Below are 141,362 nucleotides of genomic sequence, written 5' to 3'. Positions count from 1 at the left end.
AGGGGGGAAAAAAAAGAGAATAAACTAAAGACAAAACTTTTGGCTTTTGGAGCAAAGAATAGAGATGAAACTTTTAGCTTTCAATCACATATGATTTCAGAGCCTAATATTTAAAACGATAAAACCTATTGAATGGGAGGCGGAGGTGGACACTGGATCGATAGTTGCGGGTTAAAAATTAACAATTGCATGAAGTTATTATTTTTTGATGAAGTGAATGGTTAGACAGATAAAAAGGCGTAAAAGGTTTATTATGCTAAAAAATGGTTAACCGTAGTCATGCGTAGCTTAAGAGAGAGTTAAAGTTCCAAAGAAGTTCTTTGTCCTCATTTCTGGTTTTAACAATTGGTATGTAATATCCTGAAGCAATAAGTAAATTCGCAAGTGATACAGCAGGACACCGTTCATCAGTGTGAATATATATATATATAGAGTTGATCAGTTTTTGTGCTTCTACTTATTTACGAAAATGTTAAATTAGAAAACTCTAATACTCGAGTTCCTTCCTATTGAACAAAAATTCGGTTCAGAATCTGTAGATTCAAGGATTTGTGATGCATGCTAATGAGATATCATGGCAAAAAAGGCGATGCCCTCCTCCCCCCACCCCACCCCTCCCCAAAAAAAAAAAAAAAAGATCAAAAGAACACCTGATTTTGGGATTTGTCTCTACTGATTTTGTAGATCATATTCAACAGAAGTGAAAAAAGAATATCTGTAGAAATAGGAAAGTTTCCATCGTAATGATTATTCCCACTCCGCCACCTGGAACCGACAGTACATTACCCAGAATATCTGATTATGATTTACAAACCATGAAGGTTCAAAAAAGAATTTTCTGATCCTAAAAATTTGTGTAGAAGTTGTCTTACAAAGTTGGAAATATAGCCTGCTAGATCTAAATAGCATAGACGGATAATCAAGAGCGTTCTTGACCTAATGTGTGATTAAAGTGTACAATCTATCTGTGAAGAACTAAAGATTTTAAATTCTCTCTATTTTGCAGCACTAGTATATCACTAATCTTCTCGTATTCTGCAGCTTGTAATCATTAGACCACCAAACTTGAGCCATTATAGTGGCTCTTTCGATCCAATTAAGACTCAGTTTCAATTCGTTTTCATTTTCAATTGTAGGTCAAGTCATAGGCATCCCGGACAAGACATCGGCCAAGTACCTGTCGGTTCTAGCATTTCTGGACTTGCGGCAAGATTTGGATGAGAACATCGCAGCAGGGGATAGTAGATATAATCCCCATCTCTCAGTAATGGCTGCCAAAGTTGCTTATGAGAACAAGGCTTTTATTGAATCCACCGTCACCGACCACTGGAAGGTAATGACGACATTAATCTTTTTCTCTTCCTCTCCCTTTTTTTTCCTCTTTGAAGTCCAGCATCCTGATAATTAACGAAATCGGGTTTAAAAAACTTTGGCAGATGGATTTCGTGGCGTTTTACGATTTCTGGAACGGTAATTATTTCCTACCCAAGTCCTAAGCCTTATCAAGTAACTAGTATATTTGTGTTAGTTTATAGGGATAATCTGAGGTTTCTGACAATTTCATTGAGGTTCTTTGAGATTTGAAAAATTATACATGCCTATATTGTCATTTAAAATGACAATACTATCATTAAATATTTTAATAAAATTCTCTTGTTTCGTATGCTTATATTTAGAATGACTTTAAAATTATTTTTTCATTCTTTTTCCTTCTTATTCTTTTTTATTTTAATTTTTTGCCAAAAATTATAAAATTATCACTATTATATCTAGTTTATATTGTAACCAAATGTCTAACTAATGATTTTTTTGATGACTTTTTTTTTTGGCCAATCTTTGTTTTCTATTTTTTTGGTATTAAAATTAACAATAAATCAAAAGGAAATGCCCAAAATCACTACTAAATTATGATAATCCCATTACTCAAAAATTCATAAACTCTAAATCAATTATTTCAACATTTTATTTTCTATCTTATAAATCTAAATTCATAATTAAATACCATCAAAAGTATCTTATCATAGTGATAAAATTATTATTATAGTCGTTTATCAAATAATAGATATGGATATGAAAAATTCCATACATTTTCCTTATAATTACATTAGATAATCTTATAATTCCATAGAGAAGTAAATTAAAACTTATTACATAAGGGTATTTTTGGGTATTCATTTAAAAATTTGACCAAGTCAATATCATTTTAATGTTTTGTTACTAAAACTATCAAATTAAGGGAGGGATGTGTAATTTTCAAAACCTCAGGGGCGGCTCAGTGAAATTGTTAGAAATCCTGAAATTATCCCGAGCTTATAATCGTCGATCGACTCCCCAGTAACGACCACTGTTATTATGCAAAATCTTTCCTGTTTGACAGATTATCAAAAGAAAGCAACAACACAAGGATTCTTGTTCCGGAAAGATGAAAACACCGATTCGGAAAGGATCGTGGTGGCCTTCAGGGGCACTTCGCCCTTCGACACTCTAGATTGGATTTCAGACGTTGATCTGTCATGGTACGAGTTCCCCGGGCTGGGAAAGGTGCATGCCGGATTCCTCAAAGCACTCGGCCAGCAGAAGCTCACGGGTTGGCCCAAGAACTTGATCCAAATATTTGGCGGCCACGACTATGCTTACTACACCGTTAGGGAAAAGCTGAAAGAGCTTCTGAAGAAGAATGACAAGGCCAAATTCATAGTCACGGGTCATAGCCTGGGCGGTGCCCTAGCAATTCTGTTTCCAGCAATTTTGGCGTATCATGGGGAAACGTCGATGTTGGAGCGATTGGACGGGGTCTACACTTTCGGGCAACCAAGGGTGGGAAATGAGCAATTTGGAAAGTTCATGGAAGACCAAATTAACAATAACCTGCTCCCTAATTACTATAGGACCGTTTATTGCAACGATATTGTGCCTCGAGTCCCCTCTGATAACTCCGTCACTGAGTTTAAACACTTTGGGACGTGTGCGTATTTCAACAGCTTCTTCAAAGGCAAAGTGAGCACGTCCATCCATCTCCCTCTCTTTAGTTTCTCCATCTATATTGCAAACTATCACTGATCAGAACGGATTTTTTTTTTTTCATTTTTTTTAACTGGATTAATTTGTTTGTGTTATGATTGTGCTGCAAGACTGTTGACGAAGTGCCAAACAAGAACTACTTCTCGATCTTATGGCTCATACCTAAGATCATAAACTCTGTTTGGGAACTGATAAGAAGCTTCATAAAAGGATGCGTTTGGGGGTCTGATTACAAGGAAACTGGTCTCATGCAATTGCTTAGAGTTGTATGCCTCTTATTTGGCGGCGTACCGGCACATTGTCCGCCTGACTACGTTGATTCGACAAGGCTGGCATCAACGGAGTTATATGGTACTGGTGGTTCATCGACTGAAGGAAAGACCAAAAATAAGTGGGCAACTGAACTTGATCCTCTTGTATAAGTTAGCAAGCTCCATCATCAGAAGTTCGTCCCTGTGCCTGGGTGTACGCATCTGCTCTACACCTAGTGCAAGTAATAATGTTCTACTGTGCTTTCTGCGTGCATTCAAGTAATCGAAGCGATTAGGTTATGGTTGAGGTTTGTGGTCAAATCTAAGTGGAATGCTACCGCCATCTTTGTACTTTGCTCATGTCTGCATATCAATAAAAGAGCTGAATCCCAAGTCGAACTCCCTTCAGTTTTCCAGTACGTGGTTGGTCATGAATGGACAATCAAGGAAAACATTCATTGTCGCACTAAACCAAAGGCAGGATAAATTAACTACGGCACTAACACGTAGGTTTATTCTTCCTTTTTTGATTGGTTGATCCAAGGGAAGGCAAATGGCCATTAACAAGAAATCAAAACCCCTAGAATGTCTGCTCCTAACAAATCCTTAATGCCTGCCAAAAAGAAATTTATGTCAAATTATACGTAATTCAAAGTATGCACTGTTAAAATACTATCATCCTAACATCAAAACTGAGGTGTTCGGCTAATAGACTAGCCATATTAAGACAAATTTGTTTAGTCAGTTTGTGATTGTGATGTAGCTCCGCCGGACATGGATTGTGTCCCCCCCCCCCCCCCCCCCCCACAAAAAGAAGATGCTACTTCAGAGCATTTCAGCCATCCGTGGACTCTTGAAGGATCGGATAGGAGAAGTAACGAAGTGATGTGGGCAATTTTGCCTATTTGGTCGCGGGCATGAGGTGAGTTGGAATTGCCTCAGCTGATGAAGAGACTTGCAACTTGCAGGTAGGAAAGGCTTAGACAAAGCTAGACTCCTCTCCATTGCATTGGATTGAGAGAACTTCTCCCATTAAACCTTAATAAAATTAATCTAAAAATTATTTATTTATTACTCGTATTAGTTATAAGTAAAATTTTATATGAAATTGAGCAAGTTTTGCCGTTTGATTAATCATTACAAATTTTGTCACAAATTTGATCCATTTTCACCATTCAAATGCTTCATGTAAATAGAATGTCAAAATATTTTTTTTGATTTAGATATCAAAAGAAATATAATGATACAATCGCATAATTTTATAATATTATATAAATTGAGATATGAATACATGGAGAGACCAATTGAAAGAATTTCAATTATATAAATTGAGATATGAACAAATGAAGAGACCAATAAAAAGAATTTCAATTTCAATGCAGAGGATCTTAACCCACTTAGCCCAAATTACCCAGCCCTTGTGTGTTTTCAAAGTGCTTTTAATTTCTTGCTATAAAGGTACTCGTTTTGCCCTGTTTCGGTTCTATTCATTCATGAATCAAATCAATCTGGCGTCCATCCTGCGGATTCGGGTTATTGGCAACCAAACTTTCTTTCTGGGTAATACTGGCTACCTTTTCCGGACACCGTTGGACGGTCATAAGAATTTGTTGGCAGAAGGAACGTCATCACAGGACAAACTGGACGAATTATCTTCCTTGGGAAGTCGACCGGTGGGATTCATCCCATTTATGCGTATATGAATGGTCGAAAAACATGTAAAAAATTTCCTCCATCGAAATGAAAATATTGAAGCCTAAACAATACCTAAGGGTCATGTGTGCTAATGCGTGAACATGGAAATCCGCGTGACAAACAGTCGAGGGCCGATTGCATAAACTGAAACTCGACAATATATGCATAACATTCGAAGGCCTATCAAACTGCTGTTGCTGTACAATCCCAAATTACCGACGTTAACTGCCATTTATATTAGCCCGCCACCGCCTTTTACCCATTGATTACATTTACGACTTCAAAACAAACTGAATTTTTTATTATTCAAGCAAACTCTCTATCTCTCTGTTTTTTTTTTTTAACGCTTCTTCTCGGTCCACCTAAACAGTGGCCACACTGGAAATAATTATGGATCACAAGTTTTGCAGTGGTCTAACTTTGAGCTGCGTGGTGATAGTTGTTCCGTCAGTCGTCCATGACAAGGACTTTGGAAAACTTTGCCGTACACTGATGGGCAATAAAGTTCCTCTATTAATATTACTTGGTTGTTCTTTGAATATTAAAGTTTAACGTGCCCTCTATGAATTATTGCTTTGGAAAACTTTAGCGGGTGGACTGACAAATTTCTATCAATAATGCTCATTTCAATGTCACATTTTTTAATGTTTAGTGGAAATCTCTTCCCCACGTACATATCTAAAATGTGATCACCATGAAATACTAATATCCTTTTCACTTTTTTTTATAATGTGTCAAAACTTCGTGAGATATATTTTTTTTTTACAGGGAAAAGGTTTTTTTTTTATTATTTAATACCTTTGCTGGATCCGATTTGGATGCTGTGAAGGGATTTTTTTTTTTTTTCAATTTCCAGCAGTTGCCATCTGATTTGATGTAATGGCACAAAATTTTGTTTTTCTTTTTACCTCGGTCAGTGATCAACAACTGGTAATGACATTTAGGTTTTAAAATTGAAAATCTTTTTTGTATTATTCATTGATTTATTATCGATCGATGACTAGTAACATGGATTAGATTCTTTATTAAATTTTGTTTTATAATTGATTATCGATCAACGACTAGTAACATGGATTAGATTCTGTATTAAATTTTGTTTTATAATTGTAAACTTTTTATCCTAACTTTTGATTCATCATTGATCAAAGGTCACTAACAAGGTGTTTGTTTGGATAATGTATTATTTGAAATATTATTTGGAATAATTACTGTAACACTTTTTGTGATGTGATGTATGTGAGATAAAAAGCTATGTTTTCAGAACCGGACCGGATATCGACTCGGTCGAGCTCAGGGGTCAGGGGTCAATGGGTTCAACTGGGTTCGATAGGGGTTGAACCGGATGACGTCATAAATAAAATTTATTTAAAAATTAAAATATTATATGTAAAATACTTAATAACATGTTAATATTAATAAAGGTATATTCATATATATTTGATGTTTCAAATATATTTAATAAGAAAATACAAATAAATTAGAGCAATCAAGTAGCAATTTATATTATTGAATAAGCATTAACAAGTTTAGAATTAAAATTATGGACTTAATTGAAAAATAACACCAAACTTTAAGATAACATTTATAAAGTATGAAATATTTGAGATATGTTAATAATTTTTAACAACTTAAGGATCAAAACATCATATTAAAAATATTCTGCCCTTTCAAAAAAAGTAAAAAAAAAAAAAGAAAAAAAGAAAAAAGACCGGGTTCATTTTTCCGGTCAAACCGGGTCAAAACCCCGGTCAAACCCGGGTTTTGACCTGGGTTGACCGAGTTGTTGATTTCCCGGTTTTTAAGATTAACTCGGACCGGTCAACTGGCCGGTTCCCGGTTCGACCGGTCAACTGGCCGGTTCCCGGTTCGACCGGTCGAACCGGCCGGTCCGGTCCGAGTTTGAAAACAGAGATAAAAAGGTGATTTGAAATATAAAAGGGTGGGTTGCGAAATGTGTTTATGATGCAAGCGAAATATTATTTGGGATAAAAGCACTATCCAAACAAACCCCTTGGTTTAGGTTCTATTTTAAAACACAAAGTTTATTTTAAATTTAATTCTATTAGATCAGTTCGCAACCTTTTTTCAAATTTTTTTACTTTTATGTGTAATTTGTTAGGTCACTTGCTACTGGAGACTTAATATTAACTCAATATCTATAAACATAGATAGGATCATATTACAAATGTGGATTAATGAATCATATTTATTTTTGGTATTTATGAATATTATTTATAAGACTTTAATATTTTATAACCAATTATAACTATTACAATTGCATGTAAATATGGAAATTATATAAGTTATTTTTACTAAATAAATTCTATGATAATTCGCAAATGTTCAAACATTTTAAAAAGAAAATACCAATATATTTAAACATTAAAAGGAATTATTAATAAGGACAAACAAGGAAAAATGAAAGTGAAATATTTTTTATGAGTATTATTTTTCATTTTTTGAAATAAGAAATTATTTCCATTCTAAAATAAAAAAATATTGAGCATTATTGGTAGAAATTTGCCGGGTAGACTATTATGAAATGCACAGCTAGTAATGTCTAACGTTTTTCTTTTTATCGATTTTGCCAAATTCAGAGAGAAATTACACGTGTCCGTCTTAATTTGCTATAGACGGACGGGGAGGAATTGGTTAGTACAAAACTGTTTGCAAGCGCGTGGGTGGGTCTTTCGACAACTCCGAGGATAGTCGTGACTGTCACTAATTTCGTAACTGACATGGATCTGTTTGGGTAGGGTATTATTTGGAATAATTACTGTAGCATTTTTTGAGATGTGAGGTATATGAGATAAAAAGGTGATTAGAAATATAAAAAAATGGATTGAAAAATGTATTTATGATGCAAGCGAAATATTATTTGGAATAAGTTGACTATCCAAACAAACCATATGTTGCATGTCTAAGTAATGTTTAGGGCTTTTTCACTTTTCTTAACTTTGAGAGAGAAACTACATGTCTAATTTTCTTCAGAGGAAATGATTGCCGAATGGAGAAAAATTGCAAGTGCGACTGCCCCAAGCTAATCTCTTTTAGAGGAAGTGATTGGTTGGTACAAAACTACTCACAAGTTAATGAATTTCAATTAGTGAAACACGACTTCTATTAAGACGCTTAAAATTTTGGTGCCAAGAGGTTTCTCTTTGGCACTACTAGGGGAAAAGTGAAAACTATAGAGTCCCCTTGCATTTTGCGCTTGCCCTTTTCTAGTTCCTCATTTGTATGAAGCACGTAATTTTTTTCACCCATCTCTATCTTCTTTTGATTGTTTTTGAATTACAAACTTTTCGAAAATAATAACTTGAAAAATGTCTTCCAATGGACTATCCTGAAACCTATATATGTGAGTAACTCAGAAGTCCTACCCGGCCAGCCCACAAACTCCTCTTACCTCTTGGCTGAAGCAGTCACATCAGTGGCTTGACATTTTACTCTTTCTGACATTTTCTTACAGAAGAAAGAATTTACGCAAATAAATCTAATCTCTATAGTAACTCCAAAAGCCGGCATTTTACTCGAACTTGACAGAACGGAGGCAAATCATGAGGTAGACCGCCGGCGAAAGAAAAGCAAAATGTGTCTGGTGAAAGCAAGGAGAGCTGATTCAAGGCCCCATAGTGCGCCTACGATTAATGGGCTTGCAGAATCAAAAAGGAGGATGAAGATTAGTTGACAATCACCACTTATAGGTGCTTAACGTTTAATTTGCATCATATAATTGGAGAATACGTAGGTAACATAAGATAACAAACCACCCTATACATAGGTAACATATATAACTCACAAAACTTTTTTTTTTTCAAGAGGTGAATGCAAGAGACAAAATAAAATCACAAAACTTAGTAATAATAAACAAATATGACAAAAATTACCAAAAAAAGTTCTGAATACTCGAAGTATGTGAATTACCAAAACTTGACTAAAATACAAACTTTCTAATAAAACTTAGGAAAGTATGAACTTTTAAACTTTGATTTAATTATGTCAACAACTTCATATCTAAATGAATGTTGACAAAATGCGCAACGTGGGATTCAGGTTTTCCATAGGCGTGAGTACAATCACCAAAAAAAGAAAAAAGAAAGACAGATCACTAGATCGATCGAGGAAATGAACTTGGAAGAAAATCTGGATACCTTAAATCGCTGATCTCTCTATATATGCTGGTCCGCTATGCATTGGTCTATCCCTGTCCAACCACAGTACTATATCCTAGCGGCTAGCTGAACCTTTTATCTATTAATTAATCTCCCGGCTTTTAGAGTTGAATCTACAATGGCTTCCCAAAAAACTTGCGACAAGTCATTTGCTAGCAACTCTCTGCTGCTAGTTCCGGAGGAAGCCAGAACCATCGATCTCGTTCTTTTCTTGTTCTCCAGCCATGCAGACAATAGAAGATATATTGAAACCCGAAAAGGGACAAAAAGGTTGATCATAATTGCCACTTGCAAATTATCTTGAAACTATTCGCAAAACCACTAAAATGGTTGGGGTATGCAATCGAGCAGTGGCTTAACCTGCTGCACGTGAATGGCGGTTTTTTGGGGCTAATCTTCAAAATCCTTCGGGGTAGACTCTGCTACTTAATTTCCTAATTAGTTATTGGTCTTGCTTTTCTTTCTTTTGCCTGACTTTTTCCAAGTTTCTTGCTACCTAATTTTCTCAGTGCAAATATTATTTGCTTTTTGGCTTATTCATGAGCGTGGATCGATAAGAACAGAGCTAGCAAAATGCCAAACATAAGGGCATGCATGCATTTCTGTTTATCGTGAGTGTGCTGATTCGTGAGTTAATCTTTGGGCGAGGTATTATCCCAACATTTTATGTGGAAGTTCTCCCACCATCTTCCAAATCCTACAAACCATGTTTTGAATTTGTGATAGGAACAGTATTCTTTTGTTCCCTATTAATACCTCGAGTAAGTGGGGTTTCTCCAAAACGCAAGTCTCAAAACCTAGTACACTGTCACATAGCAAGAACAAACCTGTTGAACAAACGCAGACTAGATTTCAAATTAAATTGCAGCAGTGACTCTAGTTACACTTGCATAATGTAAAGCATGAACGTTAATTAATTAAGATCCATATACTGATATTTGATGCTAGAGAAGGTCTTGATGTCTGACTTGCGCCTAGTTAACAAATCGATCGAACACTTATACTGTGGAAGGAATAAGAACTTAGTCATCGTTTTTTTTTGGTACGGCATAACATTCTAGATAGCTTACGTGTGTCGTAGGTTATTCCTTTAACTAAGGCCGTGAGGTTTTATCCATTTTTATCTTTTATAGGGCGCCGACCAGAAAAAATCCCAGATAGAAATACATCCAAGTACCTGTCATAGTTGAACTTCTAGACGACAGGGAAAAGTTGGACGAGAACATCCCAATTGGGGATACTAGATATAATCCCGCTCTCGCAATTATGGCTGCCAAACTCTCTTACGAGAACTCCGCTTGTAATGAAGCTGTAGTATCGCAAAGCTGGAAGGTAAAACAGTTTTAGTTTCAATTTTCTATATGTATTACGTGTTGGTGTGTTTGTTTTGTTTCTTACATATTAGCAATGTGTTAAGATATCATGTACTGGCAATTGATGACCTCGTTAAACTACTTTTACAGATGAAGTTCCTGGGATTTTACCATTTCTGGAACGGCAAGTATTCCTTATTCCTGCCTTACTTTTAAATTTTAATGGCTGCCTTATCAAAGAGGGATTTGCAATAATCAATTATTGGACAACACTTGTTTACAAAAATTAGTTAGGGATATACAGCTTTTTATTAAGCATGAGTTTCATAACTTTTGAGCATTCGAAACCGTATTCTCCTAGTAGGAGTAGGTAAGATTCCACGTTAAAACAATAATATTCCGGACTCAAAAGGCTACATATGGGATACAAATAATATCAACCTGGAGTTCTAAATTGCTGTTAATTTTATGGTTAAGTGTTGTCTTTCAATCGGAACTGATCCTCCTTTTACTTTTTTTTTTTACTCCCTCCGTTCCTTATTAGATGGCCTGAATAACTAATTCTCTTAGATTAAGAAAGTTAGTTATTTTCTAAAAGTCAACAAAAGTTTTACTTTACTTCTCAAAATTACCCTTTATCTCTCTTCAACTATACCTAATTAATACTACCTGTCATTTACTCTCTCTCACATTTCTCAATCAATAGATTAAATCTGAAAATCTGAATAGTTCCCACCAAATTTGTTTTCATAGATCTCAAAATTTGAATATTAATTCCCACCAAAAATTTTCTCCAAAAAACAAAAGACTTTGACATTATAAGTATGCTGGATGTTAAATCTATTCAAAACAACTTACTTTATCCATGGGTTCAATTCAAAGATATCAGATGCCTGTACTTGAAATCGATTTAAATAATTCATGGGCAGATTCTAACATTCATAGTGAAGACTGAAGAGGCTCAAGAAGCTGCTACAGAGGAATTGCAATATCAATTGCCAGATCTTAATTGCATTATTGAAGAAGGTTTTGTTCTTGACTTCAACCTTAATCAAAGTCCTCCAACAACTGAGATATCCTCAAGTCAATTCCTTTTTGACTTGAACAAAGAGCCATGTGCAGAAGATGAAACAGAAGTAAATCTCGAAGTGATAGAATTGGCGGAACCAAATTTGAATACTGGTATTACAATTTCTTTCCATATTATTGACTCCTATTTACCTTTATGTACCAGTAACTTCTTATTTTTGTTTTATTCTTAACTAGATAACAACGTCAGTGATGACAATCCAAATTTAGAAGTGGTAGAAGCACAAAGTGGTGGTCGCACAAGGAAACTTAAAACTTTGACCAATGAAGAACGCAAAAGAATACATTGTGCTTTATTGAAACAAAGTGTTGCTGGAAAAGTGAAAAAAGGTACTTTCTTGACATTGGCATCATTTTATTCAGTTTCACTGAGAACTATTCAACGTATTTGGAAACGAGCAAATGACAGTGGTGATGTGTGTCATAGGAAGACAAAAAATTGTGGACGAAAAAGAGTTCAGATTGACATGGTTCGATTTCGTGAGACCCCCTTATCAAAGAGGACATCTATTCGATCTTTAGCTTTCGCTTTAGACACAAATCAGACCTCATTGTTTAGACTTCTAAAGATTGGAGTTATACGGCGTCACTTAAATGGCATAAAACCATATTTGAAGGAAGAAAACAAAAGATGTCGACTGCAATTTTGTTTGTCCATGCTGGAAAGTTGCAGCATACCACATGATCCAACTTTCATAGGTATGCATAGCATTATTCATATCGATGAAAAATGGTTCTACATGTCAAAGAAGTATGAAAACTATCACTTGCTACTAGATGAGGAAGAGCCATTACGCACTTGTCAAAGTAAAAATTTCATTCCAAAAGTCATGTTCTTAGCTGCTATAAGTCGTCTAAGATTTGATACACAAAGGACTGAAATCTTCTCTAAAAAAATTGGTATCTTCCCATTCGTCACTCAAGAGCCAGCCAAAAGAACTAGTGTTAATAGATCTGCAGGTACATTAGAAACAAAACCAATAACTTCGATAAATAAAGAAGTTATAAAATTGTTTCTAATTGAAAAGGTGTTACCTGTCATCAAAGCAAAGTGGCCAAGAGATGATCTAAGGCAGCCAATATTTATTCAACAAGATAATGCAAGAACTCACATTGGCATTGATGATGCTGATTTTTGTCGAGCAGCTACAGAAGATGGGTTTGATATTCGTTTGATGATATTCGTTTGATGTATCAACCAGCAAATTCTCCGGATTTAAATGTCTTAGATCTTGGGTTCTTTCGTGCAATTCAGTCATTACAATACAAGGAAGCACCTACAATAGTTGATGAGCTTGTTAATGCTGTTGTGAAGTCATTTGAAGCTTTCTCCACTGTGGAAACTGACAAAATATTCTTAACACTTCAGACATGCATGATAGAAATCATGAAGGCAAAAGGTTCCAACAAATATAAGATCCCACATAGTAAGAAAGCAGTGTTAGAAAGATGTGGCCGACTCCCTACTCGGATGAAATGTAATCCCACATTAGTGCAAGAAGTTCTTGATTATTTAAGTTTTTGATAGCCAAGTTAATTTTGTAATGATTAATGACTAAATATGCTGTTTTGTTTTTTTTGGGGTTTTGGTTCAAAGTAGCACGTATTTGATGCTTCTCCGATGTCTCTATGCTTTGTTTTTGGTATTTTTTTTGTGGGAATTGCAATTCATGTGATAAGCAGCCATGACATCAAGTAAAAGCCAGTAATTTTTTTTTTGCTTGTCCATTTTAGTTTTACGTATTATATGGTGTAAGCAGCCATGACATCAAGTAAAATAATAGTAGGCCATCATATGAAGCAAAATAAAGCCGAACAAGAAAGGACTTTGAAGGAGACATGTCTTATTGGCCTTGAGTTAATAGAATTTGGGAAGATAAACTTTTAACACGATCCTAACCACTTGCTGAAATTCTTCTTCTGCAAAAGCTTCATCTCCTTCGTCTGGAAATTTGTTCAAGTCAAACCCACGATCTGCAGGTACATTCAAGTCAAAATTTAGAGTAACTTTCTTTTTTTCTCCACTGAACACTACACTTGAGTTGGACAATTTTATAGAATTTGAAACATTGATATCTTTATCGATCTCCATTTTCTTTAGATGACTATGTAATGGAGTTGGTCAATCCCAATTTATAGACACATTTCAATTTAATTCTTCATCTCTTCAACTACTTCTATTGTTAATGCTACAAATACTGCATTTAATTATTTAGAGTTCCAATTCAAGAAAGTTGAAAGGGTAAGCAAGGGTAAATTTGGAAAAAAGTTCATAAATGCTTTTTTGATATCATAAAATGACAGATAAAAAGAAACAATGGATGTACTTTTATTTGTTTTGCACTGGTGGTGGCTAGCTTACGAGAGAAATCAACAACAAAGGCATTATTGTTTCGACAAAATGAGAACACGGACTCGGAACTGATATGTGTGGCCTTCAGAGGTAAATCACCCTTTGATGCTGATGATTGGATTACAGGCCTGGATATCTCCTATTATGACTTCCCAATGTGGGAAGGGTGCATTCTGGATTCATGAAAGCTCTTGATCTACAAAAGTGCCATGGTTGGCCCAAGGACATAACCCAACCTCATAAGGAATATGCTTACTATGCCATCAGGGAAATTCTGAAAGATACTTTGAAAAACAATCCCAAGGCTAAATTTATGGGACAGGTCACAGCTTGGGTGGTGCACTAGCAATTCTGTTTCCAGCCATTTTGGCGTATCACAAAGAAAAGGAGTTGTTGGAGCGATTAGACGAGGTCTAAACTTTTGGTCAACCAAGAGTTGTAGATGACAATTTCAGAGCATTCATGGAAGCCAACATTAAGAGCAGCATACACAAGTGCTTGAGGATCGTTTATTGCAACGATCTTGTGCCTAGAATCCCTTGGGACAATGCCTGGAGTAATTTAAGGCACTTTGGGACGTGTGTCTACTTCAACAACCTTTACAGGGGCAAAGTAATTAATTAATCCCTTGGCGTTCCCAAATTTATTTCCAATTTTCTGTCATCTGTAAAGTGTATACCTGTACGTAGGATTAAATATTAATTTTTCCATGTACTGCAGATTGTTGCTAAGTACCAAACAAGAACTACTTTCCAGTCCACGAGTTCATTCCCAAAAAACTAAACTGTCTTTGGGAGCTGATGAAGGGTTTTGGGATTGTTTTGGGACGTGAATACCGGGAATTGAATCTTATGCCAGCGGTTCGATTTCTGGGCTTCTTGTTCGTAGTTGGCATGCCAGCACATTGTCCTCCAAATTATATGTCAATTCCACAAGGTTGGCATCTCAGGATTTGTACCTTCCAAACCATGGCTTCACCTATAGAAAGACCAAGGACAAGTGGTTCTCCATAATCGATATTCATGCAAACGACGGTCCAGCGGAGGGAAGGCCAAGCACGAAGAAGCCGGATGATCCTCTTCTAGTGCTCACCTAATTGAAAGAGTTGAGTAAGTAGACAACTAACACTGATCCTCGTTTTAAGCTCATGTTTGCTGGGTCGTTTATCTTTGTTGCTTATTTATTTGTTTTTTTTTCAATTCCTTTCAGTGCGTGGTGAAAGATTTGCCTTTTAATTCGGGTTAATTCTACTTTATGCCCCCAAACTTTGGATGATTATCCACTTCAGTCCCTAAACTTCAAAATGGGACACTTAAGTTCCTAAACTTATAAATACCCCCCACTTAAGTCCCTAAACTTATAAAATGGGACACTTAAATCCCTAAATTCTTATAAAATGGGACACTTCGACCACCAACGACATTCAGGATTTGTTAACAATTTTCCTTAAGTGGGAGGTATTTATAAGTTTAGGGACTTAAGTGTCCCATTTTGAAGTTTAGAGACTGAAGTGAGTAATCGTCCAAAGTTTGAGGGGACAAAGTGGTATTAACCCTTTTAATTCCTGTCTGAAAAAAGGTGCGCTTGAGGCGACAGGGTTGCTGCTTTGTAGTTTGCGTTAGTGTGTTTTTTTTTTTTTAATGCACGGCGATCACGGAGTTCATGCTAAGTTCTCCACCATGCCTTGCTGAAGTTCCTTTATATTTTTTCTTTAAAAAAGAAAATGGGAAAAAAAAAATTTGAAGGCAAAGCGTATGTTTAAAGATCATGGCTTTCCGTCAAATCATCGGACGAGTCATATGCTTAGATAATTAAATTGCAGTGAAAAAAAAGTGAGCCAATAGACATATTTATTTGTTCAATCTAACAATTGAAAACTATAATAAAAACAAATGTGAAAGGAAACAAGTAGTATTTATTTATGAAACTAGAACCTTCCAAAAGGTAATTTGCAGTGAAGAGAACGAGCGAAGGAGTGGGGAAACCTTACTCTGCTGAATAAAGCTCATACAGGGAATTGAGTCCATATAGGAGTACTTACGCAAGAATTAGTAGAAAAGTAATCGAGAATTCAGATATTAAGCAATTATAGCATGTGGATTATGTTTTATTCTTCAAGAATTCAGATATTAAAAAGTTATAGCATGTGGATTATTTTTTATTCTTCTCTCAAGTCATTTTCTCTTCATTTACTTACCTAATTTTTTTACTTGAAAATTTCAGTCCGAAGAAATTGGGTGATCACATCATTAATGCCCTCTTAACCAGTGGATGGACAAACTTGGAAGCCCCCTTCATTACCAGTTTTTTGTTACAGGATTTGCATGCAACGTTATGGTCGAGGAAAATTGGTCAAAATTATGAGAAAATTGTACCATTAGATTAATTTGCATAACTAGAATCTCCAATGAAGTGTTCTTGAATGACATTAACTTAGTGTTAGAATCCCATCTATCAGAAGAAGAATGAAGGAACAGTTTCAAGATTTAATTAGCAAGAATCCTTATTCTTATCAGATCTGCATTTCAAAATAAGGGGGATTGAAGGATGAGACACGTATACTTCACTCCATATGAAGAATTAGAACAGTACTTCAAAGTAGAGTCATAAGCCGGTTGTTGGAAGTATTGAGTTTGTCTTTGTATTCCACATCGAAAATTTTACAAGAAAGTATCTACTATTGGTGGTTATAAATATAGTGGGATTAAGCAAATTTAAATGTACTAAAGACACGAACCCAAGAGAGTTTTCTAGAGGTCCATGTCCTAATTTAAGAGAAGTTTTGATTAGTCATTAAATCAAAAAAGTAAGTTATAGACCTTTGGATTATTAAGTATTCGTGTTATTTAGATTTTTTTGTGTTTTTAGTTTTGTCTACCTTTTGGACCTTGAAATTATTTCTTAGATTTTGTACTCTCTTTCTTTTGTACTTTTTTTTGTTATAATAAATATGCTACCCTTTTGTCGGTAGATGTAAGTCAATTCGACCGAATGAGGTAAAATTTTATATTTCTTTTTTGATTTGTCTACGTTGTCATTGTCTTTATTGGATTGCTAAGAATTTGTTTGATTTAGTTACTTTGTTATTGTCTTTATTGGATTGTTAAGAACCCTGTTATTTTCATAGATCAATTTTCTGGAACCAAACCTAATAAACTGGTTTCAGAACTTCATATTTTGAATTTGTTATGACAATAACAAACTATCAAAATCAATTTTTTGGGCTATAGAGAGTGAAAAAAATTATCTATTGGAGTTCAGTTGGGTTTTGAAAAAGATTTGTTGGAGTTCAATTGGTTGGATTTTGAAAAAGAGTTATTTGGCATGTTGGAACTCGTTGAGAGTTTTGTGAAAAACGTGGAATAAGGTTACTATATTCGTGATTTTTAACCCATTAAATCTATTTTATCTTTTGTGAAACTGTTCGTTGGTGGCTCTTTGGGATCTGTTGAAACTTTTGTGATTCGTTGAGACTTTTCTAAAAAAGGATGGAACATGTTTGCTTTTTGTCTACTATTTATCGATGTTGGATACACGTTAGGGTAAATATTTATTGAATTCATTTTTGTATCTCACATCGAAAATTTTACAATGAAGTTTTTAATCTTGGTTATTGTAAATATAGTGGATTAAGTAAATTTAAATGTGCTAAAGGTACCAACCCAAGAGACTTTTTGGAGGGGCTTATGCTCTAATCTAAGAGAGGTTTTGGTTAGTCATCAAACCGAAAGAGTAAATTATGGATCTTTGGGCCATCAAGTATTTTGTATTATCTAGATTCTTTTGTGTTTTCAATTTTATGTGCCTTTTGATTCTTGAAATTATTTTCTAGATTTTGTACTCTCTTTTTTGTACTATTTTTTTGTTATATAGTAAATCTGTTACTCCTTCATCCGTAGATATAGGTCAATTCGACTGAACCATGTAAAATTTTGTGTTTCTTTGTTTGATTTATTTATTTTATTATTATTTTTATTGAGTTACCAATAATTATATTGTTCTCGTAAGTCAGTTTTCTAAAACCAAATCTAACAAGAAGAACTAGAGACCATGAACGCCAAAGGTTGAAGCAAAAGCTCCACGTTGGATGATGTACAGATTTTAATGAGTCACCAGTTAGGGTTTTTGAGAACTGCAAATTGGTGCGTAGATTTCACAGCCAATGTAGGAGTTTGTCATTAAATCACACTTTACTTCGCTAGCACAATATAGAATCCCTCAAAATTAATTTTATCAGAAAACGAATTTAAAAAGGAGTTCATTATCAACTATTTTTCCTAATAAGAAAACAAAAATGAAATTTTGTTCATGCAATGATTTTGTTTAACAATTACATCGCATTTGTTTCATGGTTTTTAGAATGTTTAACATATTTAAGCTTACGAAACCAAAAACAATATGCACTTTCTTATTGTTGACTTTTACATATGTGAAAATTAAGGCCTTGACAATCTAATTTAATACTTAAATTTAACGAGTTCAAATATTGATATCTCTCATGTGTTTGATAACAAAAAAATAGAACCTTTTAATTAATTAAATGGCTCTGAATTATTTAGGCTAAACTTATACAATATAATAAGTAATAAATTGTTCAGATTTGAATACTTAACAGTTCAGCAATTTAATAGATTTAGATTTTAAAATTTCAATACTTAACAATTCAGTGGCATACTCAAATATTAAGATATTAATACTCAACAATTAAGTAACTTAACAGATATAGATTTTAAAATTTTTAATACTTAACAATTCAGTAATTTAATATATTTAAATTTCAGACTTTAATTTTATCAAATACACCCTAAAAAAATAGCATATTCATATTTAGATAAGCATATTTACATTTTTTTCTAAGTGTAAATGGGAGGATTCAAATTTGAAATCTCTTACTTACATACTCTTTCTCAAACCACCCAACTCATCTCTCGATGTATTCACATTTTAATTACATTAACAGCGTTAATAGCAAAATTTGATCATGCAACTATCTAGATTCACTCCTATATATTTCTTCGTATTAAAAAGAAATACTTGTTCCTCATAAAAACATAAGATTGATATAATATATTCTTCCGGTCCTGCTGTAAAGGAAACTTCATATTTTTTTCTAACAAAGATAACTAAGGACAGGCATGAAGTGATATAATATATATTTTAATTAGTAGGATTTGAGATTTGCATCAATCCGATTCGAACATAAAAGAGGACAATTAACTCTGTTTTCTGACCTACTTGGGAAAGCCTGTGCTAACAAGTACGCATTTTCGATGAAGCTTGAGCCTTCAATGTGTAATCAGGAATTCAGGATGAAGAGACAGCAAACTTTCAAGGAATGGTATATTCAGGAACTCAATAACTTCATGGGCTCTATTTGGATTAGCTGTTTTAGGGTGTTTTTAAAAAAATTTGCTATATCAGAGTTTTTAGAGTATATTTTGGAATATTTTTAGAATATATTTTGGAATAATTAAAAGTAGTAGAGTTTTTAAAATATATTTTGAGATATTTTTTAAACATCAAAAAAATTTAGACTACTTTTTAAAGTATTTTTAAAAAATTTTATAATTTTTGAAAAACTAATTTTTGAAAAACTGAAGGATTCAAACGAGCGACTTTGCAATGGCTCCCCAGACAAAATCACTAATTTGATAAATGAAAAAAATAAAATAGTGTGGACCTAAAATTCAATACCAAATCAACAAAATTTGGTGGAAACATAACATAACAATGATGAGTTTTTTTTTTATGTTAATAGTGTAAGTGGAACAATACGTGAGGTTAAAATAACTCGAGTACAAAACATATTTAATGGAAACTCTTTGTTACAAATGTGCGAGTATGGAAATGGAAAAGCATTAGCATGAATGTACAATAGTAAATGCAGCGATAGAGTTATGACCTTTATTCACGATGTGTAATAACATGAACTTAGTCTTATAAGGTGTTGGTTTGTATATTTTTAGAATAACTAAATATTTCTAATAGAAAATGTGCAACTTGAGGTTCTCTATTTTTTTTGCTCATCCAGTGGTATAAAATTATGCAGAAGAATACAAGATATATATTCTAATTAATATATATAATTGACAAATAATTTGTACTCGATCATATTACAAATATATACAATTGACAAATAATTTTTCACAAAATTATGTTTTAAAAAATTTATTTGTACGTATCTGCTCTATACGTAGTGCAAATGATAATGTTCTACTCATGTGCTATATTGCGTGCATCTAATTAATTGAATTGATTCGTTTGTGGAAAAAAAATTAACTGAAGTGATTAGGTTATGCTTAAGGTTTGGGGTGAAAGAGGTGGTCAAATCCAAGTGGAATGCTACCGCCATCTTTGTAATTTGTTCATGTCTGTGCATTTAATAAATATAAAAGAGCTGGTGCCCAAATCAACCCCTTAGATAAATTAACTACAGTAAGCCCAAGGCAGCAGGATAAATCAACTACAGCACAAACGCGTAGGCTTCTTCGATCGGTTGATCCAAGGGAAGGCTAATGCCCATTAACAAGAAATTAAAAGTGTGGTGGCCACTCCTAAAAATCTTTAACGCCTGCCAAAAAGAAATTTATGTCAAATTATAAGTAATTGAAAGTGTGCACTGTTGAAATACACTCTATCATCCTAGGTGAATTTCTAGGAATAATGTTAATATGAGAAAATATCTCAAAAGTGGTATTTTGTAGGATTTGTGTATAAGATAAGGGTCGTTGCATGTCACAATATCGGCGTAAAATAAATCTGTTTCATTTTTTGCAAATTTTTTCATTGCCTTAAGAATATTTGCGAGATAACATTTTCGACTGAATTTTTTTAGCGTAGATGGACTGTTGATTAAAACACGATTAACAGTCATGATTTGAAGGTGTAATTTTTTTTTTTTAAATTCGATTGCCACACACAAAATTTGCCACAAGCAATTTTTTTCCGTGGCAAAATTTGTGGACCGTTGATCCAGTGATCCACTGGATCAACGGTTCCAAAATCGCCGCAGATATGATTTGCAGCTAGTGATTTTATTTTTTTGACACGGCACATTTGATTTGCGGGGGTTTATTTGGAACCATCATTTCCTATTATATTAACAAGCTGCTTCAAGAAATACACATCTGTCGACTGCAAACAATCATCAAAGTCAATACTGAAAATAACGCAAAAGATGAGCCTTTGACACCATACAAGCTTCTACCTTCTCCCCCCGTAGCATCAGGTAGCCATGATATAAATAATAAAACTCCCAGCATTTCTTTTCCTTTTTCAAAAACTCCAACTAATTTTATTGCTGAATGGGAAATCGAACAAATAACAATTGAAGAAGTTGGTTTCAATTCTTAAAGAAAAGCCCAATAGCCAATAACAACACAGTGCAATTGCTTTAAAAAGAAAAAAAAAATCCATTTTCTTGTTCCTCAGCTCTCATTTCCTCTAACATTCTAAGACACATTAACCAACAAGTCTTTCTTTCCCCCCTCTTTATTATTACAATAACTAAAACTTTCAGTAGTTATTAATCAAGAAGATAAAAAGCAATCAAAGAAATTTTTTTTCCCTCCATATAATAAACTAAAATACCATACTGGGGTTTGATTTGGTGCTAGAAAGACAACATAGTGCACGAGTCCAGCATAGAGTCCAAGAAGCAACAACTCGTCGTCCTCCTCCTCCTCCGGGTCCTCTTCCGTGCTCAATGAATTGTAACAAAAAAAAAAAACAATTACTTTTAATAAAATATTCTTCGCTGCTCATTTCACGAGCGGCGAATTCCTTTCAAAAAAATTTTTAAAAAAATTCAACAAAAAAAATTGAAAATTAAAATATTTTTATTTTATGTAGTCTCACTTCCTATTTGCGACGATCCTTAAAATTAACATTAATTTATTTTGTAAAATTCGCCATCATCCTAACATCAAAACTGGGGTGTTCGTCTAATCGACCAGCCATATTAAGACCAATTTGTTTAGTCAGGATGTGATTGTGCTGTAGGTCCGCCGGACATGGACGACGTTGCCCCAGAAGAAGATGGTACTTCATCGCATTTCAGTCATCCCGGTCTCTTTGGTCGCCGGCATGAGGTGAGTTGGGATTGCGTTAGCTGATGATGAAGTGGGTAGCAACTTGCAGGTAGGTGAGGCTTAGGCAGGACAAATTCTGTATGAAATTGAACAAATTTTGCTGTTTGATTAATCATTAAAAATTTTTGTTACCAATTTCATTCATTTTTTTTAACGTTCAAATGTTTCGTGTAAATTGAATGTTAAAATATTTTTAAAAAAATATATTATTTTTAATATCTTCATTTAGATATCAAAAATCAAAATAATGACATAATTATATAATTTTATAATATTGTATAAATTGAGATATAGATAATCTTGGCCCACTTAGACACTGTACTTGGAATTAGTATTTGGCTACCGACCTTTTGTCCGGACCGGACAGCCATTCGAGAGCCATAATGCATTTGTGCTATCGTTAAGTGCATCTTTTTATTTTATTTTATTTCTTTTTTTTTTTTGTCAAAAATTTTATTTTATTTTATTTCTTGGTCAAGTCATTTATGTGTATCTGGAATAGTCGTATAAACAAACGTGATTCAGCAACCCAAACACGCTGATATGATTGATTCCACTTACTGGCCAAGTTGTACTTATTTATTTTTGGAGGATAGAGTTACAGGCTGGGACAACTTTCCACCTTGCATTGTAAATGCTGCTTTTCGTGTGATATGAATGGATAGAAAATTTCTTTTTCCTTACCCAAAAAAAAAACTAATATCTAACATGGAATTCACGTGACAAGCAGGCGAGGGCCCATCGCATAAAGTGAATCTCAACCATAGTTGTGAGACTCCGGGCCTGTCAAATCAAACCGTTGTTGCTGTGCGATCTCCGGTGATCGCAATTTTTTTTCAATAATGATATATTTGTATAATTTATTTTATTTTAATCTAAAAAATAGGAGAGTTTAAAGAGACTGTTGTATGCGTTAGTGAGTATATAGATCCACTCAAATCGAAGGAGCGACCGCAATTAATCGCCATTTATTTTGACCCAAAAAAAAATCACCATTTATGTTAGAGTCCTTGGAAATTCAAGGATACCTTGGCAGGGCAAACGAGGTGATGAATCACGGTTGCCCAATGGTAGCCGTCCAAGTTACAATAATATACTATAAGAAATGAAAAAACAAAATAAAAATGAGAAGATTTGACTTATGACAAAACGTCCACGTGAAATGATTCCTGAAAGATAAAATCATAAAAGGGCTGGGGCCATTTTATGCAGCTTCTGTCGTTTACTTTAGACACCTTGGAAACACGACAAGTTTTGATGTGACAAGCCCTTTCATTGGAACCGTTGCGCCCAATTGTGGGTAGATGGGGATTAAAAAAGTTTGATGGGCCCTCTATTCTATTAATCATTCAGTAGTATTATTGAATTCAGGGAGAAATTGGGATGGTTATATAGTGGAGATAGTACGGATGTCTCCAGGAAGAGTAAAGCAACGGGTTGGAAAGATGTGGTGTACAATGAGCCACCGCGGCAGCATGAATGGGGAGGGCCAGCATGTGCTGTGTCCTTGCAGCACAACCGTATCGGTTTCAAATCGGTTTGAAAGTGAGTGAGGTGGCATCCATGAGATCCGTGAATGCTTAGTGGTGGATCGAGGTGGCAACAGGTAATTAAAATAATTCAAATGAATCAGCACCAAGGACTGTTTTGCAAAGTACAAATACCCCTGGACTCCAATAAATTGCTTTGGAGGACAATGGGTAGGGACATTTGTGCAGGCTTTACGTTTAGCGGGAAATAAAAAGTGCACAATAGCGGGCCATGTTTGTTTGTTAGTAACTCATTTAAAAACTGAATGCATCCTCCGGGCTCCAATCTCGCATAGGCCTTAAACCGCTACGAAGCTAGACCCTTGTCAAATTGGCAAGTATCATTCAGTTTTGAATCTACCTCGAGCTTAAAACATTACAAAATAATTTTTTATTTTTTAAACAACATAAACAAAATAATAATTTTTAAATAATTATTAAAATATTACAAATGTATTCGCTTCATCCTTCAGAATTATATCACATCCCACATTTAATAAAATAAGATGAATTGAAATGGTATTTTGTAAAGACATAAGCATCTTCAATATATTTTTTCGATTGCCTTCACGGAACATACACAACCCTTTGTCGTTTTTTTTAACGATTTTTTTTATCTTTATTGTACCTCTCTGTATGATTCAAACCCGGATGAAATTATGACCATCTATCAGAGACATAAGAATGAACCAATCTTGTAAGATTCCCTTTAAATTCTTAGATTGCTTTGGGAAGAATTCTTATTTTAATGTTCTCAGTATTGGCTATTTTAGACTGACGTAAATTATATAAGTACAAACTACAACACATTTCCATACAATTAGTTATTTCATTTTTAAGATTCACATTTTAAGTTATCCATAATTATGTGAATACTATTTTTTACGATAGGCATTCAAAAAATGTACATACAAATGAGATGCATTGACACCTATGATATATATTATTAATGTTACATTCGTTGACAAATGGCCTAAACTTTTTGGGACTTCATTAAAGCAACATATTGCATCACTAAGTTCTCTCATAATTGTTCCCATTTAAGAGGTTAACGGTACAACTTGGAAATTTTTTCCCATTTTTTTAATCAATAAGGTCATTTTTAATGCAATGTTGTAACTTGTAACTACATCCATGAGATAGTCTTAACGGTTTTAATGCATTGCTAATACCTTGTGCATTTTGCTCTCTGCCAAATTATGGACACAATTTTTTTCCTTTTTTTCTACTTACCAAGCAATCATTCATCTACTTTCCATTCTGTTTCTCTACCATTTAATTTTACTAGTTTCACAAATTTTCTTACTTTTATTATACTTGTATAATATGTTTTCCACAAGCCAAATCCATCTAATTACATGATGTTCAAGATCTATTCACATATTATATGAACATTATTCGTCCTTCATTGAATATTAAATGACCTATAAATGTTGCTCGAATTGCCTTCAATAATTTGTATATATGTTACACTTCAAATTCATTGTCAATTTTTTAAATTAAATCAATTGAATTCAAGCTTCAGCTCTAACTCCAATTTCATTTTGAAAACTATTTAATTATGCATTTTAAAGATCACTTGTGATTTAGAATAAATTCATAATTATGCTTATTTTTTTAACAAATTAAATAATATTCATTTCATGTATAATTACTTTTTTTATTCAAACAAGACATATATATCGTATATTTAAAAATATACTAATATTGCTATTCATTTATTCGTTGTCATTATATATGTGTTCATGAACTATTCGAATAGTTTGTGAATAGGGTCGTGCTCGTCTCGACTATTAAATGAACCTAACATCGTGTTCAACTTTGATTTATTTATTATACAATCAATCTTTTTTGTCACTCAAATGAACCAAACTCGAAATGTTCGTGACACCTTAACTTGTACTATAGATGAAACTTAGAGAGGAAGGGATGATTTGGATGGTACGTGGAATGGACCTATTTTCAAGTTCGAGACCTGCCACTTACACTAAAAAAACGTGACAATACTTAACTCTTCTTTGCTTCCATCCTATTACTTTTAATCACACCTTTCTTGCAGCCCGTAAATCCCACTTCTCATATTCGCCAAAAGTGCGCCTATATGGAATGTTCGACTCCATCATTGTTACTAGTAAACTAGCATGAATGCCCGTGCTACGCACAGTGCTGAGATTATTGAAAAAATTGAAAATAAAAGGATAAATAAAAAAAGGTTAAAAAATTGTACCAACACATTTAGTTGCACTTTACCCCTTAGCTCAATAAATGGACACTTTGCCTGTCTACTTTACGTTTTAGAACAAAAATGCCTCTTCTATATTTATTAATATTTAATTTTTTTTTTTGCCCTTTTTCATCATTCTCTCATATAATCAAATACTTTCTTCTCTTTGCTATTTTTATCTAGATATTAATTTTAATCATTTTAAAACATTCTTTATTTATTTTTATCTTTTTTACCTTACGTTATTAGGAAAATAATGATCATAAAGGGTATGCTATAACAAAATATATGTTATTTATGAACACATGCTATTTAATACTGGTGAGAACGGCACACCTTATATGTTTGCAAATTTAAAAGAATTTTTTAAAAATTTATTAAATATTTTAGTAGTTGTTGGTTTTTGTTTTAGAAATGTGGAGTGGGAAATGTGGGGGAGATGTGGGAAAAATGTGAGCATGATTATAGGATTTGTAGGAGCGGTAATCTATAGGAGCCCCTTAACTTTATATTTAGTTGCACTTTACCTTCTCAACTCAATAAATGGACACTTTGTCCGTCTACTTTATGTTTTAGGACAAAAATGCCTTTTTTATATTTATTAATATTTAATTTTTTTTGCCCTTTTCCTACTTCCTCATTTTCTTGATATTTTTAATCATTCTCTCATATAATCAAATATTTTCTTCTCTTTGCTATTTTTTATCTAGATATTAATTTTAATCATTTTAAAACATTCTTTATTTATTTTTATCTTTTTTACCTTACGTTATTAGGAAAATAATGATCATAAAGGGTATGCTATAACAAAGTATATGTTATTTATGAACACGTGCTATTTAATACCGGTGAGAACGGCACACCTTATATGTGTGCAAATTTAAAAGAATTTTTTAAAATTTTTTTAAATATTTTAGTAGTTGTCGGTTTTTGTTTTAGAAATGTGGAGTGGGAAACGTGGGGGAAATCTGGGGAAAATGTGAGCATGATTATAGGATTTGTAGGAGCAGTTATAGGAGCCCCTTAACTTTACATTTAGTTGCATTTTACCCCCTCAACTCAATAAATTGACACTTTGCTTGTCTCCTTTATGTTTTAGGACAAAAATGCCTCTTCTATATTTATTCATATTTAATTTTTTTGTCCTTTTCCTACTTATTCCTTTTCTTGATACTAAAAATGCAAAATTAAAGTATTTCTTAATTATAAAAATGTAAAATTGTATTAAAATAGCTTACAAATAAAATTTGTCTTTAATTAAGGAGTAAAAAGGATTTAAAGTATAAATAACAAACTGTTTATGAAATAGATAGTGGAAAAGTTTTAAATTTTAAATTTGCCTAGTGATAGGGTTGGTTATAACTCATTACTTTTTATGTATTAAAATAAATACAAAAATTTAGGAAAAAGAATGAGAAGTTTAGAAATCATGGAGAGGGTTTCTGCTAAAAACCCCTTCCTGAATACATATAGATATAGATACACATATACACATGTATGCACGCATACATTAATACACATATATACCATAATTATTATTTCAAGAATTAATCATTATTTATACTCTGCCAATATAGACATTATCAACTTTGATTGTATAACAACTAATTTGTTCTACTTGAGTTTTACTTATTTTTCATCTAACTCTCTTCCAACTAATTTCATTTATAATCTGTCTCTTCTAATAACCTCTATCACACCTAATGCATTTGAGTTATTCTTTTTATCATTGTCTTCTAATTTTATTTATCCTTTTTCAATACACTTGCATTATCATACATAGTAACTTCGTGTACATTTATTAATACACTTTTTATATTGCTTAACTTATTAACTTTGTTACATACCACTACATCACTAATGCACAAATGCACTATGCTATGTTTCATTTTATTCCTACTTAAAATGAATACCGATGTCGATCAATATAATCACACACATCATAAATTTAATTATCATCCTAGAGAATACATTTCATCTATTGTATGAATTATAGTATTTAGCAGATATGATTGCACCACACTATTTTTGTATACATAAGTTTTTAAAGACTACTATGGTACATAAATACTTCAAATGCAATTATTTCTTCATACAACTATGAATACTTTAACAAAAGATTATTATACAATTATTTACACCTTGGATCAATTCATTATTAATCATTATGCAAAAAAAAGATTGCGCTGGCAATCTTTTTTGTTGTTATTCATGAACATACTAAACTTGCTACAAATTACTTGTATCTATACTATGCTTTTTATTTGGGGATGATTTCAGAAACCTCTCCTGGTAAGCGTAATTTTTGAAATCTCATGAGTCCTGAGGTTTCTGACAATTTCATCGAATTCTCATGAGATTTCAAAAATTATGCTTACCTCCATAAATTCAATACTTTTAGTAACAATGTATTAAAATAATATTGATTTGGCCAAATTTATTTGAATACCCATAAATGCCGTTGTATAATGAGTTTTAATTTTTTTCTATACAATTATAAGATTATGTAGTATAATTATATGAAATAGGTGCCAAATTTTGAAAATGTACATATTTGCTATTTTATAAACAACTATAATAATTTTATTATTATGATTAATTAGAAACTTTTTTCTGGTATTTTATTATGGATTTAGAATTATAAACTACAAAAAATATGTTGACAACTCATTTAGAGTTTATTAATTTTTCAAGTCATGGAATTATCATTATTTAATAGTGATTTTGGCCCATTTCTTTTTCATTTTTGTCAATTAAAAAGAAAGAAATACAAAACAAAATAAACAAAAATATTAAATTACATATAAAATTAACTTGTAAAAACTTTTTCTAATTCGACATTTAGTTACAATACAAATTAGACACAATAGTGACAGTTCTACAATTTTATTGATGAAAAATTAACAAAAACAAATAAGAAGGAAAAATAATTAACAAATAATTTGGAAACGCATTGTAAATATACGTATACCATATAAGAGAATTTTATTAAAATATTTAAGAGTTAAATTGTCTTTTTCAATCCCAAGGGAGGTATGTGTAATTGTTTAATTTTTAAGGGAGAGGGAGTTCAGAGAAATTGTTAAAAATATTGGGGGATGTTTCTGAAATTACCCCTTTCACTGGCCACCCTTTTTAGGGGCCACTTGCAATTTAGTGTTCCGTTGGTAAACGTTCTTAAATTAATCATCTTTCCACGCTTGCAATGATGTGGACGTCCAACTGGAACATCAAAGATTTCTCGCCATCTGGTTTGACGTGGAAGTCCAACTGGAACATGTGCGCCTGCAACAACACTGGCTCAGCAATTCTCCTTTCGGTTTCCATGCAGCCTTGATTTCCGTGGCTGGACAGGTGCCAATGGATGCTTCATCTGGCCAGCTTTTCCCTTGCTGGAGACATCCGTACTGTCTCCATCATAGAAAAATCCGAGAAATTGCCCGTCCCCTCTAATTGGTCTGACGTTTTACGCGCTTTTGCCAAAATTCAGAGTGAAATTATTACACCCTTCCATCCAGAAATCTATTTTCTTCCTTAAGAGTTCTAGTCTCAGTGAGAGTGAGGATGCTAGACCTGGTCTACAGCTCCATATGTAGGTCAAATGGCTCAAAATTTGCCATGTCATCACTAGGCATTTTGTGTCCAAAAACCGTCCTTTTGCCAGCAAAGGATTTGCTTGGGGAAGAGAAGGACGACTGAGGATCAATTAAAATATCAGGGATAGTTTCCCAAATCTACTACAAAAGAATGAGGATTTTGGGGTTTAAGAGGAGGAGCAAAGGAACGTCTGATATGGGTGCTGTCTTTTCCAGTGATATGATCTGCCGTCTCCTTCAATGATATGGATGATGGATGGTGATGGAGGAATGGGTAGGAGATGACAGAGTGTCACATATTAATGAATGAAATTATTCATAACTTTCTTGCTTAACCGAGACGGCAAACTACACTTTTTGTTTTAAAATATAATACTATTCCCTCCGTCTCACTTTGATAGTCCTGTTTTCCTTTTTCGTCTGTCCCAAATTGTAGTCCACTTTCTAACTAAAAAATGTAGTTGTATTGGCCATGCTTGGATTGCTTGTTTCCATCGGAAAATATTATCGTTTTCCGTGATCACATTTCCCTATTACCTTTTTCCCTCATATATATCAAATCGCTACAGTAATTTTTCCATGAAAAATGACGGAAAATGCAATCCAAACACAACCGTGTCATTAATTTTCCTAAAATACCCTTATTCAATATAAGTTGTTGTTACTATAAACCTACCTCATTTAATAAGAATTGATTCTTTTTTTACCATCAATTCAAGTTCCCATAAAGTTGTACTCTAATTAATGTGAGGGTATTTTAGAAAAAATAACTATCTAAATTGATTGTTCCAACAAAGTTAACTATTTTTTCTTAAACTGTGTGAAAAAAAATCAGAACTATTAAAATGAGACGGAGGGAGTAGTATACTTCAAAATCCCACATTTAGCTGTCCTTTTGCGCCATTGGGCCTTTGGTTCGGCGATCAAGTGTTCGATACTTGCCTTCCATCAAAAAAATTATCACAATATATCACGGTTTTAATTGGCCATCTTCAATGGAATATCTACTCATATCGAGTTTCATTTTTTCGCCTATCTAAATTAGACTAGATTATGTTATAAGAATTATATCGTTGCGATAAAAAAAAAAGAAGCTGTCTTCTTGCTTTCTTGCCCATACTCCATGTCAACTTTTTGGTAAGATTTCTAAGCCTGACTCTACCGCTATCTTCTTTTCTCATTTTCTGTAATTTTTGCTTAGACTTCATATGTAATTTGTGTATTTGAATTTTCTTCAAAACACGTTTAATTCAAAAAAATTATTAAATATTTTAGTATAGTTATTAAATGTTTTAGTGCTTTTAAATATATTATTTAGAGACATAGTTGAATAAGTTTTATTGTATTGAATAATATGTAATTTGAAAAATTTAAACGTATTTATCTCTTTATTTAATTTATAATATAGAATAAAATGATTAAATTTATTTAATTTTTAAAATAAAAATATATTAAAAACATCAAATTTGAACTTTCACTAAAAATGCTTTTCATATCAAAATTTTCATTCCTAATTTTATGAGACGATATTCACCAAATACCTTTTAAATATTTTTAACATCTAAAAATATTTTTTTATTAAAAGTACCGCAACTACAATTGAGCCCTGAGCCTGAAATACTTTTGTGGCTTCGTTCAAATTGAATGATGTGGCAATAAATTCCACAACTCGGTCTACATGCTCACCTGTAAACCCAGTCTACACAAGTACTTGCCCATCTAATTTATTACAGCGGGAGTGGGAGTAGTTGGTTGGTGCCATAATTGAGTGCGTGGGTGGGCCTCTTAACAACTCCGAGGACATTAGTGACAATTACTGATTTTTTTATCTCATACGTAGTAATTTAGGTGTCCGACTATTAATAATAATGTTTAGGGCTTTCTCCCTTGTCTTAACTTTGAGAGAGAAGCCACTTGTCTAATTTACTCTAGAGGAAATGATTGCTTAGGCTAGTGCAAAACTAACAACTCCATACTTGTCGAATGCATGTTCTTGCAATGTTTTGGGTTTTCCCACTTCCGCCAAAAATCTACTTTTCCATCCTAAATCTACTTTTAATTTTTTTTTTAACGCACACAACTTGTACTGACTGTTCTCAATATTGCACGTCACGAAGTGTTTAGGATTTTCGCGCTTTTGCCAAATGCGACTATATTAAGCTAATTATACGACCCTTAAGATTTTGGTGCCAAGAGGCTTCCCTTTGACACTAGCAAGGGAAGACTACACAGACCCCTTGCATTTTACGCTTGTCCTTTTCTAGTTCCTCATTTGTGTGAACATTCTTTCACCTTGCTCTATCCTCTTTTGATTGTTTTATTTGAATTACAGACTTTTCGAGAATAATAATGCAAAACATGATAAGTACGTATCTAAACGAACGGTGATAAAAAGCTCAACGTGGAATCTGGGTTTTCCATATGCCAAAAAAGCCCAAAAAACAAAAAATGCAAAAGCAAATCACTAGATTGATCGAGGGAATGAAGTGGGGAAGAAAATCTTGATGCCTTATATCGCTGATCTCTCTATATATATATACTGGTCCGCTACATGCATCGCTGTATCCCTGTTCGACCATATTACTAGACTAGATACTAGCTGCTAGCTGAACCTTTTATCAATTAATTAATCTCCCAGCCTTTAGAGTTAGAATCTTCAATGGCTTCCAATGGGGAGGCGGCATTTGCTACCAACTATCTGGTGCTAGATCCGAAGGAAGCCACAGTCTTCGATCTCCTTCGTTTCTTGCTCTCCAGCCGTGCAGACAATAGAAGATTTATTTTTTCCCCAAGAGGGACGAGATTACCATTCCCTAAAAGGGTGGTCATAGTTGGCTCTGTCGTGATGCAACTTATCTTGTTCATGTTAGCAGGACCGCTAGCATTGTTTGGGTATGCACTCGAGCAGGGGCTTAACCTGCTGCACGTGAATGGCGGTTTTATGGGGCTTATCTTCAGAATCCTTCGGGGTAGACTCTGCTACTGAATTTCCTAATTAGTTATTTCTCTTGCTTTTCTTTCATTCGCCTGACTTTTTCCAAGTTTCCTGCTACCTACTTTGCTCAATGCAAATATTATTTGCTTTTTGGATAATTCATGAACATTTATCGATAAGAATAGAGCTATCAAAATGCCAAACATAAGGGCATGCTATCGTGCGTGTGTGGATGGGTGCGTTAATCTGCGGGCGAGGTCTCATCCCAACATTAAGTTCTCCCACCATCTTCCAAATCCTCCAAACCAGGGCGAGTTGTGATGGGAACAGTACTCCTTTGTTCCCGATTAATACCTCGATTATGTGGGGTTTCTTCAAAACGCAAGCCTCCAAACCCATAAATTAGTGTCTTAGTGTGAAGGGAATGAGAAATTAGTTATCGTTTTGTTGTACAGCATAACATTCTATATAGGACTTCTTTTTTACTTATATTTTATCGACCAGGTCATTAAAGATTACGTGTGCGCATGGTTGTTCCCTTAATAAAGGCTGTAAGGAGGTTTGGATCCATTTTGATCTTTTGTAGGGCGCCGACCAGTACAAGCCCCAGATAGAGATTCGCCCAAGTTCCTGTCGCTGATTGGACTTTCAGACAACCGGGAAGAGCTGGATGCTAGCATCCCAATTGACGATGCGAGATATAATTCGGCTCTCGCAATAATGGCTGCCAAAGTCGTTTACGAGAACCCCGCTCATATCGAATATGTGGTCTCGAAAATCTGGAAGGTAAAACAGTTTCTGCTTCAATTTTCTACATGTGTTACGTGTTTGTGTGTATGTTTTGTTTCTTACTTATTCGATAACCTACCTTAGTGTAGTCATCTGTTTAGATATCATGTAGTGACAATTGATGAGCTCGTTAAACTGCTTTTACACAGATGGAATTCATGGGATTTTACGATTTCTGGAACGGTAAGTATTCCTTGCTCCTACCCTACTTTTAAATTTTAATGGCTGCCTTGTGAGAGAGGGATTTGCAACGATTAGTAGTTATTGGAGAGCACTTGTTTACAAAAATTAGCTGGGCTTTTCATTAAGAACGAGTTTCATGGCTTTTGAGCATTCGAAACCCTGTCCTCCTAGGTAGTACTAATACGTAAGATACCATGTGAAAGCAATAATATGACGGACTCAAAAGGCTGCACGTATGGGGTTTTAAATTGCTGTTAGTTTGATGGTTAATTATTTGCCTTTCAATCGGAACTGATCCCCTTTTATTTCTTCTCCTCCTCCTCCTCCTTTTTTGTGGTGGTGGCGGTTAGCTTTCCAAAGGAAACCGACAACACAAGCAATGTTGTTTCGACAAAATAAGGACTCGGACTCGGAACTGATATGTGTGTCCTTCAGAGGTACAGAACCCTTTGCTGCTGAAGATTGGATTACAGACATGGATCTCTCCTATTTTGAACTCCCAAAAGTGGGGAGGGCGCATTCTGGATTCATGGAAGCTCTTGGTCTACAGAGGGGCAGTGGTTGGCCCAAGGACCTACCCCAATCTACTAGGCAATACGCTTACTATACCATCCGGGAAATTCTGAAAGATGCTTTGAAAAACAATCCCAAGGCTAAATTTATAGTGACAGGTCACAGCTTGGGTGGTGCACTAGCAATCCTGTTTCCATCCATTTTGGCGTATCACGAAGAAAAGGATCTGTTGGACCGATTAGACGGGGTCTACACTTTTGGTCAACCAAGAGTTGCAGATTCCAGATTTGGAGCATTCGTGGAACAAAACCTGGAGGGCAGCACGCGCAAGTACTTTAGGATCGTTTATTGCAACGATCTTGTGCCTAGAGTCCCTTGGGACAATTCATGGAGCGATTTTCAGCACTTTGGAAAGTGTATCTACTTCAACAGCCTTTACAGGGGCGATGTAATGAATCCCTTGGCATTCCCAAGTTCATTTCTAATTTTCTCTCATCTGCAATGCCGTATATCAGAACCTAGGATTAAATATTTTAATTTTCCATGTGCTGCAGATTGTTGATGAAGTACCAAACAAGAACTACTTTTCAATCTTCATGTTCATGCCCAAAAAAATGATCTCTGCTTGGGAGCTGATGAGAGGATTTGGGATGGGAATGTTTATGGGACCTGAATACAAGGAATTGAAGGTTATGCGAGCGGTTCGACTGATGGGCCTCTTCGGGTTGGCTGGCCTGCCAGCACATGCTCCTCTAGATTATGTCAATTCCACAAGGTTTGCGTCCCCGAATTTGTACACTTCCAAGCCATGGCTTGGCCAATAAAAAGACCCAAGGGCAATTGGTTCTCCGTAATCGATTTTCATGCAAACGACGGCCCAATGGTTTAAAAGCATACTTTCAAGCGGGTGAAAAAAAAAAAAGTATGCTTGGGCCTGCAGGATTGCTGCATGGCTTTGTACTTTGCTTTAGTGTGTTGCAATGCACGGCGGGCTCAAGCATGTGCTGGCAGTTCGTTTAGTGTTTTAAGAGAACTTAGTACTGTGTTAAAAGCATGTGCTTGTTTGGCTGCTTGTTGAAACATTTTGTATTTTACTGTACTTATATCCATTTAGTGTTTCCACTAACATAATTGGAGTTCTAATTGTGACAATTATTAGCGGACATGTTAGCCTAATTTAGTTATAGAATATCACTAATTGCTGGTGTAAAAAGTGAAGGCCATAGAAATTATTTTTCTGTGGTTAATTATTTGCTTCATTATATCAGCATATTTGTGTACTATAGATTGCCGGAAAAACTCCTTCCAGTGAATTTTCCAAAGTTTGCTCTCAGTGGTGCTTTTTTTGAAACCAAAAGTACAGATAAAAGAGGCAAATAGTTTTGTCTTCAATAAAATTGTCTCCAAAAAAATGATTCACGTATTGTGCGTGTAATTAACCAAACAAAAATTTGCAATGCTATCTAAATGTGTTAATTGCCATGAATAATTTTGCCTATAAACAATTGTTAAGCAAAGAATGAATAAATTACTGTTTACTTTAATGAAAGTGAAGACTCTAGAAATTATTTTTCTTTGGTTAATTGTTTCCTTCATTATATGAGCATATTTGTGTACTACTATAGATTGCCGAAAAAATTCCTTCTATTCAATTTTTCCAAATTATTTGATTACTACTTTTTCCAAATTATTTGCTAATTCAAACCACAATTATAACAACTATATAACTCTGTACATTATACCGTTTTCATACAACAAATATTCTACAACAAAAAATTGTGCAAGTTAACACAGGAAATATAGTCTCCCCTACGCAGCAGCGCAAGGCCATCTCACTAGTTATAATAAAAAGACCCAATTCATAACTATCAGCAGGATACAATAAAAATAATTACTGTATTGGCAGATATATATAAATGTACAGTTTAACCCAATTGATTAAACTTATTCTCACTTTTTTTGTATTAACTGTAACTACAGAATTTGCATTTTCAATTATGAAGATAATCAAGACAAAACTCTAAAATAAGTTGAAAAATAATTTCTTAAATGATTGCCTATTTATGTACATAGAAAAGGAAGTTATTGAAAAATTTATCACTCATTCAATCATAGATAAATTTAGTTATGTGAAAGAACATAAAACTCAATTTGCTTTTAGGAAAAGAGAATGAAATTTTATGGTATGTTAATATTGCTTTTATCTTTTTTTTTTTAAATGAAAATAGTTATATTTATATTTGTATTGCATACTTATATTTTTTTTCATAGGGTGACATTGGAGCATTTTCTTATAATTTGCAACTTGATTAATTTGTGACTTTATAAGATATTTAATCAAAAATTATTTATTGTATTAATTCTCGTTATGCTATACTGCATATTTACAAAATAGACGTACCTTTATAATTAAAGTTAATATTTGATATTTTAAATGTTATATATTTAAATAGATGAAAATCATTTGAAACAGAATATATTAAGATAATTTTGTTAACAAAATTTTGGCCGCCCAAGAAAAAAGAAGGCTAATGCCCATCAACAAGAAATTAAACGTGTGGTGGCCACTCCTAAAATCTCTGCTCCTAAAAATCCTTAGCGCCTGGAAAAAAGGAAATTTATGCCAAATTATACGTAATTGAAGGTGTGCAGTGTTAACATACACTGAGCTGTTCGTCTAACAGACTAGCCATATTAAGACAAATTTGTGTTGTAGCTCCGCCGGACATGGCTAATGATGCCCCGGAAGTAGATGCTACTTCATAGCATTTCAGCCATCCTGGTCCATTTGGTCGCGGGGATGAGGTGAGTTGGGATTGCGTCAGCTGATGATGAAGTGGGTTGCAACTTACAGGTAGGTGAGGCTTTAGATAAGACTAGACCTCTCTCCATCTCCATTGCATTGGATTGAATAAAACTTCTCTATTACACCTTAAAAAAATTAATTTAAAAATTATTTATTCACTTGTGTTAGTTATATGTATAATTTATATGAAATTAACCAAAATTTTGCTATTTGATTAATCATTAAAAATTGTTGTTACTAATTTAATTTATTTTTTACCGTTTAAATGTTTTGTGTAATTTGAATGTCAAAATATTCATTAAAAAATTATTATTTTTAATATATTTATTTAGATATCAAAAGTTAAAATAATGACATAGTTGCATAATTTTATAATATTGTATGAATTGAGATATAAATAAATAGAGAGACCAAAAGATTTTCAGCAGAGATAATCTTAGCCCACTTAGACACTGTACTTGGAATTATCATACGGCTACCTTTTCCGGACAGCCATTCGACAGCCATTTTTACCCATTATTGATTTCCTTTAACACTTCACATCAAACTACTGAATTTAATTATTCAAGCAAACTCATACCGTCGCTCTCTCTCTCTCGCTGTCTCTCTTAACACTTCTACTCAGTCCACCTAAGCAATAGTGACACTCGAAATAATTAGTCGTATAATAATGTTTAGAGAAAATTTAAACAAAATGGTGTAGGGGTTTCTAATCATTTTGTTGGTAAAAAGTCTTTTTAACTTGTATATGCATGGCACGAAACCAAAAACTGAAGTCAAGGACAATTTTGGCAGAGCAAACGAGGTGATGGATCACGGTTGCCCAATGGTAGCCGTACAACTTACAGCGTTGAAGAAATAAAAAAATCAAAATAAAAATGACAAGATTTGGCTATGACATGACGCGCAAGCGAAATGATTCCCGGGGCAAAATGAAAGAGAAAGGGCTGGGGCCATTTTATGCAACTTTCTATAATATATTATTGTTTCGACTCCTTCGAGCCAACATCCCGCTGTTGGTATGAATGTAATTTTCTTTGATGAAAAAATTTCGTCAATTTTTCCTTCTCTCGGACTAACTAGATTAAAGTAAATTATTTACGATAAAAAAAAACTTTAGACTCCTTCGAAACACGCCAAGTTTTGATGTGACAAGTCCTTTCATGGGAACCGTTGCGCCATTTTGAGTAGACGAGGATCAAAGTTTGATGGCCCTCTATTATTTGATGATTCTATTCTTTAGTAGTATTATTGAATGTACAGCTAGCCATGTCTGACTTTTTACCCCCTTTCGCCAAATTCAGAGAGAAATTACCCGTCTCGTCTAAATGGCAAAAATTTGGGTAAATGTACGGCTCCATATATAGGCCAAATGGCTCAAAATTTGCCACGTCGTTACTAGGCATTTGTATCCAAAAACCGTCTTTTTCCCCGCCTATTTCCATTTGTGTTTTTTGTGCTGAAGAAGATAATGTCAGATTTCTTCCTCAAACTCCGTCCAACCGTTTGCTAAGATCTCCAAACTCTCCCAATCACATTTGAGTGTGTTTGGATTGGAGATCACTTGGAATAATTTTTTGAAAAAATATTTAGTATTTTTTTGATGTGATGTATGTGAAATAGAAAATTGATTGAAAAGTGCATTGATGATGTAAATAAATCAATATATGTAAATAACATGCAAATAATGTGTAATCCAAATAAACTAAATTATTTTTCATTGATCTATTAATTTCCGACAATTTGATTTTCTTCAAACTTTGTTTTGCTTTAGAAAGAATAATTTTAGACCATAGATTCTGTGAGAAAAACAAGGAAAATTTGAATGCGGCAGAGACAGGGTTCGGTGGAGTTTCGCCGAGTAATCACTTCTACAACAATGATGAAATCTTCACCGTTGCTAACAAAAGATTTGCTTGAGGAATAGGAGGATGATTAGGAATCAATTAAAATGCTAGGGAGAGTTTTGCTGAATCTACTACAAAGAATGAGAATTTTGGGGTTTAAGAGGAGGATGATTGAGGATCAATTAAAATGTATGGGAGAGTTTTCTTAAAGAGTGAATGGAGGAAATGATCACTCAACTATTAAAAATGGTATCGTTTGGTCACTAAATTTTTTTTGTGGCAAAAAAGGTCACTAAACTCAAATAAACACGCCAGCGGAATCATTTTGTTAATTCTTACTGGTGAATTATCCAGTTATAAGGCTATGTTGAGTGGAGGAATATTTGTGAGCAGGCAAAAATGTCCAAAAACTATGACAAATATGTTTTTTTCTCACAAGCCTTGCCCTTAGATCTACAAGTTCATTGATTTCTTCTTTCATTGACAGATAAAGCCTTGTTTGGATTGCGGCTTTTCATCAGAAAATTACGTTGTTTTCCGTGATCACATTTTCCTATTACCTTTTTTCCTCACATACATCAAATCGCTACAGTAATTTTTCCATGACAGGCAATATTCTCTTGAAGATATTCAAAGCTTCGGAATGAAACTGGTAATCTCATCTTGCCTTGCGCGGATCATCTTGCCGTTAACTTCAACAACTATGCCATCCTTTCCAGAATTGTCCAAATTTTCATTAGTCCTCTCCTTTCTAACCCCAAAAACAAATCTTTGCCTAGAAAGTTTCTAATTTCCGAATCAATTCTTGGAGGGAAAAAATCCAATAGTATTTCACAATCGTTGAAGAATATTCCATCAAAAGCCACACTGGCTGCTTTATTATTTTCTTCAATCACCCCACCAACTTTGGTTGTGGATAACGCTGTCCCACCAACTCTACCTCCAATAATTCAAGCTAAAGCCCCACAACCCAGTACTTCAAACCCATCTCCCTTTTCCTAAAATTTGATTTTGATTGCCCCAAAGTCCCAAACTCAGCCCTCCACTGACCTCTCGGAGGAATCTTAGTGGCGATACAGTGAATTCTTGAATGTTGTCAAGAAGGTTAAAGTTGAGAGTAGGGTTACAAATGAGTCGAATTGAATTTTGGTCTAATTGCGCTGAATCTTGACTTAGTTTTATCAAACTCAAACTCGAATTCGAACTCGACAAGTTGTCAATTTAAAACTCAATCTCGAGTTCGAAAAAATAAAATATAAATATTTTTATTTATTAAAATTAAATAAAATAATATATTTTTTAATAAATAATAAAATATTAGGAATATAAATGTAATTTTACTATTAAAATAAAAAATAAAAATATTTATACTCGAGCTCATAAGCCATTTTAATATTTTTGAACTCAAATTTGAGTTCGAGTTCGATTCGAAGGGACTCGATTTGTTTGCAGTCTTAGTTGAGAGGGCTAGGTTCAATAAAAATGATAGCGTCTTTTAGCTCACTGCCATGAATGCCACAGAGCTATTGTAATTGTGCCTAATGACCCCGACTTGATTGACATTTTGGCAATGAACGGAGTTGACGTTTCAGTTTTTTAGGGTGATTCTGGCAATGGGTTGTTTAATTTTATTGGGTATTTGCTTTTCCCATTTCTCACTTTTGCTAGCTTGTTCTTCCTTTTTCGACAGGCTCAGGGAGTACCCCGTGAGTTTGGTGGTCTTGGGGAGCCTTTGGGTTTCGACAGGTCCAAGTCAAAGTTTCAGGAGGTTCCTGAGACGGGTGTGACTTTTGCTGATGTTGCTGGAGCTGTTTAGGCAAAACTGGAGTTGCAAGAGGTTATTCTCTTTTCACGCTGATGGCTTCGAGATTGTCTTTCTTCTTCATATTCTCTTTCATCACGAACCTCCAGTCTCTGTGTCATCTTTTTTTTTTTTGATATGATAGAATTATTTTAGACCTACTCCTACTCTATACTAGAGGGAGAGAGAATCTAAAGAGACCTAAACCAACAATGGTCCAGATGGGTACCCACGCACACATTGACAAACTTTTTCAAGAAAGTTTGAATTTTTTAAAATGCAGGCCAAAGGATTTGATTTCTTGATCCACACCCAAGTAGAGTTTTAAATCTCTCTTGATAACCAACTACTATGAGTAGTTAGAGTAGTTGATTGGCTTCTGTGTAATCACTCTAGCAAATTTTTTTGGGCACGCCTTGCGAGGAAGGAAGAAACATGTTAGCCATACTTTTTTGGACATTTTTGCTCTCTCACAAATATTCCTTCACTCAACATAGCCTTGTAACCGGATAATTCACTGGTTAAAATTGATAAAATGACTCCGCTGGCGCGTCTATTTGAGTTTAGTGATCTTTTTTGTCACAAAAAAAGTTTGATAATCAAGCGATGCCATTTTTAATAGTTGAGTGATCTTTTCAGCCATTCACTCTTTCCTAAATCTACTAAAATGAATGAGGATTTTGGGGTCTAAGAGGAGGAGAAAAGGAATGTCTGATATGGGTGCTACCTTCTTCAATGATATAATCTGCCATCTCCTCCAATGATATGGCTGTTGGATGGTGATGGAGGAATGGGTAGGAGAGGAAAGAGTGTCACATTATTAATTAATGAAATTATTCATAACGTCTTGCTTAACCAGAACGACAAACTGCATAACTATGCAATTGCATTTATCTCTCTTTTCTGTTTAAGTGATCGTTTTGCTTTAAAATACTAGTACACTTCAAAATCACATCTTTAACTGTCCTTTTGCTTTATTTCCCAAACTCCATATCAATTTTCTTGTAAGATTTCTAAACCTGACCCCAACGCTATATTCTTTTCTCATTTTTTGTAGTGTTTGCTTAGACTTCACATGTAATTTGTGCATTTGGGTTTTCTTCAAAACTCATGAGTTTAACCAAAAAAAAGTATTTGTTTTGTGAGAAAGAAGGGAATAAGACATGTAGAAGGAAAATGAAGAAGAAGGTGATAGATAGAGGTGGATGGCAAGTTTCGATAGAGGTGGATTGGGCAGTGATCGTGGTGGCATAGAACAAGGGGAAGAGAGTGGTGTGTTTGGTTTTTGGTGGCAGCACAGTACAAGGAGGAAGTGATGGTGGTGGTAGTGATAGAAATTGGGAAGTTGGGATTAAGCCGGTGGGGATAGAGGATCTGTTGGGACCACATGAGATTTGAAGGACTGCACCGAAAGAGTAGGGTGAGGGCTTGTGGTACTTTCTCAATAGAACTTATAATAAAAGTAATTATTAAATATTTAAGTGCTTTTAAGCATATTATTTTGAAGACATGATTGAATAAATGTTTATTATATTGAATAATATGTAATTTAAAAATTTTAAATATATCTATTTCTTTATTTAATCTATAATATAGAATAACATAATTAAATTTAATTTTTTTCAAATCATAAAAACTACTCTAAAAGTATCAAATTTAAACTTTTGTGAAAAGTATTTTTCACACAAAAAATTTTATTTCAAATTTTATGGAATAATATTCATCCATCTTAAAAATATTTTTAACACCTAAAAGTATTTTTTTATTAAAAGCACTACAAGCCCAATTGAGACGTGAGCTTGAAATAATTTCGAGGCCTCATTCAAATTGAATGATGTGACAGTTTTTCCACCACTCAATCTACATGTGGGCCGACCTGTAGACAGAGTCTACGCAAGTATTGCCCATCTAATTGACCACAGGGGCATGGGGAGCAGTTGGTTACTGCAAACCCAGTTTTTGCAAGGGCGCGTGGTGGGCCTTTTGACCACTCCGAGGATATTAGTGACAATTACTAATTTTAATATCTCGTAGCTTGTAGGTGTCTGACTATTAGTAATGTTTAGGGCTTTCTCACTTGTCTTAACTTTGAAAGCGAAACTACGCGTCTAATTTACGCTAGAGGAAATGATTGCTTAGGCTAGTACAAAACTACTTGTTTCTAAGTGGGTGGTTTCTAACAACTCCAAGGTGCTATATTTGTCCGATGCATGTGTTGTAATGTTTTGGGTTTTCCCAATTTTGCCAAATTCAGATAGAAAAAACATAGAACCACTGAGCACTCAGTGGCCATTTGCAGCGAAAAAAATCTTTCAAGGTGGTACCAAAACACTCCTTTGATTTAGTAAGATCTGTATACCTGCTAATTTCTAACACAAGTCTCTCTAGATTCTCCCTTCTCGATAGTTTAGGATAGGATATATTATGCAATTGTTATCGTTTTCGAAAAAAAAAATAGAAAAAACATAGCAAAGAAGCAGGGTGGTAGAGAATTGAGGTGCAGTCTGATTGTAAAACTGTCATTGAAACAATCCAAAAGGGATGCAAGGAGGAATCATCAATAGCAACCATAATGAAAGATATATGACAGCTGAGTGGCATGTTCCAGTATAGTACTTTTTCTTTTGTATATAGAACTAAAAATAGGTGTGCACACATAATGGCACAATTTGCAACTAAACTTGTTTCCAACATTAGATGGAAACAAATATATGAATATGTTATACTTTGGGAAAAAAAAAGATAGAAACAACAAGTTTTCCATCCTAAATCTAATTTACATTTTCTTTTACGTACACAACTTGTACCGACTGTTTTCAATATTGCATGTCACGAAGTGTTTAGGATTCTCGCACTTTTGCCAAATGGAGAGAGATTGCCAATGCGACTATCCCAAGCTAATCTCCTTTAGAGGAAGTGATTGGTTAGTACAAAATTATACGACGCTTAAGATTTTGGTGCCAAGAGGCTTCCCTTTATCACTACCAAGGGAAAACTACACAGTCCCCTTGCATTTTACGCTTGTCCTTTTCTAGTTCCTCATTTGTGTGAACATTGTAATTTTTTCACCTTTCTCTATCCTCTTTTGATTGTTTAATTTGAATTTCAAACTTTTCGAGAATAATAACACAAAAAATAATAAGTACATATCTAAACGAACGGTGATAAAATGCGTAACGTGGAATTTGGGTTTTCCATATCCAAAAAAAAAAAAAAGCGAAAGCAAATCACTAGATTGATCGAGGGAATGAACTTGGAAGAAAATCTCGATGCCTTATATCGCTGATCTCTCTATATATATACTGGTCCACTAAAGGCATCGCTCTATCCCTGTCCGACCATATTACTGTATACTAGCTGCTAGCTGAACCTTTTATCAATTAATTAATCTCCCAGCCTTTACAGTTGAATCTTCAATGGCTTCCAATGAGGAGCGGTCATTTGCTAGCCACTATATGGTGCTAGCTCCGAAGGAAGCCACAATCTTCGATCTCCTTCGTTTCTTGCTCTCCAGCCGTGCAGACAATAGAAGATTTATTTTTACCCCAAGAGGGACGAGATTACCATTCCCTAAAAGGGTGGTTCTAGTTGGCTCTGTCGTGATGCAAATTATCTTGTTCATACTCGCAGGACCGCTAGCATTGTTGGGGCATGCAATCGAGAACTGGCTTAACCTGCTGTACGTGAATGGCGGTTTTATGGGAATTATCTTCAAAATCCTTCGGGGTAGACTCTGCTACTCAATCTCCTAATTAGTTATTGCTCTTGCTTTTCTTTCATTCGCCTGACTTTTTCCAAGTTTCATGCTACCCACTTTGCTCAATGCAAATATTATTTGCTTTTTGGATAATTCATGAACATTGATCGATAAGAATAGAGACATCAAAATGCCAAACATAAGGGCATGCATGCATGCTATCGTGCGTGTGCTGATGGATGCGTTAATCTGCGGGCGAGGTCTTATCCCAGCAGTTTACGTGGAAGTTCTCCCACCATCTTCCAAATCCTACAAACCAGGGCGAGTTGTGATAGGAACAGCACTCCTTTGTTCCCCATTAATACCTCGAGTATGTGGGGTTTCTTCAAAACGCAAGCCTCCAAAACGTAGTGCACTGTCACACAGCAAGAACAAACCTCTTGAACAAACGCAGACTGGATTTCAAAATAAATTGCAGCAGTGACTCTAGTTACACTTGAATAATGAAAAGCATGAACGTAAATTAAGATCCATAAACTGATACCTGATGCTAGAGAATATCCTGGTGTCTGACTTGCGCCTAGCTAACAGATCCAACACTTGTAGTGTGAAGGAAATAAGAAATTAGTTATCGTTTTGTTGTACAGCATAACAATCTGGATAGGATTTCTTTTTTACTATATTTTATCGACTAGGTCATTAAAGATTACGTGTGTGCATGGTTGTTCCTTTAATTAAGGCTGTAAGGAGGTTAGTATCCATCCATTTTTATCTTTTGTAGGGCGCCGGCCAGAAAAAACCCCAGATAGAGATTCGCCCAAGTATCGGTCGCTGACCGGACTTTCAGACGATAGGGAAGAGCTGGCTGAGAACATCCTAATTGACGATACGAGATATAATTCGGCTCTCGCAATAATGGCTGCCAAAGTCGTTTACGAGAACCCCGCTCATATCGAATATGTGGTCTCGAAAATCTGGAAGGTAAAACTGTTTTAGTTTCAATTTTCTACATGTGTTACGTGTTTGTGTATATGTTTTGGTTCTTACTTATTCGATAACCTAGTGTAGTCATCTCTTTACATATCATGTAGTGACAATTGATGACCTCGTTAAACTACTTTCACAGATGGAATTCATGGGATTTTACGATTTCTGGAACGGTAAGTATTCCTTATTCCTACCTTACTTTTAAATTTTAATGGCTGCCTTGTGAGAGGGGGATTTGCAACGATTAGTTATTGGAGAACACTTGTTTACGAAAATTAGCTGGGCTTTCATTAAGAACGAGTTTCATGGCTTTTGAGCATTCGAAACCCTATCCTCCAAGTGCCTAGATAGTACTAATACGTAAGATACCATGTGAAAGCAATAATATGACGGACTCAAAAGGCTGCACGTATGGGGTCCAATAATGTCAACCTGGTGTTTTAAATTGCTGTTAGTTTGATGGTTAATTATTTAATTTGTCTTTCATTCGGAACTGATCCCCTTTTATTTCTTCTCCTCCTCCTTTTTTGTGGTGGTGGTGGTTAGCTTTCCAAAGGAAACCAACAACACAAGCAATGTTGTTTCGACAAAATAAGGACACGGACTCGGAACTGATATGTGTGGCCTTCAGAGGTACAGAACCCTTTGCTGCTGATGATTGGATTACAGACATGGATCTCTCCTATTATGAGCTTCCTAATGTGGGGAGGGCGCATTGTGGATTCATGGAAGCTCTTGGTCTACAGAGGGGCAGTGGTTGGCCCAAGAACATACCCCAATCGAATAGGCAATACGCTTACTATACCATCCGGGAAATTCTGAAGAAAAGGATGGTATAGTAATAGGATCTGTCGGAGCGGTTAGACGGGGTCTACACTTTTGGTCAACCGAGAGTTGGAGATTCCAGATTTGGAGCATTCGTGGAAAACAACATGGAGAGCAGCAGGCGCAAGTACTTTAGGATCGTTTATTGCAACGATCTTGTGCCTAGAGTCCCTTGGGACAATTCATGGAGCGATTTTCAGCACTTTGGAAAGTGTATCTACTTCAACAGCCTTTACAGGGGCGATGTAATGAATCCCTTGGCATTCCCAAGCTCATTTATAATTTTCTCTCATCTGCAATGTGTATATCAATACCTAGGATTAAATATTTTAATTGTTCATGGGCTGCAGATTGTTGATGAAGTACCAAACAAGAACTACTTTTCAGTCTTCATGTTCATCCCCAAAAAAATGATCTGTGTTTGGGAGCTGATGAGAGGATTTGGGATGGGAATGTTCATCGGACGTGAATACAAGGAATTGAAGGTTATGCGAGCGGTTCGACTTATGGGCATCTTCTCCATAGCTGGCCTGCCAGCACATGCTCCTCTAGATTATGTCAATTCCACAAGGTTTGCATCTCCAGATTTGTACGCTCCCAAACCATGGCTTCGCCAATAAACGATTTTCATGCAAACGACGGCCCAGCGGAGGGAAAGCCAAGCACGAAGAAACTGGATGATCCTCTTCTAGGGCTCACCTAGTTGAAAAAGTTTATTCTTTCAGTTAGTGTAAGTGGATAATTAAAACTGCTCCTCGTTTAAGCTCATGTTTTCTGGGTCGTTTATCTCTGTTGCTTGTCTATTTTATTATTATTATTATTTTTTTTTTTTGCCCTTTTCGGTGTGTGGTGAAAGATTTGCCTTTTGCATGCAATAAAATTAAAGCATCCGAGTATGCACTTTTAAGCATACTTTCTCCCTTTTTTTTTTCAAATCTGAATCTTTTGAAGATAAGAAGCAAAATACTTTCTTGTAATGCACTAAGTAAATTTTGAACCACTGATCTAGTGCATGACTCTCCCTGACCGTTGGATCATAGTCCAATGGTTTGTTATAGGATTTGTTATAGGATCTAGTGCATGACTCTCCCTAACTTAGAAGCCCGCTTTCATTAACAGTGTATTTTGTTATAGGATTTGCACCCAATGTTATGATCGAGGAAAATTGGTCAGAATTATGAGAAAAGTGTACTATTAGATACTACAAAAGCTTTAGCAACTCTAATATATATATATATATATATATATATATATATATATATATTGCATAACTAAGAATCTACCATGAAGTGTTCTTCAGTGACATTAATTTAGTGTTAGAATCCTATCTATCAGAAGAAGAATGGAGGAAAAGTTTCGAGATTTAATTAGCGAGAATCCTTCTTCTTATCAGATCTGCATTCCCAAAACAAGGGGGGAGGGGGGATGGAAGGATGAGATTCACTCCATACAAAGAATTAGAATAGTACTTCAAAGTAAAGTCATGAACCAGTTGTTGGGCGAGCTAGACACCATGGACGCCAAAGGTTGAAGAAAAAGCTCCACGCTTGGATGATGTACAGATTTTAACGAGTCACCGATTAGGCATGTTTCGAGAGCTGAAAACTGGGGTGCAGATTTCACAGCCAATGTAGGAGTTTGTCAGTAAACCACACTTTACTTCACTAGCTCAATATGCAAGCTCTCAAAATTAATTTTCTCAGAAAATCAATTTAAAATGTAGTTCGTTATCAACTATTTTTCCTAATAAGAAAACAAAAAAGAATTTTTTTTTTTTCGTGCAATGATTTTGTTTAACAATTATATTGCGTATACTTCATAGTTTTTAGAATGTTTTACATATTTAAGCTTACCAAACAAAAAACGTGTGTTTGGATAGTAGATTATTTGGGATAATTTTTGAAGAGATTGCTACAACATTTTTTTTATATAATGAATGTGAGATAAAATAGTGATTAAAAAATGTAAAGAGATAAAATTATGCAAATAATTCACTTTCTTAGTTTTGACTTTTTCACATGCCAAAAACTAAGTAAATAGCATATTCACATTTTAATTACATTTACAAAGAAACTCCTATACATTTCATCGTACTAAAAAAAAAAAAAAAACACACTTGTACCTCATAAAAACATAAGATTGATTTGATATTTCTTCCGGTGCTGCAGTAGAGCAAACTTCAATTTTTTTAAACAAATATAACTAAGGGCGGGCTTGAAGTGATATAATATATATATATAGAAGCATTAGTAGGATTTTGGACCTGCATCAATCCGATTTTGAACAGGAAAAAGGGCAATTAACTCGTCTTCTGACCTACTTGGGAAAGTACGCATTTTGGATGAAGATTGACCCTTCAATGCGTTATTTGGATGAAGACGCAGCAAACATTCAAGGAATGGTACATGCAGGGGACTCAGTAACTTCATGGACTTTGCAACAGCTCCCCAAACAAAATCAATAATTTGATAAATGACCAAACAAAATAGTGTGGACCTAAAACTGAATACCAAATCAACGAAATTTACATGGAAATGTAACATAACAATGAGTGAGGTTAAAACAACTCAAGTACAAAACGTACTCAATGGAAGCTCTTTGTTGCAAATGCGTGTTGCGGTATGAATGTGGAGAAGCATTAGCATGAATGTATAATGGTAGATGCAGCGGTGAAATCGGGACCTTTATTCAGGGGTGCAATAATATTAACTTAGACTTATAAGGTGTTGGTTTGCAGATTTCTGAAATAACTAAATATTTATTATAGTGAGCATGTAATTTGAGATTCATTATTTTTTGGATTATTATCACTTTACCCCCTTAACGTTTGGCGCTACTATCAATTTCCCTCTTAACGTTATTTTTTAGCCACTTTACTCCCAAAACTAACGGTCAAACTTAACGGAAGTTATTAATTAAAGTGAAAAGACATGTTTAATTCTTAAAATTATTATTACTTTATCCCCATAAAATATAGTATCATTTTCAATTTACCCCGTAGAGTTATTTTTTAGGCAATTTATCCTACCATTAAACCAACTTAGTAAGTTAAAAAACTTTAGAAAAAAATACCTTCTTCTTTGCATAATAAAATTAATAAAAAATTTAGAGTGACTTTCCTCCTTTTTAGTATCAAGAAAAGAGTTAAAATATTAATTTCTTTTTTCTTGGCAATCTTATTAATATTGAAAAAAAATAGAAAGATGGAGAGGGGGAAGGGAAGAGGGAGAGAAAGAGCTCAATTCTTTTTTTAAAAATTACAAATAAGAAAGAATTAAATACTTTTATTATTTTAAAATTATTTCACTTTTTTGTTTATCACTAAATTCCAATCCTAATCTCGACAACTTTAAAGTAATACGATAATGTTAGACTTTTCTTTATTTTCTTTTTTTACAAAATCTAATTTTTTTGTCTCCTTTTTTCCTATCTCTTTTTCTTTTCCTAGTATTAATAAATGTGAAAAAAGAAATTTGAGAAAATCTTTTTATTTTTATGTTTTTCGATCTCTTATAGTGAAAAAAAAGAATAACCATTCCAACTTTTTTATTTTTAATTATATATAAAAAAGGATAAATATATTTAAAATTTTCTGACCATACTAGTTAGATTAACGATAAGGTAAAATGCTCAGAAAATAATGTTAAGAACTAAAATGATTGTATCACTATAATCTAAACGAATAAAGTGATAATAACAATGTCGCAATGCTATAAAATCAAAGGGTATTTTTATCCAAAATTTCTTAACATGTTGAGTTGAATTACTCATGGGGATAAAGTGATTAAAAGATAATGTTAGGGGGTAAACTGATAGTAGTGATATAATTTAAGGGGGTAAAGTGATAATAACCCTTATTTTTTAACTCATCCAATGTTATAAAATTATGCAAAAGAATACAAGATGTATATTTTAATTAATATAAACAATTGACAAATAATTTGTACACAATTAAACTGTTACATGAATAGTTAGTGGACTTGTAATTCATATGAAATAGACATGTAAGAAAAGTTAAATATTAAACAAATAACATTTGCTTCCAAAAAAAATTATATTTAATAGAAAGCAAAAAAATAGCATCATGTAATTATATATATTTTAGTCCAAGGTTCACTATTATGGAGATGGAGAAGACAATTGTAAAAGATTTCAATAATTTTGAGGGACAATTGTGAGGTTGGTGGGAATACTACCAAAATCTAGGGGGACAAGAAGAAGGCAATACTAGAATTTCTAAAATTTTTATAGGTTAATTTTGAGCTTTTAAAAATTGAAGGGGTGCAATTGTACTTCTCGGCTTGACATGACTCGCTGCCGCCACTTGCATAGATGTATGCCATACGGATTAAAAAAGAGAAATCAAATTTGAGCATGCATCCATACACGCAGGGGAAAAATGGAAAATCATCCCGAAGTTAAAATTTAGGAAAAATCGTTCAAAACGTTCCTCATATTTTATAAAATAATTTTTTTCGTCCGTCATTTTTAAAAGTATATTTTTATGTCCCTTACAAATTTACATTGGTTAAATTTGGCTCCTACCTAGGTTTTCAACTAGTTTTTTGCCAGAAATTATCACGTGGCTTACATGAAATGATTTTTTAAGGGTAAAATTATCAAATTAAAATTTACATAATTCGATTTATAGTCTCTTACATTTCATAAAATGAATTGTTTCGTCCCTCACATTTCACAAAATAAATTTTTTAATCTTTTACATTTCACAAAATAAATTTTTTTATGCCTCATTGACCATGTGTACAAAGATTTTTTTTTTAAATCTATGTATATATCTATTTGATTTCACTTGAACAGTACCAATAACATGCAATATATCTCTATCTGATTTCACTTAAACAGACTAATTGTAAATGTAGACATACTATTCAATGATATATACATGAGTTTAAATCTAACAATTTTATTTTAAACCCACATATATTTATTTAATTTTATCATATGAATCTATTCAATATTTGTAATCTTTTTCTTTTGGTAATAATTTATTTATTGAGTTGTGTAATAAGACCATCTAATTAATCGGTTATAATTTGAATTCTATAGTCACGCTAATAAATTGCAGTTTAAATCTGAGATTTTTACTCACAACTTTTAAGACCAACAATTGAATTTCTTGAATTGTAATTGTTTTAAAATTTGAAAGTGTCAATCACTGATTTCTTTTTGTCATACTTTTTCTTTGTTTATCTTTTCTGTCGAAATTTAATTCGATATAAATACTTGATAATGTTTAGAATTAAATTTCTTATTTATTTTCAATTTTCAAGTAAAAGAAAATGAATATAAGTGAAAAACTAATAATTTTTTTAAATTCCTGTATATATCTATTTAATTTCACCTGAACAGTACATTCAGGTGACATCAAATAGAGATATATTACATGTTACTCGTATTATTTAAGTAAAATCAAATAGATATATACCCTGGCTTTAAAAAAAAATTATTCGTACACATAATCAATGGGAGATAAAAAAATTTATTTTATAAAATATGAAGGATGAAAAAATTCATTTTGTAAAATGTGAGGGACGAAACAATTCATTTTGTGAAATGTAAAGGACAAAACAATTCATTTTATAAAATGTGATGAATTATAGATCGGCTTATATAAATTTTGATTATTTGATAATTTTGCCCTTCAAAAATAATCTCATACAAGGCACGTGGTGAATTCTGACAAAAAACTAGTTAAAAATTTAGATAAAAACTAAATTTGACCAATATGAATTTATAAAGGACGTGAAAGTACACTTCTGAAAGTGAGAGACAAAAAAAATTGTTTTATAAAATATGAGAAACGTTCTGAACAATTTTCCTAAAATCTATGTCAAAAATTTCACAATTTAAAGGGGAATATCGCAAAATGCTAAATCGTGGGGGGCTATCCAAAAAAAAAAGAGCCCTTCATATGTATACATTCAGCAATTTACGGATTGCGGGATGTAGAGATAGAGAAATCCTTTGACGGGTTTGAGAAGCTGAGCTGAGCGGCGGGAGGCTGAGCGAATCGTCGTGCGATTCGAGCGCTAGGGAGCGTGCGAGCGAGGTAGCTAGAATTTTGAGAATTCGAATCGGTAAGAAGGTATTGAGCGTGCATACATAATCAATTACTCGTCGTTCTTTTGGTTAATTTTTTATGGGTTATAATGAATTCAATTTCCGAATTTTTGAGAAAATTTGAAGGAGAAAAAATGGTGAGTCTAAATTGGTGTATATTGATGATGATTGTGTGTGAGAAAGAGGTGTCTGTGTTGTTATTATTGTGTGCAGGAGGAGGAAGAGGAAGAGTCGTTGAGGTGTGTGAGCGATTTCAGTTTCTAGAGAGAGAGCTTCGATATAAGATCGGGAGAGGGCAAAAGGAAGTAAGGGAAAGAGAGGAATTGGTGAGAGGCCTGCGCGATTTTCCTATAAACTCCACTGCAGAGCACGATTCCTTAACTTGACCGTCTTCAATATGTCTGAGAGAAAGCTTGTTGTAAGTTCAAGCCTCCTTTCATTAATTCCTGTAATATCTATGATGACGGTATTCGGAGCAGAAATTATACTGATGTATATTGTGCAATGTTATTTAGGTTTTGGGTATCCCGTGGGAAGTGGATACAGAAGGTTTGAGGGAATATATGACCAAATTTGGGGAATTGGAGGACTGTATAGTCATGAAGGTTAGTCGAGACTATTTTTCCTATGTTGGTTGTCTGTCTGTTTGTTTTTTCCTGTACTTGGATCCTGACTCCTTATGATTCGTCAGGTGCAGCTTGTGAAGTAATTGTATTCTTTTGAAAACTTGAGTTTTTGGCTTATACGTGAGTACTGTTGATGCTTTTAAATGGTTTCTGGAGGTTGAATTGATGGGCCGAGGACCAGTTGATTGGAAATTATATGTCTGTAATGCTTCCAAAGTACCATCTTTCTCAACATTATGACAAATTAGTTGTACTTTCTCAATACGGAAAAATTAGTTTTTAGCACTTGCAATAATCAAAGAGGTGTATTATTTGCATTAGACTGTCGTACTTGTTTTTGGAGTAATACATTTAGTATCTTCTAGAAATATCTATCTAGATTGTATGGAAGGCTAAATTTATGCAACTTTTCTATAACTTTTAGGAGAGGTCTACTGGGCGATCTCGTGGGTTTGGCTATGTGACCTTTGTAACTGTTGAGGATGCTAAGGTTTGGCTCATATATGTTTTCCTCTTTCTAATTTTTTTTTCTTACTATGTTATTATTTCTCTTTTCCGGATGAAAAAGTTCAAATTCTGTTCTAATGCTGCTGCCCCTTTGGCTTTGATTCTTTGTATTTATTCTGCAGGCTGCGTTGTCAAGCGAGCATTTCCTTGGTAACAGAATGCTGGAAGTAAAAATAGCCACTCCGAAGGTTTCCAGTTTTAGTTTTGCAGTTATATAATTCAATTTGAGAACTTTTAAACCTTCATCATCCTTTTTAGCTTATATTGTTTGCCCATAAAACTTTCTTGAGCTGTAGACCAATGTAAAATTGTGATTCCATTACTTGAATTTGTTTTACATGTCTAATGAAACACACCAATGCTGATTTATAGGAGGAGATGAGAGCTCCGTCCAAGAAAGTAACACGGATTTTTGTGGCAAGAATTTCTCCATCTGTCTCAGAAGCAGCATTCAGAAGGTCATTGTCTTTACCTCTTTATTGAACTTGAGAGATATTTTTAGTTGCTTTTTCTGTTTCATGTCTCATTATGCTGACATTATTCTAAATTTTGAATGTTTTTCTCCATGTGTTTTTTGGTGCAGTTATTTTGAGAAATATGGTGACATAACAGATCTCTACATGCCCAAGGTCCATTACCTCCACCCTACCTCTTCAGTTTTCTTTAACTCTCTATGAAAATTCAAGATTCATGATTATAGAAATGGTAGAGAATAACATACTTTTGTCTCATATCCTAAGGATCCAAGCACCAAATCACATCGTGGAATCGGATTTGTCACTTTTGCTAATGCTGGTAAGTCCCACTTGAATGTTCCCAGGTGGAACCTGATAATCTTTTACCTGGCGCAAGAAACTTACTTTTCCTCTGTTCAGCAGAGGGAAATAATTCACCTTGCTCACATTTTTTCCTTATCTCTTTTGTTTCCCCTGGTGCAAGTGTTGTCTATGTGAAAGATATCGATCTCGAATTGGGTCATTTGGACATGTGCATACCGAAAGAATATGCATGTAGGCTGCAATCTCACATATCGCATATTTCCTCCACATGATTAACTGATTATATAGGTGGACAAAGCTGGTAATTTGGAGTGAGTTGCCCAATTTATTGGGATAAATGGACGTCTGTATAAGTTGCTAACTTTCGGCATTTCAAGTTGGTAAGGTCATAATTATGTCTTTTACTGGTTCTATTTGGGACCTGTATTTTAGAGGTTTTTCTAGGATCTGAAGAGTTTCTGCGGTTTGGAGAAAGTTCTTCCTTCGAGATTCAACAGAAGAGGATTGGTCTGGGTACTGATTGGAAAGTGGACTTGCATTGGATTATGGAGATGTGGCTTGTTGAAAATGAGTGCTTATGGTATTGGAAGTGGACATTGTGGTCTGACAGAGTCGACGTTAACGATAAATCTAATCCTTTGTTTCGAATGATAAATTTCTTGGTTCATCCACCTTTTCAAAAGATTCTCTTTTCTGATGGTGGAAGCAATAGCAATGGGGATCATTAAGGGGGAACGCAGGTAGAAGTTGCAAGTACTATTTAGCCTAATTGTTATGCATGTCACCTCCCCTGAGAATTTTTCAAGTAGTCAAGGAGCACCAGGGCACTTTATGTTCCAACATTTCAAATCTTTTAAAATTTTTAACTAGGCTATATTCTCCATGACCTTGAGTGAGAACTGAAAAGTTAATGAAGTCTTATGAACTAGCTTAGCTGGTGATTATGGCATAGTGCTGTGACTGTGCTTAATTTTATTTGAATTTTGCCTCATAGGTGTGGTTAATTTAGTTTTCTATCAAGAGGCCTAACTTGGTGGCTTCTTAAGTGATTTTTGTGATATGCTGTTTCAAACTTTTTACTTTCTTTTTCAGAATCTGTGGATGATCTCATGGCTGAGACCCATGAACTGGGGGGTTCTACAATAGTTGTTGACCGAGCCACACCAAAGGCAAGCATTTGTCAATATTCAACTCGCTAGTTATTATCTGTGTCTGGAATGTTAAGTGGGGTTATTGGGAAACTTAATGCTCTCTCTCTCTCTCTCTCTCAGGAGGACGAATTCAGGCCAGTTAGCCGAGTGCCTCAGGGTGGATATGGTGCATATAATGCTTACATCAGTGCAGCAACCAGATATGCTGCACTGGGTGCTCCCACCTTATATGATCATCCGGGTTCTATGTATGGAAGTAAGTATTAGGGACAAAAAGGAAAAGTTAATGCACTTTCACTATCTGGTGCCAATTGTCTGAGAACCATTTATAATTCTTGAAAACCAGGAGGAGGCCCAGGAGGCCCCCCTCGTGGGATGGGTAAAAAGATATTTGTGGGAAGGCTTCCTCAGGAGGCAAGTGCTGAAGATCTTCGTCAGTACTTTGGTAGATTCGGCCGTATATTAGATGTCTACGTTCCAAAGGTAAGAAAAAGCAGTACTTGTGATTTATGGTTGATGAACAGCTTCTTACTACCCAGACATGCTATTGGAATCAGGATCCCAAAAGGACAGGCCACAGGGGGTTTGGTTTTGTAACCTTTGCTGAAGACGGTGTTGCAGATCGTGTGTCTCGAAGGCCCCATGAGATATGTGGACAACAGGTAGTTGATGAAGTTTTCATTCCGGATGTTTCCTAGATGTTCAGTCTGTTGATGAGTCGTATAGTTAATATTTATGCTGTGACTCAACATATTAAGTCTGGGAGACCTATAACAAGTCCTGTTTGCACTATTGTGGACAATCAATTTATTACTAATTTGTGGGTTAATTAAATCCTACTTTAGATGGATGTCATTCCAAAGTTAATTCTGATTTAGCAAACTTGATTTTTACATCTTAATTTTCACTTTTGAAGAATTAGCATTTGTTTAAGATAATGGATAAGGATAGAAATTTTATTCTTCAAATAGATCTCAATGTTGTCAGAAGCGTAAGTCTAAGACTTAATTGTATGTTAAGAAGAGAGAAGATGGTTGTAGAATATCTGTAAGTCTAAGAAAAAATTTCTTGGCTAATTACACTAATTTTCCATGTTATATGTAGAAATTTTAGAATTATCCTTTAGCTCTTGAATTAGAATGGCATCATCTCTCAAACTTGCAAAGTGGATGCTGCGCACAGTAAATGTTGTATTATTGAATTGACTGATATGCTTGAAATGCATAATCTATGTACTCTGCAGGTTGCAATAGATTCAGCTACTCCCATTGACGATGCCGGTCCAAGTAGTAATTACATGATGGATAATCCTGAACCATATGCAGGTTATGGCGGTCCTATGCGTTCGTACGGTAGGATGTATGGAGGGATGGACTTTGATGATGTGAGTATCATTTCCATATTTACAGCATTGCATCGCTCAGAAAGATGAACATATTGCTTTTTGAGTCTTCAATCTATCTATTAGCTTTTTGTGCATTCTGTGAAGCACTAATATGGATTTGCTCCCGACTTGTGTGTGATGCCAATGTGTTTGGAGTTAAGACCCTTACCTTAGCTAGAGCTCGACAGTCAAGTTCATACATAAATCTAGCTTTGCTTATTGAGTAGAATGTTGCTGATGAGTGGCTCTTCGACTAATTATTGTAGCCACATAATGTGTATGCAATCTTCGTATGTGGCTGATCTGAAGTCCTCGTTTTCTCTCCTGTACTGACAATACAAATTAGATGACAATTTATACGGATTGTTTTCTTTTTTGATTTTTGTTCAGCCCCTATAGTTAATTGTGCTGTGTTTGTTTTGCAGTGGGGGTACGGAATGGGTGCTGGAAGACATTCCAGAGCAGATTTTAGGTATAGGCCTTATTAGTTGTCCGAGGCATAAATGCTGCTGCATCTAGAATGGACCTAGATAACTAGTAATGTTCGCCTTTACAAATACCCAGTGATGGCTCAAGTAGGACAGCTTTTGTTCGAAACATTTATATGCCAATTTGTCGTTGAAACACTCGTTAATTGGTTATGTTATCTGTGGTTGGATGTCATTTAAGCTGACTTTATTTCTATTGGCAGGACTGATTAATGTAACTTGTACCGTTATTTGTTTTGCCAAAACTACTGCCTTTCCATTTGGGAAAATGGCAAATTTTGTACCTAAATTTTTTCACTAATGCTGATTTAGTCCCTAATTTTTATTTCTAACCGATTTGATACGTGAACTTATTTAGCAGTTTTAATCAAGGACTTCTATAGCGGCACCATTATTTAAAACCAATTTGACTTCTAATTGATCAACTAAATCGGAGTACTTTGGGAATGTCACTTACGGAATTGTAATAAATTAAGTAAATTATATAAAAATTCATAAGATTAAACTTTTAAAAAGTTTTATTTTATGATTTTTTACATGATTTTAAAGTTTTATTTGATGATTTTGTAACATGATTTATTTATTTTATTACAGTTTCGAAATCAAAATATCGTTGTTAGTTAGTTAATTAGGAGTCGGATTAGTTTTAAATAATGGTGCCACTGTGATAGTCCTTAATTGAAACTGCAAAACGAATTCAAGTATCAAATTGATCAAAAATAAAAGTTAGGGACTAAATTGGTATTAGCAAAAAAGTTTACGGATGAAATTGGCCATATTCCTTTCCAGTTTGACGAAGTACGAAGGTGCTAATGTCGAGAAAGATGCATGGAAGATCAGTCGTTGCTTTGTAGTTGTGCTCGGGGATTATATTGAGGTTAACATTGAGAACCTAAGCACTCACAATTCTAAAGAATCTAAGCAAGGAACAACCTTGACAGCATTTGTTTATAACTCTTAATTGAATGGCATGAGTAGAACACGCAAAATGTTTTCGTAACATCGTTTCTGCAAAGACAAGCTTTAGATCGTCCACCTTAGGTCATGATGGTTTATACATGAATGTGAAGTAGTTTTAATCCTCCCTACACCTGTTTAGCATGTTATAAGAAGAAAAATGGTTTACCCAGAAAATTAGTGATATTAGATGTACGATTAAAGGGAGAGGAATGAGTTATGTGATATAAAGGAGGTGAGTATAAGCAGTGCAAGTGGGAGGTCTCGGACACTATTAAAAGAAAAAAGGTCTTCTAATTTTGGATAAGCTTTTATTTGCAAAAATATAATTTTAGTTATATCATATACATGCTTACTAATCAATATTTTATCTTTTTAACCACCTTTTTATCTCACATCAGTAAAAATACTACAATGTTATTTGAAAAAAATTTCTCAAATAATTTCCTATCCAAACACATATTTCAAAGGAAAATAATCTCCGAACTTATTAAAAAGGCAGGTGTAAGAAAAAAGTAACTTACAAAAAAGCTGCTTCAAAAATTATTACTGCAAGTATTGCTTAGGAATGCCTTCAGAAAGTGATTTCTCGCGAAGCTGGCGAAGAAAATGATGAATGATCACCTCATAGCTTCTTACTTTGCATGAAGTAGGGCCTACAATAAACTGATTGGCATAATCAGATTATATTCCTCTTTGAGGATGCTTGTAGAAATTACTCGAACACAATCAAGATGACTTGCACAATGTTTGACTGGAGAGCAGCAAAAGCTTTATCACTACTAAGAAGTGCTGTTTGCCAGTCCCAGTAATAAGTAGCATGTCTAATTATATACATGAACGAAGGTAAACTTCATTGTAGCTGGAATTTGCGACGAACTAGACGTTCTGTTCTGATCTTCAAGAGATAGCCGAGCTACTATGCCAGTATTTCCAATCGTTGAGAGATACAAAAGAGGCGAAAACAATACTATCGATATTCACAAGTTTATAAGAGAGCCTACAAGGATTTGCAATCTCCCTCAGAAAACGTGCACAGAATCGGCAATTAAGTGCAGCAAAAGAAGCACTCAATCAGAGGACTTGTCTTCATATACTTGCGAAAGAAAGATTTATTTGAAATTCTAGACTGATGAGCGTGTTTCTCTGTAATCGAGCTTCTCATATCTTGCGCTTTTGTCTGAGCAGCTCTCAGTTTGTTCAAGATTTTATCCATGGATGCTGATCTTTTCTTTTCTAGTTTCATCTGAAAATGACAGCAAAAAACTTTCAGAGCAGTCAAAGAAAGAAACCGTTCTTTACTTTCAGTTAGCGCATCAGATATCTCCACAATTGTCAACTTTGCAACAGAAGCAACGGTGTAATACCCGAACCTCAAGTTTCCGAAATTCTGCCTCAGCTTTTGCCTTCTGCAAGTTCTCCCAGGCAGTGATCTTGGCTTCTTCTCTTCGTGACCTGAAACAATACGCGGAATTAATATGTAAATTGCATGCCAAGCAATTCTCTACATTGCAATATAAACATTTTCTGCAATTCTCTTCATTTGCAAAATGCAAATGTAATTTACTCAACAGTTGGAATACCAAGGTTGCAAAGGATCTCAATAAGAAACTTAATTTGAATTACAAAATAAGCTAAGCTACGCATGTTAAGGCAGAGTTTTGCAGAGAAATGTTTTAATCTGCAGATGCAGGAAAAATAATGCCTTGTGAATTACAATGCTTTCTGGTTTCGTGATCCCAAAATATATTCTACGGAGAAGAACAGAGGGAATATTTCGATAATCAAAAGATACTGCATGTCAGAAGAGAAAGAAAAGGTACTTTGACAAGGTCTTTGCAGCCCCTGAAATGTCCCACGGCGAAGCTAACTCTTTAAAGTCAGATGATTTCCTTCTCATCCTCCTTGCTCCAAGTTTCTTGGACTGCCGGGTGATAGTGGCTCCCTTATCGACCTGGACATCTCTAATTTCAACTTTAGCAGAATTGTAGTTGTGCTGCTCAACTGCAGCTGGAATTGGCAGAGGGAAGGCTGAGAATGATGAGTTTCCTTTAGGAGATGAATAGGTGCTTCCCTCAGGGCTCATCTGAGTGGCCACATCCCTACGTGAGATAACATGTGATACACCCCTCTCTGCCTCTAAATAGCCAAGTTTATGGTCTGCACATTCAAAAAGAAATATGTAAAACCAGAAAGCTTTATCCAGAAATATGAGTTTTTCCCAGATGGAGGACCAACTATGGTTTTCACTTAAATATGAAGGATCATTCATAGACCCCATTAAAAAACATGAACGGGATGTATATCAACAAAGTGCTCCAAGCAATTTTCCCCGTCTGCCCACTGAGTTTAATGTTTGGCGCAAGTGGACCACAAGTAAAGTTCAAAAGAGTGGACGCGAGCACAGTATGAAGAAGAATCAATATAGAAGAACACTAGTCGAGTGGTAAAAATATAGATCATGCAATTTAATTTTCTATAGCTATAAAAAAATTTGAGAGAGAATATGCATTCTTCGCACAGATGATGATACAGAGTAGAAGCTTCCAACCATCATTTAATTTGGACACTGCCTCCTGCATCATCAACCACATTGATAACCAACAATTTACACTCTTAAGACTTCCCAAGCACAGAACAATGACTGGGCGACTGCCTCATTGCCCACAGCCGAAATGGATTGCATGGGAAGAAAAAAGTTTCCAGCCGCTGATCGTATCAGTATTCTTTTTCAAGTTTTTTAATATGAGAGACTACATGTTCATACTAGAAGAGGTATACACAATCACGTTAGAATTGCAGACATACTCAGACAACGGTGACAGGTTATCTAGGGTACATTTAGGATGACCAGTAGGTCACTAAAGAACCTAGTACCTAAAGGCAACTCTGCAGGGAGAAAGAGATCCATCTAAAACAGCCTTCTGAGCCAAATTATACATCAGGCATCCAAATAGAACACACAAATAATATGTAGAAGAACCGATTACGTTTAACAGATTGTCCACACTTCTCCAAGTGAGACCATTGGCCTTTGTTTATGGCTATCAATCATCACGGCACGGCAGAAGTAGCACTACAAAGATATAAAATAGCAGCATATCAACACTTCAAAATGCCTTGAGATGCAATTGAAGTGGGGTGGAATATTTGGTTTCGCAACACTAACCACCGAGGTATCTAAAAGTAACTGCAGCACTTGCTTATTGAACAATCAATCAGATTGTCCATATCTGCCCCCCCCTCTTCTGAGAGAGTAAAAAAAATTTTAAAGAAAAAGACAATGGATAAAATAGAAGGAACTCTGGAGTCTGATGGTAAGGTCATGCAAGCATCAAATTTAAGAACATCTGGCTTCCAGCTTAAGAACTTTTGGCGTCTCTGGGGTTTAACTTGAGTTAGACAGCACAGAGCAAATGGACACCAGTTATAGATAATTGCGAGTTGCTGTACTGATCAAATTTAACAACTTAGTGCCTGGTGTTAACTGAAGGTTTTTGTCAACAAAACTTTTTAAATTGCACCTGGATTCTGGTAATTGTTGGAAAAGCTCATAAATCACATCAGAACTTACATTAGCCCACTTAATCAGCATCTAAGAAAATGGAAGAAATTGGCAAGAAAAATGTCAACTAAGAGAGAACACACACACACCCGCGCGCGCGCGTTATACCTTGAGAGCTTGGAATAGAACACTCATTTAAAAAATCGGACAATCCAGGTGCAGTTGCAGCATGAGCAATTGCACGCTCAGCGAAGACCGAGTTAGATTTCACGCCATTCCCCGTGGCATAATGAATGGATAAACTATCAGGGACCAATACACCAGTTGTTAATGGCGAACCTGCCATGAAAGTACTCCCACTTCCACCCTCAAGAACTGGCGCGGTAGGGGAATAATTCGGCATATACATGAGTCCTGGAGCCCCAAGTGGTCCACTCTTTGATTTAGGCCGCCTCTGAGGCTGTACGTTTGAAGTCTTGCATACCCCATATCCTGAAACAGGGCTAGTAATCCACCTCTCAGCATCATCCCACTTTGAAGGCAAAGTCCTTCCACTGTTGAATGGCATCAATGCAGCAGCACTAACGTGCCTCCTGCTACTATTTGTCGGTAAGGGAACTCGTTCAGAGCTCCAACCCTTTGGAATCCCTCTGCCATAGTTGTCTCCATATTCTGGGGTTCCTGGACTTGTATACGCCCCTGAATTACCAATAGAACCAGAACTTTTCTTCATGACTCTCAATTGAAACAAGATACCAGCTGCTGCATCGTTTCCTCAATAGTCTGAATTTCCTAAAGGCCACATTCCCATGCTGTATCAGATTCAGCAACAAAAACCCAAAGGACAAATAAATAGATCCATTCACCTATATACTGCTCAAATAAAAGCAAAAACAAATGAAAAAAAAATCTTCGTTTTGAAATGGTAAACCAGAGTGGACTTAATTTTCATCCCTCACCAGTCACCGCACAAACTCTAGATGTCAGTATATGACAAACATACTATCTGTGATTATAAAAATAGTAAAAGGAAATCGACCTTTTTTTTTTTTTCTTTTATCGTAATTGGGGAAGTGGGCAAACTCTGAAGTCAGGATCCATTGCTAGATTCTGGAGCACAGTATTACTCGTGAAGTGCAGGAGAGTGCTACAGTACAAAGTGCTGTGTCCAAAACAAGCCTTAAACTTCTGCTGTCAGAAAATTGACCAAATGTAACACAGAGACTGTTTAAGAAGCAACAGCAGACCCACTCCCACTTCCACAACCTTTGTTCTTATTCTCACTCAATTTTTAACACAAATTTTCACGCACACAAAGGGAGACAGACAATAAGGTAAAGTATTCAGAATAAAATAACATCACCACGAGAATGAAATTAAAAAAAAGAAAAAGAAAAAGAAAAAAGTGTTGAGGCTTTTAGCAAAAAGCAAAGTTAGCTTGAGATTGTTGGTCAGAGACGAGAGCCTGAAAACTTGCCCATGTAGTTGTGAGTGGCAATACAAAATGCTGCTTTTCAGTCTTCAGTTTGGTTGTTTCTGCTTGCTTTCTAGTTTCCTTTCTAGCACAACATTTTGTCTCTGAGTCCAAGGAGAAAGAGAGGATAATGTCACTCGGAAGGAGTACTAACTACTAACAGTAGGAGGAGGAGGAGGAGGAGTACTAAGTTTAGTTGGATAAACAAAGATTAGTTTATTGAGAAGAAGGTTCATCATCTTCTGCTGGGGCTAGGGTGAGAGAACTTGAATGTAGGATTGCTAACCGATGTACTAGTAATGAGATACTTTAAAAGGTTTAGACAACTAGCAATTAAGAGGGTTCAATTCCATTGGGGTGGTCTCTGATCATCTTAGTCTTAGCCCACACATTTTGGAACAGAAGAAAGAAGAAGAAGGATGCTGGAGGAAAGGAAAATGCACCTTCTTTAATTATCGAAGGAAGATGGGCATCACTGATTATTACTGTACTACAAAACGAGTGCTGAGCGTCGAGGCCGAGGGGGGGAAGCATTCCCATTGGGTTTGGTCGTCCATAAGAGCCAAAGGTCGAGTTGGCGCATGTTGTCCCCATCTGTGAAAGCGCGGTCAGTCCATGTGACGGTGCCATAAAGTTTGGGAAGGACTGATGCAGCAGACCCTCAATTTTCAATTTTGTCCCTTTGAGGGTTTCCGTTTCTAACTTTCCCTGCTCCATCATTCCAATAAAACTCCCTAAGTGGCTTTTACTTTTTTTTTTTTTTTCTGCTTTTTGGTCCAAATAAAACTTAGAGAATTATCTCTCTGTATATACAATCACCTTTGAATTGAATAATACATGTTATTTAATTTTAATTCTTTTTATACATATGATATGACGTGCATTCGGTGATGTTAGTGTATACATCGAGGTAAAACCATATTCAGGAGGACAGATAAAAGTGAATCCATTTCAAGGCATTCGCAGGCCACCAACACGTTTCTAGTAACTTATGGTAGTTTAGTACCAAATCGTAGCACGTTTTGTAGTTTAAGCAAGCAAAATGTGAATGAGCCAATACTTGTTTTTTCCTTCTTTTCAATTATAGTAAGAAGTGAATTCTATACAATCGAAGGTCTTTACGTTTTTTGAGAAATAAAATACTAAGTTCAACCATCACATACTTCAAATAATGGACATTATTCACACCATCAGCTGGCTGACACAATTGGACCTAAGCTAAATGATCCGTTAATTCTCCTCCACAAGCGCACATTCAGAGCGAATGACATGACAGGAGATCAATTCCTGACGACGCAATTCTCTAGTCCACTCTTTTTTTTTCCTTTTTTTTTTCCCATGGCATCTTTAACCTAAGCAGCTAGTAGGTGATAAGAATTATTATTGATAGCAGCAGTGATACCCAAATTTCAACCCAGATGAGTTATGCTGCAGTTTTGAGAGTTTGCATGACTTCTTAAGCAAAGCCTCTAGTAGTTGGGATTTGGGGCAGGACGGTCATCTGGCGAATCGTTCTTGAGCAGTTCACGGTCAAGATTTGGTCAAAAAAAATTATATGATCCGGATCTCGTCTTGTACCTCATTTTTAATAACATGTGTGTGTGGAACTCACAAAATTTTGTTTTAAAATTATATGTTATTAAAAATAAGTTACACCATGTACAAACAGAATTACGCTGTGTGCAAAATGCACATAATCTTCAGGAACGATTAACTTACCATGTACAAACAGAGTTACGCCGTATGTAAAATATACATAACCTTCAGGAACGGTTGCAGGTGGTTGGTCCATTAGTTCCTTCCCTTCAAATAGAAATGGTCTTGGAAGGTTTCCGACTTCTTACGTAAAGCCTCTAGTAGGTAGAGTTGGGGTGAAAATTACAATTATATCAAGATTGCACGAGTTTACTCTTAAAATTAGTTCTGTTTGGATTAGGGATGGCAACGGGGCGGGGTTGGGGCGGGGGACCCCTCCCCCGTCCCCCGCCCCGTTGCCTATTAGTTCCCCCCGTCCCCCGCCCCGTCCCCCGCCTCCCGCTCCCCCCGCCCCGCCCCGCCCCGCTTGCCCCGCCTTGCCCCGCTTCCCCCGCGGGGGCACCCGCGGGGTTAATAAAATTTTATTATATAATTTTATTATAATTAAATTTTAATAAATAATCAAGTACTAAAATATCAACACATCACCAAATTATTATTCATTGTAATTTTACAATTGAAACTCATAAAAACAATCAAACAGAAGTTATTTGAATACAATCCAATATGATGAAATAAATATAACTAAAATAGTCAAATTTTCACTTTTAGTACAAATGCAATCACTAATTCATCATTGTGTTTGTGTTTTTTTTTGAGAAAAAAGTGTTATTCTATTAAGTGTAATTAGAAATTTAGTATAAATGTATTAGTAAATTTAGTATAACTAATTAATAAATTCTATTAGTAGACATGTATAATTATTCATATAATTGATAATATCAATTATATTACATAAACTAATATACATTATATAATACATCTAACTAATAATATCATTATCATAAGTTTATAACTAATTAACTTACATATAATATATAGTCATTTATATATATATATATATATATATATATATATATATATATATATATAATTTTTTTTTTTTTGCGGGTGGCGGGGCGGGGGATGGGGCGGGGGAGTATACCCCCGCCCCCCGCCCCGTTTCTAAGCGGGGGGAAAAAATTCCCCCCCGCCCCCGCCCCACCCCCCGCCCCAACCCCCGCCCCGTGAGCCCCCCGCGGGGCGGGCACCCGCGGGCACCCGCCCCCATTGCCATCCCTAGTTTGGATAGGGTGTTATTTGAAATATTATTTGGAATAATTACTGTACCACTTTTTTATGATATGATATATGTGAGATGAAAAGGTGATTGAGAATATAAAAGGTAGGTTGAAAAATGTGTTTATAATGCAAGCGAAATTTTATTTGAAAAAATGGGGTATCCAAACAAAGCCAAAACAACAATCGGACTGAATCAAATAGAAATCTCCCATTTTCGGATTGTTTTTTCACTGCCAAATTTGAAACGCAAGCAATATAAATTAAATCAACAACTAATAATTAACAAGTGCCAATCAACTTGCCGGTGATTTATCGTCTCAGGCTCTCACTCGTCACAGTTCATATGATGACCCTTTGCAGGACCATTTGTGTGAATGTGAAGGAACGAGGACAAAGCTCAAAAGTACCAACACATATAATTTTGTGATTGATTATTTGCACCAGTTCACACATGGGTTTTTAACTTCTCGTCCGTTCCTAACTCCTTTCAACAGCCAGGATCATATGTCTGAACTCAAACTTGTTAAATAGTGCCGTGCCATTAACGGAGCATAAATAGTTTCTAGGACAAAATATGCTAGTAATTTTTTTGAGCCTTTAATGCAACTCAAGACAATGGGAAAAGGGTTAGAATTTGCTGCTACCGCTCATAATTCACGCCTGTCATTTCCTGAGCATTATTGCTTAACTCTGTCTGGACCAAAATAGTTCCGAAATTGCTAGTTTGATAAAGTCCGCCACCTGCAAATCTGAGCGAAAATGAAAGTTTCTGGACGAATGTTGAGGGGTTAGCGCGCGTCCTCGTGCCTGAATTTGCTTCACATACAAATCACAACAATCTCTCTCAGATATTTGCTTCGGTTCAATTAATTGATTTTGCAAACATATTAGTAGACGTTGATAACAACCACTAGCTATTTCTTTTTCTTTTTAGTTTTTAGTTTTTTTTTTTTGTGGGGGGCCCCGGGCAAGACTACTGTGTTTTTTGTTGTTTTTTTTGGGTTGGGGGTGGCGGGAATTAGAAGCGAAGGAATTAGGTCTTGTCTCAAGGATGAAGTGCCCTTTTCTTTTTTAATTATCCTAATCTATCTTCCTACTTTCTGCGCCTATGGGCTTTAATTAAAGTTTTTAATTTGTGATTTGCCTTCCCCACACTTGTGCACGAAGCCATGGGTCAGTGCCCCCACTGCACATTAATACAATTTATTTCGCTACTCGCTAGTTATAACTAAGGAACAATAATGAACCAATGCTGCTACTCGTTCGTTACCCTCGGAACAAACATTTCGGAGAAATAAGAATGGAAGAGAATATAGGATTTGGGACACTAATATGAATAAATTTTTCACACTCTCATTGTTTATGCTAACGAATTTAGATACATATCATATATGAAAACTTGACGTTTAAATTCAAATTTAAACGATGTGAGATGCATCAAATACACGTATCGATAGTGTAAGAAAAAAAGATGTATGCTACTATTTTATATAGCAAATACCAAAGGAAATAATTCATCAACTTTAAATACATTAGTTTGTTGCAACAAAGTCTCGATGCATTGTCTAAAATTTACGAACTTAGCAAGAAAGATGGGAGAAATTCTATGACTAGAGAGTCAAACCAATAATGGCTAGCCAGGCAAGAATGGAGATTTTCGGCTAATAAATATATGGCCTATGGGCTTTGGAATATTTATAAGCCAAAAAATTTCGACCATAGACAGACGAACGTCTGTTAAAAGATTTCTTTGGTTAAGCTGAGTAACGCAGCGCACAAATACAATATGGGCGCGCCACATGGCAGGCAATCCTCGTCAACAGTTTCTGTATTCAAAGGCATTGGCCCTCAACCCTTCATGCCCCACCACCACCGTCTCCATCACTTGTACGCTGATGATGGATTCATGCCTAAAACGTCATTCTGATTCTGGGTTGCCGATTTTTAACCAATAAGCAGAGTAGAAGATTTCCAAGAAATAAGATTCGGTTTTGAGCTTCAACCCATACCTTAGTTCTTGAATACTACTAGCTAGAGCAGGGGTGACTTCCATTTTTCAAGTGAAAAAGATGAGTTCAATTGTTTACAACTCAATGAATCCTTCGACTGCAATTCTATCAAGAAGCCAACAGTTTCCACTTATGGTAGCAAAAGATTCTTCCTTTGTATTCTTTCAATTCCTGCACCAGCACAGGTGTAATTATTTCAGAAACCAAGACGAGAATAGGCGTTTTAACAAGATAAAAAGAGTAAAGGCCGGGTTGCGTGAAGCTCAGAAGAGGAGGGTGTCAACTAAAGAAAGTGTTGTTGCAAAAGTCGATGATGAGAATAACTCATCAAAGGCAACCCAGAAAAAGAACTTGAGGATTCTTGTGGCGGGGGCCGGGATTGGAGGGCTGGTTTTTGCACTGGCTGCAAAGAAGAAGGGGTTTGAGGTGGTAGTGTTTGAGAAGGACATGAGTGCTATAAGAGGGGAAGGACAGTATAGAGGTCCAATTCAAATACAAAGCAATGCTTTGGCTGCTTTGGAGGCTGTTGACATGGATGTTGCTGAGGAAATTTTGAATGCTGGCTGCATAACTGGGGATAGGATTAATGGATTGGTTGACGGTATTTCTGGCAAATGGTGAGCTTCTCGCCTCCGTATCTCTTTAGGGATTATGTATTATTTCCTTGTGTATACAATTGTCTGGAAAATTTTCTGAAACTTAACTTTTGCATGCTTGTATTGCATAATTGTTTGAAATCGATATTTGATAGTGGCATGAGTCAAGTTGCTAATAATCACCGTAGAGCTTTTGCGTTATGATTGTGTAAGAAATTTTAATTCAATACAATCACACGCGAACCACTAGCTGATAGGTCCAATAGAAGGCCTCTCAACTTCGTGGACTATGCAATTCATACAGACTGTTAACCACGTAGCAGCCATAGCATCTAGCCTTTCTTGCTTGCAACCACTCTGCAGCCCTGCATCTCTTGTTTTGCAAATTGTACACTTCTGGCATGAGGGAGGCTGATTATGAAATCAATGCTCTGCCATACTCTTTTGACGTAATTGTTTGTATGGATAAAGTATTTGCCGTATAACTTCCTAGATTTTGGTGGTTTTACAAATTTGTCAACATTAAACATGCTGCAGATCTTGTCATATACTTGGTGCAGCTGTTCTCGGGGTTTCAGTTTCAATTGTCAGAAATGCTGAGAATCATCAAGGTTTTGGAAAATTATTTTTCTTACCAATTGAAGGGGATAACGGAATAAAAACAGCCTAATATTTAAAAAAAAATAATTCATGCTTTAAATTGAGTAAATCCTGAAATTTGCTATAGTTGGCATGCTTGAACAGAAGTAACCAAAGCATTTTAGATCCTTATTTTTGGATTATGTGCTTTGAAGCATAAGGATACTTCTAGTGCGCAATTGTACTGGTGCAGAGTCAACGAATGATGCTTTTAAACCTATACAAAGTTTATATTTCTGTATAGACTATAGTTTTCTCCAATTGGAATTGCTGTTACCAATGAGGGATTTTACCTTGAACTTTCTGTTTCAAGAATAAAATAGAGTATTGGCAAATCGGTTGAGATGATACATGGTTATCAGGTACATCAAGTTTGATACATTCACTCCTGCGGCGGAACGGGGGCTTCCAGTGACAAGAGTTATTAGCCGTATGACTTTGCAACAAATACTTGTTCATGCAGTAGGAGAGGATGTAATTATGAATGAGAGCAATGTGGTTAACTTTGAGGATGATGGTAATAAGGTAAAATAAACTCTGAACTGGTATGTTCATCTTATTTTTCAAGTAGTTTTGTGCATAGTGTTCGAAGACTAATGTTTTCAGCACATCCATTTTATTCTTTAACGAGCATGAAGCTATTCAATTACTGATGACTGTCAGGTTCTTATTGCTTTCTTGCTTTCTTTGAAATTCAGGTCACTGTGATTCTTGAGAATGGACAGCGATATGTAGGTGATCTTCTAGTTGGTGCTGATGGGATATGGTCAAAGGTAAATCTTATATTACATACTTCTAAGTAATTCAATCTTTCTTGACAACTACTCCACTTTTACTATGTATGATGTAGTTGTCCTTCAGAAGGAATTGTCAAGAAACTAAAATCTGTTGCTAAAAGTGGCAGTATTTTGTCTGAGGGGTTGGAAACAAATGTCTGACTGGAATTACACTTTAGATATAACTTTGATTTTGGGACTTTGGCTGGTTGCTTTTCTTTCAACAGGTCCGGAGAAATTTGTTTGGTCACACAGAACCTATATATTCAGACTATACTTGTTACACTGGTATTGCAGATTTTGTTCCTGTTGATATTGACACAGTTGGGTATGTGACGTTAGTTCTGGAATATCCCTAACTCATTTCTATTTCATCATTACTTTGATTGAGTTACTTACTGTCAATTGTTCTTCAGGTACCGAGTTTTTCTTGGTCACAAGCAATATTTTGTTTCTTCAGATGTTGGTGGTGGAAAGATGCAGTGGTATGCATTTCATAAGGAGCGACCCGGAGGTGTTGATAGTCCAAATGGTATGTACTATATTATTTGGACCCTTTTCTCATAAATGAGTTTTATGCCTGACACTAGGACCAATATACAGTTTAAGCCTTTGTGGACTATTATTGGCTTATTTTGTGTAATGATTTTTCTTCTAAGAAAATAATGGCATGTTAATAGGTCCTTTTCAAGAAGATATATAAGTACTCTGAAGAGATGATACATAGTGCATGTGAATAATATTTAAATCAATTTATATCCTGGGAATAATAATTTTGGTGGGCAATATAATCGGTCTTAGATTTACTGATATCTGAAGCTCTTATGCTGGCAAGTTCATGGTTAGGAAAGGACTATTGATGATGCAGTCTTGTCGTATGCTTTTGGTGTATTTTCTACACAGGTAAGAAGGAAAGGTTGCTTAAAATCTTTGATGGTTGGTGTGATAAAGTGATGGAACTATTGCTGGCCACAGACGAAGATGCAATTCTTCGTCGTGATATTTATGACAGAACACCATCATTTAGCTGGGGAAGGGGTCGTGTGACTTTACTTGGGGACTCAATTCATGCAATGCAACCTAATTTGGGACAAGGAGGGTGCATGGCAATTGAGGTCGTCTTTTTATTTTGTCCGTCATTTTACATTTTTATTGAATATGAAGTTTGAATGCTGTAAAATATCTTATTCCTTTCCTAATAGCAATTGAATTTTTCACATCCTTTTCTGAAGGTTGTGATATTTCAGAATTTCATCTCTGTGCATTACATTTCTTGTTAGAAATTTTCCATGTAAGAAAAACTATAGTCTAGTACTAAAGTTCTTCTCAATGTAATCCCAGCATAGCATCGGGCTCTCACCTCTCTTTGATGCAGTGAAAGATTAGAACTTGACTTCCATTTTCATGGATGCAGGACAGCTATCAATTGGCTTTGGAGCTTGATAAAGCTTGGGAACAAAGCATAAAATCAGGGAGCCCAATGGATGTTGTCTCTGCTTTAAAGAGGTAAGAGAAGCTATTATACTGGTTAACAATTGTTGCTCCACAGAGTTTAGTGAATTTTAACCTTCATGGATTATATATAACACCAAAAGTTGGTAGCCTTTTATGAGATTAAGCTATAAGAAACCCAGAAATGCTTAAACACAAAAATCCTCCAGGCAGGAGAAGAACATTTTTCCCCTACCATACTGGAGATAGTGAGCCTCTGCCAAAAAAATTCTAGTTGCACCATTTTTTTCTGCAGATTCTTCAAGTTGTTTAAGTTAAAATTTTCGTGAATCAAATATAAATGTAATAAACCAGCTCCCCCTAGGCAAGTTGGCCACCAGGTGAAGTATAAAGTGCAGGCCTGATTGCAAGTCAGAGGTTCAAACCTCTGCACCTATAGTAAAATCCAAAGGGTCTGCTGCACTCCTTTGGTCTAAAGGTGGGATCCTCTCTCTAGCCCCCCTTGGCCCAATTGGGCCTGCCTCTATAGGTTACAATAAGAATAGGAGTAGGAGTTGACCATTGAAAAAATAAATAAACGAATATATATATGTATATATATATGTAAATGGACTAGGTCTCTGCTTCAGAATGCTTACTCTTATCTGATTTGCCTCTTTGCAGCTATGAGAGTGCTAGAAAACTACGAGTTGCTATCATTCATGGATTGGCAAGATTGGCTGCAATCATGGCATCAACTTATAAGCCGTATTTGGGTGTAGGATTAGGGCCACTATCGGTAAGAACATCCTATGTAGTGACAAATCAGATGGAAATAATCAATGGAGTTCAGTAAACGGAACCTTCTCTTCATTAAATGAAGCTGACAATCTCTGTTGCAGTTCTTAACAAAATTTAGGATACCGCATCCAGGAAGAGTTGGTGGGAGAATATTTATCGACATTGGAATGCCATTAATGCTAAGTTGGGTCCTAGGTGGCAATGGGTAAGATAAGAGAATCTTTTTTCAAACTCATTCCCCAGAAAGATAATTTTCAAGAACTTTGCCTTGTTCCGTTCTATTTGAAGGGGTCACAAATTTTGTAATGGAAAAGTATGCTGGTCTTCTTCAGTGTATAACTGCTTTTATGGTAGACACTGACTTGTATTGGTGAAGGATGTGATTATTGTATATTATGAGCTTTAAGAAACAACTTGGTTTCTTTAAACTTCCTTTTCAATGATTCTGCATTTGTCATGTGGAAAGAAGCTTGGTCAATGGCGTGTTCCCTAATACTTTGCCTCTTGGAAATCTGAAATCCCAGGAGAGCTGAATGTCCATTTTCTGATAGGAGAACCTTGGTATTACTAAAATTAGAAGGGCTGCATTTGGAATTCTGAGATTTACTCAACTTAGTTGCTCCAGAATTTCAAAGACTAGCATTGAATATAATGCGCTTTATTAATTTACTTAACTTAAGAATGACAATGGAGCGTTTTCTTTCCAGCTCAAAACTTGAAGGCAGACCATTGCATTGCAGACTTACTGATAAAGTATGTGAGCCTTGGATTCATTTTGTCATGATTTGAAAATAGTTGCAGCTTATTTCCAGCTTTCAACAAGATATATTAAGTACCCTTTTTTCATGGATAATTCATGAATTTTCAATTAATGAAGGCAAGTGATCAGCTACGAAAATGGTTTCAAGATGATGATTCTTTGGAGCGTGCTCTGAACGGAGAGTGAGTGTAGCAAGCCGAATGATTCTGATGTCTTTGACCTTCTTTTTTTTTTTCCTTTTGTCATCAGGCTTCCCTAACTGTAATGTCCATGCTCTTAACAACAGGTGGTTCCTGCTTCCCATTGGACAAGCCAATCCTGATCCAGTAGCTATTTTCTTAGGCAGAGATGAGAAGAATATCTGCACAATAGGGTAAGCTATTCTGTTCTTATATGTTTGATAGAGTGTAGAAAATGTGACAATAAGGCAAGACGACAATATTTTCATGCTGCATGAGAATTCAAATTGTGTTAGCATGATATGGTTTTATGATAACTTGTGCTAGTAAAAGGGTTTGAAAGATTCTTTTCCCTCTAACAGAATAATATTTATATTTTCATGTAATAGGATTTTGTGTGAAAATTCTGTAATTTTGATCCCACGGATGTTAGATGTCAACTGATTTTTTATGCGTTACTTTAGTCAGCATAATTGGGAAAGGAAAGATATGGAGGTCAAAGTTACCAGTTAGGGCTTTGGCTTTATTGAGTGAAGGCTTGTATCACCCAAAAAAAAAAAAAAAAACTGAATTGAATGAACAGTGGACCAGGCGGTGTCTTGCTATCATATTTGCCATAAGAAACATATCTTGGAGAAGAATTAGAAGACTTCTCTGTTGGAAATTTTCCAGGCAAAATGACATCTAGTAATACAATTAGAGTTGGTGACTTGCATGTTTGTGATCTAATATTTGCAAAGCTTAAAATTAGAATTGGTGACTGCCGTTTATGATTTCAGGAGTGCATCACACCCTGATATTCTTGGAGCATCCATAATTATTAACTCACCCCAGGTGACATCCTTGGTGTTCAATGTCTTGTGGAAATTTCCACTAGTCAATTACTATAGTATTGCTGAATGAAATCTTGCACTTGGTCAGGTCTCCAAGCTGCATGCTCAAATAAGCTACAAAGATGGATTGTTTTTCTTGACCGATTTACAAAGTGAGCATGGCACCTGGATTACAAAGTAAGTCAAATGGAAACTGAATTTTCCACCGGTGGTCCGTTTACTATTTTTTTCCCAGTAGACTAAATTCTTCAAGACTAATACATATATGTGTGTGTGTGTTTATTTATATATGTGTTGCAGCAACGATGGTAGGCGCTACCGGCTGCCTCCTAACTCACCAGCTCGTTTTCATCCGTCAGACATCATCGAGTTTGGTTCTGACAAGGTGATGACGTTGTTCCTTCCTCCTTGTTATTTTAAATATCTACAATGCTATACAAGGGAATTCTGGATTCTTCATCTTTATTTTGTTTCAGGGTCAAGTGTCACTGTATGTTGTTTTTTTTTTTTTTTTCAATTCTTCTGTACGGATATATGAGTGCGAAATCTGTTGCATGATGTGGTTGTTCAACGGATATTCTTTTTGTTTTACACGAGTGCCATCTTAACCAATCATCTTTGCTTCATCGCAGGCTGCATTCCGGGTAAAGGTCATGAACCAGCCACCGTTCTCGGGAAATAAGCGAGAGACTAAAGTTCTTTCAGCTGTATGAAGCCAATGGTCACGTTCTAAAATTTTCTGAAATCTTGGACACGGATATTGTACAGCATTTTTTTGCATGGCAGCGGAGCCGTGTGAAGCTGCTGCATTTTGTATTGTGAAGAAAAAAGGAATAGTTCGGTACATATGATCATATTGGGAATATTCTTACATAGACTAATGATATTAGACTCATGGCTAGCGATTTAATCACCGAGATGCAACAAGAAAAAGTTCTTTTAATCTGAAAGAAAAAGAGCTTTTTTCTTCTTGCAGGTGGAAGTTGGAATACAGGAAGTGTTATCGCTTCTTCTGCAGAATTCTACTTTTAAAAGCTTGTAAATTCAACAGGAAACTACAGCATCGCTGATATTGTCTCTTGTATGCCTTTCTGTGTATCATCCTACCGCTCCAGACTCTCTGGTGAGGCAAGGTAAATGCAGCTCAGAGATTGGGAAGTGATAGTTTTCAAATAGTTGTTCTTCAAAAAATACAAGTTGTTGTCCAAAGTAATCTTCAAGAAAGTAATTTTGAAAAAATGATTTCTAAATGAGGCCGTAAGGTATGGTAAAAACATTTGTTCTTCTTCTTTCTTGGAGGGATGAAGTCAAAAAATTCAGTTTTCTAAAAAAGATGTTGTTTTGAGCTCGATCCGAACCCTTAACGAACAGTTTGAGTTCCATCCGAGTTCGATTTTTAACGAACTCAAATTTGAATAGGAATTAGGATTTGTTTATAATATCGAATTGAATTTGAACTTATACATATTCATCTTGTTAAAACTCGATTCGATTCAAATAAATTTTAATATTTTATAATTAAAATATTTGTTAATATTTTACATAAATTTATATATTTATTATCTTATTATATAGATATTATATATGTATTAGTGATAATTTAATATTAAAGAATTAGATAAATTTTTGACCTCTCGAATCAAACTCAAACTATGGAAAGTTCAGTTTGATACTTTGATTCACTTCATTTATAGCCTTAGGAGGAGGTAGTTCTCGCGACAAAAAGAAATGAAATTCTAAAGCACAAAGAAAGTTACAGGCGTCATTTGGATTGAAGGGAAAGGAAGGAAAGAAAATGAGAGGATTTTGGTGGGAAAAAAAAAAGAGAGAGAGATGAGCAAAGAAAATAGATTCTATCTCTCATGTTTATATTAAATATGAAAGAAAAAATTAAAAGTATTGTATGGATTAAATGTTCTTTTCCTTTGCCTCGCCTAAGAAGTAAAAACTACAAATGAAAAAAAAAACAGAAAGGAAGAAAGAAACATTAGCTAGATCTGCACCAGAAAGTATTAGCCAGATAATATGACATGACAATGGTTGCATGTACAAAACAACTTCTGAGAACAAATGGAGAAGAACTAAGCAAAATCTATCCCAGTAAAGGAAGAAAAGAAAAAGTTTTCTTGCTTTCTTTATATTTTTCTGTGGACATCTCTTTCCAACGTCTAAGCACACTGTCAACAATCATTAAATAGAACATTCGGCACCAAACCCAAAAAAATTAAAACATTCGACAGTAACCAATTCGGCCAGCCCCTCCTGGGCAGCTCAATTGGTCACGAAAGCTCCTAGCAGCATCCGTTGTCCATCTCCTCCATCAGGGATCGAGTCCCAGGGTTATCGTGCCCAAGGAGATAAGACCTCTCCTTTCAGGCCGGAGGGGGATTAGTCGGGCCGCAACCTGGATATCCCCTCCGTCAGAAAAAAAAAAAAAAAAGAAAAAAAATTTAGGCCCAAGTTGTTCAGCCAAACGACCACGGAGACTGGTGGTGCAATGGCTGCCCGGACAGGGTACATTTAAGGTCAACGTGTGGTCACCATCCAAACCTGGACAAATTATTGGCCCTGGTACGTTGAACCTAGATTCCAACTACACATCCAAAATTCAGAATTCAACTCTCAGAATATGGAGACTAGTTTTGTGTTTCCTTGCCATCACTATAATAGACATCCCATTCATCCGCACAGCAACTGCTTTAGATCCTTCTTACCAAGACTCCGCAGCCACCACCTTCGACTACCATCACCAAATGACAAGATGCATCAATGTCAATTCCACTTCCATTATTGTGCCATTATAGAAGCACTATCTCGGATTTGGTCATGTCAGTTGGGTAGTATTTCACTAAGTTAAGTTGATGGACTTTCTATCTTTTGCATGCTTATCAACTTCATGTCAAATTGTGCAAATGACGACCAAAACGTCTTCATGTACAGATGCCAAGAGAAAATGCATATCGCGACATGAGGAGTTTGTTTAAACTTCTGCACATAGATAGTACCCTTTTCAGCCATGATTTTATTAATTCTAGATATCAATACACATCTAGAATTCACTAAGAATGCATATCCCGAAAGAAGTTGGTGAGGGCATAACTTCACCATGCAAATTTTTGCATATTATATGGCAGGCTTATGATGTTCTAGATTGATAAAAGATATCTTTCAAGTTGTTAAAGTACACTATCGATGTTGGAGGCATGAGTTTGAATCTTTTCATCTTTAAGGATAAAGGATTGTCTGTTACAATTTTTTCTATTATACTCTTGTTACATAATCTATCTCATTAACATGTGTCTTATGCAATAATAAAATTTTTAAATATCTCTCTGATAACATAGAAGTGTGTACCAGAAGACCCAAGCCAATTCCTAAATTGCATCTTAAAGAATGGAACCCTCACCACTTTTATTTTTTAATACAAATAATACTAATATTATTAGTACATCAATATTTACTGTTGTGAAACTGGAATTTAGGACCATCTGCTCTGGAGCACCAAGTGTGTTTAGATATGTAATTATATGAAAAAAATATTTTACGTATTTCACAAATATATTTTTCAATCACATTTTTATCTTCAAATCATATTTTTATTTCATATATGTGATGTTATAAAACGTACTACAGTGATTATTTTGAAAAAAAAAATAAAAAAATCTTCTATTTAAACACACTAACCACTTGATTAAAGTCTTATTGTGCAAATTTTGTAGGTAGTAGAAAACAAAAGTTACTTAATGCTAGAGCTTTTAACGAACCAAAATGTTTATGAATAGGTTCGTGTTCGGCTTGTTTAAGTTCAAAAAAGGTTCGGTGTATAATAAATGAATTGAGTTTGAACACAATATTAGATTCGTTTGATAATCGAGGCAAACACAAATATGTTCATAAATTATTTGAATATGTTCATGAGCACATATTTTATTATAAAAAAATAAAATATACAAGTATAAGTACATTTAATATTATTAAACATATGCATATATGCCTCATGTTTTCCTTTGGAAAAATTAATTATATGAAAAAATAGTATTATTTATTTTCTAAAATAAAGAATATAATTAAACTTATTCTAATTTATGTATTATTTGTATAAAATATAATTAAATCATTTTTAAACTCGAATTTAAGTTCGAATTCGACTCATTTAGTTTAATGAGCCAAGCTCGACTTCGAACTTGAATATCTATACAAAATAACGAATTGAATTCGAACAATATTTCTAACTCATTTAATGTCCAATCAATCTTGAACCTTATTTATTATACAAATAGAGTTTGAACACCAGTTTGATTCAATTTGTTTAAAACTCTACTTAATGTACACTGGTGGATTTGGTTGTAGTGTCGGAGACACAACAGCTAAGGATGCAAGGCCCTAGTAGAAAGAGCTAAGCAACTGAATGAGAAAGGGTCCAGCCTAGGGATGCAATCGAACCAAAATACGAGTAACTCAATTAAAAGCTTGACTCACATTCGCTCAAAATCGAATGCGAGTCAAGCACGAGTAGCTGGATAATTATTCAAGCAAAATTTGAGTATTGATATTTCAAGTTCGATGGCTCGTCAAGCCTTACTGAGCACAAAGTAATTAATTAAAAATTATATATTTAGTTATTACAATTTTACTTTTTTAGGTTTGGAAGTTGTATCAATTATTAGAATTACTCTTTCAGTCGAGTTAAGTATTCGACCTCGATCATACTCGCAAGAAAATCGAGTATAATAGAGTCGATCTCGAGTTTTCAAACCATTTTTCGAATTCGAGTTCGAACTCCATTTCTGCTACTCCCGTCTACTATTGAGTCGAGTTCGATTATAGCAATACTCGGTCTCGATTTGACTCGACTACATCCCTAAGTCCAACAAGCAGGTTTGAACCGCGATTCGGTTCGGTTGGTATTGCTTGGCAAAACTCACCCATCATTTACACGTGCCATAGGAGCAACTGCCGGTGATGGCACGTGAAACAAGAGTCCCCGCCGGTGAGCATCACGTGACTGTTCATAACGGTCAATTCAGCTTAAGTGACCGTTGGCAGCAATTAATTATCCTAAAATGCCGTGCACAAACAATTATTGCATATCGTAAGATCAAAAAAAAGAAAAGAAACCATGCATATCGAGCAATTCCAACCAGGTCAAAAGACAAAAGAGAATCTACTTTTACTTCCTATTATAGGGATTCAACATTAATTTTCATATTCCGTTCCTCCGAATATTAATGGATCCAACAAGAAAGAAATGGTAGACCAACTTCATGTTAATGGATCCAAGGTTAAGGTCTGGTCTTCGTTCAAAATCAAATTTCATGGAAGACCAACTTTCCGTTGAAATATTAATGCAAAATTCCTTAAGATTGGTACAAAATTTTGTGCTGCCAAAGCAATTGAGTAGGGAAGACAGGTCCTCCCAATCAGGAATTTGTTAGAGCTAGAAAGAACTGGATGTGGGCTCTGTGACATTTTAATTATTAAGACTAAGAATGTGATTAGCGTGAAATGATTAGGAAGAACGCTCCTTAACAGAGGCTTCCCTCTGGTAAAAAACCTTTTTATGCTAGGAAAAGGACCTTTTTTTATGCTAGTATGCGATATGGCTTGGAGCTAAAATGATGGTGTCAAGGTACCGCAATTAGAGAAAAAGTGGAGCATTATAATTACTCTGTTAGCTTGACTAATTATTTGCTGTAGTGAGCAGACTCCCACCAATCTAAAAGCCAAATATGGAGGCGTCTTGCTTAACATATCAACGGGCAAAAATGGTTCATGATTTACCAACGGAATCATATGATTGAATGTTGTTAACTCCGATGGGTGAATATCAAAGCCACAGAATTTTCCTCTCTGTATAAATTATGGTCTGCATGTCTTTCCATTTGGATGCTTCCAAGTGGCCCCAAAGTACTTTTAATTTTGTGATCATGGTTGATGCCTTTCTCGTTAGTTCGGTGTTTGAAAGAGATATTACTTGCTCCTCCCCCCGAAAAAAAAAAGAAAAAGAAAAAAGAAGAGACGAGATATTTCGGTGCTTTTAGTCGCAGCCGCTCCTTGGACATTATATTGTTCTAACTTCTAAGCGAGGCTCGAGAATGTCTTCTTCGAAATAGTGGATCTAACCATATCTAGTTTTAGTCGAAAAAGAAAATGATTAATCTTGTATACACTGCGACAGTGTACAAACTATCACCGTTAGATATATGATATATGTGTAAAATTTAAATTTGATATTCAAATTTTGTTCACGTACCATTCATCCAACAGTGATAGTGTATACATTGACAGTGTATATAAATTTTACTCAAAGAAAATAGTCATGTTTGAATAGGAGATTATTTTCAAAAAATTAATTTGAATAATAATGTAATATTTTTTGTGATGTAATATAAAAAATACAATTAAAAAATATATTTATAATGTAAATAAAATAATATTTAAAAAAATTAGGCATAATTAATATCAGTATGCTAGTATCACTCAAAAAAAAAAAGAGTTTGCTAGTAAGTAGTACCTGCTACCTTTTGCCAAAAGAATAATACCTGATTCATACATCATCTACTTGTGGTGGCGATCACTGTTATAATGTAAAGATTGAAAACACTTATTTTATTCTATATTACTTTGTTATGTCAAAAGAGATTTCTCTTTAGTCTGCTCGTTTCTTTTCTTCTCTTCCTTGTTATTTTGCTCACCCTGTCTACAATCAGTATTCCTGTAATCAAGCTTGCTATACGAAAAGAAATTCTCAGACACTCGCCAATTGCCTAGAGATTTGATGCCTGCTCCAACTAGATCGAGATGTTAATTTTGTAGTGGTAGAGAGAAGGGTTAATAATGCTTTGTTCCCCTGAATTTATAGGGTGATAACACTCTTTATCATCTTGTATTTTAAAAATATATATGCAACACGTGTGACAAATAAAAAGTCACAATAAAATCATACTTTTATTACAAACATAAATAAAATGCCAACAATGACTACATCATTTTATCACAATAAAATATCATTTTGTTAATTTTAAATTACAATAAAATATATACATGCATATTAGTATCATAATATACTATATATAGGACGAGGGTAGGACGCGAGTGGAGTCCTATTTAAATCGATGTTACATTATACATAAATCTACATAATAGGTTAATTAAATCGCTGTCCAATACTACACATCATATAGTAGTAGAATATTTTGATGAATATATAATTTAAAAAATACAACAAACTAAAAGTTGACCATTTAAAAAAAAGAAGAAGATTGGGGATAATTTGAAAAGAAGAATATATATATATATATATATATATATATATGTCAAAATTAAAAGTATAAATATAATTTACTCAGGGTAAAATATATATATTTTTGAAGTTTAGGTGATAGATAAATGTTAATGCCCATAAAGAGCAACTTAAAGAACCCCAACCAAACAAGATCAACAATTGAAAGAGGGCAAACTTTTTAACTGCTACGAGAAGCTGTATAGTAAGAGCCACTGGCCATTTGGTCCAGTGGTCATCACCATTAAAGGTGATGCTGGAGGTCAGGGGTTCAATCCCTGCCTCCCACAAATTTGCCACAATTTGTGACGGTCTTAATTGACCTTCATCGATGGAGTCTGTACTCACATCGAACCCCTTCCCCTTAGACTAGGCTAGATTAGGTTATAGGACATCTATCGTTTCGACAAAAAAAAAAAAAAGAGAAGCTGTATAGTAAGAGCAGTAAACTCCCGGTAGAATCATTTCTTCCTCGAGTACAACCCCAAAAAAAAAAAAGGGAGATTACCTCGTTGTTCTGTCTTTCAAAAGCTAAACCCGGGGACGGGACGGGAGGAGACTGGGCAGCGGAGGAGCCCGGGGGGGGTGGGGGTGGGGGCGTGGGTGTTGTTTGTATCGTTGTCAGGTTTTTCTTTTCTTTCCCTACCCTTTTCCACCTTGTGAATAGTGGATAGTGGAGAGCCCATCCCCTCCCCCAGACGACAGTTTTATCCTTTTTTTTTTAATTTTCTGTTTCCCAATTCCAAGGAAATTATACACATATCTCCATCGAATTCTCCGTCTCTGGCATCAAACTCAAATTTTGCAGTTTCTCAAAAGAATAGACGTTAGGCAGACATAATTTCCTTTTCACTTGCTATTGAGACCCGTCTAATCAAATTCACGCCATTGTTCATTTCATACCTGAGAAAGGGAAAGTAACAAGATGAAGAATTCATGATAGACAAAAAAGTTTGGAAAAGCTAAAAGAACAAAAACCGCACGCACATCTGAGTTGCAAGTGCGTATACATTCAAATGATAAAATAAAAATTGCATTGAATTATATCGATGATGTCAATTATCAAAAATAAATTTTGTTAAAGCATAATAAAGTGAAAATCTCTTCGGTCCAAAACGAAGAGGAGGCTACTGACTGCTCCAGTCAGTGCTACAATCTGCCAAAAACAGGCACACAAATAACTCCGAAACCCCACATATCGCCCCAACAGCAAGACAACGTATTCAATTCATGCATTCATTCATTCATGGTTGGGCTGAGAGGCTGGGAACAAACGAAGCCGTTGCTGCTGTGGCTTATTTCAGAAGCAAAAATTGGCCAGAGTCCCACCTTCCACCAGCCAGTTGCAATTGATTTGAGCTGATTCATTCAACCCCAAAAAATGTATATATGTATATATACATTCATTCATTGGTTTCAATTTTTCCAAGCCGGGGCACACACTCTCTGCCTGTGTCTCAGGTTCGGGGGTGAGTCTGACAAGTGACGACAACAACGTCTTTCTGCTCGCCCCAAAAAGAAAAAAGAAGCACACGTGCGCTGCCCCATTCGAGTCCTGTGCCATTTGATTTCTTTCCCATTGATCCGCTACAACCCAGAAACGTACAAACGAAAAACCACAAAATTTCAAAGGGGGAAAAGAAAATATGGTTCGTCGTGGTTTTGGCAAATTTCAATAGCTTCTTAGCTGTGAGCACGATAAACATGATGGGAGTAGTAATTATCTCTCTCTTTTGCCGACGCTAATACTACTACTCTTTTTATCATCCATATTATCATAATATATTATTATTGTTAAGTGTAGTAGCTGTACAAAACTAGAGGAGCCGGAGGAGGAATGAGGAGTTGTTTCAAAATCAAAACACCACCAACCACCAACCAGTTTAGTTCCAACTTCCAAGCGAAGCGATCAAACACACACACACAACCTTCTTTCTTCTCTCGACGCTTGACCTCTGCCATCCATCCGTTCGTTAAAATAAAGAAGAAAAGATCAAATTTCATATGATTTCTTTTTGTTAAAATTCCACATACACTTTACAACAATTAATATCATCAAATCCTCCTCCTAATAGTAACGTAACCACTTTGATACATGCACCCCCACCCATTTTTCTGTGGAACCTAGCAAGTATTTGACAAGAAAATCGTTTGATACTCTACCTCTCATTTCTTTTCTTTTCTTTTTTCCGGAATTTTTATACTTTTCTTTTTCTCTCCTATACCCAAAAGAGGCAAAAGGCAAACCCGAGGTATTGAAAATCTCAAAAACCCAAAAAAAAAAAAAAGAAAAGAATCTCGACGTCTGCTGCCGATATGCCCCAGATTTTTTTTATAGTACAGAGGGCTTGGCTGTCCATCGTATCATGACGACGACCTGGAAACCGACTCAGCCAGTTTCCCAATTTTCTCCACCAACTCCGGAGACAACTTCTTAGCCGGTTTCCTCTCCTTCTCCGACCGGAAATCGAAACCCAGTGCTTCCGAAACTTCCTCAGAGCTCCACCCAGCTTTCCTCAGCGAATCCGAGAACCGATCCGCTTTCACCAGGAGAGCGTCCATGACCGCCTGATTATCCAACAAAACCATCTCCCCTCCCTCAAAGAACCCCGATGCTGACACCTGCACGATCTCTGACACGTCCGATTCGTCCCACCCTCCTTCCCTCAAAACCGACCCTATTTGCTCCACGTACTCCTCCACCCATTTCGGAATTTCCGACCTGGGCATCTCGAAGTACCTCTCCGGCGACGACGATGACGAGGACGACGAGTTCGAATTCCGCCGACGTCGATCCACGGCCGCGTCGCTCCAGAACTCCACCCATCTCGGCGTTCTGCCTCCGCCGGCGGCCAGAGCGTCCAGGCTTCTTCTCGAAAAGTTCGTCGACGACGACCCAGCTGACCTCTCACTCACGGATCGTTGTCTGGATAGAATCTGAGGGTCTGAGCTCTGGAACAGCGACGATTCCCTGTCGAAGAAGTCGGAGAGATCAAAACCGCAGCAGAAAATCCGATGCTCATCGACGTAGAAAATGGGATTCCCGGCCAAGCAAGGATTACAGGGAATGTAACAATGGTTAAAAATGGGGATCAAAAGCGGGGCCCGTTTCAGGGCATTTCTGGCGATCTTGAGCGCCTTTTCCGGGTCCGATGGCCTGGGCCCCCAAGATTTGGACCACAAAGAATTTCGGGCTATGTGAAAGGAGATAGCGGCGATAGGGAGATTAATAGAGGCCCGGAGCTGAAGACGAGACGGCCCGGCAGACCTCCAGTCCGGGAATCCAGGGCCCAGCGGCAACCCAGCTGAGAGAATAGCTTTAAGGTCAGGTGGAAAGCCAAACCCAAACTCCGCTTCGGCCCGTGCAAATTCGGATTCGCTCAAACCGGGTTGGACTTGAACACCCGAGTTCTTCAGATGGGTTAGCACTTTATCAGCTAAAGAAGTGAAGGAGAGGAGGCTGTTGCGCGGAGGGAGAGGCGTGGAGGGAGTCGAAGCGGAGGCAGCTGCGGCTGCTCTAGCGGAGAGCCGCCGGAGGCCCGCCACGTGGGCCGGGTTTAGACCGGTCATCCTCCGGTCTACGTCCACCATTGTCAGTGATAGTAAAGATGGGCTTTATGGGCCTCGGAGAAAGAAGGAAAATAAAGAAGAAGAAGACAAGAAGTAAACAAAAAATGAAGAATTTGTTCTGAGAATTTGTTCTGGGTTCGAGTTCTTGAAAGTTGGCAGGAGAATGGCTATTCCTTTTTTTTTTTTCTTTTTTTCTTTCTTTAAAACGAAAAACAAAAAACAAAAAACTTTGGGAAGACTAGAGACGAAGAAGAAAGAGTGATGATAATAGTGAAGTGGAAATGGAGGAGTTTTATGATTTATCATATGGGGCGGATGCAAAGAAAGCAGGGATACTTATAGGGAAGGGTAGTGGAGTGGGGCCCCGCTTTTAGATTTTGGTAATTGACATTTTGGTTGAAAGCAGAAAAAGATTAAAAAAAAATGATAACAAAACAAGCATGAATTGTTGTTTATGTTTGTGAATCATTTGATTGCTGCTGGGATTTTTATGGGAGTGACTAGTGAGTAATGACAGATTATTGTTAATGATCGATTTATTTATACGGGGATTTGATGGTTAAGATGGATTCTACTTTTATTTTTTATTTTTTTGGGGGTCTTCCACTCTTGAGGATGTGGACCGCTAAATTGATAATAATATGCGTGTGTATCTATTTGTTCTGCGAAGAAATAAAGGGGGGAAACCAAAAAAGGAAAAAGAAAAAGAGAGAAAAAGACGTTGGCAAACTACTTGCACACTGAAATGCATGCTCATGCTACTTGTTATGTAATTATTCGACTCCCTGTGGTCTAGTCTGTGGAAGGGAAATGCAACAATATTTTTAGCAAGGTTTTGAAACCCAAACCATTCATTGATCCAAAAAAATGAATGGGATAAGGGTCACTGGTTCAACCGTTGAACTGATCGTATTAACCTGTGATGTCATCAATATGTCATAAATATTATTAATATTTTTAATAATCTATTATAAATAATCTCACGTTCAAAAATACCCAAATATCTCCATAAATAAACACTTTAAATGTACAAATATGAGGAGATTTCTGTAAACATATCAAAACACATGCTATCATCACTTGTGCGCAAAACTAAAAATAAACTCCACATCATTTTACATTTCAAAAATTCCCCTATCCATGCGGTTGAAATTCAAAATCCCTCTTTAATCACAACAATTTCAACCGCAACTCATTTTTATATAATATAAGGATTCCATTTAGAAGTTGGAAATGAGGGGGAAAAAAGGGGGAATAAGAAGAAGCATACAACGGGTTATGAAGCTTATTATTGCCAAAAAAAATGTTTACTCAATCTTATGCAAAAAGGAAAAAGCAAGCAAATAATCAATCTGGTTAGATGAGAAGGCTTATACTAATACAATTTAAATATTTTTTAAATATAAATTTACAATATCATTCTATTGACATCGTTTGCATTGCAGCTTTTTTAAATTTTCGAAAATATTTACTGAATATGTTTTTCAACCATTTTTTTTTCTTGTATAGATTACATCTAGAAAAGAGTGCTTTAATATTATTTTATTATAAAAACTCCCAAAATGCGCAATCCAGATGAGCATTGTTTTGTGGTAAGATTGCCAAAGTAGTTTTGCCAAACATTACTTGCTCGATGAGTATCATAGTTGTAGTTGATTACGAAAATGAAAATGTGGAGACAGGGTCAATTTGAGAATAATATAAAATGATTTATAGATTTATATTATTAATGTGAGATTATTATTAATATTTCATATATTTTTAATCTTCCTAAATTATATGAGTACTGGTTTATATGATAAAAATTGAAACACTTAAAGGGCATTAACAAATAAATGAAATGCAAACTGATTGAACCGGACGGTTCAATTGGTTTAATTGAAAATTGATACACACTGATTTTTTAAACATATTCAAACCAAAAAGAAGGCCGGTCGGTCAATGATTCAACCGATCAGTCCAGAATGGGTTTTAAAACATTGATTTTTAATATTCTATTAGTATGATTCCAGATGAGCATTCATATTGCTTTAGTAAATCTTTAGGCTTTCTTTCCAAATTTTTTTTTATATAAAAGAGAGGAGTAAATCTTTGTGCTTCGAAACTTTATGCTACGGAGGGAAAGTAGTGAAAATATCAAGGTCAAGATAAATGTTTCCTTTCATTCGTTATCGCCAGTATAAATTGTGTGAATTAGAACGTGTGGGTAGGGGAACTACTAAAAATCATGAGAATTATGCTTCAAAGTGCAATTGGCATGAATGATTAATTCTTTCTTATCTAATGGCAGCAAGTGGTACAAATTTACTTACTTATTCTGGTCCACTTGTAGGATCTTTTAGAAATCGTGTACTCTCTCTCTCTCAAGTGTGTGTTTTTCCGCGTATATAGAAAGATTCTTTCTTCTTGCTGTCCGGCTGTTAAAAAAACAAAGAGAGAGAGAGAGAGAGAGAGAGAGAGAAGCAAGGAATGGAAATTACTATACAAAGATGCTAAAAGAAAAAATGAAAAAACTATTCCAGAAGCCAGCAAAACGTGAAGTATCTGGATCAGATCGAGGTGCTTGAGCATCAGTTCATACCAGTCTATTTATCTTCAAAAATACTTTGAATTGATTTAAAGATTTTGTATATCAACAAAACACCAAACACAGATGAAGTTTTACCTTTTTTTCTTTTGGTGGATTAGTTAGCAAGTGGAAGACAATAAACCAATTGCACTTATTCAATGGTAGCTTTAATTCAGCTCACAAAGTACGCACAATAGATTTCTTACTTCTTCTTCGTAGCTGTACCAAAAAATAGCCAATGAGACGCTACACCAAACAATGCCTTGCTACCACTTTCTTTGAACCTCAACTTCAATGGAAAAAATTCAAAGATGGAGATGTTAGGGCAATTATTTGATCTAGTCTAACATGATGTATACCTGCTAATTCTTAATACAATTTCTTTAGATTTTTCAACCTCTAAAATAGAATAGATTATGTTATAAGAATATTATTGTATCCAGAAAAAAAATAAATAAAGTACATTACATTTGGTGGTATTAATTATATATCTATATCTAGGTGACTATTTATACAAAACGAATCTCACTTTTGCTCAATAAATAAGTCGTTTGCTACTAGTACTTAATAGACGGCACATCAATTTTTTCTTATTATTATTATTCTTAAACGGATAAAGTAACTCGAGATAAAAAAAAAAAAAAAACATTTCGAAATTGAATCAAATGCGAAAAATCATTTCAATATTACGATCCTACATAAATGGTGTGCATTGTATGACCGATCAAAATGGTGTCGTTTTTCTGGGGGGACCTGTAACTACAACGTTTGGCTGTACTTGTGATTTCAACCGCCGGCCTCCATAATTTATTTCTGTTCTGTTTCGTTTAGGAGATGAAGTCACATGAAATCAAACAGTAGCCCTACTTTACTAAAATTCACGTATCTTCTTTTATTTTTATGTTTTGCCCGCCATGAATACCTTCCCACGAGTCACCGGTCAACCACCGTTTGCCTGCCAATTGAGAAGGTACCTCTCATGAGTTCATCATATTCATCACCGGCCTAAAATTAAAAAAACCCCAATTTCTTTGCAGTTACAAAGAATTTCAGAACCAGAATAAAAGTAAAATATATGGACCTCAGCTCTCCTCAATTTTCCTAGTGTCCATTCTATTGCGATCGAGCTAACTGCTAATAAATTAAGCTTGTGATTAGGAGTAACGGTCATGAATTCGAACCCAAGCACGTGATATAACGCTGACAACTTCATACATTTCCAGTTTTTAATCTTTTTTGATTGATAGTCATCTGCCAAGGTCTCGAGGAGAATATATATATATATATATTTTTTTTTTTTGCCCTCTTCTTTTGGATGAAGTTAATTGCTGGTTGACTTCGATAATTTTGGGCTAACATGTGCATATCACCTTAAAATTCGGAGCTTAATCAAATTTGGCTGGCCGATGCTTCATTCCAAAACATTCATTTGATCCCTAATTAAAGACTACAGATCATATGGTTAGTCAATCTTTTGACCGCTAACTTTTCTTCATCTTACGTTTCAGCACCTTTAATTATGCGCATCAACTGATATTATGTTATGTGACTCTAAATTACTACTATGAGCCCAAAAAAAGAAAAGATGAATTGCAAGTTAGAAGAAACCTTAAAAAAAGGAAAACCAGATAGCAAATGGCAACCACTTAAATTTCGATCACACAGGTCACTTATATATCCTCGATGCAAGCATAATACGTTGGTGTATGGATCAGGGTTGTAAGGGATTGATTGAGTGGGAGGATAGCTGCCTCCAAGACTGTATTGTATTGTTTCATATACAATCGTTGATGCAAGTGAAATTTATGTGTGTGTGTGTGTGTGTGTGTATATATACATAACCTTTTTTTTTTTTTGGAAGAATTATGAAGGCAAAAGCTCAAATCCCTGGTCTGCCACGGACGACACAAGGCGGTGACGAAGCATGACCTATGTGGACGCATTTCTCTATTAATATCTTAAACAGGATCAAAGAAAAAGACTGCACACCTTCACCACAAACTCCCCCCCGCAAGACAGAGAAAATGCAAGGGGTCGGGTCGGCTAATTAATTACGAAAAAGAAATGGTCAATCCAAAGAGAAAATCTTTGTTACGTGGGACTTAGATTTGTAGGAGCAAGAGGAGAGCAGCAGGGACCGAGCGAGCATGGCTTCTCACTTTCACGGAGACCTACAACTACAAAAGTCCAGAAAATGTCATTAACGGTCTTGGCAATGTGGGAACCAGCTGCCCATGGGAGCATGCTACGTAGAAAAGACTGGGATAGAAAACCAGTTTTCTTGTCCATGGAATAAGTGGGCAAAAATTGGGTTGGGGGGTCCATGACCATGCATGTTCGTCTTGAGCAAAGAAAGCTCACGTACTCTTGTCATTTTAAAATCAAATTTCAACGACTGTTGACTATTGAGCAAGCATAGTAGGCAGCATTGCTTTCATTTCATGTCCGGATCTTACAAGCTTCGCTTGCTCCCATAATTTCTGTTTAGTCAAGTCGTGTTTCCTTTGCTGGTGACCTTTTCTTCTCCCATAATGCCTTGCACGGTGAACGGTAATCTGGAGTTTTTTTGGTGCCAATTTGTACATTACCAACAATGATTGGTAAAAATATAAAGATGATTCAAGAATTAAGCAGCTTTTGATCTCACTAAAATCATTGGAATATCTCTGCACGGATAAAAAAAGATCATTGGGTTCCCGATATCTTCTTGCTAGCCAAACACCAGTACAACAAGGGTACAGCAAAATTAAACAGGTATCAAGCAAAATCACATGACCTCCAATCATTAGTTAGTTCTAACTTGCAGGCCTGAGTTAACTTTTGCGATGCAACTTATTCCTGGTTTGTACTCTTCGCAAACCAGCTTCTTCGGAAACCTCCATTCGGATACTTCTTCATCCCTTTTTTTTTTCAAAAAAAAAAAAAAAAAAGTTAATATGCTTCATCGGGATACTTGTTCCAAAGTAGACGCAAATGATTAAATTACAGGTATATAGATATGCATGAGATTACAGCTTAACTGGCATGGACCTATGAGGTGATGACCTCAGCCTGACGCCTCCATTTGTGTTTGTGTCTGTGTGATTGAGACGGAGCCATGAGCAAATTTATAATCATAGGTGTAAACCTAATTAAATCTGCACTGAATTGAAGAAAAAAGAAAGTGATTTATTTGGGATCTTCTAAGTTGCTGCAAGGGTAGTAGTTAAGGGGCCCTAACGATTATAATAAGAGAGGAGATTGCATGTTTACTACGATAGAATCATTCGGTAGGGTCTTATTATAGTCACAAATAGCAGCATTAGACATTTCATACGAGAAGATTATATATATACACATATAGTATTATTTATCGAAGAGAGATTCACCATCCCATGTGCTTCCCATCAACGTCCTTATAATTAAAAATTGATCCAAAATAGGTAGGTTGTCTACGTGCTTAAAGAAATAATTATTGGCTACAGCTTAACCAGAGGTGGTTTCCCGAAGAATAGATTGCATCACCAAGCCACTTATATATATATATATATATATATATATATATATATATAGACACACACACACGCACGCACGAATGGAGTGCAGTATAAAAAGCTGCACAATCTTTGAGAATTAATTAATCTAAAGAGCCCTTTTTGAAAGCTATCGATTGATAAAATTAGATGTAGTATGATATTTCAAGTTAGTCGGTGGGGTATGGAAAGATTAATGGTGGTATGGTTCTCCAAATAAATTGAAAAAGAAATGGCACTCTCCGCTCCGGTGGCTTACTACTCGATGAGCAAGTTAAGCAATTAACAAAATTGTGAAACAACAAACGGTTTTTAAAGTTGGTTTTCCATATTCAATAAAATGATTTCCCAGGGAGAGGGAGGGCGAGCGAGCCACGGGCATGTCCTTGTCGAGTTGTGGGAGTTTGAAGGAAGGACCTCATTTCTCGATCCGGTGGGATGTGGATCCCACATTTGTAATAGTTTTATATGGGATTAGGATTAGGCGTAGGGTGGTTTAGGATTTAGGATTAGGATGGGACTGCAGGGAAGGTCGCCGGCCTAAAACCTCTGCAGCCACTCGAAAGCAAAAGAGACTAAAGTAGCATGGAAGCCCCTCGTGTGGTGATTCAACTTTTGATATCGTCTAACCTATAGATAGCTACAACAGAGAGCTTTTTGAGTAGAGGAGGTTTGTGAACCAAAATAAAGTCCGAAAATGGAAAGTTAAAAGGAGAAAAGAGCATCTCTTTCATTTTCATGGAGGTCATTCGATGAGTGAGCGTGATTCAGAGGCACAATAAAGCAAGGCAAAGCAAAGTTCCACCGGCAAGATTTGCTTTCTTTGGGGTTCGCTGCCAAATCCGTGGCCAACACGGGATGCTTGAGATGCGAAGTTAGAACCATGAAAAGACAAAACGGAATGGAAGACCTCAAACGACCGATTCTCTTTCAAGTCATTCACGCTAGGCCGCCAGCTCTTCTTCTTCCCACTTTTTTGCCCCCCTTCATTGACATTACTACTGATGGTTTAAACGATTCGCACTTCCAATCTACCGTGTCAACAAGCTCTCGAGTAAACAAAATTTAACTGATACAACTTTTACCACTTCCAATTTCCCTACCTGTATCACTTTAGTTATTACCCCCGCCCCGTTTATGGCTGAGAACAGAAATTCACAGGGAAATTTCATTATCTATATACTCTAATTACTTCAGTTAATACATTTAAAGGGGAAAAGAAAAATAAGAGAATCCCAAATAGATGAATTTTTCAACTCAAACCACACTCCAACATAGACACTAGCACATAATGATCTGCATCCCTTTTCAAAATTAATCTTCAGTATCTCGATCGCCTTCTTGCCCTGTGCAACACCCAGAATTATGTAAGTGACTAAACATCAAAATTCCACTGCACAAAAAAAAATGAAAGCAGTTAACATACCGAGGTGAGCCAGAGCGAGAAATAGAGCGCGAGTGAGAACGCGAGCTAGAGTAAGAGCGGGATTGTGAACGTGAACGTGAATGTGAATGCGAGGAGGAGGAGGAGCCCGACAGAGAACGGGAGCGGGAGCGAGAGCGACGTCGTTGAGAATCCCCACCTCTGCTTCGACTTCTACTTCGACGATACCTTCTGTTGAAGAACACAAAACTTATTTAGAGAACCGAAGTAGGAATTATTCCAACCACCAAGAAAACGAGATGAAAACCAAATTACCACAACAACTCATCTAAATGAAAAAGTTAACAGCATGGATGCTTTAAAAAAAAATATATGCGTGAAGAGTATTTCTCCCTTCCTACTCCCAACCCCTAAAAAACCGAAACCTAACATTTTGTATAGTTTGTAATAGATAGCTTTAAATAGCTTGTTTCAGTTGCTTTTTAAAGCAAAATGATGTTTCAGTAGCTCTCTTTCCGTTTTTAACCTCTTAAGCTTATTAGAGCTGATCCTAGGAGGCAGCATGGAGGTACTAATAATAGCTTTTGCCTTTGCAACTTAAACAAAAGTTTCAACTTCTGAAACAACTTTATTATGCATCACTTTTCTTAAGCAGCTTTCTTAGGGCTGCAGCAAAAGAGAATATAGACTACCATAGCTTTCAGATATATAACCCAGTTGACGCTTCATATTCGTAATGCTCAATTCAATTATATCTGAAACATAATTTCTTTGAGTGCCTGACTTCCCAGGTAGAACAAGGGACCGTACAAAGACATCTAGAAAACTAGTAAAGATTCAAATTAACATGGATGACAAAAAGCTAAACCAATATGCCACCATTGGATTCAAAGACATCTAGAAAACTAGTAAAGATTCAATAAAAGCTACGATACCACCATTGGATGACAAAAGTAGCTAAACCAAGAGACAAAGGACAGAAGGCAACAGAAATGCAATAAAGATTTAAGCATGACTACATATTCTGTGGAGCTACACCTTCCTGACAAATTAACACTTTTCCAAAGTACTGCATGTCGCACATGTTGCCATGTGGCTTAAAAGCTGCATAGCTTGATATTAAACACAAATAGCAGTGCACACTACCTGGAAGGAGATCGGCTGTAGCTTCTACTTCGACTGCGATGACGATATCGACTAACACGACTTGTTTCTGCAAGTTTTTCAAGCCTCTGTCGTTCCTGTTCTCTTTTCTTAGCCATTTCAACGGCTGTATCTTTTTTAACTGCAACAAGAACCAGTTATGCCACCAGGAAAAAAAAAAGAAAAGAAAAAGTCCACACCATTGATCAAAGGTAAAATTTTTGTGTTCTTTCGAGAAAAGATAATGCAGGCTGTGAACTCAAATTAAAGTTCAATATATACTTTCCACACAATTGCACATGAACTTTTTGTCCATATGCTATATAACAAGGGAGGATGAATACTTTGTTTGTTTAGTTGCTTGCTCATAATCCGTTTTAGCCGCTCTTGTGGCGTTTCCTTCTTCTCCACCTGTTGCTTAGTGAGGCTGCCACTGCTAGTTGCCTTGCTTAATTTGGCTAACGCTGAGGATGTGCTGCCAAGCAAATGAAACGCTGAACATTCACAGTTTTACCATGAACATGCATGTCCATTGATTACACATGCCAACATAAAAGTATAATTAAGAATTCCAACAATAGCTTTTAGTACCTTGCTGGTGGTTTCAACAATTTGGCATTTTTTTCCTTGTCAAGAGATACACCAGATGCAGGATCTACATGGAGAGCCTCAAGTATGCGACCAGATGATGGCCTGCATGAAATCAGAAACATTAGAGAATTCCTTTGTAACATCCTGGTAACTGGGATACAGTCATATTATGTTAATTCAGGGGAAAATGTGCTTCAGAAAGGAAGCTTCCTTCCCTCTCCCTCTTGGCAGTTATGCTGATAACCCTAAGAAGTGATCTATTCTAAACCACATAAGTTTGTCTGAGGTAACAAAATGGACGATAAGCTGCAGCAGAGAAAAACTGTCCAATATCTTTGCAAGAATTAAAGGTCGAGTGCTCCGACCGGTTCAGTGCATCAGCTTGGGTTGGAGGAGATGGTGGTGGAGAATATCCTTCAAATTTTGGTTCATTTCCATCAGACCCTCCAAACTCTGTTATATACTCTATCTTAGGAGCTCTATCTTTGCTTCGATGAACATCATCAGAATGCATTCCACGAGCATTGCGCCTTGAGTGGGAAGGTGAGTAAGATCTAGACCTTGACCTTGACCTGACAAAATAATACAGGTTTACTAGTATTGCATAAGTACCACTTCATTCAAAAGTACGACATCACCATAAGCATAAACTCACCGTCTAGAACGTGAATAAGCTTCATAAGTAGGGCTTCTTCTGGGCTCACTGTAAATTGCAAGCAAAGGATATAACAAACACAATCCAATATAAAAACTTCTCCCTTTGATCCTTATTCCAATAACTACACAAAAAGAAATTCAGGGTGCTCACCGGTAAGGATCACGGTGAAGTACTCTAGTACCAGTAATGCGAGATGCTTCTCTTTCCCTTTCTCTTTCCATCTGAGAAGCCTTTCTTCTTTCCTTCCGACTCAGCTTCCTCTGCAAAATCCAATGTTATCAGGAGATACTGAAAGATATATCCATATATTGCATCCTTCTATCATAACCAAGCTTTTGGAAAACTTACAATTGCAGGATCTCCCTTGATAACTTCTTTCTGCCTCCTTTCTTCTTCTTTAGCCTTCTTATCCATGTATACAAGCCATCCATAGCGCTTAACACCAAATTCCTTTGCAATTGACTCCATTCCCACATCATTGCTGTCATCACTGTTAAACTCATCATCATCTTCATCGTCTTCATCTTCATCCTCTTCCTCACCATCTGAGTCGTGGGTTTCCTCTTTCCCATCTCCATCATAAGAGAAACCAACTTGTGAATATGACCCCTTGTTTGCCACTGGCTGGGGAGGATGAGATCTATATCATTTGGAAAACAATACACACGTCAAAAATACTTAAATACAAAGTAAACGTGTACATAAATAACTAGAATCATGACATTGCAGCTTCACAATTCGAGATATATACACCTGCTTACAGAGTTACCATAAAGAACTCCTGCCCACGTTTGAAAAAAGTTGATTGTTGTAATAAAGTTCTATCAAAAGATCCACTAAGAAACGTGCCAACCAACATTAATTACAGAATAAATACAAAAATCAAAAGTTTCACTATTTTCAATCTTGTCCAACACCAGAACTCAAAACCCAAGGTCACTACAATAACTCAACATTTCACAATATTACTGAACACATAACCGGTCATACAAACCAGTATAGCCAAATTCTTTTTCAGCATGCCCCTTCATCCCTTCTTGTTTTCCTTTCTTATCCCGTAGTCAAAGATAATTGGTACCAGTAGCAACTTTGAATTTCTCACAATGGTACAGCAAAAGAAAGGTCTATATCCTCAAAGGAACTAACTAAGCGCATAATTGTAAGTCACGATGATGTTGCAGGCAAATACAGTAGACAAATAAACTTGAACCTGTCTGATCCAAAAGGGTTGATCTTAGCCTCAATCTCTTGATCAACATGTTGCAAAGCTTCATCATCGGCAACTGTCAGTAGGAAGTGTTAGCTCAAAGAAGTGTAGTAAGCTGTCATCTTTTGACTGGATGTGGTATCCAACACTAAGAACAATGGAGAGCATAGCATGAATTCACTACTTTGCATAATTGAATCCCAAAGGACAGAAAAATTTGATGGTTGACATATGCTATTTATAATGCCATATATTTAATAGATCATCAAAAATTCCAAAAAGTACCGACATCCTCTACGCCGATGCTTAATTAAATCCCGATAACGCTCAAAATTAACAAACTCTTCTAATTCTTCCTCTTCTTCAGACTTCTCAGGAACCCGAATATGTCTCGAACTAGAATCTCTAATAAAATCAAGCAAAGCACGACCATCAAATCTGTTAACAAGGAATTAGATCAGTTAGACCAGTAAATATGCAGTCCAGCTTGTCAACCCCATTCCTACTTAGCAAAAATAGTCGGATCACAAAGGTTTAAGTACCTGTCAATCAAAATATCCTGCTTTCCGTTCCATGGAATCCTGGTCAAAAGGACAGCGTAAAGGTTAGATTTATGTCATAAGTCAAAATGATCAAGTCAGAAACAACCTGAAGTACTTTGCATACACAAAGTAAAGAACCAGAGAAAAGAAGCTTCAAAAAATAAACTCCCTCCCGCATTGATATGCATATTTTGATATAAATCAAGCTTCGAGAAACACACCTAGATAATTTATTTACTAAAGCAGTATCCTTTAGTCGAAAACAGAAGCTATGGTAGAACTTCTTTCCAAGATAGGTCAAGGCCACCTAATTTACAAAGCAAACGCAAAATAGGTACAAAGGTCCAACAATACATACTAATATACTATCCCTTTTCAATTTCTTAACACATCACTACATGCAGTTCCCAACTCTCATAGTTTCACCAGTCACCAACTCACATAAACCGCCACGCGCCCCAGGGCATTACTCGAATCTGCCAACTTTCACATTCAACAAATGACATCCACAGCCACACACAAAATATAACGCTAATCTAATACAAATTTAGAAAAAGTATATTTCACTTTCCAGTTACCAAATCCTTAGAAACGTAAAAGAAAACATAAAACTGCTCGCTATATGCAGGAATTCAATAAGGGGAAATTGTAGTCCTAGGAGAAATGAGAATATAATAAGAGTAAATGATTCATACAGGCCCTGCTGATCCTGGGTGGCGTGGTAGAGAGCATCGTCACGATAGATACGGCAGCGAGATCCGACGGCTTGGATAGACTGCTGCGGGTCGCCGCGCCTCTTAGCCAGGTAGACAGCGCGTCTCTGAGCCCGCTTCCGAGCCGCGTCCATCATGTCATGTACCTTTTTCTCCGACCGCCTCGCTTCGTGCCACATAATTCCGATCAAATCGGTTATCACAGTCACCGTCCGGCCCCAAGTTCCCGGTTTGATGGTAACTTTTTTGTTCTTTCAATTGAAATTTGGAATTTCAATTGGGAATCAGAAACCCTAATCCCCGGGAGTCATTTTAAGCAGTCATACATGGGAGTAGGAAGAAGTGAAGAACAATGAGAAAATCTGCGAACAATTGCCAGTATGTGTGTACAATAAGCTAGCGGAAGCTGAGGACGAGACCCGGATTTAGATAAGCTGCAGGCCCGTGTATACCTGCGAAAGCGTAGTATAATTTTATTGGATTGGGTTCTAATTGTGTGTTCGTATAGCTCACAGGCCCAACCAAACATGTTCTGTTTCTTACCCGTCCCAGAAATGAGCGGGTACTCGATTAAGATAGGATCGAGTCAACGGACACTCGTCCCGTCTAGCTTATCATTTAATTTTTTAATTAATTTATACTAATTTAATTTTATATCTTTCATATTCATTTAAAACTTAATAAAAAAAATTTTCAAAAAAAGTCTCTTCCCAAGAAACAAATGTGTGAATAGAATACAAGAAAAATGAAAAAATTTAAAATAATTCAAAATTAATGAAAATTTAAAATAAGTAGTACCTTTTTAAAATATTTATTCTACATTAATTAAACTTTTTCCCAAAAAATAAGATCATGACCTCTAGAAATGGATCTTGTCAACAAACTATAGTTTTTCATATTTTTAATATAATTTGTTCAATTAAATTACTTTTTTAGCTCCAAAAATATTGGCCCCGTTTGGCAAATGATTTTTTTTTGTCACTGCCTAAAATTTTACTATAATTTATTGTAGAAGTTGTAGGAAAAATTTTTAAGATGGAAAACTTTTTTTCCCTTTTCCCTTTCTCTCTCTCTTTCTTTATTTTTCTTTCTTTTCTTTTCTTCCCTCTCTTCTTCGTCTCCCTCTCCCTCTCCCTCCCCCCATTGGAAGCTGTAGCAACAACAACAACAATTTTTTTCTTGCATTTTGCTCTCTCTCCCTCTTCCCCCTCTATTCCCTTCTCTCTCTCTTCCCCTCCCTTCATTTTCTCCTTCCCTTCCCTCTTTCCCTTTTCTCCCTTCTTTCCCGCCACCCTCCCTCTCCCTCTTGCGCAGATCGGGCGACCTAATCTGGCCGTGCGGCCAAATTGCATAGGGGGGAGGGATAGGGTGGCGAGGGAAGAAAATGAGAGGGAAAGAGGTGGCAGGGAAGAGAAGAGAAGAAGGAAAGAGGGGAGGGAAGGAGAGAAGGGAGAAGAGAAAAAAAAATACTTATCTCTGCCGGCATCAGATGAAGTAATCAGCGCTGAAGGTGATGGTGGGGTTGATGTGGGGGAGGAAAAAGAGAAATGGAGGAAGGGAATTTTTTTTTTGTGTGTTTTGGGTATTTTAAAACATGTAGTTTAAAAATTTCGAGAAATTTTTTGAGATTATTGTAGTTAAAATTATTTAAAAACTAGTATGAAATAAATTTGGCCAAAAACTCATTTGCCAAACAGGGCCATTATTTGTGGTATATGTATAAAAATAAATAAATAAATAAATAAATATATATATATATATATATATATGCGGGGGGATCAAGTGCCTGTGAGTTCTTAATCATGTAACCCTAACCTGACTGCATATGAGTTGGTGTCGCATTCTCTTTCAACCCGATCAAATAATGCTGATTGGATACTTTATTTTTTAGGTCGGATTGGATCAAATATGATAGGTTTCGGGTGTTTTTGCTAACCCTTAATGTTGGCTCTTTGAAAGTCTGTGACCAAACCCAATGAAGTTTAAGATCCTTGTCTTCTCATATTTCAGGTCAAATTAAATAAAAAACAACTATACAAACTAGTGATGAGGCACATCCAATGTGTGTGCAATTTAGAAACAATCACTTTTTTATATGGAAGAATTTATATAAAAATTTTCAATGAAAAAAATAAACTTTGATGGTTTAAAATTTTTTTAGTAGAATTTTAATTAATTTGATGGTTACAATATTTGTGGGTGGTTATGGGGGTGAAAATTAGTTGTTGTTACATCCGTTTGCTATATGGGCAACATGCAATCAGACGGTAGAGTTATAATTTAGTGATTTGTGGGGATAAAGTTGAAAATTTAAGAAGCGATGAAAAAAAAGTTTATACTAAATCCAAGATTCCCCCTTTATCGATCTTTTATTACCTATATGTTTTAACTTTTTAGCAGTTTGCTAAGATCTCAAATGTAGAGCGTGCCAATTTAAATTTTTATTGGTGTTAAAGCCACAACCTATATTTTATTTCCACAAAAAATTTTAAATGAAAATTTCAATTTGCCCTTCTCAAGTTCAAGCCCAAATGCAAAGGGCAATCTAATTTTTTAGCACAAATCACCGGGTAAATAAAATTTAGGCTGTGACAATATCATCTGTCCTCTCAAAATCATAGCTTCAATAAGCCAACAGGTAATGTTGCAACGCAAATATTAAAGACCACAGAGCTATTGTCTCAAGGAGATTAGGCTTTGGTCGAGGTGGATGCCTTACGACTTCGATTAAATTTTGTGCTGAAAGTTACATATTATTTTGTATCCTTGCGTATGCATAGAAAACAAATACTTTGCGCCGGCAATCAGACGACTTATTATACATATTTCCAGTAATGTCTGATTGCAATCATTCTTATACATACTTCCTGATTACGTATAAACAACATGTTTGCGGCCCAAGAAGATAATCTTCCGCCGAACCATACGCTAGTCTTTTGCGTCCTGTACTTGCGCTGTTCTACCACTGATTATAATAATTGGCCCTGGAATTGGGACTCCGAATATTCCTAGTGTCGATGTATTTATATTCCTCACTATTGTGTTATTTTGGACGTGGAAAAAATTGTTGGCAAATTTACAATCTTCATCTACCCTGCACCTTCTTCGTCAACTCATCCAACATGTCTTAACCAGAATATCCAAAATAAGAATGTAATTTACTTTACCAAAATTACAACTTTTTAGGGTACAAATACTTGTTTGTTTTTTGCACAGTAATTTTTGTTCAAGTCCTATTTTTTTTTAGAGTTTTTGTAAAGAAAAAAAAGTAATACATTTCGTGTGAGATATAGTATACGTGATATTAGAAAAATTGTCAAGAGAATATTTTTAAAAATTCAAGAAAAAGATGGGACCTAAATTTGGACCTACCATTTTTCCTTTTAAATCTCAATGCGCAGCCATAACATATGATGAGCTATTCAGCTTCAAGTTGGAGAATCCACCTTTGAATATCAAAATAACGTGTGTGTGACTGTGTGTGTGTGTGTGTGTTTTTTTTTTTTCCTCATTTATTTTTCATTTTTTAGCAAACAAATCCAATTCACTTTTATTTTAGTGTTTTCTAAATGAAGAAAATATGTATGAAGGAACAGGTCATCATGAGCCGGACCAACCAAAACCTAGCGTGCAGACCCCACACAAAAGACTCAGAGGACCAGTATAAACTAAACCCTCAACCCAAATCAACCCTTCTTTTTAATTGACAATAACCAGGTAGCCATCGACCTCTTCGCCAAAGCCCCTCCTCCCCGTCTCCCCGCCTTTGGGGCTGGGTGAGAGGCGAGACGTATTATTTCTCCATCATGTCCCACAACCCCACCATTCCTCCATCACCCACACCTCCCCCAACGGAGTTCATACCGGAGCCCCGGCAGGTTCAGCCAGTGCTCACACCTACTCCATCTCTGTACAAACAAAAATCCTGGTCTCCGGACACTTATCGTGATGAGGCTTGGCAGCGGCGGAAGGGAAATCACGACATTCGCTGCAACCGTCGGAGTAAGAGTGTGACCGAGGAAGACCTTGAGGAACTTAAGGCTTGTATTGAATTGGGTTTCAGTTTTGACTCCCCAAAAATCGACCAACGTTTGTCTGATACTTTTCCGGCCTATGGACTATTTTATGCTGTAAACAAGAATTACAACGACACAGTTTCTAAGCATATCACTTTGGCATCGCCTTTCTCTTCCACTGTCTCGGACTGCGACACGCCTTCCCCTCTTGACAGCCCTCATAACATCTTTGGTCCAGGTATATATTGCAAAACCCTCTTTTTTTCATTTCGGATCATCTCTTTCAATGTTTTTTTGGTCTCTTAATTCAATTACTGGTTTTAGTTTTTGGATGTGAATCTTAGTGTGGATTGTTGTCACTATTATTGATTAAGGATTGGATTTCTTTATTCGGTTTCCCCAAGACTGAGCTACTTTCGTGGACAGTACATATCCCAACTCCATTTCTCGTTATAGGGAACAGAAAGCACCCTTAATTCGAAATTCAGTTGATTTGTTTTTGGAGCTGTTTTGATATTTAAGTTTGATACAGATGTTTATTTTTTGGGCATGGGATTTTGGATAGAAATCAGATCTTGATTGGGATGTATGTGAAACAGGTGAAAATCCACAAACGGTGAAGACAAGATTGAGACAGTGGGCACAAGTGGTTGCTTGTGCCGTTCGTCAATCTTCAAGGTGAATGATGACGATGAATTGGATACAGGTGATGAAGATGAACAGCTTAGTAGATGAAGTCTTGTTGTTGTTCAACCAAAGGGATTCATGATAGTTTGAAAAAGTAACCAAATTCCAACAAATTTGGTGAAGTCATGATAGTTCTCCTATTCATGTTTCACATTGATTGACATAAATTATCCAACACGTCCACCGACTGGATTAATTGCTCGCATGCTTGCTTGGTAATTTGGTTATGTGTAGGAGTACTAATATACCGGTAGTGCCTCACCTAATGGGAAAAGGATCTTGGAATTTCTTGAGGTGTTGACTTTAGCTACTATTTGGGTGCTTGCTTTCATGATTGGTGTTGTTGAATCTGTATTACATTAATGCTTTGCTTCGGCTTTTTTGCATCTGCTTTTACCTTTTCCCACTTGGGTTGAGGTACTAGATTTCATTGATGTCTGGCCCATGATGAATGATGTGGGAAAAGATGATGCCCGTTCCTTTGTTTGATTGAACATACTCATTCTTTGTTTTGTTGAAGTTTGCCGCCCCTTTTTTTTTTTTTTGGGTAAAACGTACCTGCTAGCTTCTTGTATTAAGATTGGATCAGCGTATCTCCTGTCTTTTGAATAATCTTCTCTACATTCTGGCTCAATTAAGCGACTTAATTCCTTAATATGCTTCAAGCATCTGCTTATTTCTTTGTAACCCAGTGAAGTGTACGATGATTTAGTTCACAGGACGAAAATTTAATAATTTCTAGTTTTCTACTGAAATTCCCATTTTTGTAAAATTGCACAAAATTACCTTGATGGTTGAAATACTAAATGACCTGGGTCCACAGGAATGTTGGTTCTTTTTGACCCAGTTGTGTCACTCCTTGGAATAGATTAGAGTAGAAGTAAGAGTAAGAATAGAAGGTGACAATTGATAAAAAAAAAAAAAAGACGACTAGTCTTCATTTAAAAATGAAAAAAAAATGAAAGGAAAGAAACTTGTTCATGCTAGAGCTGCTGTCGAGTCGAGTCGAGCTCGAGTAGTGTACTACTCGAGTTCGACTCGAGGCAAAATAACTAAGCTCGAACTCGTCAAGCCTAATCAAGCTCAAGTAATAAAAATTAATATTTTATATATAATTTTAAATAAATGATATTATTGACATTTCACAATAATAATAATTAAAATATATATTATAAAAAGCTCGATAGAGCTCGTTGAACTTTCGAGTATCATATTTTCAAACTCGAGATCGACTCGATAGCTCTAACGAGCGGCTCGAACTCGAGATCGAGTTTGGTCAATCGAGCTCGAGCTCGAGCTGCTGATCAAGTAGCTCGCGAGCTCGAGCCGAGCTACTTGGTTCAGCTCCACCCCTAGTTCATGCTTCGTTTAAAAATGAAAAAAAAAAAATGAAGGGAAAGAAACTTGCCCGTCTCGGATCCTTTGAATGTGGGAAGCTGACGTCTAGTATTTCGCATAAAATAACATTTAAATAGCCGTGATTTTTACTTGAACAGCATGTTGTAGTGAGCCATTCTATGACCAGAAAAGGTAAGGGCTGTTTCCAATTGCTTTACGTATCACGAAAACTTGTTTAATCAAACCTTTACTTTTAGCTTCTTTACTTATCAGAGAAATTTATAAATCCGCGCACGCACATATACCCATCTACGCCACTTAAATCAAATGTTTGTAGATTTCTGGATTCTTCTAAACTATATGATTCTCGATAACAATTTGGTTAAAAAAAAAAATGGGCCACGGCCCGTCGAATAATAATAATAAAAAAAGGCAATAGCGACCTAATGGACAAAATTTTAATTTGTATGGTAGAGGCCCAATTACGAAGATTGCTGATGCAGGCTACTTACTAAGGTGCCCAAAAAGAATTCTAGAACACCGATAGCACGTTCAATTCAAGACCGGCCCGGGAAGAATGTGATGATAAATTTTACGTCGCTGCAGTTTGGCTTGACCGCTAAGGCTGAGAAACTTGAGAATTGAATATTTCTGCAGGCGCCAAACTTGGCTGATATTTATGATTGCACGGTCAAGATGAGAGCTTCAACTTGATGTGCTCTCCCAACTGATTGAGTCAGGATAGCTTTTTTGGGCAAAGATAGTAAGAAGTTCTTTTGACTTTTTTTGTGTTTTTTTGTTTTTTTGGGGGCTGCTGAAGACAATAGGCACACTTGAAGAGTAATAGAAGATTGGAGGTCTATTCTGACCAAAAGAGAAGAAGACGGGACATGGGAAACTGCAGAAATTGGCAATGAACAAAGCCAGGATTTTGCAGTCGTTTCGCTTAGTAAAGGAACTGAGAGTTTGGGTGCGTATAGATTTGATTCTCGAATATTCAACAATACGGCAGGTTGCGGAAGAAGATTAACAAATGTGCTTTTTTTTTTTTGACCGGATATTCTGATGCCGTAATATTCAGACTAAGGAAAAACATGCTTGCATCATCTTTGAGGTGTTTCCATTGCTTTGGATGCGAACGAATAGGGAGGGAAGACCCGAAGAATTGAGGTGTTTTCCTGTCCACTGTTAAAAAATACATTAGGGTTCCGTTGGGTTGGATGCAAATCTTTTGTACACAGGGTAATGTGCAAATAGTTTTAAAAAAATTTTATTTTTTTTTGGTAAATTGAAGAATCAAGAATGTTGATTCCATAAGCACAGTCGATTTCTAATTCAAAGCTATCATGTGAAGTTACAAGACCACTACATGGAAACATTCCTGCAGACATATTTCTTAAGTTCGACTTTGACCTTTGAAAGCATCGCAATTTCTTTACTGTTACTTCTCCAATTTGAACCCAAAATTCGAGTTCCATTGTTACATCTGGCCACCCAATGCTTCGAATAAATGTTAATATTAATTTATTAACATCAAAGTCAAATTTGACCCAAAAAAAAAAAAGAAAAGAAAGTATCGAAGTCAGGTCAAAATAGAAACTTAGAAATAATGCTGTACATTGCATAACAACTAAGTGATATGAAATCACTTTGACGAAGCAGTGGTAAATAATTCAGGCGCAGTGAATTCTAAAATAATATGAGGATCAAAACAACCCAAAAGATTTAAGAAAGAAAGAAAGAAAGAAATGGGAGGGACCAAAAGATTTGCCTGCATTTCCATAATCATGACGAGGAAAATGGAAGGGGAAAAAAAATGCTTGTGTAACGAGTAAGAGAAGAGCAAAAAAAACATATTCTGATACAAAAGTATAATTTCAACAATGTCCACTTCAACAAAAATTTGTGAGTGCACTAAATGATTAATAAGTAGACTAATATTAGTTATGGTTAATGACGCACTCAATTGAAGTTATATTTTCTAATTGACCCGAATACGTATGGAGCTGCTGTTGAACACGTTTCCTCGAGCTAAGTAGTACTGCAGCGGAAAGAAGAAGAAGAAAAAGATGTCACATAGTTTACCCAAAAAAGATGAAAAAGAAAATGAAGAAAGCAACATTTTTGGACTTTGATGCTCTGAGGAACAAACTAGGTTGAACGGGCACTCAGCTGCAAGTGTTTGACACGGTCACGATGGAAGTGAAAGCCACAATTGGCAACTTGTATCTGGTGACTATTTTCCTTAACCTTTACACCGATAATTGAGGTAATTACTCTGTACAAAAAAAAAAAAAAAAAAAAAATTAACAATTTGCATATTTGTCATTCATTCGACGCTGACATTGTATACACTGTCAGTGTAAGAAAAATTAATTCTTTTTATAATCTCCGATCAAATAATATCCTATAAGCCGAATCTTTTAACCCAGTCTCAAAGCATGAACCATAACAATGGTAAAACTCGAACTAAAGTCGGTAACATTTCAGGCTTAGCTCTTTTCACTGTAGTACAATTAATATGGTTACACGGGATTATTACGTAGGTCATGCTCGCGAATTGTACGCGTGCGAGGTTGTTGTAAGGGAGCAGCTGCTTATGCATGTATAGGTGATGAAATTGACGTCCATTTCGGAATCTGCTAATGTTCCACTAGCATGTGTTAATGGAGTGATTGAGACTCCATTTGCATTCCCTGGAAGTTTCATTCTTTTCATGTCCACATCTGGATGCTTATTATCACTACTAATTATTGATTAACTCTTCAAAAGGTTTAGAGATTACATTGATGCAAAAGCATATATAAATAACGCCTTGGCTGGACACTTATTTATAAAGTCTGCTGTAGGAAGCCAAGAACTTCTACAAATTCATATTTTCCGTCGTCGGCAAAACATAATATAAAAGGGGACCACAGCAAAACTAAATAAAAATTGGGGACCATAGCAAAACTAAGTAAAATAATGAACAATCTTCAATTAATTAACATAAAATACAGTCCTAAGCAAGATTCGTCAACAATTGCTAACCACATTGGTAAAAAAAAACTTACCATAACCCATTGTGAAGTCCCATTTTCCTATTCATTCTGCATCTTTTTGAAGATTTTCTTCATGATTTTCTGGCTAAACTTTCGATCATTTCTCAATCACACCCTACAGGTTTGTCAGCGTCATCATCGGCAGTACATTTCCAAGTTATGCTTGTTAATTTGGGGATGCAATTAGGGTTTCTTCAAACTGTAATTTGAGGGCCAAAGGTGAAATGTGTATTTTGGTGGTGGTCCCCTATCCTTTTACCTTTAACCGGTAATGAAATGTGTTTTTCGATTTTGCCCCTAAAGATATGACCACGTGAGAGGGGCGTGCTATTTTTAGTCGGAGAAATGAGCAAAAACGAGCAATAGGACCAAATTGGCTCATAATTTAAATGTGAATGATCATTTTGGCTGATTTTATATGTTAGGGACTAAACAAGTTTTTTTGATAAATGTTAGGGACCAATTTGGCAAATTTTCCAAAAAAATAGGAAGGAAGAAAATAGTAGTATGTTTTTATCTTTTACTTTTGCAGGAAAAAAGGCTGGTGGTCCGAATAGGCACGGGCTCTTGCTTTTCGAATATGAATTCTGGGAGCCCTAACTTCTGAATAAGCAGATTGATTCCTCTATAACTAAGAGAAATGTACCAATTAATTAATCCCTTATAGCGAAAAATATGCAGATTACTCCATCTAATAAGAGAAAGGGTAGTAGTTTCCTCCATGCTTTGATACATCACTGCGTCCATTAGGCTGGTCATTGGAAGCTTTTGAAAGCACAGTGGACGTAGGATTCTTTTGCATGCATAGCAGAAATCAATATGGCATACTTGGGTAATTCCCGTAAATTCTACATGATGGAAAAGTTACTACCAGAAAATTATTGGAAAAACTACTTCCTTTAGATCCGTTGGTTTCGGGTGAAAATGTTTTTTAGGAAAATATTTTTCTAATTTCCCGTGTTTGGTTGCACAAAAGTTACTGAAAACATTTTCCTATGTAAAATATTTTCACTCATCTTATGGAAAACAACTTCCCTTCCAAACTTATTGAAGTTGTTTTCCGAAATGCATACATCCCGCCTGTAATATGTTCTAAACTTATTGAAAACATCTTGTAGTATGTTCTTTTTTTTTTTTTTTAGTATAAACAAGAGAACTCGAACTCAAGACCTCTTCCTTACACTCCCTCCCCCGTACCACCCAACCCTCCCCCTAGTATATTCAAAATAAAAAAAAACTCATTCTACTCATCCTATGTTAGTAATTAATTATGTATAATAGGGATATTCTTTTCTAGAGAAACTTTCAGCAGTGAGAGTGCAAGATATATGTCACAATAAGCATTGCATGTGATTGATATTTGACACTAAATGACCAGCAATTTGTTTATTACTTAAAGAGATATTTTTTATTCATGTATACATTTCTCCAAGATTTTTTAAAGTTAAACAATTAAATAAATTTTCTTATTTTGCATGGAAAGAAGTATGTAGTTATAATGTGTAGAAAGTAAAGATAGAGATAAAAGTGAAAATATTTCGAAAGTCAAACAAACACCAGAAAAATGAAGTAAGAAAATATTTTCAATAAGCTAACCAAACACCCGAAAATAATGAAAGGGAAATGATTTTCATGAAAAATTACTTCATCGAAAAATATTTTCATAAGAAAAACATTTTACTTCCAACCAAACAGACCCTTAGGGCGATTGCAGTTCATTTCAATCTAATGGGGTTTAAATTATTTCATTAAATGGTGGTGAGAATTAGATGGTTTAGGGTAGACGGAAATCAGATGTAGTTGTCTAGCCCTATGCCTCGACAATCAAGTAATGACTACAACTTAAACCAAACGCCAGGCCTTCCGCCCATCATACTTACTTATATCTCTTCATATCATTGACCCGGAAAAGGGTCAAGGAAAACACCCATACTATACGAGTTCTACAACTCCACCTTAAAATGAAATAGTTTACAACCCGTTCTTTATATGCCACTGGTCATTTGGTCCAGTGGTCATCACCATTAAAGGTGATGCTGAAGGTCAGGGATTCAATCCCTGCCTTCCACAAATTTGCCACAATTTGTGGCTGTCTTAATTGACCTTCATCGATGGAATCTGTACTCACATCTATCGTTTCGACAAAAAAAAAAAAAAAACCCGTTCTTTATATATGCTGCTCTATATTAGAACCATCTTCCTACAAGGAAGACATAAAATCCATTTTCCTTGATTTTTTTTTTTTAGTGCATCCAGCTCGACCTAGTAGTAGTATTACTACTATACACATTCTCAGGCTTCACTAGTCACTCCTCTTGTCTTGAATAAATTGGGTTTGTTTGGACTGAGAATTATTTATCAAAATTTATTTGTTTACATCATCATTACAATTTTCAACACATTTTTTTATCTCACATACATCACATCACAAAAAATACTACAGTAAAAATATCTCAAATAATTTATAATCCAAACAGAGCCAAAGATTATGAAATGCCTACTAGATAATATTGCATTCCTCAATCCATTAGGGTTCTAAAAAGAGATTTAAAAAAGGAAAAAACAATTTGTTTGGATAGGAAGTTATTTGAAATAATTACAGTAGTACTTTTTGTAATGTGATGTATCAGAGATAAAAAAGTGATTGAAAATTATATGTATGACTCAAGCAAAACAAAAATTGAGATTTTTATTTGAAAGTCTTGCAATCCAAACACACTCTTTAGCTTCTGAATCATCCTAGTAATTAACATGCAAGTCCCCCCCCCCCCATCTCTCTCTCTCTCTATATGTATGTATGTATACACCCTCTTCCTCTTGAAAGATAAGTCACATTATTAAATTTATGCAGAAGTCCGTTGTCCTATATAATTCCATCTTGAATTTGGATGGTGAAGGGTATTTGACTCATCGACGAGGTCCACATGCATGTGCAATTTACTTTCTAGAAGCCTTAGATGGCAGCTCAAATCCTCAATCAACCTTGGAAATTTTCTAAAAATTTTATTGAAAGTCCAACACTTGTTCTAGCTTCTTCTTGTTTTTTTTTTTGGTCAAGTTTGTACTGGATTATTCGAAGTGTCTTTCTTTGTATCCAATATATAAACTAAGCTGAAAACGTTAATAGTGAAAAATGTAATTGGACACTGTGTCAGAATACTGCGGTAGATTTTTTGCGTTTGAGATCAAACCATCTTTGCAATTGTTTGAAGAGGCCATCTTTCATATGTTTGAGTAAAATTCATTCGTCAAAATTGAATATATGGAGATGTATCGCTGGATCAGTACGAAAACTTTTTTAAAGTGTTTTGGAGTACTAGAGAACCATTCAACCGAATAAAAATTTTTGTTTTGACGGTCGTGGGTGCCATTAGATATGAAGGGAAAATTTGATGTCAACTTTCTTCTATGAAGTCGTAAGCATCATCGAGAGGATTTTGATCTTTTTTCAAGAAGGCGTTGCAGAAATATCATTTTAGGAATGTTTCGAGTGATTTTAAGGGCTTTGGACGTTAGTGATCATCATTGCGCGGCATATCTTGACAATTTGAAATTGCTAGATTTCTTCACGGGACCACGGGTCTCACAAGTTCTGTTTCAATCCAGTTAAGAATAAATTAATTTTTTCCATACTTTTTTACAGCACAATTTGACATATTTATACTCCGTCTAGATTTATTTAGGCCATACCTCTGTCTATTTATACCTCAATAACAAACTTGTCTAAACTGCAACTTGGGAGCCCTTGATCTCTTCGAATCTTAGTAGCATAAGCGGTTAATAGCTGTTGCTGCGTACTTAAACAGTTATATCCACTATTACTATGGTATTAATATGAGTAAATTACCTTTTATTCTCCTATAATTTAGTATTTTATCACATAACCCTTCTATGATTTAAAAATCTATACATAACCTCCTAATAATTTGAATTAATATATCACCGTTAGTTTTTTTCATTAAAACTAACACTCAATAGTAAAAATTCAAAATCAAACTAATAAATTGACAGATTTACTCTCTATTATTTTTTTTCTCCAAACATAAAAAAGAAGAAATTGCAATAAAAATAGATAAATAATAAATAGAAAATAACTTTAAAGATTTAATTTAAAAATCTATAGTGATATCTGTAGTAAAAAAAGATTTGATATTTTTTGTTTCTTATTTATTTATTTTATAGTTTCCTTCCATCTTTTTTGTTTCTTATTTATTTTCTTTTTATTTCCCTTCCACCTCTTTTGTATTAGGAGAAACTTAATATTTTATAGGCCCCCAAAAAAAAAGAGAGAGAAAGAAAAGGAAAAAAGAAAAAGGAAAAGGGTGAATTCATTAATTTATTAGTTTGATTTTGATTTTTTACTATTGACCGTTAGTTTAATGGAAAAAACTAATAGTGACGCTTTAACTCAAACTGTATTGAGTTATATATAATTTTTTAGACCATAAGAGAGTTATATAGTAAAGCACCAAATCACAAGAGAATAAAAGATAATTTACCCTATTAATATTGAGTGATAATAAGACAGAGAAAATTCTAATGCGGAAGAGTGTCGTAAGTGTTGATGCCCCAAGAAAATTCTAATGAGGATAAATGTCGTAAATCATGATGCCCCATGATCCCCATCTGATCATTCAAATGGTAAATTTGGATATTAAGCAGTATTCTTGGAACTATGGGCAATACTTAAAGGGTTAGAAATGGCTTGGAACTCGGGGGAGAAACGAGTGATTTTGGAAACTGATTCAAGGGTAGCTTTGGATCTAATACAGGGCGCAGGTTCGGAATCACCATTATCCAACTTGATACTTCTCATCAGGAGTTACACACGTAGGGATTGGAAATGTAGACTACAACATGTTTGGAGAGAAGGGAACAAGTGTGTAGACTGGCTGGCTAAGAGGAGTGTTAACGGTGAATAAGGGATGCAGATTCTAACTGAACTTCAACAGGTTCGGATTCACCATTATCCAACTTGATACCTCTCCCATGTAAACAAAAAAAAAAGTTAGTTAACGGTCTAAATTTTGGACGGATCCTTCCACCGCAACTGGGCATCAACTCTAGTAGAATCCTAGCTGACTAGGATGACGCAGGAAGCTTAATTAGTGAAGAAAAGATTGAAGAAGCCATTACGCAGTAAAGCAAGTCAGAAACAGTTGAGGACAAAAGGGCGATGATGGTGATCAGAATTTAGAAATAACCATCCCAAACAATAAAATGATCCAAAATCAGTTAACAATGTTGAAATTCAAATTGTGCAGATGAGAGAACATCACATAATTTTCACGTAATAAATATGTAAGGGCCCATGTAAATAGTTTTCGAACATTAACACATCTCTGTTGTGTAAGTGTGTGCTCAATTTACAGTGTGTTGAAAAGCCTGCCAGATAGCCCCCTCCTGTATCCATCTGCAAGTTGCAAGCGACCTTTCATTTCTCCTCGACAATTTTCTTTCCCATCTATGGAACGGGTAAAATGCCGATGAGTTGAAAAGCTGGCAGTAGCCATCATGTAACCAAAATAATAATAATAATTATTTATTGAAACCTTCTCAAGAAACCATGGATTCGAATCTAATCCACGCTTAAATAAATTTAGATCGCCCTCCACCCAAAACCAAAAAGAGAAAAGCGGTGAATGTGGTCTGGAAAAAAGATAGTTAGCAATATAAAAAAATAATTAAAAATGTATTTATAATGTAATTAAATAAAATTTTATAAAAAAGTAGTAAGCTACCCAAACAGAGTCAGTCACTAGTATTATTTTATCACATTCAATTATTTTTTAGGACAGATAAATAGTTTCCATTAAAAAATCGCCAATCACCAGACGACACAGCCGTTTCGATTCCTTGGATTACTTTCTTTTTTTTTTTTTTTTCCCTCTCTCTCCTTCTTTTATAATAATAATAATAATAATAATAATAATATCTCTTTAAGTTTAACACGCTGCAGCCGGGATTCTTGGTTTGAAAGTGTGGCGTCTGAAGACTAAAAGGTGGGCTGTGGTTTCTAAATATTTCTAGAACATAGGCGGTACTACTTGCATAAGAGGGCTATTCCTCAATCACGATTGCCACTTTCTTGCTTCTTGGTCTTTGTCCCCATTGATCGAGCTTTTGTTGCATTTATAATTATACTGCTCCTATCTTAGTAAAGTAAGGGTCCCGTACACGTCTCTGGAAAAGAAAACTCAAAAAACGCTCGCAGTCCATCCCATATTTGTCTCTGTCCTCCTCCTTTCCCCTTCCAATTACCGACTTTCCGAGTAGTTATGGTCGTGTTGTCCTTTAGGCGGATTGGCAACACAGCTTCTGAAGAACGATCAAGCCACCCCCAAAACTAATGGATTCTAATTTTACTTTCATGCCTTCAAACGACGATCGCCTTCATTCTCGCGTCTTCCTCTCTGGATTTTACTGCTGGGGTTGGGAATTCCTCACTGCCCTCCTTCTCTTTAGTTGTTCTTCCATCTAAGTTCAACTTGCCCGTTTTTCTTTTAACCCATACAACCTCTGGCTTGACCATCATCAATTTCTTTTAAGCCTAAACTAGAGTATTGTACACTTGCAGTTCTTTTTCCTAGTATTTTGTTGTCCTATATAGTATCTTTTTTTTCCTTTTGGACTTGTGTTGTTTTTGGCGAGGGGCAGAGAAAAAAAGAAAAAAGAAGGAGATGTCTCAAAGGACAGTTCCGGCCCCGTTCTTGACCAAGACGTATCAGTTGGTGGATGATCCCTGCTCGGACGATGTAATATCGTGGAACGAAAGCGGTACAACGTTCGTGGTCTGGAAAACCGCGGAGTTTGCTAAGGATTTGCTGCCTAATTACTTCAAGCACAACAACTTTTCCAGCTTCGTTCGTCAGCTCAACACCTATGTAAGTTCATTTATCTCTGTAGATTACTTTGCTTGCTTATTTTTGAGCGATTAAACTTTAGCCGAGCCATATATGCTCTTCTTTATTCATTTCGCAATCTTTTGCCAAAATTATGAAAAAGAATGGACTAGCTGTTATTATCAAAAGAATTGGAGTGTGATCACATAAAACCCGAGAGCGAGAGAGAGATACTTGGAACAACGCACTTTCGGAGTAGTTGTGAATTGTTTTCCGCTCCTCCTTGTAAAAGTTTGACTTTTTCCTTAGTTGTTTGAAACAAAAAAAAAGGAAAAAATCGCTCGGAATGATGATGCAGTACTACTCGTTTGAAGAACAATTTTACCAACCCCCGCCGGGGGAGGGCCGAGGGAAGGTTCTCCTTTCCAACTCTCTTATCTTATTTTTTATTATATTATTATTTTTCTTTATAAACACATATTTTATTTTTTTGTTTCCTTAATCTAATATTTAAAATCTAATAATTATTAACTGAGTAATACATAAAATTTAACAAACTTGAAAATTCAAAATGTATAAAAATTTTTAACTATATTTTTTAATTTTCTATTATATAGTATTACCTTTTTAAGGCTATTTTATTTTTTTATATTAGTGAATAGTTATTAAATTTTAAAAAAATTAAAAAAATTTAATACAATGTTTATAAAGATAGCAATATATTAGAAATAGGGATAGAAAGAGGGAATGACAGAAGATCCGTTCTGCATTTTACCGCTTGCTAGCTAGTAGAGAATCTTTTGTAGGTGGCAGGGTTAGTCCTCTAAGAAAGTATGCTTTTGGTAAAACGATTAGTTTATACGTATAAGTACGAGCGTGCACACAAAAGTGGTTGGGTCTATTTAACTATCCACACAATCAATAATCTTTGGTAAGCCTTAAACGAAACTTCAATCATTCAATCGTCATCGCCCTTTGCTAAAAAAAAAAAAAAAAAAAAAAAAGAGAGAGAGAGAGAGAAAAGGACCACACTGGATCAACGTAGTAGTATTATGTAAACTATTATTGGTATAGAGTACTGTTGTTATAGTACTTGTGTCTAAATGAAATATTAGTGCATGAATCTCGCACTTTCTAAAGACGCAAGGCAAAAGGAAAAGAAACGTAGAAATAATATTGGGAGTGTTTGGATAGTGTATTATTTGAAATATTATTTGGAATAATTACTGTAGCATTTTTTGTGATGTGATGTATGTGAGATAAAAAGGTGGTTGGAAATATAAAAAGGTAGGTTGGAAAATGTGTCTATGATGCAAGCGAAATTTTATTTGGGATAATTGAGGTATCCAAACAATTATTGTCCTTCGAAACATTTTTAAACAAAGATGGGTGAAAATGAAAGAAAACTTTAATTCCGAGACCATTTATTTTATCAACTACCTTGTTGAAAATTGTGGGAACCGATAGGACTGTTTTACCACGGCGCTTTGTCTTAATCAACCTGTATTAGGTGGTAATTAGACTTGAAAGGGTTCTCTCTTCTTTTTTGGGTGTGAAGCAAGCCACGATGAAGTTGGAAAAAAAAAAGGGAAACAAACGAGGAGGGGGGAGAGAGGGGGGGGGGGGGGGGGGGGAATGTAGCAGCAGCTTTGATTGATATTGGACCTGGTTTAGCTGGCGGGTCCATTTTAGTGTCGAAAAGCTACCAGCCAAATTACCAATCTATTGCGTGCAACAGAGTTTGAACACTTGAGAAGCTGGGCCCTACCACTAAAAGAGAAATGTCCGTTTCTATAGGGAGAAACTTCCTGAACCAGGTCAAGTGGCACTGGTGGGCCGCGCAATTTGACATCGCGTACCACGATCTGCGTCTGCATCACGTTTTTTTGAAATGAACCTGTCCTAGCCGTACCTGAAGTTTGTTCTTTCTCCTTTATTAAAAGTATTTTTTTTCCAGTTTGACGGCGGAGAAAAATAAAAATTATTTTCTGGTAACTGACCTGCGTGCTTTTGGAGAATTTGGCGCGTATTTAGGAGGAGAAAATGTTTGGCGCCGGTCAATTTTGTTCTTGCTATTAATTATTAGGTCTAAAAAGTCGTAGGTTTCTGTTGGGAAGGCTGGTCTTATCTTCTGAGCTGCAATGCCGGACAAGGGCAGGAGTGCAACCGTTCCTGCGGTTTTGATCATTTTCAATAGGGCGTAATTTTGATTGCACACGACGTAATTTTAATACAAAATTTTGTGGAACCTACATACATGAAAATCGATGCACAACAAGTGATCTAAATTGCACATTTTGTTTTGGTCAAAATCTGGCCGTGAACAGTTCAGGAGCTGTCATTCTGATGACCACTCCTACCCCTCATCCTGCAATGCCTACTTTTATTTGGTCAATCATCTTTCATGAATTGAGTTGAAAATTGGCTCTTCCCTGCATGAATATTTTTTTAAAAAAATTTTCTAACAACTACAGTTGTGGGCAGGAAGGTTAATTGCACTTGGAGCATCCTTCTCTTATAGGCCATTCGAAAACCTTCTCCAAAAAGTGAAACAGTTACTGACTCCTATTTTTAGGAGTTTTTATTAAAAAAAATGCGATATAGTAATTTGATATAACATGAGTTAAAAAAGAGTAAAATTTTTTGTTAAAAAATCATAATCCAAACAAGTAATAATTGTTTTTAGGGTGAAGTAGCTTAGGATTTGATTTGGAAATTGTCTTAGCGTTGATATTTGTCCTTTTTTATTTGCTGCAATTCCAAGATTTAATTGATGTTTGATTTATCAGTAGATGTTACAGCATGCTAGAAAGTGAATTTTCATCTGTGGTGCTACTACATCAGCTGTCATCAGTTTTATTTTTTACTTGTTTTTACTTTTTATGAAAATAATCGACTGTGGAAAACAGAAGGGGGGTAAAAACGAAAAAGAGGAACAGAAGATTAATTTTGACGCGTTGACTACGTTTAAGTTTGTGCAATTCACATTCCCATCCTTCGTTCTCTAGGGCTTCCGAAAAATTGTCCCCGATAAATGGGAATTTGCCAACGACAATTTCAAGCGAGGCCGGAAGGAGCTCCTAACTGATATCCGTCGACGGAAAACCACGACGTCAACACAGTCTACAAACCAAGCTGGGGCCGGCAAGTCCATAACCACTGCCAATCCCACCTCACCAGCGAATTCCGGCGAGGACTTGGGCTCAAGCTCAACCTCATCCCCCGACTCGAAGAGCCCAGGGTCGGTGGACACCCTATCTGCAGAGCAATTTGCGGACTTGTCGGATGAGAATGAAAAGCTGAAGAAAGATAATCAGATGCTGAGTTCAGAGCTTGCACAGACCAAGAAACAATGCGACGACCTCATTGCATTCTTGACCAAGCATGTAAATGTTGCACCTGATCAAATCAACAGCATCATGAACCAGGGAGCAGCGGTGGGTGAGATGAATTTTAATGAGATCAAGTGTGTTGTTGATGATCATGTTGACAACAAAGAAGCCGATGATGATGATGACGAAAATGGAAATGGAGGGAGCTTGAAGTTGTTCGGTGTGACCTTGTTAACAGAGAAGAACAAAAAGAGGGGTCGTGATGACATGGATGTTGGTTATGCTGAGGTTCGTCCTAGGAGAGACGTCAAGACACTCGACTTTTGTGCACCTTGGATGAGAATAGCTTCATGCGCTGGTGAAACCAGCAAGGTTTGTAACTGAAATTAAGGTCGAAGTAATTAAAGCTAGTAGTACTAGAATAACGACCTAGTACGGAGGGCGTAGTTTTTTGGAGCTGGAGCTATTATGCTCAAGAAGGCCTTTTGCAACTGTAAGGTTGGTTTGTGAGGTCAGAATAATGGAGAGTTTTCAATCTTTTATTTATTATTTTTTTAAAAAAGATTCAGTTAGTTGTAACTCGAGGGAGTTGGAATTGAAGGCAATGTGGATATCCAGCTCTGATTAATGTCTAGGGTTTAATTCCTAAATGTATGTGAACTGTAAAAAATTGTCGCAGTTTGCAGCTTTATAGCTATAATACAAATCACTTTTAAGATAAAAGTCTGGTCTATCTTTGCTATGGTGGTCTTTTCAATGTCGGGAGAGGATAGATTGTAGTAGTACTTTCTCGATGATAGGCCGTAAAAAAGTATGCACAAATGAGGAGAATCTCGAGTTTGGGTTGCTCTGGAATTCCTTTCGCGAACATTCAACTGACACACCGTGAGGACGGAAGTCATGCCATACTCTGGTAGTGCTCAGGAATTGACGGTTCTGTGTGTGTTTGGATAGCTATTAATTATGTGAACAAAAATTATTTATTTGCATCACAAAATATCTTTCAATTTACATTTTTTATCTTTTCAACAAAATTTTGTCCTTTTTTTGGGCTGATGCCTTGTTTTTTTTTTTTTTTGTCATCACTGGGGTATCCGGACCTACACCCGACTAGTCCCACAGCGCCCCAGCAGAGCGGGCCCGACCGATGCTGAAGAATTTAACAGCTGGGTTGCTGCCTGGGATCGAACCCAGGTGGAACTCAGCTAAGGAGCCTCCTTCCACCAGCAGACCAACCCAGCTGATGCCTTGTTTGGATTGCGATTTTTTGTCGAAAAATTATGTCGTTTTCCGTGATCACATTTTCTTATTACCTTTTTCCCTCACATATATCAAATCGCTACAGTAATTTTTTCATGAAAAATTATGAAAAATGCAATCCAAACATAACAAGAAGGCCTAGTAAATTTTTCTAAATTGTCAATTCTGTCCTTAAATCACAATTGGACAAATTTTTTTCTTACGGGGAAAGGTTTACACAAAACGCGAACAAAATGTAACTTAGCTAACTCAGCGAAGAAACTATTATGGACCAAAGGGATAATTGTTAATTGGTCAAACTTCAAGGTTCATTTGGTAATATGGACAAGTCTCAAGGGAGGTAAATGTAATTACTCCTAAATTAAATGCTAACCGACCACCCTATGCTCTTTTTTTTTTTGTTTTGGTAGGCTGGCGGGAGGAGGGAGTTAGTAACCCTCCCATACTCTATAAACCAACAAAAACTTTTTTAAAAACTCATCACCTGGCCCAAGCCCAAGTGACCTACGACGCCGTTGGCGCGCTGAAACAAAAGGCCGCAGGGCAGAAAGCGAGGCAAAATTGCGGAGATTCTTCCTCGTCACCGGTCAGCATCTCTGGACAGCGGAAGATGGATTCAACCGAAACTCCCTTATCCACCTCCCCATCCCATTCCAATTTCAGGTACTTCAACGTTATTGTTTCTTATTTCCATTTTTGTCTTTCAAAGCATGCTAAAAATTTATTTTTAAAAAAAAGTGGTCTAAATTTTTTTTTTTTGTATGCTACCGCAGCCAACAGCGCCATTTCTATCTTGCCGTGGATAGGCTCCAATTCAAGATGGTTCCACACAATTCTGTCTACTTATTTCTACCAAAAGTACCAATTTAAGTTTACAAAAATAAACATACTATTGATGTTTTTTTTTTTGTGTGCGCGCGCGCGCGCGCGTATGCGTATAAAACAAGCAGGAAACCTTGGTGGATCTATTAGGCATGGCCGGACGGCAACCGTTGCTACGCATGGTGGTCTGCTGCAGCACTCGTGACGAGCTCGACGCCGTCTGCTCCGCCGTCTCCCGCCTCTCCTACATTTCTATGGCAACTCTGGTATTATATCATTATGCATCTTTTTACTTGTTAGCAGGATTTCAGAATCTTCAGTTGTTTATTTCCTTGTTTTGGGGAGATGAAGTGGTGTGAAGTTTTACCTTGAGCTTATGATGCAGTATAGTGACCAGGCGGAAGCTGAACGAGCGCGGATTTTGGAGAAGTTCAGGCAAACGGCAATTAATTGGAACAATTGCACTGCCGATGGCGAAGAAAAGAAAGATGACAAAGAAGAGCGGAACAAGTCTCATATGATTATTGTTACTGATGCTTGCCTGCCGTTGCTTGGCATGGGGGAGTCGCCTATCAGCTCTCGAGTTTTGATTAATTATGAACTGCCAACTAAAAAGGTCAATTCCATTTCCTAAACATATGTTTTATTTTATGATATATATTGAACCTAGTATGCTTGGCAATAACCAAGGAACTGTTGCTTGCCTCTGAACTTTATTCAGCTTACAGTTTCTAACTTGTAATCCACTCCTCTTAAATTATCTGTTTGCTGTAATCTAGTGGATAAACAGGCTTTCTCGAGTAAGTTGGAGAGTTGTCAGACTTAACCTTTGAATACCGGAGGATAAAAAGGCATTTTGTTCAGTTAGGAAAGGCGGGCAGGAAATTATGCTTAATTATGTTGTAGGGTTGAATTTGTAATAGTGACATTTGATGATTTATGTGTTTCTATGTCCAAGTTTGTTTGGTCACTCATCGTACAAGCAAAAGAAGTTATGCCCATGGAAAGATGTAGCAATTAGAATTGAAGGCACCGCAGCCCCTCCCACTAGTTGGATGTCATGTGCAAATTCAGGATTTAAATCTCAGTTTTACCTGTATCTGGACTCTACTTATTTGGTTAACAAGTTTCACCTATTTGCTTGGTATACTTCCAGTCTATTCCCTTTTAACTATTTGTCAGGATTACTCTTGAATTTCGACGAATTTTCCCACTTCATCTCTATACTAGTGCATCTATGACTTCCAATATGCATCACCTATGGGATTAACTTTACTGCTTGATGTTTACATGTAAACGTAGGTGTCTCCTCGGGATACTAATCAGTTATGGTGTCTCTTTTTAGATGTTCCAAGTTTGTGTACTTCTGAAGTTTTAACATGTTTTATGGTGTTTGGCTTTTGTATTTTGGTATAACTGAGACATTCTTCATATGCCGATTGATCAAGGAAAGTTTTATCCTATTTAGCTACTGCAATTTGTTGCAGTTGAGGCATTCTGTATAAGCCAAGGCCACAAGGTAAATAAGAGGTGATTAAGACATTCTTTAAATGTATTAATACAAAAAGTGTCTACTATATTTCACTTGAATGATTGAGATTATTTTCAGACAAAAGCAAAGCTACAAGAGTATTTCGCAGAATTAAATTTTACCTTGTTCCTCAACAACTGCGTGAACATTTTTTTGCTTGGGAATTACTTTCTTCCCCTATTCAGAATTTTGCTTCTATATTTTCACTTTGTTTGTCATGTTTCCATCTCAGTTGGAATTGTTTGGCTTCCGGAATATATATGCTCATACATGTATTTGTCCATGTCATTTTACTTCTATGTTGTTGCCTCCATAGCCATTTTATTTCTTACTATGGAAGGTAACTTTTTTTTTTTTCAATTCAGGAAACTTATTTGAGGCGTATGGCGACTTGTTTAGCCACAGGTTAACACCCCTACCAACCACATTTTTCCCCCTTTTGTGAGTACATCATGCATGGAAAGGAGAACGGGGTGCATTTAGTTGATCCAGTTCTTGCTTTCACAAATTAAATAAATTGCAAGCATGTTTTTGGCATCATGAAGAGAAAGGAAGGGAGGAAAAAAATGAAAGCAATGTTAAGAATGCCAAAGAAGGAACCAGCTTATTGCTTCCCTTTTTTCCTCATCTCTGTGCATGAATTAAACAACCATATGGAGCAAAAGTTTGTCTTGCTGTTGTTTAATGTTGTTCATAGTAGTATGTTGAGTTTTGACATTTTCTCTTAGTAAATATATGCAGATGGGATTGTCATTAATATGGTGGTTGGTGGTGAAGTTGCAACTCTCAAAAGCATTGAAGAGAGCAGTGGTCTGGTCATAGCTGAGATGCCCATACATGTGAGTTTCTGACCTGTTCTATGATGCTCAGATATGTTATTGGAGATTAGATTGATTATACATTTCATCCTACATGTAATGAAATATACTACACTACAAAAACCATATTGTTTTCATGGGTAATTGATTCTTGATTTTTTATTATCCTTTTCATTGCTGTCACCACTGTTTCTCAACTTCTTCAATATTAGAATTATTTGTGGTTTGAACAGATCTTTGAGATGATGTAAAGTTAGTGGGCTTGTGGAATGTCAAAAGCTGTAAACGTGGGTCATGCCATTGCAAATGAGGTATGTAATGTAATTAACAATATCTATTTGTTCTTCGAGAAACATGTCATTTTCTGTTGCTAAAATCCATAATTTCTGCATCAAGAATAGCCCATGTTTGAGCTTCGTGAAAACATCACCCATCTTGGAATGCCCCAGACTATAGTAGGACTTCAGACTTATGCTCTTCAAATGGATCAATGTGGCCTATAGTTTCTGTTACTTTGTTGTGAAGAATGTGGATGGTTAAACTTTTTTGCCAGTTTTGCCTCCCATGTTAGGGAGGAAAAAATGGGAGGCATAGATTTTGCAATTTTGTACCATTGGTTTGAATCAGGGTTGTTCATCGAATGCTTAATTCATTTCACTTCTTGAGGGGAGCAATTTTAGTGTAGCTCATAGTTTTTTACTCTTGAAATGAATCTGAGATAATTGTAATGGGATGGACCAAAAAGGTTGTACACAAACTTTTGCTTTTAACTGTATAAGAGATCATAGAGTTAATATCCATAACCTTTAATAGGAGGATTTTGAATTGACAAAGAGATGTTTACGGAAGCAAGAATCCAAGTTATGAATAAGGTGAAGGGATGTTTGTGAGTATTTCTGTTTCAGTACTGTTTTTCCACTTATACTCACAGAATTTTGGAACCTTATTTCTATTTAAAATTCTTGCTTGCACATCCAGCAACAATAGTTTAGTGATGCTTCACAAGTGTGGATGCAAGTTGTATGTAATGAATATAACTCTGTGCTTCTATGTGTTAAATTAACAGTTGATTCTTGATTAACCAGATCAGCTACCATTATTCGTACAGATAATTTTCTCAGGTCAGTCATGTTGGCTGGCGATAAATAGCTATGACATAGGCTTTGCAATGGGTATGGAGTATTCTTCTTACTGGAGTTAATTATGGTAAACCGTTAAGGTGAAATGGCATTGTAATGCAACTGATCCTTTGGCAACAAAAGATAAATTACCAAACATGTTCTTATTGGCCAAGAAAATGACTTGAAACATGGAAGTGATCATTGAAAACATTATCATTTTTAGACATATTAGGCTCCACATTCTTTTGCTGTCATGATACAGAATGAAGTTGGTTGGGACCATGTTCTTTACTAAGAATGCAGATTACTTGCACAATCCTCTAATAAACATCAGTAATTGGCCCACTTTAGGCTGAACTCAATTATAGTTCCATGTTCTGGAGCTGGATTTATGGGTCGGGCATGGTCCCCTCTTTGGGCTGTAGGTTTCTTTTGTGTTCTCTTTCTCGGGGCATAAAGGTGTTTGGTAGCATCAGATATATACATTTACTCGTATCCATAAAAAGTTTCCGTCCTTTTTTGTTTGCTATATTGAAGTGGAATTTTTGACATAAAGGTTAAAGAAATGCTTCGTTCAAGTTTCTGTCTTAGGAAGATGATAGGTGATTAAAGATCAGATCTTCTAAACCTTCCTTCTTCTTCTTCTTCCTTTTTTTTTTTTGTTGGGAGAACTGAATCCTATAAGAGGACAAGTTTATCTTCCATTGTCCTACAATGAATTATACCATTGTGGTGGCCTGTACTGGACAAATTCTAGCGATAAGAGGATTCCATCCTGGACTGGAAAAAGCAATAGAATCTCAAGATTTGACATTAGTAGTAAAGTGGATTGTTCTAGTCAAGTATTTTGTTTTTTGCCTCACCAGTTATCTTGGAGGTATATCATTACAATGAATGCTAAATTGAAATTAACAGTAACCGATAGACTGAAATTAGGCAGAACTGGTTATATTTAGTCATTGAATATTAAGCTGATAGTAGTCACTCATGGTGTAAATCACCATTAGAAGCTGCCTGATCAATTTGAGTGAGCACATGGCACAAGTAGTTGATATTGCCGCAATCACTTCCGGGTGAGCTATTTATTTTTGCAAATATTTTATGTGCTAGGCAGTTTTTCCAGCTGGCTGACTTTTTCTTTCTGAAATTGTCTGATCCATAATGGTGCAAATATGTACTTGCTATGTTTAGCTACAACACATTTGAGCTGAAGAAGATCTTTGCTGCTGTCAAAGCAGAAAAATAATTAGGTGAAAGCTTGCCCATGTTGGTGCTATTTAGTATGTTGATGTTAGATTTTCCTTTTCTCTTAGATAGAACTAGGGTGCGGGAAGATTCGAATATTTGGAACCTATGGTCTGTGGTATCCTTATCAACTCATTAGATGGCTGGATATCATCCTTAAAAATTCACCATACCATGATTGATCCCAGCAGTTTCTCTCTGTCTTGAATTAAAAGTAAAGTTGAAGTCGGTAGAGAACTAAAACTTCTGGAGATTGGCAGCGGGGGCTTTTCTTCATAACACTCGTATAAAAGATCAATAATTCCCATGGTATTGGATGATTGGAACCTTCCAGCCATAAGCCTTTTACTTTGTTGTGTTGATATATCCATCTTCCCATAGCATTAGCATTCAGCTCATGGTCCCAGCTCTCGCGACATGAATTGAATGTTGCAATCAATTTAGGCACCAAATCAATTCTTAGTGTCCATGATGAGAACAGTAAAGCTGACGTGAAAATTTTGCAGTATTGCTCGGCTATTTCCAGCAATAAGCATCTCTCCCTCTTCGAGATGGAGCAGTAGATACTCTTAGATGAACAACCTGTCAAACGGATGGGAAGAAAGGAGGCAGAAAGAGCGTAGACGAGAAATGGTCCCTGCCTTCTAGGATAGTAGGTGACCCGTATTCCATGATTCTCCTCGAAAGAATGTCCAAAGGACTTTGCAAATGTTATTGTCGTATTTTAGGGAATGCCATTTTGGAGGGCTTTTTTTTTTTTTTTTGGTCGACACGGGGGTGTCCGGGTCAATCCCATGGTTGTCAAAATCGCGATCCGGATCGTAGGTTCAAATCGATCCGGATCATATTCAGAGTCGCAAATCATATTAATCTATGTAGGATCGTAGCAGGATCCGTAGGATCGTACGATCCTACAATTGTTTGTAAATTTGTGAAATACGAAGCTCCATTTTGCAAGTAAATGAAAATATTTGTGGTATATTTTGTAATTTATCAAAGAATTGCAGCCTTTAATTGCAATTAGGAGCTTTTGGTAGGATCTTACGATCTCTACACCGAACACGTTAACACCGGGATTCGAACCCTGAACAAGCCAGGAAGGTCGCCATACCCTAAGGAGGGGGAGCGGACAGCTCGAACTACCCGCGGGGATAAAGACCAGCCACGTAGAATGGTAAGTTGTGGGAGGCAGGGGTTGAACCCCTGACCTCCAGCATCCCCAGAGAAGGGGATGACCACTGGACCAAATGGCCAGTGGCCCATTCTGGAGGATGATACATCACTTTTCAAGGACCTGGCTGACCTACTTTGGGGTGTCGGGAGTGAGACTGGACCCTGGACTCTATTGGTGTGGAGAGAGTAGTGTGGTGGAAGCCAGCAGATGTACCCTTTAATATCTGGATTTGTGACAACAAAGGAGGTTTGACATCAATCCAATATTTTAGAATCGTACGTAAATAATTGAGTATGAATGAGAAAAATGAAAAGAGGTTGGTTTTACAATAATGGTAACGAGGACTTAATGTATTTGTTGTCACTTTTTTTTTTTTTAAAAAAGGTATTTGTTTTCACATGAATATTTTGTGCCAATGTGAAAGCTTAACGTGTAATTAATAATTTTAGAGTATAATTTCATTGCAATATTGCACTGCTGGCATAAAATATATCAAAACACCAACACGCATATATAGATTTGAAAATTAATTGTGACAATAAATTTGAAAAATTAACAAACATAAGGATAAAATTGAAGCTTCAAAACTATCTTCTATTTGGATGAATCACTGAAACCCAATGGATCTGGGGGTCCCTTCTAACATAAAATTTGCTACAAAGAGAAATTTAAATATGCCATAATATATGTGAGAAATTCTAGATCTAAAAAAAAATCAGATTTATGAAATTTCTCAAATCTTACGAGAGAATAATAAAAACTGAATCTCACAAGGAAATTGTAAGAAAGAATATTTAACTGAAAAGAATTGATGGATGGATCGAGTATTTGGGTACAATCAATTAAATTTCAACTAACTAAGCAAATATTACTGTGCAATCTCTCTCGTCAAATCAAATTTGTAATCTTTTCTCTCTATTTTAACAATCTTACTTCTAAGTTTTGAAACATTGAACGGTTTTTGGTGTTTTGTACCATAAAAGTAGAGGATAGGAATTGCCAATGGGATAAACTCGCTATAACATCCTAACATATTGCAAATTTAAGCTTTTGCGGTCAATATAATATTGGACAAACCCTTTATCCGTATTTTATTTCATTATAAATATTGGTTATCTTGCCCATCAACTTGTCTTAACGATTATAATTGGTTAGCAAAAAATTCAAACAACGACAAGAAATTGTTGAAATAAGAAAAATTAGTTTTCATATTTTCAAGAGAATTTTGTACTTGACAGTGGCATCAAATTTTGCATGATAGGTGTATTTTAGCCATTAAAAAGAGGAGAAGTTTGAGGAGAGAGAGAATCTTTTGTCGTAAATATTTGGATAAAGTTTTTATGTACATCTTTTGTGGCGAAAACAAAGTGATGCAGGAAACTTTGCTAGGTTGTCAGTTAATTCTGAATTCAGGTTTGTTGAGTGCGTTTAGGGTGAATCTATTTCTCCTTGTTTTGTTGAGCTCTATCTACTATCGTCCGTCCCAGTGCACGGATTTACTTAGCAAAGCAGACGAATAACCAAAAAAAAAAAAAAGTCTAGGGTTGGTAAACGACATAAAAGTAAAAACAAATTACTTCTTTTGAGAACTGACAAAAAAATGTTCGGACGATTTCAGTCTTTTTCAGAGAATCTCGGTTTTTTTTTGTATTATGCAACTCCATTGCGAGCTTTTACAGCAATTTAGGTCTCCTGTCTGGATGAACTGATGCAACTTTAAAGCTCAAACCTTTCCGTTCCGTTTGTCAGTCGAGCCTCCTCCTGTGGCCTTTGTTATTAATTTTTTTTTTTTTTTGGAGGAAATGCTAGGGCCTTTATCGACACAAAGCTGACAAGCAAATACTTTTCACGCTGCTTGGTTGTCTATTTTGCCTTAATTTCTTGTTTTGTCAATAATCGACGTAAAAATGGTACAGAAAAAAGAAATAAGAGAAAACCTATAAACGTTATTATGTTGTAGTCTTGTTGAATTTTGAGATGTGACACTATTCCCATTTATCCAAACTTTTTGTCTCCGTTTGGGGAAGTGTTTTAGGGAGGCTTTTTTAGACAAATTTTACCGTAGCAATGTTATTGGAAGAATTATGAAACAGAAAATGTTATAAGTTTTAGCTCCCCCTCCCCCTCCCCCTGCCCTTAAAAAACGGTTGTTTTTTTTCTTAGAAAAAAAACAATCCAAGCAAACGTAGAAAAGAATATATTGATAATAATAATCGTTCAAACCTTACTAATTTTATCCTCCAGACTCAAACTTTGTACATTATGGTACATTTCGTTCACAAAAAGTAAGGAATGAGAGTGGAAAAAGAGTAAACATACAATATCTGAGTACGACAGGGCTGCTATTTAGTTCATCACCACTAGAGTTGGCAAAAAAGTCTAAAATCGCCCAACCTGCCCATTAATTTTAAATGATGGGTTGGGTCAGTTGAGTTATGGATTTTGTTAGATTGCGTAAGAGCAACCCAACTTATTCATTGGACGAGTTGGGTTTTTTATTTGGACAGTCAATACCCAACTTGTTTAAAAGTAATTCAAAATAATAAATACAATATTCAATGCACATATATCCAACCACTTGCATTTGGACATGTGTTAAAATTCATTGACTAATTTGTATTTAAAATTCTCATATATATATATATATATATATATATATATATATATATATATATATGTTTTCAATCAATTTTTTTAATTTTTATTTAAAAGAACAAAGAAACTTGAAATAAAAACTCATGCTTATTTTACTTTTACAACAGTAGTTTAACTTGCTCAACTTCTATAATAATTTATTATGCCTTTTAAGAGTGTGTTGTTTTCCTCCCCTTTTTTTTTTTTTTTTTTTGTGGTTGTTCTCAAGTTGTTACTTGCTTTTGTTTGTTAATATTTCATGCACGTAGAATAGGGTTTTAAATTTGTTCTAATTGCATTCTTTTACTTTTCTCTAACTTGTTTTATTTCATTGTTAACAATTCCTCATCAATATTATAATACTACTTACATTTTCAAGCATAATATAATCTAGCATTCAATAATTTAAATACACAAAATATTACAACTTACAATAAAGCAGATATGAATAGTAAAAGTATTAATAAGTTGTGACAAAAATAAGTTTCAATCAATTAGTAGTATTAAAAAGTAAGTAAACAATTTTTTTAGCTAATCTATTTAAATGTACAATTTATTATCTAAAATTCACAATACAAGCAATATAAAATATTATTCTATTTATGATGTGTTTCCAAGGGATTTAAAAAGTGAGTGTGTGTTTATGTGTGTGAAAATATATTTATGTATGTGAAAATGTGTTTATATGTGTGAAAAAAAATATTTTTGTGTGTTAAAATGTATGTGAAAAAGTTTATGTATCAAAATGTATTAATTAATATGTTGGGTCATATTTGGATTATGGGTTTGAAATAACCCAACATGACCCGATCCACAATCAACCAAATCTAAAGTTGGATGAGTTAAATATAACCCATTTAGATGAAAACTCAATATTAATCCATCCAAGATTCGTTGAACCAGTCCAATTGCCAGGTATAATCATCCAATTGCCAGGTATAGTCCATCAGTCCATGGGTACCAAGGATGTATCTGTGTTGTAGTCAACAATTATTGCAAATCCTACCAACGTTAGGTGCGGCCCCCCGCCACGCCGGGTGTGTGTGTGTGTGTGGAGAAGACACTTTCTTTGTGGATCTGTCTGATGGAAGCGCATGGCACGTCCAATGCGGGGTGCTACTTCGTCTAAATCCGGCTCCTCAAATGAACTTGTGTCGTGAACACTAGAAAGACTTGGCAAAAGACAATTACTATTTGGACTTTGCTTGACTCATCTTTTTCTTCTAAGAAAAAGCTAAAAGCAGGGGAAAAGAGGGGAAAAAAAAAAGAGAACAAAAGAAAAGAAGAAAGAAAAGGAGAAGATGAAAACAAAGTAAGAAGCTGTTGTTAATGATGATGATGACACACAAAATCTTGCAAGGAGGTGATGACAGCTTCACAAGTATTGGTAATTGCATGCATGGCCACGGACTAACCAGGCAAAATGATGATGAATTTGGGAACTACTAGTATAAGTAACACTAGATGGGATATGCCTTCCACTCCCAGATAGGACAAGACTTCCATGGTCACCTTACACCTTCTCATCCCCACTCTCGTCTAATTTACTCGCACACCACCAAACTCCTTTAACAAACACACGCATTTTCACATACATATTGTCTTCTTGGGCACTGATGATATCTCTTTGATCATGATTCATGACTGTAGTAAGAAGATCGAAGGGAGGGAAATTAATTGATGTTGCCTTTATTCCTGTTTTTACTTTACTCTCCCCCTTCCAGGAGCGAGGTTTCCAAAAGACCCCTCTCCCCCTAGCTACATTTACAGCAATCTGATCTTTCATTATGGTCGTCCTTTTCTTCTTCTTTGAAAATTAACTAGTATAAATATCTTTTCCTCATTCAATTCAAGCAAACAAGTTTTGATCAATAAATAGCTGATATGGCTGTAGAAACTTCAGCTCCTCTACTGGTGGACTATATTAATGGCCTCCCAAAGTCGAACGAAAGCTTTCCAGATCACGAACATCGCGGTTCCAGGCCAACCCTTCCAGAGGTTAGCCAATGTGTATCCATCTTATATCGCTCTTTTTGGAATATCTTGCCCTTACTCTCGCAACAAATCTCTCAGGTTGCTGAGGAGATTAAAAAGCTATACACCATAGCCTTTCCCATGATCATCACCGGCCTGCTTGTTTATGGTAAATCCATGATATCAGTGCTATTCATGGGAAGACTGGGGAAAGATGCACTGGCTGGGGGGTCTCTTTCAAGTGGCATAGCCAACATCACTGGCTACTCCATCATCTCAGGTTTAGCCATGGGCATGGAAGGCATCTCTTCTCAAGCCTGTGGGGCTAAGCAGTGGTCAGTCATGGGTCAAACCCTGCAACGCACAATCGTCATTCTTTTGTTCGCTTCAATTCCCATTTCCCTCTTGTGGCTCAACATCCAGCCAATACTAGTCTTTTGTGGCCAAGACTCAAATATATCTTCAGTTGCAGCTAACCATCTTGCATTCTGCATACCAGACCTTGTATTCCAATCCATCATAAACCCTCTCAAAATCTTTCTGAGGACACAGAATGTAACGCTGCCCCTTATCCTTAGTGCTGTCTTTTCTCTGGCCTTGCATGCACCAGTAAATTATCTCCTCATTCATAAGCTCGGCCTAGGCATTCGAGGCGTTGCTGCGGCATCATCCATTACAGACTTCGCTACCCTTGCAACACTCGTTCTTTACATAATCTTTTCTGGGGTGTATAAAAGATCATGGCCAGGGTGGTCCCTCCAATGCTTCAATCAGTGGAAGCCGATTCTAAGCCTTGCACTCCCCAGCTGTGTATCAGTATGCTTAGAGTGGTGGTGGTACGAGTTGATGATTCTATTATCTGGTTTGCTCTCAAATGCGGCCGAAGTCGTGGCAACCATGGGAATTCTCTTGCAGGCAACTTCTCTTGTTTACATTTTTCCTTCATCTTTGGGCTTAGCGGTGTCTACTCGAGTGGGAAATGAGTTAGGAGCCAACCATCCTAGCAAAGCAAGAATTTCGTGCCTGGTAGCATTAGCATGTGCAGTGTTTACAAGCATAGCTGCAATGTCATTCGTGACAATATGCAGAAATGCTTGGGGACGAGCTTTTACACAAGACAAAGCCATTCTGTCTTTGACCGCCCTGTCCATGCCGGTGCTGGGCCTCTGTGAGATCGGAAACTGCCCCCAGACCGCCGGTTGTGGAGTGTTGAAGGGATGCGCTAGGCCGGTGTTGGGTGCTACGATTAATCTGGGCTCCTTCTACGGTGTTGGGCTACCTCTCGCAATCATCACTGGATTTGGATTGGGAAAGGGCTTATTAGGCCTATGGTTGGGTCTACTGGTGGCCCAGGCCGTGTGTTCGGTCCTGATGGTTTTTGTTCTGAGGGGAACAGATTGGATGGATCAAGCAAATAGAGCGAGCGAGTTGATTGGAATTACAGTTGATCCTGATCGTGAATCTCGGGGTGAATACGTAATATGGAATGATCATGACCGTCAACTAAGTCAGGCAAAAGAGTCTTCGGTGTGATTTTGAATCAGACCATGTTCGCATGGGAAAAAAAATTCAACCAGCGGATAGAGAAAGTCATAATGTGATGCATATATAAATTATGATGGGGTTGTGTTGTTAATATCCATATGCATCCATTTGGAAAATTTTGATGCTAATAAAGTGTGTGTTTTGAGTGTTTGTATAAAATTTTATTTTAGTTTCTCTCTTCTTCTTCCTCCTTTATTCACACAGCAGCAGCTATGGAGCTTTCGGCCACCATCAGCATTGGTGGTTGGCCACCGATGTATCTGTTGACCAGAATTATACCCTCCACTCCATTTTTCTACGTAAATTCCATTTCCGATATAAGTTTTCACAGGAAATGAATAAAAAGTAGTCAAAATCAAAAGAACCACTGGTGTTATTAAAAATGTAAACAGCATATAGAGAAAATAATAATCTAATGCATGCATATAATTACCAAATATAAATTCTGATAGTTTTTTAGGTGTTTGTATAAAATTTTACGGGAGAATCTGTAGAAATTTTTTTGTATATTTGCAGATTTAGAAAAACTAAACAATTTTTGTTTTTTTTTTCATTTTTCTCCTTCTTTTCCTCTCTTCTTCTTCCTCCTTTGCCCACACAGTAGCAATTATGGAGTTTCCGGCCACCGCTAGCTATCACCAATGTTGACCGCAACCCCTCTGTTGACTAAAATTCATCAAAATTACACCTACACTCCATTTTTTTTATGTACCTTCCGTTTCCATTATTAATTTTCACAGAAAATGGAAAAAGGGTGGTAAAAATCAAAAGAACAGGTAGTGCTATTCTTTCTTCTTCTTCTTTTTTTTTAATTTTTTTCCTTTTCTCCTTTCTTTTCCTCCTCTCCCTTCTCCCTTCTCCCTTTTCCTCCCTCCTTCCCTCCCTCTCCCCCATTCTTGTGTATCTCGCCCACCTCTCCTACCTCGATTTGGTCCAGATTGAGGCAAAAGAGATGGGTGAGATTAACGGCCAGGGGGGAGAGGGAGGGAGGGAGGAAAAAAGGAAAGAAGTAGGAGGGGAAAAAGAAGAGAGAGAAAGAAAAAAAAGAAAAAAAAAAAAGAAGGGGGAAGGGGAAAAGGAGGAGAAGGGAGAAGAGAGGCGAAGAGAATGAGGGAGACAGGAGAAGAGGGAGAGGCGATGGCGGTGAGGTGGTGATAACGGCGACAGTGGTGTTGGCCTAAGGTGGAATGGTGGTGACAAAAGAAAAAGGTGGATGTTTATTTTTTGGGTGTTTTGAGATATATATTTTTAAAAATTTTTGTGTATTTTTAGAAGTTACTGCAAACAAAATTTTTTTAAAAAAACTTGTACTATAAAATCTAGGCAAAAAACTAGGGTCCTAAGGTTATGCTGTTGCTTAAGTTCTCAAGGTCTCATGGTTTTAATATTTTAAGATCACAAACCGAGGAAATGGTTTTATTCAAGTTATTGCTTAAATTGAGACTCCAAAGACATAAATGTAACGATAGGATCGTACATCCAGCTTATTTTAGTCTCCACTTTGAACCTTTCTTTTTTATCATGATCTTCCGATTCTTAATTACAAAGCTTACCCATGTTAATCGAAAAGAAAAAAAATAAAGAGATATTCCGAAGGCAACTTCCCACGCCAAAGTGATGGATAGTCTAATACCACTAGTTCGACATTGGTGGAAAGGAAAGGCACGCAGGCACCTACGCGTTATGGCGGAATAATGTAGCAAATTGTTGGCCCTAAGAGGGGCTGGGTGGACAGCGGAATCAAATAATAATTTAATAAGTACTTATTGTATTATGATAATGTATAATTTGAAATTTTTTAATTATATTTAGCTCTTTATTTAATTTATAATATATGATAAAATTTAATATTTTATTTTTTACATCACAAAAATTACTCTAAAAGCACCAAATTTAAACTGTTACTATTAAAAGTGTTTTTCACACCAAAAGCTCTGCTCCTAATTTTATAAGGTGGTATTCAAGAAACGCCTTAAAAGTACTTTTAATACCTATAAGTGCTTTTTTATCAAAATCCTTAATCCAACTTCTAAAACGGAATTTTGTTCGTGGTCCACAACGCTCGATTCAAGAACAGGAATAAAAGCAATTTTATCTGCCCAACTCATTGCAGGAAAGAATGTGCTTTTATTGCCTAATTAGTGTAACGATTTCAGAAAAAGGGGAACAAATCAAGTCCTCAGCATCTATCTGATCCCATCGGAGCTAGATTATGTATAATAGATATTAGCCCGCAATGCAATTAAATTTTGTAGTATCATTCAAAAACTTGGAGCACGAGAGCAAGACCAATTTAATCATTAAAAAAAAAAAAGAAAAAAAAAAAAGAAACCCCATGTCGTCTTTGAGCTTTCTCAAGTTTCAACACAACGTCTTGAGTCGCTCTTCACCTAAGCAATCCCGAATTTCTACAACAAAAGATCACCAAATTAGGCAGAAGCCAAATGTAACGTCAAAAGTTTTCCATCCAAAGGTGGAGGAGTTACGAAGCTTTTTTAACAAGTTTGACGCAACTAAAGATGGGAAAATCTCCGAGGAAGAATACAAGTTAGCACTCGGGGTTACGGGAGGAAAGAACAAATATTATAGCAAAAGAGTCCGAGATGGGCAAGGTCGCTGATTCGGACGGAGATGGATGTATCGACTTTGAAGAGTTCACGAAAGTCCACAGGGCTAAAGGAGCTGGCGTGAAAGGCTTCAAGGTGCCTTTCGAGTATTTGATTTTGGACGGGAATGGGAAAATAAGCGCGGAGGAATTGTCGGAGGTGATGACGAGGCTTGGAGAAAAGTCGAGGATCCTGATGGTGATGGATTCATTAACATGGACGAGTTCATGATGCGTACCATGAACCTTTCTCCATCCTAATTACTATATATATATATAATTGGTTCCTTAATAACTAACCTGCAGTCATGTCTTTTTCTTCCTTCAAAACGGGGAAAATGAGCGCGGCGGGATTGTCGGAGGTGATGAGAAGGCTTGACAAAAAGCCGAGCTGGAGGCGTCCAGGAAAATGATAAAAGGGGAGTGGATGCTTATGAGAATGGATTCATTAACATGGCCGAGTTCATGATGTCGATGACGCGTACCATGAACCTTTCCCCATCTTAATGACTATAATTGGTTCCTTAATAATTAACCTGGACTCGCGTCTTTTTCTTCCTTCAACACCCCACCACCGCCCCGGTTTACTTTTTTTTTTTTTTTTTTTGGGTTTGGGGATGGGATTTCTCTGCACACTTTTTCTGGTATGCGGGGATTAGGGTGTCAATCGAACTTTTTGACCCATGTTTCAATGAATCCAAATTCGGTTCACAAAGTATATGGATCTCAGGTTTCAAACCATGCTAAAAGTACTCGAGTTCAGCCCCCACTATTATGTGAGTTTTGGCCTCAAATCAGATTTGACCCAAACTATAATTAAACACATAATTATATACAATATATACTTTATAATTATGAATTAATAAAAATTTACATATAAATTATTTACATTTTATGTCGTAATATGCACTAGTATTCAAGGCACATACTAATGTGTGTGCAACTAATAAAAAAATTGTGAAATATTTTGAGTATATTTATTGAAATCATTTTCAAGAAAATTGGTTTTCTATTTTTTTTAAAAAAAATGTAAAAAATTCATCAAAATAAAAGTTATAAAAATTAGTTATTTAGTAGTTCTTCATAACCATAATTGGTGGTTGTTAATTAAAATTAAGATTTACTAATAAGTTGAAAAATAGTATATGAAAAAATACATATTATTTGGTAAAAAAAATCATATTGGTAGTAGTTAGTTATCAAAGATAGATAGATTTTCATTTATACCGAAAAGTTCTCTCACCATCAAGGGTAGTTTAGAAAGTATATGAAATGACAGATTTTTGTTTACCCCAAATCCCCTCGTCTCCAATTATATATAGTATAGATAATTAGAAGTTATGGATATTATTATATATATTTTACATATATGCTTATACTCATATATGGATTGCGTTTTAATCGGACATGAGCCTAGTATGACCCAAATTCGGATCATAATTAGTTTAAACCTAATATTTAGGCTAAAACTCTGTTCGACCCAATTAAAGTTTAGACTCATTTATCTTTTATCGAGCCAAACAGGCTAAACTCGGGTTGGTCCGATCCCATTAACGTTCCCAGTAGGAATGGGAATGCACTCAATCTAGTTTATAAATGCGTAGGGGTCATTTTGAGCTGAGGGCATATATCCCTATTCAGCCCATCATGCAAAGACATTGCTGGTACAGTATTATGTACAAAGTGTGATTAATAACAGAAATTTTTTTTCTTTTAATTTGGAACCGGGATTAATAACACTTTTTGTTTCTTAAACACACAGTAAAATTAAAAAAAAAAAAAAAAAAACGGGTTCATGGCTAAACTTGCTAGTCGCTATTATATATACGAGAAGAAAAGCTTTTTAAGGCACGTGAATGACAACCATGCATTACTGCAACATATTAATTTGACTCCTCTTTCAGGCATCAAAAACAGATTAACTACCTTAAAGATAAGCTACGAAGTTCTTAACCTTTAATTTGGAATATTTTTTGACTAACTATTGACTCAGAGAATTTATTAATGTATAACATTGGCCAGCTCTCCAGGAAAGGAAGAAAGATTTTATGTGCCCGTCGATTGTATTCGCCAAGCAATGGCAGCCGTAAATTTGAGAATGGATTTTTGTCAAAACCCCTCTCAATGGTAATTTGATTGTTTGGTATACACGATACACCATTAGGAATGGATTTTAGAATTAAATATTATTATTTTTAGATTTTCTTTATTCTGATTTTCTCTTCTCGTTTTCGTCCCCCTTTACCAAACCGTCCTGCCACCTAAAAGTAAAACATAGACAGCCTCCACAAACCACCAGTTACCCTTGCTAAATCTGCCACTTCTTCAACATTTTTCTTTGGGAATAAACTGATCTATTGCAAGTTAGGCGGCAGGATAGACTCCATATTTGTGGGGTTCCTATACTTTCAACATCCAAATTCATTGTAGATACAAATTAATAAACCACTCCTTATCTTTTTTGTTTTTTCCTGATTTCCTATCCTATCTCTTTGGCACCGACTACTGTCTTGTAAGATAGGAGAGGTAAGGGGCGAAGTAGTAGTAGTATTGCATGGAGTGATAGGGAACTGGAGATGAAAAAGGGGTCAAAGTGATGGCTGAGGGCGAGGAAGAGAGGAAGTGCGTGGCTGGAGTTGGGAGGCAGATAAGAACCAGACAGAAGATCAGAGGGAGGGAGTTGTTGAAACCTATAGATTTATTTCGATAGAAACTCTAACAATCACTTTCATTAACTCTTAAAACCCATTTTTTAGTCTCATATCCCTTGACCAAACGAGTGGTTAGTCCCTTTTTGGATAGCAAATTATCTGGGATATTTTTTTTTTTTTTTTTTTTACATAGTGTAATACTTTTTTGACGTGTTATATGCAAGATTGAAGAATGCATTTACGACACAATCAAATCAAGTAAATTTTTACAAATAATAATCCTATATAGTTAGCCATGTTTTAGTTCAGCGAAGACTCCATACCTCTGATGAGGGGAGGAGAATCATTTTAACCGTTGGAGATAATTTTCAATAATTTTCAATTTCTATGTACTTCTCCAGTACATGTGGAAGTTCTACAGAATTAATGTTTACCATTGTCAGAGTAGTTGCTTAAATTAATACGTATTAGTCATTCATGTCTTCGCAAGCCATCTCTCTAGCCTCAACCTTTGTAAGAAAACCCAACAATTTACAATTGCATTGTACAAAAAAAAAAGCATGCTTCACCAAAAAATATTTTTCCAATATCACTCCTCCACCAACCTCATTCTCATCCTTGACCTCTTTTTCTTTTTATTATTCTGTTTTCATCTTCTTGGGCGAATGACATCAGCATGCTACCACCACGGCGCCGTTTTCTCTGCCCACCACAGTGCTGATCTCTGCAATCATACCTCAAACCCCAAAAGCCTCAAAACAGCATAAATCGCCCAAATCCGTACTCTAAACAACGGTCTATATTCAAGTTCCTTTGACTAGCCCTAAACTCACCGCCGTGGAGAACTCTCGAAACTGCAGTCCTCTTCAAGTTTTCTTCTCTTTATTACTCAAATTAATGCTTACCGACACATAATTTTCAAAAGGGCGCGCAGACGAAATTGAATCTGATGGGCGCTTTCTCCATTGCTAAATAACACATCTAATTATCGATTCATTAGAGATTCGTGTGATAATATTCAAAATTTGTAATTTTCTCTTGTTGATCGGCTTTAAAAAGAAAAAAAAAAAAAAAAGAAAGAGGGAAAGTGGTTGGAGATTAGACAGAGAGGCAACAAAAGAAGGGAGAAGAAATTAAATTTAAATTGCTTAATTACGTTATATGAAAATTGGAATTTAGTAAGGGATTAAACTGACTTAAAATGTTCGTAAGGTGGTTAGGAATGTCTTGTCGTACGGCCAAGGAATGTTAAAATCGCATAAATGTTCAATGAAATTGTTAAATACTTTAGGGGATGTTTCTGAAATTATCTCTACCCTTTTTTGTTATTTGGGGGCAAGCTACGTAGATCTCATTATACATGTCACTATCTTTATTTTCCTCTTCATAGATAAAAGAAGCGAAAATTGTCAATTTGGTCTCTCATATTTTGGAGAAAAACTTTTTTAATCCCTCACATTTAAAATAAGTTAAAATAGTCCCTCATATATAAAGAATTTGCCCTTTTGATCCCAAAGCTTATTTTTGCTCAGTTTTCTACTAAAAAAACACACGCCTAGCTCAATGCCCATAATTACAAAAGCAAAATAGATATAAAATTTGTATCCCTTCATCAAACAAAAAAAAAAAAACACACACACACACATTACGACTCCTTCCGCCATTTTCAACCACTAAAACCCTATTTCTAATTTGAAGTAACTAAACCCCAATTCTCAGTAACAAAACTTTGGTGCGTGTACCTTCACAAAAGGCGATGAAGAAAATGGCACAGGGATTTGATTGAAAAAGGATAAAAGCGATTGAGAAGTACCTGTGAATCAATACACATGATAATATAATTTCAGAAGGATGGCAAACAAAGCAGGAAATTAAAGCTTCAACCCATTTGATCTGACTATGGTGACTTTATGTACCACTTTGATAAAATAAAAGGATGATTGTGTAAATTCTTATCTAAATACCGTAATATATAGTTTTTGTGAACTTGCTAAAAGCTTTGTTATTGAGAATTGGGGTTTGGTGGTTGGGAATTAGAAATAGAGTTTGATGGATAAAAATTGAGGGTAATGGGAGGTCATGTATAATAATTATTTTTTTTTTTTGGTAAAGGGAAACAAATTTTATTCCCACTTTATCCTTAAAAAAATCATGGGCGCATGAAGTAGCCGTGCATTTGTTGGCTAGAAAATTGAGCAAAAATGAACATCGGGACCAAGTGTGCAAAATTTTTATATCCAAGAGATTATTTTGACTAATTTTAAACGTGAAAAATGACGGAAAATGTTTTTTTTTTTTTGCCCTGAAATGGTGTGTGTACTATTTAAGGTCCTCAATGTAGCGTGAAAGTCAGCATACCTTTTGGGTTGGCTGTGGTTTCCCTTAGATAGTGGGTGTGTGTGACGTGATCCTGCCGACCCGTCAGTATCCCGACCAGCCCACCATTTTCTAATGTGATGACTTGGAAAGTCAAAGCTCAGTCAACCAAGCCCACTGCATACCATGGTGCCAGTATCCCACTATTCAAACAACTACTATGCCAGCAGCCTCTGCGCTTGTGCTGTGCCTTCCATGGCCTGATCTTTGTGTTGTGATTCCCCTTTCTTCTCCTTCAGTTCAGGGCCTCAGGCATCTTTGCTTTGTAGATGGTGGGATTTCTAGCTTCTGGTCCTGCCACCAATTTTGTCACCCTTTTCTTCTCTCTCTCTCTCTACTTACAAATTTTCCAAAATGAATGCGTAATAGTACAAAGCACAGAAGAACACAAAAAAAGGCTCAGTCAAAAACATCTGATACATTTCAATTTTAAAGTCATCAAGAAATGAATGCGAGCGTCTTACTATTTCAATTGCTTTATTACTCGCCAGCAATGGAAACTGTTACACTTGCCAGGCGCCAGCCTAAAACTGGGTACCCGATCCATCACATGTTCATAAATCGTCCCAGTTTTTACCAATTTATACTAGCTCACTCATTAAATCTCTGTCGACCCTCCGCCTGCTGCTGCCACATTGCATTATTATCACTACTATTATTCATTCTTGCATGAGAATTGAGATAGGGATGAGATGAGAGGAGCCCCACCCCACCCCTCCCTTTAGTTTTCGATTTTGCATATATGATGAATCAATGCTAACATGTGCATTCTTGTCTTCTTCCCAATTTTTTTTTTTTTTTTAATTTCCTTTTCTGCTTTTGGCTCTTCCCTTGGAGTGTAAACATGCAGGAATCCCGGTTGCCACCAGCACTGGGTTATATATCTCAAAAACACATGCCAATAATGTTCATCTTCTTAAATTGCATTTAAAGGACAACGGTGCAGTATTTTAAGAGTAGCACATCTTTTGTTCTTCCACGTTTCAAAACTAGGTTGCATTGCCACAAGCTCAAAGTCGACCAGTTGATATGCCTGTTCTCGTTTCTTAGTTAAAGGATAGGAGAATCTGAGTGAATGATTTCGTTTAAAACGCAATGCCAAATAGTAGTTGCGTATTCGAGAAAAAAAAAAAAAGAAGAAAAGAAAACAGAAAACAATAATAGAATGTGAAGCATGTGATGCTGATGCTGGTCAAAATGCTACAAAGCGGACAGACTACTTGCACCAGAATTGTTATAGTACTAGTGTTGTTACTATCTGAATTCTGAGTTCGCCAAGCTAAAAGCGAGTGCATGAAAGATCCAAAAGATGCACAGAATGTCCGGCACGAAGCACTAAAACGGTAGTGGTAATGAAATGACAGATTGGCTTCAATCCCACGAGCAGTCCAAACCCTTGACCAGGAGCCCTGGATTCTAATCCAAGATTTGGAATCGGCCATCAATGCACTATCATCACTCAATGCCAAATTATCATGCAATGACAATAGCCATCACATCTTGACATGATCGCCTTGTCCAGAAAACATTAAACCTACCTTCCTTGTTTAGATAGCATTCTTTTTCCTTGCCAATGCCCACCTTGTTTCCTGTCAATTTGTACTTGTCCCCCCTAAAACAAGAAATCCGCTTTCACTTGCGATCTCTTGATTATAGGTGAAATATCTTAACAACTAAATCATACATTCATTGTCAACTTATATATCACTTGATAAAATTCAGTCGAAATTGAAGACTTTAGTTGACAGATCAAAAGAAATCATGATTTTAATGAAGTAGTTCAATTTTGAAGACATAATTTATAAGCAAAACTCTATAGTTAGATATCTTTCTTTTTATTCAAGTTTAGGATGACACAAGTCTTTCAAGGTGGACTCGTCGTTTATTAAAAGCTCATAGGACTCGTCGTTTATAAATTTTTGGGAAAGACCCACCAATTAACAATTTTTTTAAAGACCCAATTAACTCATTTATGTTTATGCAAAAATATTTTGATACTCTCTAATTTCTTGAAAGAAAAAAAAAAGGCTTATACGACGTAGGGAGGGTTTCCCTCATGTGCAAAAGAAAGAATTCTGAAATTTTCAAGGGGTGAAACTGAAATTCCCTGTTTTGCTTCCAAGGGCAGTCACCTTCCTGTTGGATATAAATACAAGCATCTTGAATTGGTGAGACGCTGCCGTGGTACTGTGCTAGCGCCCCAGAAGAGGAAGGTAGGTCCCCTGTTTCCCCACCCACCCTCCACCCCCGCCTCCCCATAAGAAAAAACCCCATCAACCCCCATTGGATGATTTATTTAGGTGTAGAACCATAGGGCTTCTTTCACTTCGCTTGACCAAACTTGAATTGAATTTCCCCACCCTTTTTTTCATTTTTGATGTCTTTATGTTGTTGGTTGTGAGTTGTTAGCGTTCCATGGCATGCTTAGACATGTACAACCAGAACAGCAACGATCAGCACAGCAAATTACCTCTTGGGGTTGGGGCTCCCAATACTCCTCCTACTACCATCATCAGCCCCAGGATCTCCTTCTCCAATGACTTCATTGAATCCTCCTCCTCCTCCATCACCAGTCATTCTACTTCTCATCGTCCCCACATGGTGAGGACCTACAGGGATGCCCCTGTTTCTTCAGACTTCGAATTCTCTGTGTCCAACTATTCCATGATGAGTGCTGATGAGCTCTTCTCTCAAGGCAGGCTGCTGCCCCTCAAAGAAAATTGCGGCACCCGTCAGTTCCAGAAAACAACTACTCTCAGGGATGAGCTGCAACAAGTTGAAGAAGAAGACGACGAAGATGATATTTTCTCGTTGAGGCCTCCCAAGAGCTCCAGTACCAGGTGGAAGGGCTTCCTCGGCCTTAAAAAGTCTCACATTGGATCTAAAAAAATTGACAAGGCTGAAGGGTCCAGGTCTGCTTTCGCTCAAGACGAAGCTCATTCAGGTACATTTGTTAAAGAGTCTTTCTTCTTTGCTTTTTCAGGCCCGCTTTCATTTGTTGAGATTCGGATATATTCTCGCGGTTAAGTGTTCTTTCTTTCTTTCTTTTTTTAATAAAATATCATCGTTCTGGGTACGAGAAGGGTCTTTTCCTTCTTCCGGTAGTAGTAAAAAGAGTCTCTTGCTCTTTTCGTTTTGAAACAGAGTCTTCTCACCGTTCTCACTTACCCAGAAAAGTGTTTTAGAAAATATCCTTGCATTGGTTTTGAGTAGTTTACACTTAAGAGTTGAAATAACGTGACCAGTACTGATACATAAGACGGTGTTGAGTTGCAGGAAATGGTGAATGATGGAGGGTCAGGTTCCCAGATGAACGAGGATCAGCTTCGATTGTAGTGGATGATGACAACGTTGTACTATTAGAGTGCTGTAGTGTAGTCAGTAATGGAGGTTTGTAGGCCGACATTGTACTAAAATTGAGTCCATCATTTCATCATGAATTTGGTAGTATTAGCCGGGGTTCGGGTTGGATTGTTGCATTTGTAGCAAGTACTTTAGTGCAATTGGATTTAACATGTTATCCGTGGTTTTGGAGTTCCCATTTCATCTTTCTTCTCTCTCTTTTTTCTGTGCAGAAGATTGATGTTGTTTCGGCTGCTTTCTGTACAGAAAGTGTTAGTATTATTATTGTTTGCAGTTGAAAAGCGCTTTTTGCTCTGTCAAGCTT

At 35.9% G+C, this 141,362-nt stretch overlaps 14 protein-coding genes and 2 long non-coding RNA genes across 31 annotated transcripts in view; 12 read left to right on the top strand and 4 right to left on the bottom strand.

Annotated features, from left to right (window-relative positions):
• Positions 1 to 3,671, top strand: part of LOC113701856 (triacylglycerol lipase OBL1) — a 4,667-nt gene extending 996 nt beyond the window's left edge. For both annotated transcript variants that reach the window (XM_027222711.2, XM_027222713.2), the window contains 4 exons: positions 1,137 to 1,333; positions 1,437 to 1,470; positions 2,378 to 2,997; positions 3,132 to 3,671. In XM_027222711.2, coding sequence (XP_027078512.1) covers positions 1,137 to 1,333; positions 1,437 to 1,470; positions 2,378 to 2,997; positions 3,132 to 3,443 — 1,163 coding nt within the window. In that variant the 3' untranslated portion in view covers positions 3,444 to 3,671. The remainder of the gene's footprint in view (positions 1 to 1,136; positions 1,334 to 1,436; positions 1,471 to 2,377; positions 2,998 to 3,131) is intronic.
• A 28,151-nt stretch (positions 3,672 to 31,822) lies between these two features.
• Positions 31,823 to 34,908, top strand: LOC113701656 (triacylglycerol lipase OBL1). Of its 2 annotated transcripts, none has more exons than XM_027222411.2 (5): positions 31,823 to 32,305; positions 32,858 to 33,057; positions 33,210 to 33,243; positions 33,594 to 34,204; positions 34,311 to 34,908. In XM_027222411.2, exons 1-5 carry the CDS (start codon positions 31,996 to 31,998, stop codon positions 34,578 to 34,580), a joined length of 1,425 nt encoding a protein of 474 aa, XP_027078212.1. In that variant the 5' UTR covers positions 31,823 to 31,995; the 3' UTR covers positions 34,581 to 34,908. The 2 variants fall into 2 exon arrangements, with proteins under 2 accessions (XP_027078212.1, XP_071915008.1); XM_072058907.1 differs by having other exon boundaries at positions 31,900 to 32,305; positions 32,776 to 33,057.
• An 8,639-nt stretch (positions 34,909 to 43,547) lies between these two features.
• On the top strand, positions 43,548 to 47,497 carry LOC113701346 (triacylglycerol lipase OBL1-like). 2 transcript variants are annotated; one of them, XM_072058520.1, is made up of 6 exons: positions 43,548 to 43,936; positions 44,689 to 44,888; positions 45,034 to 45,067; positions 45,441 to 45,964; positions 46,070 to 46,449; positions 47,113 to 47,497. In XM_072058520.1, exons 1-4 carry the CDS (start codon positions 43,627 to 43,629, stop codon positions 45,731 to 45,733), a joined length of 837 nt encoding a protein of 278 aa, XP_071914621.1. In that variant the 5' UTR covers positions 43,548 to 43,626; the 3' UTR covers positions 45,734 to 45,964; positions 46,070 to 46,449; positions 47,113 to 47,497. The 2 variants fall into 2 exon arrangements, with proteins under 2 accessions (XP_071914621.1, XP_027077750.1); XM_027221949.2 differs by lacking the exon at positions 47,113 to 47,497 and having other exon boundaries at positions 46,070 to 46,509.
• Positions 45,827 to 46,339, top strand: LOC113701948 (triacylglycerol lipase OBL1-like). The gene is made up of 2 exons (XM_027222862.1): positions 45,827 to 45,964; positions 46,070 to 46,339. Exons 1-2 carry the CDS (start codon positions 45,827 to 45,829, stop codon positions 46,337 to 46,339), a joined length of 408 nt encoding a protein of 135 aa, XP_027078663.1.
• Positions 47,498 to 51,660: 4,163 nt separating the features above from the next.
• Positions 51,661 to 56,910, top strand: LOC113701883 (uncharacterized). 4 transcript variants are annotated; one of them, XM_027222766.2, is made up of 14 exons: positions 51,661 to 51,817; positions 52,014 to 52,218; positions 52,316 to 52,405; positions 52,851 to 52,916; positions 53,056 to 53,121; positions 53,306 to 53,391; positions 53,517 to 53,562; positions 53,674 to 53,728; positions 54,805 to 54,881; positions 54,984 to 55,119; positions 55,210 to 55,346; positions 55,421 to 55,525; positions 56,107 to 56,247; positions 56,673 to 56,910. In XM_027222766.2, exons 2-14 carry the CDS (start codon positions 52,198 to 52,200, stop codon positions 56,733 to 56,735), a joined length of 1,089 nt encoding a protein of 362 aa, XP_027078567.1. In that variant the 5' UTR covers positions 51,661 to 51,817; positions 52,014 to 52,197; the 3' UTR covers positions 56,736 to 56,910. The 4 variants fall into 4 exon arrangements, with proteins under 4 accessions (XP_027078567.1, XP_027078566.1, XP_027078568.1 ...); XM_027222765.2 differs by having other exon boundaries at positions 51,670 to 51,825; XM_027222767.2 differs by having other exon boundaries at positions 51,670 to 51,825; positions 51,984 to 52,218.
• On the top strand, positions 53,735 to 54,280 carry LOC140011104 (uncharacterized). The gene is made up of 2 exons (XR_011818343.1): positions 53,735 to 54,023; positions 54,145 to 54,280. It is a non-coding gene; the product is annotated as an uncharacterized lncRNA (long non-coding RNA).
• A 1,452-nt stretch (positions 56,911 to 58,362) lies between the features above and the next one.
• LOC113701820 (uncharacterized) lies at positions 58,363 to 63,190 on the bottom strand. 5 transcript variants are annotated; one of them, XM_027222643.2, is made up of 5 exons: positions 62,237 to 63,190; positions 61,366 to 61,980; positions 59,516 to 59,852; positions 59,060 to 59,147; positions 58,363 to 58,938 (listed from the first exon to the last, which is right to left on the bottom strand). In XM_027222643.2, exons 2-5 carry the CDS (start codon positions 61,928 to 61,930, stop codon positions 58,741 to 58,743), a joined length of 1,188 nt encoding a protein of 395 aa, XP_027078444.1. In that variant the 5' UTR covers positions 61,931 to 61,980; positions 62,237 to 63,190; the 3' UTR covers positions 58,363 to 58,740. The 5 variants fall into 5 exon arrangements, with proteins under 5 accessions (XP_027078444.1, XP_027078441.1, XP_027078443.1 ...); XM_027222640.2 differs by having other exon boundaries at positions 61,366 to 61,989; positions 62,237 to 63,189; XM_027222642.2 differs by having other exon boundaries at positions 61,366 to 61,989; positions 62,675 to 63,189.
• Positions 63,191 to 67,393: 4,203 nt separating this feature from the next.
• LOC113701789 (zeaxanthin epoxidase, chloroplastic) lies at positions 67,394 to 74,596 on the top strand. The gene is made up of 16 exons (XM_027222588.2): positions 67,394 to 68,114; positions 69,095 to 69,257; positions 69,431 to 69,505; positions 69,736 to 69,836; positions 69,925 to 70,040; positions 70,412 to 70,623; positions 70,923 to 71,014; positions 71,624 to 71,738; positions 71,842 to 71,945; positions 72,448 to 72,493; positions 72,618 to 72,682; positions 72,787 to 72,873; positions 73,459 to 73,513; positions 73,601 to 73,689; positions 73,813 to 73,897; positions 74,145 to 74,596. The coding sequence occupies exons 1-16, from the start codon at positions 67,558 to 67,560 to the stop codon at positions 74,223 to 74,225; spliced, it is 2,043 nt and encodes a 680-aa protein (XP_027078389.1). The 5' UTR covers positions 67,394 to 67,557; the 3' UTR covers positions 74,226 to 74,596.
• An 8,177-nt stretch (positions 74,597 to 82,773) lies between these two features.
• LOC113701091 (uncharacterized) lies at positions 82,774 to 84,664 on the bottom strand. The gene has a single exon (XM_027221581.2). It carries the CDS (start codon positions 84,383 to 84,385, stop codon positions 83,159 to 83,161), a length of 1,227 nt encoding a protein of 408 aa, XP_027077382.1. The 5' UTR covers positions 84,386 to 84,664; the 3' UTR covers positions 82,774 to 83,158.
• Positions 84,665 to 91,599: 6,935 nt separating this feature from the next.
• Positions 91,600 to 97,075, bottom strand: LOC113701413 (uncharacterized). The gene is made up of 13 exons (XM_027222050.2): positions 96,666 to 97,075; positions 95,971 to 96,009; positions 95,718 to 95,866; positions 95,432 to 95,504; positions 94,570 to 94,861; positions 94,372 to 94,481; positions 94,219 to 94,266; positions 93,929 to 94,135; positions 93,564 to 93,665; positions 93,317 to 93,447; positions 92,976 to 93,114; positions 91,872 to 92,060; positions 91,600 to 91,791 (listed from the first exon to the last, which is right to left on the bottom strand). Exons 1-13 carry the CDS (start codon positions 96,860 to 96,862, stop codon positions 91,767 to 91,769), a joined length of 1,701 nt encoding a protein of 566 aa, XP_027077851.1. The 5' UTR covers positions 96,863 to 97,075; the 3' UTR covers positions 91,600 to 91,766.
• A 3,299-nt stretch (positions 97,076 to 100,374) lies between these two features.
• Positions 100,375 to 101,457, top strand: LOC113702130 (uncharacterized). Its single transcript, XM_027223140.2, has 2 exons — positions 100,375 to 100,937; positions 101,299 to 101,457. The coding sequence occupies exons 1-2, from the start codon at positions 100,490 to 100,492 to the stop codon at positions 101,379 to 101,381; spliced, it is 531 nt and encodes a 176-aa protein (XP_027078941.1). The 5' UTR covers positions 100,375 to 100,489; the 3' UTR covers positions 101,382 to 101,457.
• A 10,616-nt stretch (positions 101,458 to 112,073) lies between these two features.
• On the top strand, positions 112,074 to 116,573 carry LOC113701260 (heat shock factor protein HSF24-like). The gene is made up of 2 exons (XM_072059228.1): positions 112,074 to 112,649; positions 115,616 to 116,573. The coding sequence occupies exons 1-2, from the start codon at positions 112,446 to 112,448 to the stop codon at positions 116,321 to 116,323; spliced, it is 912 nt and encodes a 303-aa protein (XP_071915329.1). The 5' UTR covers positions 112,074 to 112,445; the 3' UTR covers positions 116,324 to 116,573.
• Positions 116,574 to 117,654: 1,081 nt separating this feature from the next.
• Positions 117,655 to 123,717, top strand: LOC113701044 (ATP-dependent RNA helicase FAL1-like). Of its 6 annotated transcripts, none has more exons than XR_011818425.1 (8): positions 117,658 to 117,862; positions 117,973 to 118,021; positions 118,150 to 118,287; positions 118,407 to 118,637; positions 119,918 to 119,957; positions 120,294 to 120,391; positions 120,604 to 120,681; positions 123,243 to 123,717. XR_011818425.1 is itself a non-coding variant. In XM_072059659.1 (7 exons), the coding sequence occupies exons 1-7, from the start codon at positions 117,810 to 117,812 to the stop codon at positions 120,619 to 120,621; spliced, it is 627 nt and encodes a 208-aa protein (XP_071915760.1). In that variant the 5' UTR covers positions 117,658 to 117,809; the 3' UTR covers positions 120,622 to 120,682. The 6 variants fall into 6 exon arrangements, 1 of the variants encoding a protein (XP_071915760.1); XR_011818423.1 differs by lacking the exon at positions 123,243 to 123,717 and adding an exon at positions 121,184 to 121,451; XR_011818422.1 differs by lacking the exon at positions 123,243 to 123,717 and adding an exon at positions 120,772 to 121,203.
• A 4,313-nt stretch (positions 123,718 to 128,030) lies between these two features.
• On the top strand, positions 128,031 to 130,237 carry LOC113701515 (protein DETOXIFICATION 49-like). Its single transcript, XM_027222224.2, has 2 exons — positions 128,031 to 128,542; positions 128,618 to 130,237. Exons 1-2 carry the CDS (start codon positions 128,429 to 128,431, stop codon positions 130,049 to 130,051), a joined length of 1,548 nt encoding a protein of 515 aa, XP_027078025.1. The 5' UTR covers positions 128,031 to 128,428; the 3' UTR covers positions 130,052 to 130,237.
• Positions 130,238 to 132,170: 1,933 nt separating this feature from the next.
• On the bottom strand, positions 132,171 to 133,284 carry LOC140010888 (uncharacterized). Its single transcript, XR_011818069.1, has 2 exons — positions 132,969 to 133,284; positions 132,171 to 132,471 (listed from the first exon to the last, which is right to left on the bottom strand). It is a non-coding gene; the product is annotated as an uncharacterized lncRNA (long non-coding RNA).
• Positions 133,285 to 139,901: 6,617 nt separating this feature from the next.
• LOC113701823 (uncharacterized) lies at positions 139,902 to 141,241 on the top strand. The gene is made up of 2 exons (XM_027222646.2): positions 139,902 to 140,639; positions 140,972 to 141,241. Exons 1-2 carry the CDS (start codon positions 140,111 to 140,113, stop codon positions 140,983 to 140,985), a joined length of 543 nt encoding a protein of 180 aa, XP_027078447.1. The 5' UTR covers positions 139,902 to 140,110; the 3' UTR covers positions 140,986 to 141,241.
• The last annotated feature ends 121 nt before the right edge of the window (positions 141,242 to 141,362 follow it).

The sequence above is a fragment of the Coffea arabica genome, chromosome 7e (genome assembly GCF_036785885.1).
Source record: "Coffea arabica cultivar ET-39 chromosome 7e, Coffea Arabica ET-39 HiFi, whole genome shotgun sequence".
Classification (NCBI taxonomy): domain Eukaryota; kingdom Viridiplantae; phylum Streptophyta; class Magnoliopsida; order Gentianales; family Rubiaceae; genus Coffea; species Coffea arabica.
The sequence above is the reverse complement of the archived record's forward strand: the minus strand, read 5'-3'. Positions and strand labels throughout refer to the sequence as shown.

Coding starts and splice junctions, on each gene's coding strand:
- LOC113701656 (XM_027222411.2), top strand. CDS start 31,996: ATGGCTTCCAATGGGGAGGCGGCATTTGCTACCAACTATCTGGTGCTA. Junction 33,058..33,209: donor TGGTCTCGAAAATCTGGAAG/GTAAAACAGTTT, acceptor GCTTTTACACAG/ATGGAATTCATGGGATTTTA. Junction 33,244..33,593: donor ATTTTACGATTTCTGGAACG/GTAAGTATTCCT, acceptor GGTGGCGGTTAG/CTTTCCAAAGGAAACCGACA.
- LOC113701346 (XM_072058520.1), top strand. CDS start 43,627: ATGGCTTCCAATGAGGAGCGGTCATTTGCTAGCCACTATATGGTGCTA. Junction 43,937..44,688: donor TATCTTCAAAATCCTTCGGG/GTAGACTCTGCT, acceptor TATCTTTTGTAG/GGCGCCGGCCAGAAAAAACC. Junction 44,889..45,033: donor TGGTCTCGAAAATCTGGAAG/GTAAAACTGTTT, acceptor CTACTTTCACAG/ATGGAATTCATGGGATTTTA.
- LOC113701948 (XM_027222862.1), top strand. CDS start 45,827: ATGGAGAGCAGCAGGCGCAAGTACTTTAGGATCGTTTATTGCAACGAT. Junction 45,965..46,069: donor ACAGCCTTTACAGGGGCGAT/GTAATGAATCCC, acceptor CATGGGCTGCAG/ATTGTTGATGAAGTACCAAA.
- LOC113701883 (XM_027222766.2), top strand. CDS start 52,198: ATGTCTGAGAGAAAGCTTGTT. Junction 53,563..53,673: donor CAGATCTCTACATGCCCAAG/GTCCATTACCTC, acceptor TCATATCCTAAG/GATCCAAGCACCAAATCACA. Junction 55,120..55,209: donor TCCGGGTTCTATGTATGGAA/GTAAGTATTAGG, acceptor CTTGAAAACCAG/GAGGAGGCCCAGGAGGCCCC.
- LOC113701820 (XM_027222643.2), bottom strand. CDS start 61,930: ATGAAGAAAAGTTCTGGTTCTATTGGTAATTCAGGGGCGTATACAAGT. Junction 59,148..59,515: donor GCTGCAAAGACCTTGTCAAA/GTACCTTTTCTT, acceptor GTATTGTTTCAG/GTCACGAAGAGAAGAAGCCA. Junction 58,939..59,059: donor TTCGGAAACTTGAGGTTCGG/GTATTACACCGT, acceptor TGTCATTTTCAG/ATGAAACTAGAAAAGAAAAG.
- LOC113701789 (XM_027222588.2), top strand. CDS start 67,558: ATGAGTTCAATTGTTTACAACTCAATGAATCCTTCGACTGCAATTCTA. Junction 69,506..69,735: donor CTGATGGGATATGGTCAAAG/GTAAATCTTATA, acceptor TTCTTTCAACAG/GTCCGGAGAAATTTGTTTGG. Junction 72,683..72,786: donor GAGCGTGCTCTGAACGGAGA/GTGAGTGTAGCA, acceptor TCTTAACAACAG/GTGGTTCCTGCTTCCCATTG.
- LOC113701091 (XM_027221581.2), bottom strand. CDS start 84,385: ATGGTGGACGTAGACCGGAGGATGACCGGTCTAAACCCGGCCCACGTG.
- LOC113701413 (XM_027222050.2), bottom strand. CDS start 96,862: ATGTGGCACGAAGCGAGGCGGTCGGAGAAAAAGGTACATGACATGATG. Junction 94,862..95,431: donor AACCCTTTTGGATCAGACAG/GTTCAAGTTTAT, acceptor CAAATGATATAG/ATCTCATCCTCCCCAGCCAG. Junction 92,061..92,975: donor TACAGCCGATCTCCTTCCAG/GTAGTGTGCACT, acceptor GTTCTTCAACAG/AAGGTATCGTCGAAGTAGAA.
- LOC113702130 (XM_027223140.2), top strand. CDS start 100,490: ATGTCCCACAACCCCACCATTCCTCCATCACCCACACCTCCCCCAACG. Junction 100,938..101,298: donor TCATAACATCTTTGGTCCAG/GTATATATTGCA, acceptor TATGTGAAACAG/GTGAAAATCCACAAACGGTG.
- LOC113701260 (XM_072059228.1), top strand. CDS start 112,446: ATGTCTCAAAGGACAGTTCCGGCCCCGTTCTTGACCAAGACGTATCAG. Junction 112,650..115,615: donor TTCGTCAGCTCAACACCTAT/GTAAGTTCATTT, acceptor TTCGTTCTCTAG/GGCTTCCGAAAAATTGTCCC.
- LOC113701044 (XM_072059659.1), top strand. CDS start 117,810: ATGGATTCAACCGAAACTCCCTTATCCACCTCCCCATCCCATTCCAAT. Junction 117,863..117,972: donor CCATCCCATTCCAATTTCAG/GTACTTCAACGT, acceptor ATGCTACCGCAG/CCAACAGCGCCATTTCTATC. Junction 118,288..118,406: donor ACATTTCTATGGCAACTCTG/GTATTATATCAT, acceptor CTTATGATGCAG/TATAGTGACCAGGCGGAAGC.
- LOC113701515 (XM_027222224.2), top strand. CDS start 128,429: ATGGCTGTAGAAACTTCAGCTCCTCTACTGGTGGACTATATTAATGGC. Junction 128,543..128,617: donor CCAGGCCAACCCTTCCAGAG/GTTAGCCAATGT, acceptor CAAATCTCTCAG/GTTGCTGAGGAGATTAAAAA.
- LOC113701823 (XM_027222646.2), top strand. CDS start 140,111: ATGGCATGCTTAGACATGTACAACCAGAACAGCAACGATCAGCACAGC.